This window comes from Engystomops pustulosus, chromosome 1 (assembly GCF_040894005.1).
Source record: "Engystomops pustulosus chromosome 1, aEngPut4.maternal, whole genome shotgun sequence".
Lineage (NCBI taxonomy): Eukaryota > Metazoa > Chordata > Amphibia > Anura > Leptodactylidae > Engystomops > Engystomops pustulosus.
Genome location: NC_092411.1, coordinates 149255199 through 149362236, shown reverse-complemented (window position 1 = coordinate 149362236; position 107038 = coordinate 149255199). Strand labels below are relative to the sequence as shown.

Below are 107038 nucleotides of genomic sequence, written 5' to 3'. Positions count from 1 at the left end.
GGACAGAGGAGCCTCTCATGGTACATCCACACATTGAAGTTAAAACTGCATCGTTATCAGTTTTGAGGTGGTTTTAGGTGCAGTTTTGGTAATTTAATAGGTGAAGGACATGAACTGAACAAGTGAATTTTGAAGGAGAAATCTGTTCAGTTCATGTCTTTCACTTGTCAAAAAAAAAAAAACAAACTCCACCATATCAATGGGATGGGATGTGCAACGGATCTCTATATTAGTAGTAAGTATTGTTGTTAGTTTTTATACCTTTTATTTTATAACCATTTGCATTTTATGTATATTTCTCAGTAACCAATTTTGTACTTTTAGATGACAATTGTATTTTTCATGTCTGCACTGCACATTTGTTGTTTAAAGCTCTAAAACGTAGCAAGTCTCTGCTTGTAGCCTTAAAATTACTTAATGGAAACCGGTCATCAAAAAGAGGCACGATAAACCTTATTCACCCCCCCCCCCCACTCTGTCTTTGGAAAATGATTTTACTGGGGTGCTTGTGCTGCGCTTTTCAACAGACTTTTTCATTTGTGAATGTTGTCTCTGCCTACTGGTATGTGGCTCCACCCAATGATGATTGGTTCTACCCCTCGCAGCGCAAGACAGTGGCTAGATTTGTAGTTTTCCCACACAGAGTTCACCGCTAAATTAACTTTGCAGTGAGAGGGACAGCATTCTGGAAGTGGACAGGGAGATAACTTACTGTCTGCTCAGGCTGAGATGCGAAGAGAAACACTTAACTGGCAGTAAAAAGAAGGAGGTGTGGTTTACTGGCTGCCTGTGACAAAAATTTGATTTGAATCGAATTATAATGAATCACGGCATGTGACGTAACGGTACGTCAGATGCCGGGTGCATGGAGAGGGCTCATGAGCCCTCTTCATAGCCGCCAAGTCTTTGCCACGTATTGCAGCAAAGGCTTACTGGTAACACCCGCACATCCCCGCCGGCAAAGCTTCAAAAATCTGCCATCTTGCCAATGATAGTCGCTCCCTGTGACGTCTTCCGAAGATCCGAGGCGCCTCGGTTTAACCCCTTCAGTACAATGTGCGATCAGCACATTGTAATGAATGAGGAGGGAATCCCTATATACTGCCATACTACAGATAGGATCGATCAGTCAACCTAGGGTTAAAGTACCCTAGGGAGTGTAAAAAATAGTAAAAATAAAACAAAAAAAAATTATAAAATTTAAAAAACCTAAAAATTCAAAACATTGTCTGGCAAACCTTTGTAGGGAATTTATCATTGCAGTTAGGCCAGTTTTTCTGCTGTGTATAGGATGCTGTACTGTTATATTGGTCAATTTGCACAGTTTCTGCAAGTTTTCCTAATCTATCCCACTTTTGAAAACGCCAGATTTTTCTAGCCATTTCAGATGTGCAAGTCAGATTTATGATGTGCACAAAATCACTCCAGTCTTCTCAACTGAAACTGGTTGCCCAAAAATCTGCGACACCATATAGTTGTTGGAATCTGATTAAACTCTGAGTGTAAACGTAATAGAAATTGAGAATAGAATTGAGAAATAAGATTGGGAAAAAGAGAGATGCAAAAACCCATGGAAAGGCATGACACCTTCTGAAATCTATAATTAAAAAGCAAAATACTAAATACTTAGTAAAAAAAAGTCAGCTTATTCACCTGATAGCATAGTAATACAGCCTGTGAGCCACATCCTTAATGGCAATGCACAATACTCATATCATGGTGCTGTTTGTAAAGGTGTTAAATGAAACTCTATTTATTTTATTAGTAACATTTGGTCAGAATTTCTTGTCAATATCACCTTCAGAAATACATTTCCTTTGAAAATTGGTGGCATGTTAATTATTTCACGTGCTGTATGTGATTAAAATTTAAGAGTGAAAGCATACGTTGTTTAGGGGGAAATTGTACCAGTGATAGAAGGCTCTAGTTCCCTGCTGAGTGACCTCTAACCTGAGTGCAAGATGAGATACAGTTCTTATAGTATTCTGCGGCACTGTTGTCAACACATGTTGCTGCTAGAGCTGTAAATGCATAGGTTTCTAAAGTTGACTTCCCACAAAGGCTTAATTGCCGATAAATCTGGTGATCGGGTAGGTCACAGAGGTTTGCCAATCTAGCAGAGGCATGTGGGAAATACCTACTGTGTGAGGGCAAGTCTAATGTGCAAAACTGCAGAATACTAAAGTAGCATTGTAGTGTATAGGATTGATCACAATTCCATATACACACACACAATGCAGATAAAAAGAGATTGATCTACCACACCACCATTTTGGTAAACTGAGAAAAAGCCAGAATATTTATTAAAACACCTAAGTACACAAAAGCAGCTAAATATATATATATAAAACAAGTATATAAACAATATGTATATATGACAATTGAAATGATTGAACTGTGGGGCCCTCGCAATTATAACTACCAGTATGGTCAGCAAATAAAATAATAAGATGGGAAATAAATGGGAAATAAATGAGAATACCCAAATGGATGCAGCATACACTACTTTTTCACACAAACAGACCACAACATTCCAAACAAGTCAATGACTGTACTTGAATGTCAACCAAAACAAAATATACAGATGTACTAAGGTGGAAGTTATTTTAATTAACTACTTTATAATGTGCACTAAAATTCGAACATGCACTACAAATCATTGTGTTTTAGACAGTCACTTCCCCCTCTGCAATCTCCTCTTCTTCATCTAGAAGGCTGTAGGAGGCATGGCTCTGAAAAGGGCGCTGAAGGGGGTGTGCCAGCAGCCTGGCCATACAGTTGTGCAGCTCCAGAGCAGGACCGGTTATTGACACTTCATATTTATAACTTGTGCATTTAGTATCCAAACTGCTAAAAAAGCCAAACACATCCTGTCAAAGAAAAAATGTGCAGATTAGATTTTTAAATTTAAAAGAAGTTATGATTGTGGCAGAAAAGTAGGTACACTTCCCCCCCATGATAAAATATAACAAACGTATAATTCACTTAATTTTGATATCCTGAATAGTGTATGAAGTCAACTATGATATCTAATTAGTTATACTTAGTTTTTTTTTGGTTTTCATAAGCCAACTTTCTCCCTTTTTACCAAAGTAAAACATAAATATATATTAAACAACAGAAAAAATGGAGGAATAAAATGAAAACTAAAATTGGGTTTTGAGAAGGTGAAAATATAGACTTTATTAATTACAATGTGTATTTTTAAAAACATGTATAAATAAAAGGATGGCTACAGGAGAGGCAGAAGTTTACATAGACCAGGACATTTGATATACAGGAGGTAAGTGATAAACAGTACGGGGCATGCTGATAACAAAATCAAAGGTGAATTACAGCATTGTGTGTGCCCAAACGGTTGACAGCAGTACCACTAATACCATGGGCAAGTGACTAGTACAATGCATGGAAGTATGCAATATAGATGGCTGTGAACCGAAAGCCTGTAATCATAGTTACCTGGTCGGCAGAAATTCCTCAACGAACGTTTCAACCCGCCGGTCTTTCTCACCCCTTGAGCCTTAAAGGAAATCTACCATTTCAAAATGGTCATTCTGACCTAAACATACCTTTACACAGGGTTAGGTAAGCGGATGCTGGAGGTGGTCTTGATAACCCACAGAAAACCGCAGTTTCGTAAATAAAAATAAATAAAAACGATTTATACACTACACTCCTGGGCCCCTGATACAGGGTGCTTGGTCACTAGCATAATAATGCACACGCCTTGTGCGCTTGAAGCTTCTGCCCCCACCAGCTGGTGACGTCACCAAGTTCTTGGAAGCACTGGTGCATGCGCATTGTATGTTTATTACGCAATGAAGATACAGTGGTTATGTGGTTAAAGGGGCTCTGTTTGTTCAGACCCAATTATTCTCATAGCGGTAAGAAATGCAAAGGGAAGAAAAGGTACTGCAGAATTTGATCATTTCAAGTTTAAATTCAAGTGGTGCTGAAAACACGATTTGACAGCACACTTGCCACAAGGCAGGACAGCACCTGCAAGGCAGAGGGCAAGCTCTGGCCACACCTCCAATTTTCCAACTTATAGATTGAACGGGGAGGACCCATCATTGAGTACCAGGAAACATGTTGACAGATATTCCACCATGCAGGTCTCAGTCTGGTTCCATTAGTGCCATATCTGATGATATTGTAGGTTGAGGAAAATTGAACATGCCGTTCCACAATTTGGCCATGCTCAATATCCCTCCTGTGGCCTGCTGGTATATCAGTTGCATTGGAGACTTCCTCCTCCTCATGCTGCATCTGAGCACTCAATGTCAGATGGGAACTCCAACAGTAGTGCTTGTAATCCCTCATTTTTGTCTCAAGCTCTACGAATGGTGTTCTGGATGCTACGCTACCCTTCTAACATGGATCCAGAAGGGTGGCCACACAGTAATCGAACTGGTGATTATCCAGGCAACTCAGGTGTCCCTGCATAGGCACTGGCTCATGTTGGCCTAGCTGCCTAGAGGCATGGACAAGCTGGGGGAGGCGGCTCCTATTCCTCTGCATCTCCCCAGCCACAATCCATTCATGCCTGTGAGCTGCTCTGTGTGTCACCCAGCTTTGAGAAAAACTCCTCCTCCCCCTCTTCCAAAGAGTGTACCCTGGCTGGACAGTGCAGAACCTGACCACTGGTCAAGCAACCCTCTCTGAAAACCATGTGCAGACTGGCAGGACACCTGTTCCTCATCTTCTTCCTCCTTTGCCACCCATACATCCTCAGTCATGGCCAGAAGAGCTTTTTGAAGCAGGTGAATGATGGTGATGCAGCACTGACCATATTGGTGGCATAATGGATGCAGTGCAGCACTGAACAACTGCCTTCTGCTGCTGACATACCCTTACCAGCATGTGTAAAGTAGAATGCCACCTAGTTGGTATATCACCCGCTTCGGTGGGTGAGCAGGTCAAAGTTCCTCTGCAGTGCAAATAGGTGAGCAGCAGTGAACACACAGCACAAACTCCGAGCAGGAGCTCTGTGCATTTGTCTAGGAACCACCAGCTTCAGCACATACACAAAGTAAAGGTCAGACATCAACCTGGCTCGGTCCAAAGCTTCTACAAGGTTCCGGCCTTTGACGCACACCACCTTGCCGGGTTTGAGATTCAGAAGCCACAACCACTCGTCTGTCTGCTCCTGGATCCTAGTCCCAGGTGGTGTGTGGTCTTTTGCCCAAAGGAGTTTCAGCACGGCCTGCTGTTGTTAAATGGTGGTGCAGACGCTGCACTGACTGAATGAAGCATGAGAGGTGGAAGCGGAGTAAGAGGAGGCAGCAACTGGAGGCAAGGTGTGATGTTGGCAATCGTAGGTTGGGGCAGAATGTAGCCAAACTGCTTGGTGCCACGCTACCAGCCACAACTACATTAACCCAGTGGGCAGTTAAGGAGATGTAGCGCCCCTGCCTATGCTTACTCTTCTATGTGTCAGTTGTGAAGTGCACCTAGGGTCTAATGGCATTGTGCAGTGCACATCTGATATTGTCCAAACTTTGGTGCAAGGAGGGCATGGCCTGCCAGGAAAAGTAGTGGTGGCAGGGATTTTCATACTGTGGGACAGCCACCTTCAGATCTTTAAGGGAAATTTACCATGAAGCATGATAAACCAGGTACACTTACTCCTGGAACTATGACCATCTTCTTTTATTTGTTATCCATGGACACTTTCCTTCTAAAATGAATTTTTAAGAATATGATAATGAGCCTCAAGGGTTCTAGTGGGCATTACCAGAGCCCCTAAGTGTTGCAGCTTCACAGGCTGTTACAATGAGCAGAGTAGTCTCCCTTCCATCTGCACTTCCTGCTGCTGCTAGATTACACAAGCAAAGAGAGAGAAAGGGAGGGGGTTGGGCAAGACATGTTTTGCTCATTGTTACAGCCTGTAAATCTACAACATGTATCATTAGCATAATTTTAACAGTTGATTTTAGAAGGAAGGAGGCAAAGGATAGCAAATATAAGAAGTTTACCACAGTCACAGTGCCTAGATCTATAAGTAAGTGTCTCTGGTTCCCTGATTATTGTTATTATTTATCATGCTTAAATTTGATAGTTTTTCTTTAAAGCTGTCCATCTCCACCAGCCTTAATGAAAGCATTTCCAAACCCTGCGATTTGGAAATGCTCTTATTCTTGCGCATTACACTTCTCTCCATTTTTTTTAGGAAAAGAAAGCTGAATTGATGGTGTGGACAGGCTTGGTGATGGTGGTGCTGCTAGTAGCACCACATCCTCCCTTTAAGGGGAGACAGGTGGCCTTGTGACTTGGCAGGCGGTGGTACAAACTGGGCCAACTGAAGCGGCAGAGGGTGCCTTAGGTGTTTGCAGCTCACGTTTACTTTACAGATGCCTGGTCATACATAAGGTGTTCAGACTGTTATGGCTTTGTCGTACTTCATGGACTGGTGGCATGGCGCATGCAAATGACACGAGTTCTATCTTCTGCAGTCTCACACAAAATGATATGACGCAGACAACCTGTAGGGTGGCCTTTGTTTGCTGGGTTCCTGGGTGGAGGCAACAACAAGGCTTCCCATGTTGCAGTTATGAACCACACACATACCTTCCAGCTCACATCTTCCTCTTCAGATCCATTATGGATATAAACCACATCAAAGAAAAAGTAAGGACACTGCAGCATTTTCTGTAGAAAAACAAGAATCAAGGCTGTGATGTATTGCACAAGCACTAAATATTTGGAAAGTTTTGGAACGTTGCATAGGTATTTACCTTCATGGTTTCTGTCAGAGTAAGTGAAGGCTGAGAAGCTGGCCGACTGTAGATCAAGATTATCCTCACAACGTAAGGAGGAGGAATAGTCTGTACATTATCTGTGACTGGGAATTCTGTTCTCTGTTGACTGCAATATAAAAACAGACTCATTCATCAACATACAGAATGTAATGGAGGCCTTCAACCTACAAGCAATACATACACATTAGACATGTAATGGCCAAACTAACAAATTTCAGTTTCTACCAGCCAATCATATTTCAACAGAAAATGTTGCTGGAAATATGTATTGGTTGGAAGATCATCTTTTTTGTCTGTGGTAGACAAGCTGCTGCCCTCTTCCATTCAATAGAAATAGACTGTTTTGCCCAGCCAAGTGTGTATGTATATACACAAGTGGACAAAATTGTTGGTACCCCTCGTTTAAAGGAGTAGACAGACCTCAAAAATAATCTGTGGCCAGGATGCTGCTGCAGGGTGCCCCACAGCGCCGCTACTTCTGTCCGTGCTCACCAGCATGATACAGCGGTGAGATATGGGGACGGGTGGGGGTGGCCGGCCACCTTGGATGGCAGCCGAACTCAGCAAAGCAGTAAACAAACAGGGACATGGCCAGGAGAGATGGCACGTGGGACACAGAAAGAGACTGCGGCGGTGAGTAAATGTTTATTTTTTTTTAAGCAGTCCAATATAGGCCACATATAATTTTTTGCAGGTCTTGGACAACACCCTTTAATAAAAGAAAAACCCACAACGGTCACAGAAATAACTTGAATCTGAGAGGAAGACATTGCTTTTCAACCAAAAAAAAACAAAAACAACACTATTGAAAAAGGCCTGAAGAGAAATGATGGTTCCCTTAAAGTGAACCTGTCTCCAGGGACCTCATTTTCACTAAAGACAGGTTGTAGGAGCCCATCACACCTGCAGTGCAAATATGCATTTCTGCCTTCTCTAAGCATTTGCATTAGAATATAATTGTGTGTTATAACTTACCTTGCACCCTGACAGAATCCTCTGTGTAGTCCTACGGGTTGGGCTTTGGCTGCATTTCAAAAAACAACATGTGACTTGTCTGTGCTGCAGCCTGCTCAGCTCTTGGCCCCCATCTTTGTGCTCCTGTACAGCTTCTCCCACCACCACTGATGTCAGCTCACCAACCTGTGAACTCTGTGAAAGAGCAGGAGGGAAGAGCTCTACAGGAGCACAAAGGTGGGGGCCAAGAGCTGAGGAGTGAGTAACACAGACAAGTTACATGCTGTGTTTTGAAATGCATCCAAACCAGAGCGAGCCCTGGTGACTTAACAGAGGAGTTTGTTAGGGTCCAATATTAGTTATAACACATAATTATATTGTAATGTAAATGCTTAGAAAGGCAGAAAGGCATATTTGCACTGCTGGTGTGATGGTGTTCTTTAACTTGCCTTTACTGAAAATGAGGTCCCTGGTGACAGGTTCCCTTTAACTTAAAGGAAACCTACCACTTCTGACGGTAGGTATGAGATACAAACACCGGGCACCAGCTCAGGGTGAGCTGGTGCCGGTGCTTAGTCTCGTTAGTGTTAAAACCGCGGTATCGCGGTTTTAACACTTTTGAAACTTTCTAGCAGAAACTGCTTCGGCGCTTCGTGCACACGATCGTGCGCGCGCCTACATTGGAAACGCCGCAGGCGTTGCGCGCGCACGATCGCGCGCAGCGCCGAAGCAGTTTCTGCTAGAAAGTTTCAAAAGTGTTAAAACCGCGATACCGCGGTTTTAACACTAACGAGACTAAGCACCGGCACCAGCTCACCCTGAGCTGGTGCCCGGTGTTTGTATCTCATACCTACCGTCAGAAGTGGTAGGTTTCCTTTAATATTTTGAGGCAATCACTGCAATCAAACGGTTTCTCTAACTGTCAATGAGACTTCTGCACCGCTAAAAACAGGTATTTTGGCCCACTCCTCCAGATGGCAAGTTTCAGCTACTTCCAAAGAAGCTCAATAAAATTTAGGTCAGGGCCCCTATAAGGTCAATTCATAATAGTTCAATGTTTTCCTCTTAGGAATTCTTGGGTGTTTTTAACAGTACAAGAACCCAAAGTAGCCATTACAATCACATTGCACCCACAGTAGCCAGTATATAAATGGCACCACCATTTCAGCTTATATAGTAAAGGTGCACCTGAAGCAGTCAATACAGACGCAGTACACTCAAACAGCAGCCAGGAGCAACAGTGCACTAACAATACCCAAGAGTAACAGTGCCCCCACACAGTACCCAATAAGCACAGTGCCTACCCTTCAGTTACGACTATTTTGTATGTAAACAATGGAGAATAAGTGGTCTTTGCTCCTCATTGTAAGTGCTTCAGTGTTAAAGAGAACCTGTCACCCATAAAAAAGCACCAGGAGCCAGTGGCTCATTGTAATGAATACTGTGTAAAAATGCCATGTAGTGCAATACAGTAGTTTTGCAGAGTATGGTAGGAATGATTAGACCATCTAGGGTTAAAGTACCTCCTTTTCCTTAGAACTGATATATACATAATAAACAGTAAAAAGCATACACATGTTAGGTAACATAACATTTTTTTAATAGAAAGTGATCAAACGGCTGCACAGTCCTCAAAATGGTGGCAATGAAAACGTCACCTACTTTCGCAAAAAACAACTCAAACAGCTTCGTACACCAAAGTATGAAAAAGTTATTACCGTCAGAAGATGGCAAAACAAGTTTTTTTTTCGTACAAATTCGTTTCATTTTTGAAAATTTAAAACCCCATAAAACTTAAATAAATTTGGTATCACTGTGATCGTAGCCAACCAAAGAATAAAGCAGAGGTGTGGGGGCGCAAAGTGAAAGTCATAAAAACTGAGCCCACAAGAAAATGACGCACATGCAATTTTTTTGCACATTTTCACCACATTTAGCTTTTTTTCCAGCCAATGTTTACAGATGCCATCATTGATTTACAAATACTATCTAGTCCAGGAAAAACTAAGCCTATGTTTCTGCGATCCCAATGTAATAATTTACTAACCAATGAACTATGGACATTACTTCTGGTCCTGCCCCACTGAAAGTTCCTGTATAATCCTTTGTGACGCAAATAAAGCATCTCACATCTGCCTAGCCTTGCATGGCATTAGTTCTCCACAGAGATTGAGATATTATACCATACTTCTGTCTTGATGTGATATCTTTAACCCCTTACCGACATGTGGCGTAATAGTACGTCACATGTCCAGTCCCGGTGCATGGATAGGGTTCGCGGGCCGAGCCCTCTCCATAGCCGGTAAGTCTTTGCTGCATATTGCAGCAAAGTCTTACCGGTAACACCCGCGATCGGTGCCGGCACCGCTCGCGGGTGTTTTCCTGCAGATCGCTGCCGGCAAAGGTGCAGGCACGCCCCCCGTGACGTCATTGGGGAGCGGCGATCCGTCGCCATGGTAGCTTCGGGTCTCACGAAGACCCAAAGCTACTTCGGATTAACCCATTCATTACAATGTGCTATCAGCACATGAGTAGTAAAATACACATATACTGTAGTATGGCAGTATATGATAGGATCGTACAGACACCCTAGGGTTAAAGTACCCTAGGCCTAGGGAGTCCGAAAAATAGTAAAAATTAAAAAAAAAATTATAATAAAAAAACCTAAAAATTCAAATCACCCCCCTTTCCCTAGAACTGATATAAATAAACAGTAAAAATCATAAACACATTAGGTATTGACGCGTCCGAAAATGCCCGATCTATCAAAATATGATAACGGTTTTTCACTGCGTTTATAAAAAGTGATCAAAAGGTCGTACAGTCCTAAAAGAATGAATTAGTTACTCACCGGTAATTCCATTTCCATTAGTCCACCATGACGGCCCACCTGGATGCCCCTTGACCTCTGTAGGGACAGGAAGAAGAGAGGTTAAATTCCCCTCCCCGCATCCTCCCGCCAGTGACTTCAAAATAACCACACTGAGGAAGATGCAACAATGATTTATTTATATGTTTTCATCACATACAGTTTCATCATTGTGAATACCACATAACCTATAACAAGCAAGGGAGGGAAACTATAGGCCGTCATGGTGGACTAATGGAAATGGAATTACCGGTGAGTAACTAATTCATTCTTTCCACTTCGTCCCCCATGACGGCCCACCTGGAGACTTACAATATGAGTAGTCTTTTAGGGAGGGATCACTGCTTGAAGCACTTTTCTCCCGAAGGACAGATCCTTCGAGGAGGGCAAGTCAAGTCTATAGTGTTTAGAGAAGGTAGAAGAGGAAGTCCAAGTTGCTGCTTTGCAGATCTGTTCTAAGGAGGCCCCTCTTTTCTCTGCCCAGGAGGTGGATACGGCTCTTGTGGAATGTGCCCTTATTCCTGATGGTACTGGAATCTCTTGGATGTCGTAACAAGAAGATATCGCCATCCTTAGCCATCTAGCGATGGTTGCCTTGGACGCCTTCCTCCCCTTATTTTTCCCCTGGAATTGGAGAAATAGGTTAGAATCAACTCGCCAGGATTCAGTTATTTCCAAGTATCTAACGACAGAACGCCTTACATCTAGAGTGTGCCATTCGTGTTCTCTTTCTGAGGACGGATTCTTGCAGAAGGAAGGTAATATGATCTCTTGACCTCTATGGAACTCCGAGACCACCTTTGGGATGAAATTTGGGTCCAGTGTGAGAATAATTCTATCATCAAGAACCCTCATATAGGGTTCCTTGATAGAAATTGCCTGGAGTTCACCTAATCTCCGTGCTGAGGTGATTGCTACCAGGAAAACTGTTTTTAGTGTCAGGTTTTTTACACTAGCAGAAGAAATTGGTTCAAAAGGCTCCTTAATTAAAGCATTTAAGACCAGAGAAAGATCCCATGAAGAAGTCCTTTTAAGGACCTGGGGTTTTAATCTAGAGGCTGCTAGAATGAATCTTTTCACCCACCTGTGCTCGATGAGGGGTTGATCGAAGAACGCACTTAGGGCTGATACCTGGACCTTTAGAGTACTTGTGGAAAGTCCCAACTCCAAACCCTTTTGAAGGAAGTTAAGAACCTGCAAAATATTGGGGTTAGATTGACATGGTGGATTATCTGCACAGAAAGAACAAAACTTTTTCCAAATCTTGTGATAAATGGCAAAAGTTACAGGTTTTCTACTTGCCTTCAGGGTGTTTATAACAGCAGAGGATAGTCCTTGGGACTTCATATAGTCCGATTCAGGATCCATGCTGATAACTGGAGTCTTCCTGGATCTGGATGGGATATTGGACCCTGTACCAGGAGATCTTCTGACACTGGTAGCATGACTGGGTCCTGAGTGGACATCCGCTTCAGAATCGGGTACCAGCTCTTTTTGGGCCAATTTGGGCACACAAATATGGTCTGTGTCTTCTCTAGATAAATTTTCTCCAATACTCTGGCGATCAGGGGAATAGGGGGGAAGGCGTAGGCGAGAGTGGTGTTCCAAGGGTGGGAGAATGCATCCAGACGATCTCTTGTCTCCCCTTTTTCTAAGGAAAAAAAGTGTCGACACTTGGAGTTTCTTTTTGTCGCAAACAAGTCTATTTGAGGTTCTCCCCAAAGAGAGGATAGGTACTGGAATATCTCCTCTTTTATGCACCACTCGTTGGGAAGTATTTTCCTTCGGCTGAGGAAATCCGCCCTGGTGTTCTCTGTTCCCTTTAGATGGGTAGCCGAGATTGATAGGACATGGTCCTCTGCCCACAAAAATATTTGCCTTGTTAAGAACATCAGTAATGGGGATCTGGTTCCCCCTTGCCTCTTCAGGTATGATACTGTCGTGGTGTTGTCGGACAGTATCAACACATGATGTCCTGCCAATTGGGCAGTGTTTGAGCTGAGCACTTCCCATACTGCCCTTAGTTCTCGATAGTTGGACGACCTTCTGGAGATCTCCTCTGTCCAGGAGCCCTGCGATAACTTTTGAGGAAGCACTGCTCCCCAACCGCTCTTGCTGGCGTCTGTCTGTATGGTGATATACGGACTGTTCCTCCAGAAGATTCCCCTGTCTAGATTTGTGTCCATCAGCCACCACTTGAGATCTTCCTTGACTGATGCGGGGATTGATACCTTTTTGTCCAGTCCCTTCGAACTCCTGTTCCAGGATCTTAGAACCCATTTCTGGAGAGCTCGAGTATGGGCTTGGCACCAGGCCACTGAGGGGATGCATGCTGTTAATAGTCCTAGGACCTTCATAGCGCCCCTGATGGAGATAAGAGACCTTCTCCGGAACCTTCTTAACTCCTCCTTGATATGAGCCCCCTTTTCCTGTGGAAGGAATGACATTTGTAAGCATGAGTTTAAATTTACTCCCAGGAATTTCTTTACTGTGGCTGGTGATAAATCTGATTTTGGGTAATTTATGATCCAGCCTAGTTTTTCTAAAGTTCCTATTGTGATGTTTCTGGAAGAAATCAGGTTCTGTTTGTTTTGTCCAATAACCAGCAGGTCGTCTAGATATGGAACAATCAGTATGTCCTGCTGTCTTAGGAACGCCACCACCTCTATCATCACCTTGGTGAAGGTTCTGGGGCTGAAGATATGCCAAAGGGGAGTGCACGAAATTGAAAATGTAACGTGGAACCCCCTGGAGAAAGGACAGAGAACCTTAGGAACTTTTGTGAAGACGGGTGAATGGGGACGTGATAATATGCGTCCTTTAGGTCTATAGTGCACATTACAGCATTTTTGTGGATAATGTGAGTGGCAGACCTTACCGACTCCATCCTGAACTTGTTGTAGACGATGAAGTCGTTGAGTCGTTTCAGGTTGATTATCAGCCTGTTCGATCCGTTCGGCTTCTTTACAAGAAAAAGAGAAGAATAAAATCCTTGCTTTTCTTGTTCCTGAGGAACCTGGGTAATAACTCCAGAAGACAGTAAAGATGATATTTCTTGCCAGATTAGATAGTGGGACATTTCTGATGTATGGGGAGGGGGTGGTAGGTAACTGGTAGGAGGAAGCTTCTTGAAGTCTATCTTGTATCCTTGAGAAAGGATGTCTAGAACCCAAGGATTTGAGGTGATTTTTAACCATTCCTCTCTGAACTTCAATAATCTTCCTCCTACTATGGCGTCACTGTTTCTTGTTTCTGTTGGGATCGGATGATGTTGAAAAGAGAAACCCTTTACCTTTCCCTCCTTTCGGGTAGCTCCAGCGACCCCTTTTCCCTTTATCTTTGTATTCTTCTCTTTGGCTCTTAAAGTCCCGAAAGGGCTGCTTCCTGGGTATTGGCTTATTCTCCGGGAAACCCTTTCTCTTATCTGATGCCCTTTCCAAGATGGTGTCAAGTTCAGGGCCAAAGACGAATTCACCTGAAAAGGGAAGACCACATAGCTTTGTTTTTGAGCGGATATCCCCACTCCACTGCTTCAGCCACAGCGCCCTTCTTGAAGCATTTGTCAGGGCTCCTTCTTTTGAAGAGAACCGTACACCTTCGGCTGCCGCGTCTGCTAAGAAGGACGTTGCTGATTTTAATAGAGGGAAATTTTCCAAAATTGTAGTTCTGGGAGTTCCTTCTTTAATATGAGATTCGAGCTCATTTAGCCAATACAGGAGATTTCTCGCGACTGAGGTGGCCGTTAAATTTGATTTCAGACCCCACATGTATGTTTCCCAAGCTTTTTTCAGCAGAGAGTCAGATTTCCTGTCCATGGGGTCTCTAAGCTGCGCTGCGTCTTCAAACGGCAGGTCTGTCTTCCTTACTATTTTAGTAACCTGCACATCCACTTTGGGACAGGAATCCCATAGCTTAGAGTCTTCAGGCTCAAAGACCAATCTCTTCCTAAAGTTTTTTGATATAAGGATCCTCTTCTCTGGTTCCTTCCATTCCTCATACACTAACTCTTTGAGGGTGTCATTTAAGGGAAACACCCTCTGGCGCTTTGCTTTTAACCCACCAAATAGCTCATCTTCTTTAGATTGGGGTACGACCACATCCTCAATTTCTAATGTCTGTCTGATGGCCTTCAATAATTCATCCAATTCATCTATTGGGAAAAAGATGTCTGGATTCAGTAGATTTTACAAACTCTTGGGGATTTAAGGAGTCTTCCGTTTCTATTACAGAACAAGAAGGAGTCTCTGAATCACTTCCTGCTCCGGATGGTGACGACCCCAGTTCCAATCTGGGCTTTTTACACGGGGGAGCCCTAGATGTAGCAGCGGCAATAGATGAGACCACCTTCTCCTCTATGAACCCTTTGAGCTCGTCTAGGAAGGATGATTTCTCCTCTCGCATGAAGTTATCAATACATACTTTACAGATTGGTTTCTTATATGAATCTGGCATAGAATGGTTACACATGTTACATTTTCTGGTCCTGGTTTTATCCGATTTCTCGGGTCTTTCAGGCCTGCTAGCCTTATCCCCCTTCTCCTCCTTGCCTTTCCCCTTAGACCCCAGGTCTTTTTCCTAAAAGGCAAATATGGGAGACTAATAACCCACAACATTGCATACATAGTGGCAATATCCCCTGCGATTAGCCCACTTACGGATACTGGAGGGTGCAGGAAGATTGGGTTAACTTCGTCAGTCATAGTAGACAGCGGAAGATTTAGATGCAGATACTGGAGCCGTAGTCACTTGAACAACTAGACCTCAGATCATAGTGATCTACCTGCTTTAAATACCTTAATGGGGAGCCCATCCCCCTTTGAAGCGGCTGCCGGTCCGCGTCCCACGGCTCCCAGTAATGCTGCGCGGTTTCCCCGATCACTTCCGGTCGCGGCCGGAAGTCGTCATCAGACTACGGGCTGCTGGGAAGTGTAGTTTTCTTCAGCCGCGCGCGCGTGCAATCGGAATTTGCGGCGCGGCGGCCCTGTCAACGGACCCCCGGACGGCTACAGGGAGGACCAGGATCGACCGAGAGCCGGGGCCGCCGGGATTTCGCCGTGGACGGCATACCCGTGAGTAATTCTTCGTCCCCCCCCCACCTGGAGGAGAGAGGGCACCTCTCTATGACCTGCCTCGGTAGGGACAGGAAGAACACTGGCGGGAGGATGCGGGGAGGGGAATTTAACCTCTCTTCTTCCTGTCCCTACAGAGGTCAAGGGGCATCCAGGTGGGCCGTCATGGGGGACGAAGTGGAAAATGATAACATTGTAAACGTCATCAAAATCCGCAAAAAACGGCACCACCCACAGCTCAGTACACCAAAGTATGAAAAAGTTATTAGAGCCAGAAGATGGCAAAATCCCCCCAAAAAATTTTGTACAGGAGGTTTTAATTTTTTTAAATGTATGAAAACATAAAACCTATACAAATTTGGTATCCCCGTAATCGTACCGACCCAAAGAATAAAGTAGACATGTCATTTGGGGCGCACAGTAAATTCCGTAAAATCCAAGCCCACAAGAATACGGAACAAATGTGTTTTTTTTACCAATTTCACTGCATTTGGAATTTTTTCCCGCTTCCCAGTACACGGCATGGAATATTAAATACCACCATTTTGAAGTGTAATTTGTTACGCAGAAAATAAGCCATCACACAGCTCTGTACATGGAAAAATAAAAAAGTTACAGATTTTTGAATGTGGGGAGTGAAAAATGAAAATGCAAAAATGAAAAAGGGCTGCGGCGGGATTTTATTAACAATTAGAGGGCAATTATTAACAAGGGAAGAACTCAACAGAATAATAAAAAACATCACTTAGAAGTACAATTTGTTATGCACCACATAAGCGCTTGCATAGCTCTGTACACAGAAAAAATGTAAAAGTTATGGATTAAGGTGGAGAGTGAAAAACAAACGAAAAAACCCTGCATCCTTAAGGAACACTCCAGTCTAAGGTATTTAACCTCTTACCAATGCGTGACGTATCTGGACGTCACGTGTCGGCTGTGGGTACTTGGAGAGGGTTCACTGGCTGAGCCTTCTCCATAGCTGCTAAGTGTTTGCTGTATATTGCAAAACACTTACCGGTAACACGGTTGAGTTAACCGGTCAATCGCTGCCGGCGGCATTAAATAGCTGGTGGCCCGTGGGCTCTGGAATCTTGGCTTGGGGAACTTCTGGCCGACACGGCCACTCCAATCGATGACCATATCCCAGCAGCGAGTTGAGAAGACGTTTATTTATTTATTTTTTAAAGCCTGCCCCAGCCGGTCCCTAATTTACTTATTAATCTTGGATAACCCCTTTAATAACATGAACATTATTTATCATTTAACAACATATAAACTCAATATTTATCTGTGAGGCCAACAGCTCATCCGTGCATGTTGGTGAGGGGGACTTCAGTGGAGAATCTCCTCTTTCATATGAATCTAACTTTGTGCCAAAAATCTATCAAATCTAGGTGCCAAGGAACCAAAAATATCAACTAGTAAAGCGCAGTCAGGAGTGATTTAATATATATATATAAATTGCACAAGAAATTCTCACTTTAAAAGAGAACTTGTCACCAAAGAACCACACTACAAACCCCTAACAGTACCTTCTAGATAACTGCAAATGTATTTTAATGGTTTCTTTGTGTATTTTGTACAATGCAGCTATGGCCCAAAAAACACTTTTATTCGACCTGGTTTCTCTCATGGATGTAATCAAGGAAGCGAGAAACCAGTCAAGCTCTCTCCTGTCCCCTCACAACTGACCCTGTTCATGTCAAAGCGCTCGTGCTTGAGGCACAGTGTGCGGCTTGTCCCCAGCTGTTTCCAGAGCTTGCACAGCGCATGCTCCAGTAGTGTGTGTGCTGCTGGGTGTGTGCTAGAGCTAGCTGGCCATGTTCTGATGCGCACATCCGCACCGTTTTCAAACACAAACACTGTGACATGTACAGGGAGCAGCGTCAAAGGACATGTGGAGGGGTGGGTTTACCGGGTACAGTAGGTGTGAGGGGACGGGACAGAACTTGGCTGTTTTCTCACCTCCTTGACTGCAAACCAGGTTGAATAAAAGTGTTTTTTAGGGACGAAGCTGCAACGAACAGAAATCACTAAAGTAACCATGAAACTACAATTACAGTCATCTAGAAGGTACAGTCGGGGGTTTACAGTGTGGTTCTGTGGCGGCAAGTTTCCTTTAAAAGTGAATGTCTCCGGTTCCATGGTATCTAGAAACACAATCTTAAATTCATTGAAAGAGCAGTGAGATTTTAGGTGCCACAGGTCCGAATTTATAGTCCTGAAGACAGGATGCATCTCATACATCCTTGGCTACACAGATGCCACGTTGTCAGGAGATAGGAAATACATCCTTGGCATGGAAAGGGGTTGACAGCTAGTTATTGTTCCCTTTCACTTCTCTGCACAACAGTACAGTTGAAAACAGGAGGAGGAATCTAGATAACGATTCCCCAGCCAGGAGCTCCAAAGATAATCTTACCCTCTCTGTAGCTCTACTCGTTCTGCAGTCCCAGGCAACCCAGGATGTATATATTTAAAATTGCGCTGAGCACATCCTGGGCTGTCTGGACAGCAGAAGGACGCCTTGAGACCTATCTGGCAAACTCTGTTAGGGCATCAAGCTGTGCATTCCCACGTGATGGGAAGTCTGGCTCTTCTTAGTGAGCTGGATCATTAGGCTTGGCTCACTAAATAGAGCCAGCTCTTCTAGCTCCTGAACGGCTCCCTACTAAATCTGTAATAGGGAGCCTCAGTCCAGCCAGTCACACCTCTCCATACCACTTTTAATCTGGTTAAAGGGGGCGTTGTTACCCAATAAGGGACGGGGTTAAGGGATTCATCAGCTCACTGCAGGGAGCCGACTCAAGAACGACACATCACTAGTGCCCACAGGGAAGGCTCTAAATTCCACCTCTGGCACCCGTGCACTAGATCAACACTGTAGGATTAATGGTTTGCATTTTTATTCAACATAATTTATTATGATACTATGAACTTACATCAAGTTGAAAAGGCCTTCAAGGTCTGTACAAAGAAGTTAGAGAAAATTAAGGAAAATGAATTAAAAAGGTACACCATTTGCATGGTGGACACTGGTAAATGCAAACTGCTAGTTTTCCACCCTCAGACAAAGGAAAGTAAGGCCTGCAAAATGGACAACTTCATAAAATAAATAGACAAGTCATAAAATGGCTGAATAAAGTGCTCTTACTCGTATGCACTAACAATGTACTAACAATTTATTCAAAATTTGTTTAAAGATGGTGTATGCTTTTAGCCACAGAAGAACATTAAGCCGCAAATGTAAAAGGATACTGAAGGACTCGCAGACATTGGTCTCCAGATCATACAGGCAACTACATACTTCACGGGGATCTGAAGTAAATCCAGAGAGCTAAAAAATATCAACATTTTAGAAACTTAGTAGCAGAAAATGGTAAATACTATTAGAAATACCAGTTATAAAGTACAAGGAAATGTGTTACCAACCACAAATTTTTAATCCTTTTTTTCTCTATGGGGTTGTGTATAGTTACTACATTACGCAAAAAAAAATTCCCCATCAAAACACCAACACTGGTGTTTTAGTCTGGTTTTGTGCTCTTCTGTATTCCACCAGCAGTTACTGATGTATGGAGGAGAGGTTGTAAAACTAACATTACAAATACAGTTGTATGCAGCTTATGTGGGAACACAAGAGCAGAGTGTAGCCAGGACAGAGCAGACATGATGTATCTGTCATCACTGAGCAGAAATGGAAGAGCAGAGTGCATAGCCCCACCCCCTTTCCTGACCCTAAGACTGCATTCACACATAGCATTTTGTTTGGATTTAACATGTGCATTGTCAAACAGCTGAAGAGGAGATTTGCTAAATTACATAGTTGTTAACATTGCGTTTACAAAATGCAAGCGTTAATGCAATGCCAACATATACATTAACAAAGTGTTAACAAAATGTTAAAGCATGCGTTAACATCACATTAACGCATGTGTTTTGTAAACGCAAAGTTGACAACAACGTGATTAGGCAAATCTCCTCTTCAGCTGAAAACGCATGCGTTAAATGCAGACAAAACGCAACGTGTAAACACAGCCTAAGGATTGTGCAACCAAAATGAAGGGCACAAGGTAAATGCAAGTGTTAACAGCTGTTTAATTAGACAAATTTCTCTCTAGCTGGTGCAATGTGTTTGAAACGCACGCTTTTTAGATGCGACCTGTGACCTGTAAGGGTGGTGAAAACGCATGACTAAGGCTATATTCAGACTGCCGTATGGGGGACATATATACGGCCGATATACGTCCCCCAAAGACGGCAATGGGCGCACGGCACACAACGGGTGCTGCACACGTGCGGCACCGTACCGCTCCATACCCCGTGAAAAAATAGTCCTATCTTTTCACGTCATACGACGCCGTGCACCAGCACAGAGACCCCATAGATCAGCAAGTTAAGCCCTATCCCATAGATAAGGCCCAACTTGTCTTTGTGGGAAAACCCCTTAAATCCTTGCAGATTTTTCAGGAGGAACCTTCCTGGAATAAAAGAAGAATTCTCATGAAAAGGAATGGGTTATCAAAAAATGGAATACTGATGAAATCAAGTCTATATGCTAAATACATTAATTTTTTCCATGCCATTAAATGCTGAAGAAAAAATTTTGGATTTTAAAAAAAGAGAAAAAATTATATTAAGAAAGCATACACTACCACGACCTGTTCCATAGAAATTACTCCTTAGGGTGGCGGCACACATGCCGTTTTGGCTGCGTTTGCAAACACCGGCGGCTCGTTCCCGTTCACAGGCGCTTCCATAGAAACGCTGATGCGATTGAGCCGTGGCCAGCCCCGGTGGGTGCGGCTTGGTCTGCGTTTGCAAACGCAGCCAAAACGGCACGTGTGCCACCACCCTTATCAGTCAGTACAATATCATTACAGCACAGTAAAGAGAATTCAGAAATATAGTTGATAACCCACACCTTTCATATTTAATGATTGTTCATGTTGGATGAAGTGCATGTGACAGAATTTTGACTCAATTTGCAGCAATGAACTGTCCTACAATACCTGCTGGGCACCATATTTATTAATGGGGTTTTCCCACAAACTAAAGTAAGGCCCTATTTAACTTGCTCAGTGCACGGAGCTGACGGAGATCGCTGAGATTTTTTTTTCATACACATTTTTTACATTCTTGAAAATCTATTAAAACACAATTAAACCTATATAAAATTTGGTATCACCGTGACCGTCCCGAGCCCACAAAAAAGTGCTGAAAATGCGGGGTTTTTTTGCCAATTCCACCACATTTGGAATTTTTTTCCAGCTTCCCAGTACATGGGATGGAATAATAAATAATGTCACCGAGAAGTAAAATTTGTTAAGCAACAATATAAGCCTTCATACAGAGCTGTACATGAAAACAAATGAAATGGTATAGCTTATTGAAGGTGGGGAGCAAAAAATGCAAAAAAAAAACCCTCAAGACATGAAGGGGTTAAAAAAAATCTTATTAGAGCACAGTGCTTCGATCACCAATAAATTTGACTTTCCTCCTCCAAAAACTGAACAAGAAAAGACACAAAACAAAAAGAAGGGGAGTGCACATCCCCTATTTATAAACAAACATGCTAATTTTTATTCAAAGATTGCTAATGCTGATATGACAACCAGGTAGACACAAAACACACACTAAGACAAATGCATTAGAAACATGTTAAAATAGCACATCACAGTGACATATGCAGAAGGGACACTAAATATCACAGATGCCCCAAGTACAAATATATAAATAATTAATTAATGGGGGCAATAGGTAGATATACTGCAAATATTAGATACAGACATAGGATAACAGCCTCCTCCCCGCAGCTCAAAGGGGACTGTAGATTCAGAGACACACTGCAGAGGGAGGAGCTACTACAAAATGAAGCTTGAAGTTCAATGTTTTCTTCCTCATGTACACACACTGGATTACTCGGCTATGAAAAATCTGTTGAAAGTTGAAGTACACTTTTATTTTGTCAAATGGTAGTCTTACTTGCTTTCACTTACCCACATCGCTTCATTATTTGCTACCACAAGTGCAAATTCATGTCGCTTGTCAATCTTGTGCTTTGTGCGGACAAACATCTCAATCATTTTTTGTGAAGAATTGAGAGCATTTGTTTTGGCTCTGGGGAAAAAGGAATACAGTACACAAATAAAAAAAAAAAAAAGTCAATCATCCAAAGTAAATTTCTTTTTTTGGATTGTAGTCCATATCCCCTCATAAATTACTTCCCCAAGTTTCATTTACCACATTGAACAACAGGTCAAATGCTCATCCTGCTCCCCTCTGTGCTTCCCATGCCCATAAATGTCATCGTATGTAGATGCGGCGGTATCTCTTCATATGCCATCACCCTTAAAATAACTGCTCAAGATTATTGCAAAGCTATGCTTCAACGCCAGCCTTGTCACAATTCATAGATTCCTTGTCAATAAAACTATGATCCTTAGATACCTTTTGGGTATCAACCGCCAAGGATTTTGGGGTTAGAGAGCCCAAAGAATAGATATTGGGCATGTGGCTAAATACATCATAGTGGTGTTTGGTATGTCTAGGTTTGTAAGTTCATCCTGGGAAATGGGCTGGACATGTCTATTTTCTTAGGAGACCCCTGGAAAAAATCCATCTTTACTGAAAGGCTGCCCGAATCGTCCCAGTCGAATAATTCCAACTATTCCATAGTAAGGTTATTTCATTTTTTTTAAATCCGGTTTTATTTTTAGAACTGTTTGTATATGTCGTATGTATATTGTTTTATATCCTTTTTACCGGACAAGTTTATATTGTATGTACGCACAGTACTTTTTGTATTTTTAATTTTAAAACTTGGTCTTAGAGGGTTTCTGAAAAGATTTACATTACGTTTCTTATCGAATAGCATATTTAGTTATTGCATGTTCTGTGTGATTTACCAGTATGAGTTGTCTGTGCGAATGAGGAGCTCACGGCCTTCTTAGTATAAATAAATTGTGGGTGGTGGCAACTTGTGTGGGAGTTGAGAGCGCTAAGAAATAGATTTAGCGTACATATGCCATCTTGGATAGTTGGGTGGGATTTAAGTTGTAAATTGTGAGTGTACCCTGTGAGTGGGGGTTTCCACACACAAACCCTCATAGAAACAAACTATTATAGGCAACATACCCATTGAATGATTCAAGTTTCTGAGAGGACATTTCTTCAGACAAATCCAAGCAGATGATCTAATGTAATTTCAAGAAAGACAAACAGTATTAGCTTGGAAGCACTGAAAAAATATGCACATCTCATCAGGTGCTTTTGGAAGATGACAAAAATGCTGAAACACAGTGAAAAACAAAAATCCCCAAAACACCACTTTTACATATATATTTTGGTGGTATGATGATCTGTCCGAAAATCTAAAAAGTACAAGTGCTGAACACACGGAGCTTGTCTCTAACTGTGATTTGTGTGCATAGATTCATGAAATGTGTCACATGGTCTTCAAAAAAAGTTGGTGCATTCTGTCGAAGCAGTACAGGGGGTGCCCTGTACTGCTTCGACAGAATGCACCAACTTTTTTTTGGAGCACCTTTAAGATGGGGTGTAACACACATTTCTATCTGACACCGCCTGATAATTGTCTCGCAAACTCCAACCGTGCACTGGTACTGCCCTTTATGTGGAGAATTTTATGTGGCGTCAGGCATAGTGCAGCCGTGATACAAATGTGTCACATACTCTTCTTAAATAAATGTGCAAGCAGTTTGCACATTCTTTTCAGTTCAAGTCAGACAAAAAACTGTTGAAAAGGCTTTAAAAGATCTGGGCCATAGTAGAGTAACTACAAGTAAAAATGGTGGCGTTTTTGTCTAGGTGTGTGAGTGATGAACGTTATTGAACCATAAAAAATATACAGGCGGTCCCCTACTTAAGAACACCTGACTTACATACGACCCCTAGTTACAAACGGACCTCTGGATTTTGGTAATTTGCTGTACTTTAGTCCTAGGCTACAATTAACAGTTATAACAGTTATCAAAGGTGTCTGCAATAAAGATTTATTGTTTATTCTGATTCTTTTGACAACCAGACATTTTTAAAATCCAATTGTCACAGAGTCCCAAAAAAGTTTGACTGGGGTTACAATAATAAAGTATACAGATCCGACTTACATACAAACTCAACTTAAGAACAAACCTACAGACCCTATCTTGTACGTAACCTGGGGACTGCCTGTAATTGATCCCATTATGACTTACTTGTACATCATAATGCCCTAAAGCAATGGTGGCGAACCCATGGCACTGGTGCCATTTCTGTGGGCACTTAGACCAACACCCCAGGACAGAGTTCACCAAATAGGACCAAAACCCAACTTAAGAGATGCTGCTCTCAGCGCCATTTTAAAGCAACACTTCATTGGCTGTTAGGAACTGCGGGAAAAGTGAGAAGGTGTTGACAGAACTGCAATGTCTTTGGAGGTCATCCTGCTGGACCAACCATTCTCCCTCTACAGAGAGACCCTGGAGGGAAGCTACAATGAGAGTCTGAATTTGCCTTCCTTCTTTCAATCGTATTTGTTGCCTCAGGGGGCGATACAATTGAAAGATGTGGAAGAACAGGTGTCAAAAAGTTACTGTTTAAAATGCCATGTTGGCACTTCACGGGAAAATAAGTGGATTTTGGTTGTAGTTTGGGCACTCTGTCTTCAAAAGGTTCGCCATCACTGCCCTAAAGGATGTATGAAAAGGGCACACGGGCCTCTCCATGCAAGGTGGGTATTTGCTGCATTATGCCAGCGCTGACATCCAAGATTGGTGCTCACACAGAGCACCGGTGTTAACCATTTAAATGCCTTTGGCAAAACTGTTAGCAGCATTTCAAACCTTAGACGCCACCATCCAGGGTGGCAATGAGCTGTCACCATGATAGCCAGGAGTCTCTTTAAAACTCCAGGGCCAGCCATTCAGACAGATCTGTAAAGGCTTTGTCTGTGAAAGACCATTACCGATAACCAGCATATCTGCCAAATACTGCAATATATTAATTATGGTGGGAGTGATTAGGGTTTAAAAATAAACAAAGAAGCATAGAAGCTAGTCAGAAATTATTGATAATAAGCAGAATAGGGCAAAATGAAGTGAATTATTTTTGTTTGATTTAAAAAAAATTTTTTTTTTTTAAGTTTTATAATGTTTATAAAACATTATAAAACTTTTATAAATGCGCTCTCCCAGTGATTGTGCTGACCCAAAAGTACATGTGTACACAAGAAAATGGGGCACATAGTTTTTTTCCCACTACAATTTCCCTGCCTTTTGGAATTTTTTTTCCAGCTTCCCAGAACTTGGAATATGAAATACCATCACTAAGAAGGTCAATTTGTTCCACAAAATACGAGCCGTATATTAAAAAACAAAAAAAAACAGACATGTCCTGGTTCTCAATGAGTTAATTTAATATATATAGTTGCCATTATACCCACCACTTTTTCTGGGCAATTCACCCTTGGAGTTTTGACTTGAAATTCCACAGGTGGAGGAAGGACACAACTTGGGGGAGCCATGACTGCTTGGGGAGGTTCTTCCACTTGTGCTGCTTCGCCCTCTCCCTCACTTCGGCTTCCTACTATAGGCTGTGGGGGGGCTCCCCTATCTTCAGCACCTTCTGGGTTAGATCGTGTACGAGGTCTCTGTTCCAGCGTTCTTTCGCCGTCTTCTGTTGGCTCTGAGGTATCCATGTTGCATGTTTCTTCTGTAGGGCTATCCAGCTTTGTAATGTATTCAGCCAAAAACCGAGATCAAGCTAATGGGATATTAATGCTAAAATGCAAGAGAAGTGCATTATCTACAACATATACTGACACTTTGATGCATATATTGAATAACATTATGACAGAATAATTTTGTATAGCTATGCATCCTACCATTATTGTAATATACATACTAAAGATCAAAATTAGAAAAGAATATATGCACGCTTGATTTTTTTATTAGAAATAAATGTAAATAATGTTTTCAGAAATCTCCATTAATCAAAAGTTGAAGAATTTTTTTGTAAAATATGTGATGATCATAGTTAGAGAACAACAAAGACTGTAGCACAGAGAAACAATTTAACTACCGCATTTAGTTGAGTATAAGCAGACCCGGGTAGAAGCCGAGACCCCTAATTTTACCAACCAAAACTGGGAAAACCTATTGACTCGAGTATAAGCCGAGGGTGGGAAATGCATTGGTCACCGTCTCCCAGTATACAGCCAGCCAGCCCCTGTAGTAGTATGCAGCCAGCCTGCCCGCCCCCAGTAGTATACAGCCAGTGTAGTTGACGGGCACTATCTTCGCTGTGTCGGATCAGGCTTCAACCACACACTTGGATTACATGCTGGGACTAATGAGACCAAATAGGACCTCCTGGTGGTGCTCGTTTAATCATGAGTACAGTAAACTAGGAAGAAGGTGGTAACGGCACTCACTAGTTCCAAGAATGGGAAAGTCGTCCTTTATTAACAAGCATACAGGGAGGTTTTCAAGCAAGCCTCGGCAACGGGGCTGTTTCCCGCGCTGCGGCGCTTTCTCAAGCTGATGTAGTTTACAGCCAGCCCACACAGCACATAAAAAAACCCCAAACTTACATACTCACCCATCGGCACCCCGATCCTCGTCGCGGCTCCTCGTCATAGTGTTGCGCTAGCCTGCAGATCACAAGAAAGTGTCTCTGCCAACTAATGGAGCAGAAAGAAGACCGCAGAGGAGCCGCAACAAGCATCAGGGTGCTGGAGGGCGAGTATGTGAGTTTATTTTTTTCATTGATTTGTCTATAAGCCAAGGTGAGGTTTTTCAGCACATTTTTTGTGCTGAAAAACTTGGCTTATACACGAGTATATACGGTATATGTTCAGAAGGTTACAACAGTCAACAGTAGGTAGGAAGCGCACAGGCCTTTTCCTTCAGCACATATGTGGCCACAGAACAATACTTGTCTCTCACACTGCTCTGGTGTGATTTTCTTCCAGTGTCTACCAGAGTTTTGTGGCTGTTTCTTGGCCATAACTTCGTCACTAAGGATGTTCCATAGGTTTTCTACTGGGTTTAGATCAGGAGTCTGGGTTGGCCATTTATTTGTTTCAATGTTTTATTTTTCAAGGAACTGCTTTACCCATTTTGCTGTGTGACGGGTACATTGTCCTGCATGAAAATTGCTGGCTGTTTGATTGAAGAACACAAGGAAAAAAACACAAGTTGTTGAAGAAGGTTCCAATAAGACACTTTCATTCGCTCTGCCATGTAATTGTACGAGAGATCTAACTACTGCTGCAGAAAATAATTCCCAAAGCAGGACACTTCCTCCATTATCTTTCACAGACTTCTTTACATACTTTAGGTTTAGTCTTTTCCCATCTTGTAAGAATAGAACTTTGTAATAATATGTAAAAGAACCTGCGGCGCTCAGGCTTACGTCACCTGAGCTAAACCTAAACCAATTATGCAGGCCCCCTGCCCCATCCACTCTTCACAGACAGCCAGCAGTCTGAAGTTCTTGGTAATCGCGAGAATTGCCGACAGCTGGCTGTCTGTGAAGAGTGGTTGGGCATGCATAATTAGTTGTAGGCGCTCAGTTGACATAGGCGTCTCAGGTTCATTTACACATTCTTACAAAAGTTCTTTTCTCTGCAATCCAGAAGCCTTATAACTTACAGATAACACTGCCTGCATCCCCTACAGGTAATGAGCAAGCTAATTGGGACAGTCTACCACCAGTAATCTGGTGGTAGATGTCCTTTAATTCACTAAAATGAACTGTGGTCCATTTCTCCTATGTCTGGATGAGTTTGTGATGTTGTTAAGATGCAATATTCTAGAAATCACAGACTTGGAATGATCAACTTATCGTGCTATTGCTGACAGTGTCACCCCATTGGTCTTCATCTGGACACCTGTCGTTGGAGGGTTTTAGTCACTCTGGAACATCACACCATTTTTGAAAAGTGAGTGGAAACTGAAAAGTGAGGCGGCCATTTAAATAAGGTTTGTTAGATGATTAAGGAAATTAGCACCAGGAGCCAGATTATCTCCAATAACCAGCAGATGTTCTCTAATTTTGATCAGGTGTTCTTTTACAATTATCTCATTTACATATTTATTTTGTTCTTTAAAGCTTTATTCACGGCACAAAGAGAGCAGCTAGTTAATGGCTGCCATGTGTATTAGGCACGGACACCGTGTGGTGAGAACACTGTTTCACCGCACTGTGTCTAAGCCATGCGGCCACTCCACATGGAAAATAGCAGGTCCTATACCTGCCTTGATTTGCATTCACTTAGCTCGCTATGAAGAGGGGAGGGTGAGCAGCGCTCCTCCTGCCTTGTGGCTGTTCAGTTTTTCAGATGCAGTTTTTGAAGCCAAAAGCAGATGTGGATCATAATGGGCAAGAACATATAATTGAGAGAAGAAGTGTGGACGAAACGTTGTTAGGGTGTCCAATAGCCACACCGTTCAACTACCATGGGTAAGACACTGCTCTATTTATGCATATCCAGGCCATTGGGCTTGTCTGACATTAGCTTAGTATAGAGATGTTTCATTGAAGATATATTATCCTAATGACTACAGCAGTATCCAGGTGGTGATATAGAACCTGCTGTGATTACTTACACTTATGTGATTTTTTATGTGATTTTGACCTTTTCACCTTTCCGACACGGCCCATTTTGTCAAATCTGCCCTGTGTCACTATAAGTGGTTATAACTTTGGAACGCTTTAACATATAAGTGATTTTGAAGGTTTTTTTTTCTCATGACGCTTTGTACTTCATGTTAGTTGAAAATTTTGAAAAATTGAAAACTAACATTTACCGAATGTCTGCTTTATGTGGACATAGTTTTTTATGCATCCTCATTTTTGTAGGATGTTACTTTGAACTTTAGGTGCGATTTTTCACATTTTCATAAAAAACACAAAATCATGCTATTAAGGAACCTCTTTCAAGGCACTTTTAAGAGGCCTGAATAAAAGTAAAACCCCATAAATTGCTCCATTATAAAAACTACACCCCTCAACTTTAGTTTGTTAACCCTTTAATTGTTTTACAGGGGTTAAAACTAAATCAGGTGCAATTTTAAAATTGTCATTTTTTTTGGCTAAATATGTACACATTAATCAATCAAAGTTTGATACCCAATCTCTCCCGAGTATAACCATATGTGGTGGTAACCAGTTATATGGGCATACAGCAAGGCATCCAAGGGAAGCAGCGCTATTCAGAGCAGAAATTGCATTGGAACTTTTTAATGGATAAACAATCTTTATTTTTTGGCAATTTGGACATATAAGTAGGGTTGCACGATGTCTCAGTACTTGTGCAATACTTTCAAAGCCATAACGGTTCAATACCCGGTTTCTGTTATTTGCGGTACTGAATGACTTCCACAGATTCCTTGTATCGGTCTGCAGAGAAGACATCAGACAGGGAATCCTTTTCAAAGATGTGTAGGGTTAGTGGCAGAGCAGGAATCATGTCATCAGGGTAATATCACCATCTGTCCATATATGGAGTCTCTATATCAGCTGTGTATGACCCCAATTTGTAGCAGTATGTTGAGTATGTTGTATCTAATTGAGAGATGCTGCTCCTCTTCTTTTTTTCACTCCACTCCTGGTTTGGAAATCAAAAACCGCATCTGAAAAACTGAAAGTGTGGACGCACCCTCATGGCACATGTACGCCTTAGAATATATATAATTTATTAAATAAGCATACAATACTACGATACTACTATTTTACTCATGTTAAGATCTAGTCACATAGGACTACACGGAGAACTAGACATTGAGGAAATGTTTGCTAATTTTGATCAACCAGTGTAAGTGTAAATATCATAGCCTGAAAAACTGAGGCAACCCTATAAAAAACGTATCACTATATATTTAGGCAACACTAAGCACTCCCTATACCAGCGGAAGATCTAAAAAGCCGATGGCTTCATGATTCCTGTGACTTGTAGTTCCACATCAGTTTAAACCTGCCCGGCTCCGTATACACTAAGCTAAAGCTGCTGCTATTATTAGTAGTGTAGTGCTCATAGACAAAACTCTCCCGATCTCCCGCTGCCATTTCTTTCCGCCGAGCTCACCTCTAGGCAGCCGCTACAGTCCCGATCTTCTCACTTATTTCAATACTTGACACAAGATGCAGACATGTTTGACCAGGAAGTAACTGAAAGGGATGTGGAATTGTGGGTAGTGTAGTTCAGCGTGCGCTGGGATATGAGGTAAAGGGGCGTGTATGGGTGATGCGAGAAAAGGCGGGCAACATTTACATGGACACGCAGGTGTCCAGATGCATAACTGCTGTAAAAACTATTCCATCTGCTAAACAAAAGCCTCAAATGTAAATGAAGTCACTCATTTGTGGATTTAGGCTGGACGTATTACCAGGTCAAGTTAGAAGAAAATAGAAGCTAGGGATTTGCTTTCTTCCTAAAAGGACCACATTTCAGTATCTATTTTCATAGCTACTGCATGTGACCCACTAACTATCACACCCAGAGGTGGATAAAGACTCCATATGAGGTAGTCATGCGTCGTATGTGAACAACAGGAGTCGCTTCCATCAGTGAGCTGACCACACCCCCTTTAATCGGGTTAAGGCTATATTCACATGCTAAGGCTACTTTCACACGGACATATGGGGGACGTATATACGTGTGGCACTGTACCGCTCCGTAGCCCGTAGAAAGATAGGACATGTCCTATCTTTCTACGCGATATGGCGCTGTGCGCTGTGTATTCCTATGGAGAGGGGCGGGGGTGAGCTGCACTCATCTCCTGCTCCTTTCCGCAGCGCTGATGTATGCCCGCCTTACTACAGTACGATGGGCATACATCGTGTGTATGTAGCGTAAAGGTGGTGTGGGATGACTGGCTGGACTGCGGCTCCTGCCAGAAGAGCCGTCTCTTTTTAGTGTGACCCAGCTCTCTAAGGAGAGCCGGAATTCCCATCACTAATATGAGGTGGAGGAGAGGGGGTTGGGCAGGTAAGAGTACAGAACTGCTCACCAGCTTAGTGCTGAATAGTGTAAGGATCTGTCTTTTTATACAGCATTACAATGTGCATTTGGACTGAAGCCTATCCTGCAGTGACCAAACCTCTCATTAGTGTATGAACACTGATACAGCTCCTACACTAGACCACCTAAACTAATACAGACTCCATCCCAGACCTCCTAAATAGACCTCCATCACAGTTATCCCTTCTCTCATAGTGTGGCCCCCTGTCCCCTCTTATATTATGGCCCCCTCCTCTAATATTGTGGCCTTTCCCTTTATAATTCATCATTTCCCCACAGTCCTGCTTCCTAGATAGTCAGATAGTCATAGCACCCAAGTAACTTTATAACTGACATTTCTGGAATGTCTGCTTTATATCGGCATAGGGTTTTATGCATCCTCTCTCTTTTCTAGGTTGTTGAAGAGAAGAAGGGGGGGGGGGGGGGAGAAGAGAGCCGGGGGCGCTTGATGTGTAGAAATCCTCAGTAAGATAGATTTGGTGTATGTGCCAAGTGTGCACTCACCTTTTTGTGTTGTGCTGATGGCACAAAGCATATGATCGCATGTGGAATGGAACGGTTTGGTGCCTTCAGGGCGTAGTTTCGGTTGTAGTACCGATGAAGACAAATGCAGTGGATGGTCTCTGTTCCTAGAGACCCGATGAACTGCCCCTTGGATCTTTAGAAAAAACCCGGCGCACTGTGTTCCAAAAATAGGTTTATTGTTCCAATAAAACCATAAAGTATCAGTAAAATTAATAAAATCAAGACGCGTTTCGGATCCGGAACGGATCCTTCCTCAGTTGTGTTACATAGTCTGTTTACGGGTGACCATTATATAAATATTTTTTGGCGCGTTTTTGGTAAATGAATGTGTGACTGATGTCATTGATTTTGACAGTTCGAGAATATGCATCAGAAATGCATCTGATGCATATTCTCGAACTGTCAAAATCAATGACAGTTACACTTTTTTTTTACTTTTTTTTTTTTAACTGTTTTATTTTGCCCCAGGGTGGGACATGAACAAGTGATCATTTGATCACTTGTTCATTGTAATATACTGCAATACTAATCTATTGCAGCATATTACATAGTCAGACTATGCATTCTGCATAGGCTGACAGCTGCACTGTTAGATCATGCACAGTGCACGATCCTAGTAGGCTGCTACTGTAAGCAGCCCTGGGGTCTGTATCGGAACTCAGGATTGCTATCACAATGATCGGCACGCTGATGCGCCATAGACGATGATCGTCGCGCCGATGACAGTGGCGTCTATAGGGTTAAACAGTCGGGATCGCAATAGTCGCAGCGATCGCCTGGGCGATCGTCATGACGTGATTCTACGTCACGGTGCAGGAATGACCCACATCCTATGACGTAGAATCACGTCAAGGTAAGCGAAGGGGTTAAAGCAGAGTGAGCTGTGTAGAGGCAGCAGGAGCTGATCCGGGACATTTCAGAACAACACGTGACATTCTCTCGACCGCCTGGGACGGCGGGACAGTGCCTAAAAACCAGGACTGTCCCATGAAATCCGAGATGGTTGGGAGCCATGCATACCAGACCTCCTAACTAATACAGACCCCATATCAGACAATTTTTTACTTCCCTTCTTTAAAAATCCATAACTTTTTTTATTTTTCCGTGTACTAAGCTGTAGATGGCTTGTTTTCTGTGCAACAAATTATACTTCCTTTTGGTGGTATTTATTTTCCATGAAGTGTACTGGAAAGCGGGAAAAAAATTCCAAATCCAGTGAACTTGAACTTGTGATGATATTGATACTTGTGGGTTTATATTGATACAATTTGTGGAACTGTCTGAACTTTTGTTCACTTTTCATTTCAATTTTTATAAATTGCAAAATAACAAAAAGAAGTGGCGTTTCAGACAAATGGGTGCTGTTTTCCATTATGGGGTTCACCGCCGGAAGTACCATTTTAAATATTGATGGATTGGGACTTCTGGGACTGGGTGATAAATTACATGTTTATGATTTTTATTGTTTATTTTTATATCAGTTCTAGGGAAAGGGGGTGATTTGAACGTTTTTTTTTCATATTTTTTCATATTTTGTGTTAACATTTTTTTTTCTAGACTCCTGAGAATACTTTAAAGCTAGGTTGTCTGATCAGTCCTACCATATTCTGCCATACTACAGTATAGCAGTATTTGATCTTGTACCTAATCTGTTTCAATGTGCCATCGGGTCTTATAAAAACCTGAGGCTGTCATGGCGATGAATTGTAGCTCCAAATGACATCACAGGGAGCGACGATTATAACCAACATGGCGATGCCCATGCGCCGGTGGCAGGTAAAGGGTAAACACCCAAGAACAGTGTCAGCACCGATCATGGGTGTTTGCTGCAATAGGTAGCAAATACCTGCGCTATTTGAGGATAGGCTCAGCCGTGGAGAGGGCTCTATAAACCCCTTTGCTGATGTGTGCTGATGTACTATTACATTGGTTTGCGCCAAGGGGTTAACCCATTCCTGCCAATGCCCTTCAATTTGACGTTTCCATTTTTTGCTCCCCTTCTTTAAATATCCAATGACATTTTTATTGCTACCTTTTTAGGGACTGTTAGAAATTTTGATCACTTTTTATTACATTTTTTATGTGTTGCAAAATGACAAAAAAAAGGTATTTCAGACATTTGGGCACTATTTGCTTTTACGGGGTTCATAGTTTCATAGTTTCATAGTTTATACGGTTGAAAAAAGACACTTGTCCATCAAGTTCAACCAAGGAAGGGTAGGGATTGGATGAGGAAGGGATTTAGGGGAAACAATCCTATATAGCATAACAATCAATGTTATTTAGGTGTAAAAAGGCATCTAGACCCTTCTTAAAGCTCTCCGCTGTCCCTGCTGTGACCAGCACCTGAGGCAAGCTATTCCACAGATTGACAGTTCTCATAGTAAAAAAGCCCTGTCGCCTCCGGAATAACTGTCAGGAATAACCATTTTTGCGGCCAGATCACGGTCACAATTCTTTGTTTCATTGCAGCCAATTGGTAAGATCAAATGTACATTCTGCACCCCATGTTGACAGAAAAAAATGAAATGTAGATATTTTTGCAAATTTATTAAACAAGTAAAACTGAAATATCACTTGGTCATAAGTATTCAGACCCTTTGCTGTGACACTCATTTAACTCACATGCTGTCCATTTCCTTCTGATCCTCCTTGAGGTGGTTCTACTCATTCATTGGAGTCCAGTGTTTAATTAAACTGATTGGAAAGGCACACACCTGTCTTAATAAGACCTCACATTTTACAGTGCATGTTAGAGCATGTTAGAATCATGAGGTCTAAGGAACTGCCCAAGGAGCTCAGAGACAGAATTGTGGCAGGCACAGTGCCCTCAATAATCCTTAAACAGCAAAAGTTTTGGAAGAAGTCCAGCCAAACTAAGCAATTGTGGGAAAAGAGGTGAGATTGTTGGTGAGAACCCCCAAATCACTGTGACTCAGGTCAAGGAATGCATTAGGGAGATGGGAGAAAGTTTCACATAGTCAACTATCATTGATGACCTCCACCAGTCGGGGTTTTATGGCAGAATGTGACTATAGAAACCTTTCCTCAGTGCAAGAAAAAATGGAAGCCTGCATATAATTTGCAAAACAACACATGAAGGACTCACGGTTTATGAGAAATAAGATTTCCTGACAAAATGAAAATGTAACTTTTTGGTGTTAATTCTAATTGTATTTCAGGAGAAAACTAGGCACTGCTCATCACCTGCCCAATACAATTTTCCTGGAGAAACATGGTAGTGGGAGTGTTTTTCAGCTGCAGGGAGAGGACGGCTGCTTGCAATGTAAGAAAAGATGAAGGCGGCCAATACAGAGACATCCTGGATGAAAAGCTCTTCCAGAGTGCTCAGGTAAACCACCTCTATATTGACATTTATATTGTAAAATCTACTCATAAAAATGAACCCATACATAAAAATTCTATCATGTGCAGACAATGGGGCACATTTAGTTACCCGGTCTCCGGAGTTCACATAAAGTGCATTGTTAGATGATAATGCACTCTGCCGTGATTCACTAAGATCGTGCGGCTGATATCATAAATGTGTCGCTCCCCCGCTCAGGTCCGACAGAGTGCACCATATTCTTCATGGTGCATGTAAGTGCTTAGCCGTGCGACACAATTTGAAAGTTAGATCCTGCGCTCAGGCCGAATCACCCCCCTAATTGGTATCGCATGAAAGCCAGCACAGCTGCGCCAAAAAAGGATTGCGTGTGCCACAATCCCAGCGCAGACACTTCTTAAATACCTGTGCAAGCCGTTTTAACCCCGAAAAAGGTGAAGGCCACTTAAGGCAGCCCTGCAGGTGTGTGGAGTCTTATAGCCATTGACACTCCACTAGGGGGATTCTGGAAAATATGCAAAGTTTTCCAAATGAGATAAGGGAAACCATGCCTATTTTAGCTATCTTGTAAGGCGTAAGCATGACCTTCAGGAAGTCTTGTGACATGATTCAGGATTAAAACCAAATCCGTATATTCCCTGCGCTGTACTGAAGAGACCCGGCAGGCATACATCGCCCTGGCCCCTCTCCATAGAAAATAGTAGCTGCACGGCCATTGATATGGCCAAAGATAGAGCAGGCTCTTGGGCACTTCATGTCATGTAACCAGGTTGATGTCATCTAAGGTCCTATCACATTTGCAATGTCTACCCCATGTATGTCCCATTAAATCACAGCATGCCTCCATAGACGATATGGAGAAGTAAATGGAGAATGAGGAGGTGTAGAAGTCCTTGGAGGCATGCTGTGATGTTATGTGATCACATACATACATGGGGTAGACATTGCAAAAGTAACAAGACCTTGGATGACATTGCCCTGGTCAAATAACATGCTGAGAAGAGGCACGCCTTCTCCAAAGCTAGGTAATATAACATTAAGTTGATTTATGGGGATGTGAGGGAAACAATTTTTAGCTTTTTAGCTATTTAATAGTACCCTATGGGTCACTAGCTGCATTGGTGGTGATAGGTTCCCTTTAAGCAGATTTACATTCAATTTGTAAAATGATATCCATGTTTATAATATGTTTGTGAGAATCCTGCAAATGAAACATTCTAAGCTCTCTGTCACAGTTTACCCTGTTAAGTCCCTCAGGAAGCCCCTTTCTATGAAATGAATGTCCTTGTCGTCAGATCACGTCCTGTTTCCTCTTCTTGCTTCCAGTGTGTTACATGCTCCTGACTGGATCGGACAATCTGGGTAATAGTGGTGAGTGACTCTGCATAATTGCCTTTGCAATGGAAATACTAATATTGCTCCAAGCATTGTCCTTATTTTTTCTTAATTTTTCTTGATTACTCTATACCCATAACCTATTTTAATTTAATTTGCCGCAAAACAGCATGCCCATTGTTTGCTCTCGTTAGCTTTCACTTGTTTCTAATAGAGGGATAAGGCAATTCTAATCTTTAATAAAGTTTCTGATTGGTAGATACATAATAACAATAAATCCCTGCACGTTTCAGATTATATACCTTGATTATGTCTTTTATAAAACTTACATAGTTATACGCAGTTCTTTGTCAGACTTGCAGTGCAGTTTATTATAACATCATGCTTTTCATGATTCTTGTATTATTCAACCCCTCCCTAAAATCCTCTATAAAAGTCTATAAATAGGTGTGCACAATGCTAAGGTGATATTTTTGCAGAATACAGGTACATTTAGGTAGAGAAGTAATTCATGTCAGTCATTTATATGTTTAGAAGTTGTAAAGGGGTTATCTAGAAGATATCTTTTTATAGTGCTGTTTTGGTACAGAAGTTATGTAATATGTTCACTGGCAGCTGCACTCAGCAGAGGACAGACTTTTATTTTGTTGTAATGCTAAATATATACAGGCGGTCCCCTACTTAAGAACACCCGACTAACAGACGACCCCTAGTTACAAACAGATCTCTGGATTTTTGTAATTTACTGTACTTTATCCATAGGCTACAAATAACAGCTATAACAGTCATCACAGATGTCTGCAGTGAAGACCCAAAAAATTTTGCCTGGAGCTACAAATTATAAAATAAACAGTTCTGACTTACATACAAATTCAACTTAAGAACTGCCTGTATATGTATATATATATACAGGCAGTCCCCGGGTTACATACAAGATAGGGTCTGGAGGTTTGTTCTTAAGTTGAATTTGTATGTAAGTCGGAACTGTATATTTTATCATTGAAATCCCAGCCAGAATTTTTTTGGTCTCTGTGACAACTGGATTTTAAAAATGTTGGGTTGTCATAAGAATCAATATTAACAATAAAGCTTAATTACAGACACCTGTGATAACTGTTACAGCTGTTTATTGTAGTCTTGGACTAAAGTACAGTAAATTACCAACATTCAATGGGCCGTTTGTAACTAGGGGTCGTATGTAAGTCGAGTGTTCTTAAGTAGGGGACTGCCTGTATATATATATATATATATATATATATATATATATATATATATATATATATTAGTTTTTTTTATTTTTATCTAAAAGGGGGTTCCCTGCTAACAAGTTAAGGCAAATCCACACATAAACATAAAAGAAGAATTAGGGGCACACCATTTAGTGAAAAAAGTTGATTGGGCTTTATTCCCATGCCACTACACTACTTCTAACTGAAGCCCTACATATAGGGCCGCTGCTAGGTATTTTGGGACCCCCTACTGACAAGTTTTGTGGGACCCCCCCATGCACATTAGTTTCCCATTTTATTCTACTATATAGAAATTCATATGTTTACGACCTATGCTTTAACCCTTCCCGCCAATACCCTTTTTTGTTTTTGCGTTTCCATTTTTTGCTCCCCTCCTTTTTATACATTTTTTGTTTTTCCTTGTATAGAGCTGTATGTGTACTTCCTAGTGACAGTATTTTATATTCCATGCCGTGCAGCTCCTCGAAGCTCCCCTTTATTCTTTGGGTCGGTACAATCACGGGTATAATTTGTATAGGTTTTATATATGTTTTAATAGATTTTTAAAAAAATGTAAGCCTTTTCTACAGTTTTTTTTTTGCCATCTTCTGATGCTAATAATAAGGTGTATTTTTTGTAGGATGAGCTGATGCTTTTATTGCTACTATTTTGGGGATTGTTTGACCTAATGATCACTCTTATAAAAAAAAATTATGAATTGCAAACTGGCAAAATTTAGATTTTTAGGCACTATTTTCCAATACAGGTTTAACCGCCGTGAATAACAATTTTTATATTTTAATATATCTGGACCTATGGTATATCTAACATGTATATTTTATTTGTTTATTAATTTTATGACAATTCTAGGGAAAAAGGGGTGATTTAAATTTTTTTTAAAATTTTTATTCACTATTTTTAGGCCCCTTATGTTACTTTAACCTTATGAGGTCTGATCACTCCTGCCACATATGCAAATACCATGCGGCAAGAGGTTAAATAGATTGTGGCCTCCCCAACCTTGTAGAGTTTTTAATGATGTGATGTTTAGTTCATAAAAACTAAAATATAATAAGACTTGTTATACAGAAACTACAACATAACTAAACGTATAAGATAGGGACTGTACAGTAGAGTCTTCTCTATGGTTTCACCGATACCAGAATTTGGAATTTGATACTTATACTAAGGGGGGAATACCCATGGCTGTGTGGTCGCCTGGCAGCAAAGGGGTGGGTAGGAGAAGAGGTGAGTGCAGAAGAGCGACTGTACCGCATATCTGGCAAAGTATATATAGTATATAGTGCAGCAAATCCGCTCATATTACACAACATGCGCAGATTCCCTTTGCATGTTTTATGAGGCAAACTTTTAACAGTATAGCCTTTCATTGTAAAGGATTGTAAACCAAGCACACTAACATGCTGGTTTGTGCCCCCTCAGGAAGGATCTTTCTTTTAGTTTATTTCCTGTTTTTTATTTTACAAAAATAAGGCTCTTAAAATGATGCAGATGACCCTGAGGCTCCTCAGGCTCCTTTGCGTAATTTTCAAAGCCCTTTTTTCTTAAAAACTAGGGCATAAGAAGTTTAAAGAAGAGCAGATCCTGCCAGAGGTAGCACACACCAGTATGCCAGTGTGTTTGGTTTACAATCCTTGATCCTGGGATAATGTAGTGATATATAGAGAGATCTCTTAAACATATATACTCGAGTATAAGCCTAGTTTTTCAGTACAAAATTTGTGCTCAAAAACCCTAACTCGGCTTATACTCGAGTCAACTAAAAAAATAAAGTCAAAACTCACCTTTCTGATGTCACCCAGGCTGTATACTACAGGGCCTGGGCAGGAAATACACACATAGTACTTGACATTGCCTTGAAAAAGCCAATTTCTAGCTGCCCTTTACCGTTATTTTAACTGTTTTCTCTCCCATGAACAATGTTAGTCAGGTCCATTCAGCACTATCCTTACTATCTTATAGAGCTGTGACATTAGCAGCATTTTTTCTTTTTTTACTATGATGATTTATTATTTTATTATATTTTTTATTCTTTTTACATATTTTTTTCAATGTTATGTTATTATTTATTTTATAAATATTTTCCCTAGCCCTACCAACTACCCTGTTATTCCCTCTAGCCCTTACTAGCCTCCTTTTACAGCCATTTTAAGGTGTTAAAATCCAGGTCCCCAATGGCTTCAATGGGGTTCAAATTTTGTCACGAAAATCAGACAAAACCATCAATCTTGAATTTCGAGCAACCCGCTCATCTCTAGTCTTCACCAGTCATTAAAATATGATTCAGTATATATGGACTGTGTTCCCCTAAGGTGCCCCTATAGTAGAAACATTTCCTGTCTCTACGCGAACATACTTGCACACTATAAATAGCATTACTAAATAATGAATATAACGTGTTGTTGGTTCTCTATCTGACCATATGCATGAGATTAATTGGCTAAAAGTCGATCCTTCCATAAACTAGCATTTTTAGCTATTTTAATAATGTTTATAATAAAATTGGGTGTGGGCTTCGTCTTCTGCAAAAGACCACCATACACATTAGATAACTTCATTCTATCTGGTGAACATATCATGCTAGAAGAAAGGGCTGTCAGGATGAGGTGTGACTATCAACTGTTTCTATAAAGTGCTATTTATACATTGTTTCAGATTCAAACATCATATGAGAATTTGTATTACAGTGTGCTCATTTAAAGGCATTATATTTAATATAGTTCATATTACAGTACATACTTACTCACATTGCCACTTCAGTAAAGAGACTAACATATCAATGTGTACTGTGCAATCCATGAACAAATAGTGAAGTGCCATGGAAATGGAGCTCACCACAGTGGAAGATGTTGTTTCACTAGAGTACTTTTTGTAAAATCACATCAATAGGGTTACATGCACACAAATTTGGACCATTCTTGTCTGTCTTAAGAATCAGCCCATTTGCTCCATTTTGTTCAGAGACCCATTCAGTTTTATTGGGTGAATTAATTCTTAATAATAGTCTGCATAAAATAGTACAGGCAGTATTTTTTGTGGAGTACGGACAGCACACTACCCATAACTAATATGGTAATGTGCATGGGGCCTAAGGTTAAAGTATACATAGAGATGTATTATTTTTACTGTTACATGTAATGTCTGTGTCTAATTGTTTTTGGCCCACCATCATCAACATAAAACTATCATCATAACTCTTGAAAAATAAGTAGTAACAATGAACTGCAACAATTGTCATAAGAAAATCAAACAACTAACTGCTTTTCTTTTGCCAGGTAGTGGAAGATGATGGAATAAAGAGAAATCATTAGAGTAAAAAGATATGGAAGAATCTTCAAATTCAGAAAATGAAAGGCATCCTGATAATAATGGTACCACAAAGTTACTCAGTAATCATTCTGCCTTGGCATCCCGCAATCACTGCTGCCGGGTAGCTATGGGTGCAGCTCACTCCCTATGCACCTGCTTCCACAGGATAGGGCCTAACTTACAGATCAGTGAGGGTCTGCATGATCGTTCTGCTCCATTAATCTCTACGGAGCCAACAGAGATCGGTGAGCGCGGCGCTCGCCAATTTCCGTCAGCTCCATAGAGATTAATGGAGCAGAATGGTCCTGCAGACCCCCACTAATCTGCAAGTTAATCCCTATCCCGTGGATATGGCCTAACTTTAGTTTGTGGGAAAACCCTTTTAAGTATGCAGGTTTTTTTTGCTCATTTCACGCTCTTCACCTTCAAAAATCCATACATTTTCAGTGTACAGAGCTATATGAGGGCTTATTTTGTGCGTAACAAATTTTACTTCTCCGTGGTGTTATTTATTATTTCATGCCGTGTATTGGGAAGCTGGAAAAAAATTCCAAATGTGGAAAAAAACTAATTTGTGTCACATTCTTGTGGGCTCAGTTTTTACGACTTTCATTGTGCGCTCCAAATAACACTTTTGCTTTATTCTTTGGATTGATACGATCACGGTGATACCAAAGTTATATAGGTTTTACTGCATTTCAAAATTTAAACAAATATGTACGAAAAAAAAAATATTTAGCCATCTTCTGACGCTAATAACTTTTTCATACTTTGGTGTACGGAGCTGTGGGATGTGTCATTTTTTCCGAAATGAGCCGTCGTTTTCATTTCATTTTGAGGACTGTGCGACATTTTGATCACTTTTTATTCCAACCGTTGTTGTATTTTGATAGATCGGGCATTTTGAGACACGGTGATACCTATTGGAGGGGATTTATCAAAAGTGTCTCAGAGCAGAACACAGCTTTCATTTTCCCACAACAGTTTCTAAAATAAAAGTTGAGCTCTGATTGGTTTCAATAGGCAACTAGAACAGTTTTATCTCAGAGACCTCTGATAAATTTCCCCCATTGTGTCTATGATTTTTACTGTTTACTACGTTTTATATGAGTTTTAGGGAAAGGGGGATGATTTGAACTTTTAGTTTTTTTTACTTTTTTTAATTATTTTTGAAACTTTTTTAAACAGTTTTTAGACCCTCTAGGGTACATTATCGCTAGATGTTCTGATCTTTCCTACCATATACTGCAATACTACAGTATTGCAGTATATGGCATTTTTGCACAGCATGACGATCAGAACCAAGATTGCAGCGGCCATGTGCCGCCATCTTTTATCACATACTCCACTGACAGCTAATAGATAAAGGAGTCTGATAAGGTGTCTAATGACTTAAAGGCATATCCACTGTCAGCAAATAATTGATAATGGGGCTCATTTACTTACCCGGTCCAGTTGCAATCCAGCATCGCGTTCTCTGACGAAGATTGGGGTTCTGCCGGGATTCACTAAGGTCTGCCGAGGTCCACCGGAGTTCACCTTCTTCCCCTCGGTGCATGTAAGTGCTGATCTTGCGACACAATTATTATTTAAATTTTGCGTTTTTTCCAAATCCGTCACCCCCGATTTCTGTTGCGTGAAAGCCGGCGCCGATGCGCCAAAATCTGATCGCATGCGGCAAAATCCTGGGGCAATTCAGCGCAAATCGGAAATCTTCGGGAAACCCGACAAAAGTGCGCGATTCAGACCCTTAGTAAATGAGCCCCATTGTTTGTGTAAGGAAAAGTTAGACAATTTTCCAAAATACTTTCTGTATCAGTTCCTCGCAATTTTCTAGATCTCTGCTTGCTGTCCTGCTATACAAAGCTTCTATGTTTACCTCCATGTCTTGTGATGGACATGCAGGTGCACGAGCCGTTATTATCACACGGCTCTAACTATTCTCTGTGATAATAACGGCTCTTGCATGTCCATCACATGACCATGGACAGATTTCTATCCACTGGAAGTAAACATAGAAGCTTTATATAGAAGGGCAGCAAGTAGAGATCTAGAAAACCCTGAGGAATTGATACAGAAAGTATATTAAAAAACTGTATAACTTTTTATTACACAAACAATATCAATTATTTGCTGAAAGTGAACAACCCATTTAACTCTTTACAGACAGTCCCTGAATATTCTTATTCCAGGAATCATCAAGGATAATATGATCTAGGTTTAGAAGGAGTAATCATTAGCCTCCTTTTCTGTCTGAAGTGGAGACACCTCAGAAGGCTTTCAGATACACTCACCACAGGAGAAAGAGCAGAAAAAGGCACAGAGAAGGTGTTTCCTTTTTGAAGTAAATTGCAAAGTTTACTATTATAAGCTATCACTATTCATTTCTGAAATAAAAACAAATAGTTTCAAAGTTTATTTACTCTTTACATTTTTTTATTTTTTCAGCATATCAGAATGACCTGTTTTTACAGCTGCAGGAAGTAATCTCTTCCCTGGAAACATGTGTCATCTCCTGGAGAAATCCTTCTGGAAAACAGTCTAGAGAAGAAAGTGTGACATCTCCACTTGATTTGAGTGGTGATGAAAAACCTGAAATAATGCATGAATTTAACCAGGTAGTAATATTGTTGCATATCTTACATGAATTAGATTTATTTTTTATCAAAAACCCAGATAGTCACGGAAAGAAAAATGTGGCACTCTGTTATATTACAGGAATCTACCATTAAAGTCAAACATGATAAACCAGGGGTACTTACGCATAGTGACTTTGGTAACCTTTTTTACACAGTGGGTGCGGAAAGTATTCAGACTCCTTTATATGTTTCACTCTTTTTCATTACAACCAATTGATAAGATCAAAAAGGTAACGGCTCTGACTGGGCCAGTCAAGAATGGTCCCAGAGTTGTTCTGAAGCCACTACTTTGTTACTTTAGCTGTCCACAATTCTCTTCTTGATATTTTGAAAGCCTTAACAATTTATCTCTTTAATTATTTTGGCATTTGGTAAATATAAATAATTTTGGTAATCCTAATTGACCTAAACGGAAAGATTTATGCTGATTTCATGTCACACTGTGACATATGCATATGTGTCTTTTAAAACAGACTATGTAAACCGCTGGTTTAAATTGTATCCTTCTCTTAGAAAAAGGTAATATAATTCATTATAGACACCCCAAAATTTTAAAAAATTGCCACATCCTTTAAACATCCTGTAGGGCAGGTGAGCACAACTTTATCTGATCTGAGGGTCGCATTGTCATTCTATATAACTGCAAGGGGCCAGACTTGTAACCACCAGCAGCAGAGCATTAAATAGCACAATAAAGCACAAATTAATTAAGGGCATGTTCATAAAACATGCATATACAGTATAACAATGCATATACAGTATAAACTGTATGTAGGCCAGCACTTGAACCCCCTGTAGATATGAAGTCACCTTACATGCCCCCATAGTAGATAGGTGGTCCCCAAACATGTCCCCCAATATATATGCAGCACAGCAAAAAAGATTAATACGCACCTATCCGCGTTCCATGCAGCCAGCCTCTCCTCACTCTTGTGCTCTCCGGCTCCAGGGTGCCGGAATCTACGACCTATGACCCAGTTGCAACCACCTCATTGGGGCCTGGGTAGCACAAAGGTCACAGGCAGCGGTAACATTGCTGCCTACGCCCAGTGATCAGCGATCATAGATCAGCCAGGACATTGACTCTAGGATGGGAGGTGAGGGTGGTGCCTTAGGCAATCGCCTACCCAGCCCTGCAGGTTGGGCCCCATCTAGTGAAAAGGTCCTGGACTGCAGTCTGACAATTCACCCTCTGATGGCGGCCCTGTCTATCCCTTTCGAAATAGATATATTGGTTTGGCTATTTTAATAATGAAAAAGTCATGCTTGATGTTAAAGGGGTTCTCAAGTGGAGCATCAATGGCTGTATACTCCACACATCTTCAGAGGTAGCCTCAAAGAGTAGCCGTCATTTAAAAAAACTTTTTATATGTTGTAGGGCATGCAGTTTTAAGCAATTGGATTAGTTACCTGAATCTTGCTCCTTTCACTGCTATTCAGCAGACATCCCCCTGATATCAGCCTTTGGCAGTAACTCCTCAGATGGCCATTGCTAGGCACTACCCGTCTACACTGGTTTAAATACAAGTAACAATGTACATGTGAGACACCCCCCCCCTCTTAGGGCTCTCAGCTATTTAACTCATGGCTGCTTCCAGCAGTCATGTGCTGCCAGGAGCCCTAGCTAATGTAATAACCAAACAACTCAGCTTTCCCTACATTTGTATATAAACAACACAGACAGAAGCTGCAGCTCTCAATCACAATCTCTTCTCTGCAGCATGAAATGGCAGGCAGGAGGGGAGAGAGAGCAGTACTATGTGCACTCTCCAAGTCTTCAATCTTTCCCATGGGCTTTGCTGAAGTTTTAGATAGATAGGTACATACCATATATACTCGTGTATAAGCCGAGTTTTTCAGCACAAAAAATGTGCTGAAAAACGTCCCCTCGGCTTATACACGAGTCTATTACACAAAAAAAATTACCCACTTAAAAAAATAAACTTAAATACTCACCCTCCGATGTCAGCGCGGCTCCCCGATGTCGGCACGGCTTACCGATGTCCCCGATGTCAGCGCGTCCTGTCTTCTTTCTTCTCCGCGGCTCCTCTTCTCTCTTCTTTCTTCTATCATCGACGCGGGCATGTTTTCTTCATGGCCGCACATACTATGACGTCAGCAGCGGCGGCGTCATAGTATGCGCCTGCTAGAAGAAAAGTGGAAGAGTGAAGAGGAGCCGCGGAGAAGAAAGAAGACGGGACGCGCTGACATCGGGGACATCGGTAAGTCGCGCCGACATCGGGAACCCGCGCTGACATCGGAGGGTGAGTATTTAAGTTTATTTTTTTAAAGGCCGTGGGGGCAGGCTGTATACTACTAGGGGCAGGCTGTATACTACTAGGGGCAGGCTGTATACTACTAGGGGCAGGCTGTATACTACTAGGGGCAGGCTGTATACTACTAGGGGCAGGCTGTATACTACTAGGGGCTTGCTGTATACAACAGGGGGGCTGCTGTATACTACAGGGGGGCTGCTGTATACTACAGGGGGGCTGCTGTATACTACTGGGGGCTGCTGTATACTACAGGGGGGCTGCTGTATACTACAGGGGGGCTGCTGTATACTACAGGGGGCTGCTGTATACTACTAGGGGCTTGCTGTATACTACATTTAGTATATTAACATCAATATTGTCTTTAAATATTTATTTATTTTTTAAATTATAATTTCATTTACGTACCACCTTTTTCAATTTAGATTTCACGTGGTGATGCTCAAGTTTTACAGTCTGAAATTGCACATTTCCAGGAGAATAATGCGGCATTGAGGGTCAAACTTAGATTAACTGACAAGGAACTTGATAGGTCAAGAGCCACTCTCCGTATTTTCAAGGAAGAAAAGGAAAAACTTCAAACAAAGGTGCTTATATAACTTTGAGTATATTGTGTATAAAGAACTAACAATGGGCTACATATTTTACATGTTATACCTAGATATACACAAGCAATACATGTAGCACTTATATACACACACACACATTACATTTTACCCTTACAGTATAAACACACATTTAATGTTATGCCTATATATACACCCCCAATACATCTTACACTTATATATACACCTGCATTATATGTAACACATTTACAAACACACATTTCATGTTAGACCTATATGTAAACCTGTATTATATGTTTAACACATAAATATAAATGTTATACACCTATGTAAACAGGGTATATGTATATACACCGGAGATCAAAATTACAGAAGAACACACATTTTCATAAATGTCAAGATCATTGTGTATTCCTATGTGAATATGTCCTAATATGAGTATAGTATATTGAGATTTTAAGATTATAGTATATTATAAGATTATTTATAGGTAGTATTTTAAGATTATTTCATAAATTGTATATACTCGAGTATAAGCCGACCCAAGTTTAAGCCAAGGCCCATAATTTAACCACAAAACCTGGGGAAACTTATTGACTGAAGTATAAGCAGAGGGTGGGAAATGCATTGGTCACAGCCTCCCCAGTATATAGCCTGCCGGTCCCTGCCCCATAGTATATAGCCAGCACCTGCCCCCCAGTATATAGCCTGCCAGCCCATATCCCCCAGTATATAGCCAGCCCTGTGCCCCAGTATATAGCCAGCCCCTTGTCCCACAATTGCTCGCCAGTTCAGCACTGAACATGGTTAGGATCTGTCTCATTATATAGTGTCAATCTGCAATGACCAAACATTTCATTAGTAGAAAGAATCGAAAGGCTAGAGTCACCTTTGCTCAGGAGCATGTTTTGTGGACAGAAGAGAAGTGGTCCACAATTCATTTTAGTGATAAAAGCAAGTTCCATTTATCAGGGTGCGACCGGAAACAATGGGGCTCATTTACTAAGGGTCCGAATCGCGTTTTTCCGCCGGGTTTTGCAAATTTTACCCTTTTGTGCCAAATTGCCCCGGGTTTTTGGCGCACGCGTTTGGATTGTGTCGCATCTGCACCGACTTGCATGCGACGAAAAACGGAGGCGTCGCCATCGGAAAACCCGATGGATTCGGAAAAATCGCACTATACACACTTACATGCACCAGGAATAGGATGGTGAACTCCGGCGGACCTCGGCGCAGCAGCGACACCTCGTGGACATCAGGCGCACGACCTTAGTGAATCGCCGCAAGAACCGAATCCTCGTCGGAGAACGTGCTGCTGGATCGCAACAGGACCAGTTAAGTAAATGTGCCCCAATATGTTCGACAAACTGGGGAAAAACTGAACCCAAAGTGTAAAGAAGTCAGTGAAAGGTGCTGGAGGAAGAGTCATGGTTTGGGGAATGTTTTATGTAGCAGGAGTTGGTCCTTTCATACAGCTACATGGAATAGTGAATGCAAGTGTGTATCAGAACCTTTTTTAACAACACGTGGTTCTTTCCTTGCGTTCATCACTTAATCAGCCAGCCATTTTCATGCAGGACAATGCCCCCTGTCACACAGCAAAACGGGTAAAGCAGTTCCTTACAACAGAAAACATTGAAACAATGAAATGGCCAGCCTAGAGACTAGTAATGTTCTGTGTTTGCAGATGTGCTGAAGTCATTAAAAGCAAAGGCCTGTACACTTCCTGCTGATTGGTGACTATTGTAACCTTCAGAAAATGTACTTATAATCTTTCTCTGTGCTACAATCATTGCTGTTCTGTAATTATGATCATCATGTTTCTTTGCAAAACAAAGGTTTTATGTTTATATACATTGGTTATTTTGTAAAACAACGTTCTTGTGGTATGGTGTACCCCTTACAAAAATGGCTTGATATGAGGCACAGCGCCTAGGATTGTGCAGGAAAACGCCAAGACAGCAGCCTCTGCAGTTTTCATCAGTTTGCAACCCATCCCCTGCCACACTGCTGACTGTTGAGCAGCTGTCTGAGCTGGGAGGGCAGCATGGGCTGGGGGAGGGGAGGGGGGGTTACCGGGACCAATCATGGTTACAGGGGCCAGGGATGGGTTACAGGGACCAGGCCTAAGAGAAGCACTGGGGCCCCTATAAGAGGGAATCAAGAAGAGGTTAACTTCTCTGCATGAGGCCCTGGGCTGATGGGAAGACCTTCATTCTCTGCATCTCCAAGTCAACTCTACAAGAAGAGACTCCTGTTCACCTGAATAGATGAGAAAGATTCAGGATAATGCCGTTGGCAGATCTGTGCTGCAGAACCAGAGATTTGGGACATTAAACTACAAATAGTAGTAAGAAAACCCTTACTGTGTTAGCTCGCCCTGGAATGCAAGGGTGGGAGCTTGAGGCAGAAAATAGCTCAGTGCAACATCAGACAGGAAAGCAATATGTCTGCCGATCCTAAATTCAGGAGATCCAAGGTCGGGTCCAGGGGCAACCAAAATTGTGTACACCGGGACTGACAGAGACAGGTTGGAATTATATCTGTGAAATGCTGTATTTTTTTGTTAATAACAAAAAAGAGAATGTGTTATTTTGTTATCCTGAGTATATTTAAGAATCTTGTCTTTGTGGGAATACCCCTTTAACAATGAAAAGTTAAGATATGTTAGCCTGTTAGAACAAAACATCAGCCCATCTATGTGTATTTTCTAGGTAAAGAATTTGCAAGACATCCTGCAAGATAAAGGTATTTCTCCCACTACAGTATCTCCTCCTGGAAGCCCTGTATTGGAAGAACTTAGCAGTTTTACATCCGAACATATTCATATACTAAGTGAGCTAAAGCCTCACCAGGTAAGAGAAATGTAACCAGAAGACCAACATATAAAAAAATAAAATAAATAAATAAATAAGAAATTCAGAAATTATATAAATTATGATTAAGCATGTTTGCTTGCATCAGTTTTATGTGTGAACATATGAAACTAGATAGTGAGATAGAGAGATAGGTAGACATAATGGGGCTTATTTACGGTCCGGTTTTCAAGCGACAGAAATGGGGGGGCGGGCCGTCGGAAGATTCGACGGATTCGGACAAACCGCGGGATTTAACTTTGAATTTGTGTCGCAAGATCAAGCATTTACATGCACCGGGAAGAAGGAGGTGAACTCCGGCCGATACCATTGAGTGGCACCCGTCACATAGAGGTCCTTGTTTAAGAAAAATATATTCCACAGAGTACAGTTTTTCTTTTAGCTGGAAGGCTCTGGTAATACGCCATACACCAAAGAAATGAAAACAATCTTGCCATGTATAGGTCAAAGGCGCTTTTCTAGATGCATACAGGAAACATACTTCCAACACATTGGGCACCTTTACTTAAAGTTGGAAACTGCACTAAAAGTGCTATTTCCGTGTATAATCCTGGGTGCGGCGATTCACTAAGATTGTACACCGGAGATCATGAATCTGTCACTTCCCCGCACTGGCCCGACAGTTCACCATATTTTTTGTAGTGCATCTTTAACATATGTCCTGTGATCCAATTTGCAAATACGGGGCTCGGTTGGAATCAGTCGTCCCAACCAACGGCAGGCCCCCTAATTTGTGTCGCATGGAGGCTAGCGCAGCCGCTCCAAAAAAGCATTGCATGCGACAAAATAGTGTCACACTTCTTAAATACCTGTGCAAGCCGTTTTAGCCTAGAAGAACATGCACAGTCTGACAAAAGTGCAGCGCAGGGCTCTTAGTAAATGTGCCCCATTGCGATAAGAACCTTAGGTGAAAGGCTCGTTGTGAAAGGCCATGCCTTTTTCCCAATACACCATGTTAAGTCTTCTATTGATGGCCTCCCTGTGTCATTGGGATGTATGTTTTTCCCAAACAGACTTCACTCTCACCAATACAGGTCCTTCAATATCTTCAGAACTTTTCCAGATGTGAGAATCCAGTATCATGTGCTCCAGACATACATCCAAGCAATATGGAGTCTGAGATGAAATGGTTAAGGAGGTAAGTAGAAAAGAAATACATTAGCTATACTTTATATTATAATGCAAGTATGCTGTACATGTACAGGCAGTCCCCTACTTATGGACACCTGATTTACAGACGACCCCTAGTTAAAGACGGACCCCTCTGCCCACTATGACCTCTGGTGAAACTCTATGGATGCTTTACTATAGTCCCAGACTGAAATAATCAGCTGTAAGGTGTCTGTAATGAAGATTTATTGATAATCCTTGGTCAAATTACAGCAAAAAATTTTGAAACTCCGATTGTCCCTAGGGCAAAACATTTTTTTTGTCTGGATCTACAATGATAAAATATACAATTTCGAACTTACATACAAATTTGACTTAAGAACAAACCTATGGAACCTATCTTGTATGTAACCCGGGGACTGCCTGTACTGTGATGCAGCCTTTGACTCAATGCAAATCACCATACATGCATAGCAATTACTTGGTTGAAGCAAACCTTTATAATAAGTTTAAATGCCGTGGTGGTGTCTGTTAACCTAAACAATTATTAGACTCACACTGTAGATGCTGTAAAACATTAATTCCACCAGGAATGTATAAATACCACTCCTCAAAAAATCTTAAACAAAAAAGTGCATATAGCCCAGCAGGGTACCACTAAGAAGTACTGCTTATCTTGCAAAAAAACAAGCCCCTTTCCAGTACTGTGAATGGACAATTAAAAATGTTACTAAATTGACTAAATGTTACTCCTCCAAAAAGCAGCCCTCTGAACCTTTCCATGGGTTCCTCAAACAACTCAACAACCTTCCAAAGATCATGTAACACTTTCTTAAACAGATATGTGCTACATTTCTGTAATACTATTCTTAAAATTACACATATTTTCCTGTGTCCCCCATACTGCTTATTACCGTAGGTGGCATGACAGACTTGAAAAATAGTGCTAGAACAAAACCTAAAAAACGTAATACTTCTTTGTAGTGTCATATGTGGCACAAAAGGAAATTTTAGCTGGTGACAGGTTCCAATAGCTCATGCTATGCCTTTGTCAGCATTCTGAATTATTTCAGTAGTTTATATCAGTTTAGTTTACAATACCTGTGGTGAGCCCTCAGGGGGCAGCTGCAGCCTGTGTGTCCATGTGTCAGTCTTCTCTCCTCCAAACTCATGCAGCTCCCTCCCCACTTCCCGTCATGTGCATTGAGCCAGCAAAGGAGGGAGGGGGATGGTGTGGATACAGTCATACACAGGCTGAAGCTGCCTCCTCTTCCCTGGGAACTCACCACATGCTGCTGGCAGGGAGCCAGGTAATGTATATCAAACTATCATAAATTGCTGAAATGATTCAGAATGCTGACAAAGGCATTTTCAAAATCAGCAAATCAAAGGCTATTGGAATCTGTCAACAGCTGAAAATTACATTCCTGGTGCCAGGTTTGCTATAAGTTCACACATAAAATAACAAAAGGGAATATTTACTTACCTGTCAGAGTCGCGATCCCCGTGGTGCGTTCCCCGACGATCCTGCACTGTGCTGCGATCCACGAAGATCGTGCGCCTGATATCCTGCATGTGCCTCTCCTCGCTCAGGTCCGCCAGAGTTCACCTTCTTCTTCCCGGTGCATGTAGGTGCTTGGCTTGTGACACAAATTTGAATGTTAAATCCCGCGTCCGACGGCCCGCTCCCCGATTTTTGTTGCATGAAAGCCGGCACCGAAAATCCGATCACGTGCGCCACAAAACCCTTCGGACCCTTAGTAAATGAGCCCCATAATGTTGCATTTTTTAGATCACAATTCACAGAATACCAATGTTTAATATTGGCAACATTTGTATTCTAGGCATCTTGACCGTGTTAAACAGCTGAATGAACAGCTCAGTATGACTCTGCAGGAGTGTAAGACGGATTCTGAAAAACTCAGCATGCACCTTGGAAAAGTAGAATCTACCTGCACAGCACTACGACTTGCCCTACAAGCCAGGTGACAGAACTTTAAAAGTTTAAGATAGAAAAGTTTAATACAGTCACATTAATGTATTCTCATGAATTTACTGTACATTTGATCATGAACAAGTGTCACCAAAAAAGGAGGTAAATGTAAACTGTGAAATTACAGAACTGAGCATGAAGAGCTGAAATTTATTGGTCAATGATTAGTCCTATAAGGCTGGGTTCAACCATGTTACTTACAGACACTTATTTAGACAAAGGTGGGCACAGACGATTTCTGCTAACAGGGGTAAGTACATCTATAAATGGACCCTTAAGCTTCCCATCCCACCACCTCCTGTTTCGCCTGCTAAATCGATGTCTTCACAAGCTACAGCATATAGTTATAGTTTCCAGGAGACCAGAGGAGGATAACCAGATTGCATTTCACTAGTAATACACCATTTGGTGAATAGATCTGCAATGGACATATCCGTGAGCCTAACAGGGCAACATGAAGGAAATCTTGCATAAACAGTAGATCCAGGCACTATGACTGTGGTAATCTTCTTATATTCATGGTCTCCGTCCTTCTAAAATCAACTTTTACAATTATGCTAATGAGCCTGTCTGAGCTGCTACCATAGCCCCTCTCTGTTCTGGCTTTTACAGGTTGTTACATTGTCTCACTATCCCCCTGCTTCCTGAGCACTTGTTGCAGTGAGCACATCTTGTTCACTGAAAAAGTGCTGAGGGAGCAGGGGAAGATGAGGTGTAGCAGTCTGTTTAAATACTATGAAGAGGAAAGGAGTGTGCCATAAAAGTCAATAAATACAATAAATCTTTATTTCAACAACTCCATCAAGATACTCTATCAAAGATAATCCATCAAGGACATGAAAGACAAATTAAAAACAATTAAAAGTGCATATAATAATCAAGTATTTGGTTCCACCAGGTCCGGTCTGAAGTACTAAAAGTATATCACTAAGGTAGAAAAAAATGTGTCACACACGGGTGGGGGTGGGAGAGTCTCTTGTCAAATTTGGCTTCTAAAAGGCCAACATCCCTCTTTTTGTTCTCAGCCCTATTGTGTACACATACAGCATTGTATATGCACATGTGGGGAAAGTCTACATTAGGGAGGAATAGTTGTACACATATTGAGGGGTTGTTTCATCTGTTATCCCTTGTGGTTTATAAACATTTGCGGTAACAGCATACATCTATAAGAGACTTGCAAGAGATTAGTGTTAATAGTGTTGGTCAAATTTTTCTTTTTACATAATCTTCACCAGCTTTAATATGGCTATGGTGACCTACTTTGTTGGGATGTTTATATTTGGTAGCTAATGGCAACCATGGATAATGGATAATGGTAATGGATACAGTCCATTATTATATTCCAAGGCTATGGATGGCTTACGTAGTTTAGTGAGAAATAATTTTAGAAGTGTCTTACTCATAGAGGTTCACGCAGTGGCGTAACTAGAGTTATTTGGGCTCCAGGCCAAAATTCCTAACAGGGCTCCCCATCCCCTAAGGATGCCATCACACACACTGCTTTGAATCAATGCGCAAGGCGGCGTGCCATGGCCCGATCGTATATGCATTTCTGTGGAAACGCATATGCAGTCTGGTCAAGGCCTGCTCCTGGACCCTAGCATTGTGTTTGTAAACGCAGCACTGGCGCCCTTAGTAGATACAGGCGGTGGAGTGGGGAATTTTAAAATTGACATTTAAAAGGCTTGTCTTATTAAATTGCCCATTCTGTGTCAAACTACATGTACATAGATGTATATTGGTTTAGATCCTTTAGTGATGAAAAAGTAGCCTACTTTTTTACACATTTACTATGAGTAGTGAAAACTGCGCTAATTGCCGTTTGCCTGTGTAGCGTGAAGTGAGTATAACTCACTAATTGATTGTGAATTTCATATACATAAAACACATAAAAAATTAATTCATATATAATACAATCAATATATGTATCTCCATCCAGTGCCATATGTTCTATTGTGATAGTCATAGATTCCACACTATATTCCACAATCAGTATGGTTAGTTTTTAGTTTCAAGTTCACAGATTAAACCTAAAATGAAATTAGAGGAGGCTTAAAGGGGTTGGCCACTCTTTAACATAAATTGCCTATGTGCATTTACTGCCTTAATAATAATCCCCGAATGCTCACCAATTCATTCATCATCCATGATGCTTCCTACTTGCGGTAGCCAGTTTTTCAGTATAGATCATTTTTACACCATCTTTGTTCTTCTCAGTGGGGTTCATTTACTAAGGGTCCGTCGGATGCATTTTTGTCGGGTTTCCCGATTGCCCCGGGAGTTTTGCGCACGCAATCGGATTTTCGTGCAACACGTGTCTCTGCGGCATTGGTTTGTGACTAAGGCTCATGAGTGTGCTGTCACTTTCCGAAGTAGGTCTTAATTCAGACCATTGCTGAGCTGGGATCCCTGATTTTAAAGTGACTACCAAAGTGTAAACTTTGGTAACGGAATCTTCAGACTTTAATAATGTTGTAGTTCTCGTTCCATGCTTTATTGAGTGGGTCATCAGAAACTCATCCAATATTATCAATTATTATAATGTGGGTTGCTGCAAAATGGCAGATATTTTTCAGAGCTACTGCTCCTTCCTCAGTGGCTATAAAAAAATAAAGGTTACCATTTCATTCCTCCTTATACATTTTTTACAAACGAGAGATAAGGTATGAAGATGAGAAGGATGAGATTCTATTCTGGAATGGATGCTGGACATAATTGTTCAGACATTGGGGCAGATTTATTAATCTGTCTACAACTGAATTCCGTCGTAGTTTGCACTAAAAAACTGTCTGAACCGCACTTATAAAGGATTTTAGACAGTTTTCTGTCCTGCGACTAGCTTAACAACAGCAAAGAGGTCTGTGAAAAGGGGGCGTGGCCTCACAGCAAAAAGGTCCGTGCGCTAAAAATACTCCTGACCCAACAGAATTTTGTATTAACTTTCTGGCGTAAAGTAAGTCAACTAATAGGAGGTATGACTAGACTGTCAGACAGACTCATACTGCAACGGATTTATTATCCAGCACCAGCGTCTTACTGTATTTTTCGGACTATAAGGCGCACAAAAAATCCTGTGATTTTCTCAGAAATCAAAGGTGCACCTTATAGTCCATTGTGCCTTATATATGAACCGTACTTACAGCTGCCTTGAACTGTGCACAGGTCTGCCACCTGCTGGTCATTTATCCTTATAATCAGGTGCGCCTTATTATCTGATGCGCCTTATATATGAACCTAGACGTTTTAGCAGGCATTTATTGATGGTGCGCCTTATAATCCGGTGTGCCTTATAGTCCGAAAAATACGGTTTATGAATCTGGTGCAGGAAAAGATTGTCTAGTCTAACTGTCTAGTCTTACTTAGGGAGTAGGATGAGTCATAATCTTCTGCTGCTTTCCAGTGTAAGATCTTTGTTTACATGTCTGTGCAGAGTGCGCAGAGAGTCTATACACAGCAATACAGGAAGCATCAGGGATGATGAATGAATTGGTGAGCATTCGGGGATTATTATTAAGGCAGTAAAGGCACATAGGCAATTTATGTTAAAGAGTGGCCAACCCCTTTAAGCCTCCTCTAATTTCATTTTAGGTTTAATCTGTGAACTTGAAACTAAAAACTAACAATACTGATTGTAGCCTATACTTTGGAATCTATGAATATAACAATAGATCTATAATATTAGATAGAATATATAGACACATAGAACATATACACACCCCTCGGTCAGACCCCTCGTTCTCAAGATCTGCGGTTGTCTCAGCACTGAGACCCCCACTGATCAGCATGTTAGGTTTTATTCTGTGGATAGGGCCTAACTTGCCTTCATGGGAAAACCCCTTTAATATTTACAAGGCCCCTTGCATATTACGGTATATGAATTCTCACATATTGCTTTATGAATTTTAAACAACTGTGATTGTGTACAAACTCATATGTAGAAGTACGGTGTGCCTCCTTTTGTAAGATTTATATAACATTAATTAATATAAAGTCTACTGTTCATGGTTAAAATTGCAGGAAATAGTACTTTTTTTATTTAATATAGATAGTGACTTAATAGGATAAGAAAAATTAAAAAATATATGTTAAATATAAGTGACATTAAAACTTGGTTTAAAAATAGGTTAGTTTTAGGTGACATGTTCCCTTTAAAGAGGACCTGTCACCAGATTTTGACAACCCTGACTAGCAATGCCTGCTGATAAAGGGTTACAAGTCCTCCCCATGTCACCTAAAACTAGCTGCCAGTAGGCCGCTGTACCTTAATTTCAGATGTTTTTCTAATGCAAATTAGCTTTTCTGACTCATGTCTGGTAACTGTGACTCTTCTCTCTCAGGCTGCCAGTGAACCACACCCCATTATTCTGACTGGTAGCTCTGTGTCTCTTCAAATCAGTGCCGTGCCTCCTTGTACTTAGGGACTGTTTGTCAATATATACAACTACAGAAACTACAGACAAATACATCTCTATGTACATGTGGGAAATATTGTGTCAACTTTTTTACACGGTGCCTTGTGTTACATTCATGACATGTGATCAGTGACATAATCGCAGGTCTTTCAGCCTTCTAACAATGGCAAACTGTACACCATGTATGTGACCACATGAAATGACAGCAGCCTCCATGAAGGATGGAAAGGAGACAAAGTCCATGGAGGCTGCTGAGACTTCATGTGGTCACAAACAGTACAGTATGGATACAGTTTGCTATTGTTAGGAGGCTAAAGTACTTGTGATGATGTCACTTTGGTCACATGGCATGCTGAGAAGAGCCATGGGACATGGAAAGGTGTAGATGGGGAACAAGCCTTCTCTGATACCAGGGAATATAAGATAAAAGGTGATTTATGTTGATGTAAGCAAAACAATTTTTAGGTTAAAGATGGGTGTCAGTAAGTTAATAGGGCTCTATAGAAACCTGTCACTGGGCATATATGTGCAAATGTGGTGACAGGTTTCCTTTACATAAATTGTCCTAATAAAGATCAACAAGACAATATAAAGTACAGGAGCTCTCGAATACTTCTACAACAGTATAGTATATTTGCCAAAGCTATAAACAAGCTTATAAATGTTGACCTACAGTAAAAGTTGTGATTTCACTCCAGATGATATGCAGTAATTCTTGTACTTTGTAATTTCTTAGTGAGAGATGTTTGAAGACGTATAGTGTGTTGCTAGCTCTTGCAGAAGCAAAGCAGGAAATCATTCTTGGTCAGATATCATCAGGGGACGCCTTGAACTCAGGTATTACTTTAATTTTGCAAAAACTCAGATTCTTATTTATCTATATTTACCAGACTGTGACTTTGTCTCGGGGTGTGTTCTAATAAATTCTGTTGCTTTTGATAGGTCAAATAAAGTACCGTATTTTCTGGACTATAACACACGGTTTTTAGCAAGAAAAAATCTTGCTAAAAAGTGCCTGTGTCTTATAGACTGGAGGTCAGGAGTATCCAACACTGCCAGGCCCTCCTGACCTCTGTAAGGGAGATCGGGTGATGCCCTGAGCTGCACCCGATCTCCCAGAGAGGAGCCTCCGTACTGCTCTCTTCCTACAGGTACGGGACCTGCGGTGATGTTAGAATCATGTGACTGATCACATGTTCACATGACTGTGAACAGCCTCAAAATCACCTGGATATGTTAAAGTGTTCCAAGTTTTAAACTCTTATAGGAACACATGTCAGATTCTAAAAATAGAGTCTGGTCATTAAGTGTCGATGACTTCGCAAATGAGTGCGTGTAGCTACAGCAAGACTGCCTGGTAGGAGGGATCAAAAGAGGCTACTAGAGCATGGAGTAGCCGTAGCTCCTGCTCCATGGCGTGGCTACTCCACACCCCAGTAGTCTCCAAAGAAAATTTGCATATACCTTTAAGATAAACTTTTTATATAGTTCCGGGGCACTAAAAGTTGTACTAAAAAAACTATAGGGCTGCCAGTAAATAAAGGAACCAGCCAGGCTAGGGCTGACAGGCTATACACTACAGGGAGCCTGGCAGGCCATATTCTACAGGGGGCTGGCAAGCTATATACTACAGGGGGCTGGCAGGCTATATACTACAGGGGCCAGAAAGCTATATACTGGGGGGGGGGGGCTGAGACCAATGCATTTCCCACCCACGGCTTATACTCGAGTCAATAGGTTTCTCCAGTTTTTTGTGTTAAAACTAGGGGTCTTGGCTTATACCCGTGTTGGCTTATTCACAAGTATATACAGTATATTTTTGGAGTAAAGACTTGACTCGGACCCTTCATATATTTATACAAATGTCTCCCTCTTAGTTGTCTCTATTCAAGACTATATTAAATTCTTGTAATCTTTCCTCATAACTGGAACTCTCCATACCATTGGTGCCCAAAATTGAACAGCATATTCCAGGGGAGGCTGAACCAATGCCTTGTATGGTGGTAATATTACATCCCTATCCCAAGAGTCTATACTAATGTTTATACATGACAAGATCCTACTGGCTTTAGAGGCAGCTGATTTAATTTATGAATCTACTAGTAAACCCAGGTCCTTCTCAACTAGGGACTCCTTTGAGGACATATGTTGTATCTGGATTATTACTCCCCATGTTACATTTATGTACATTGAACCTCATTTGTAACTTATCGTATATACCAACCCGAGTATAAGCCGAGACCTCTAATTTTACCACCAAAAACCGGGAAAACCTATTGACTCGAGTATAAGCCGAGGGTGTAGTATACAGCCCTGTAGTTTAAAGCCAGCCAGCCCCCTGTAGTATACAGCCAGCCCCCTGTAGTATACAGCCAGCCCCATATAGTATGCAGCCAGCCCCAAGTAGTATACAGCCAGCCAGCCCCAAGTAGTGTACAGCCAGCCCCATGTAGTGTACAGCCAGCCCCCTGTAGTATACAGCCAGCCCCCTGTAGTATACAGCCAGCCCCCTGTAGTATACAGCCAGCCCCCTGTAGTATACAGCCAGCCCCATGTAGTGTACAGCCAGCCCCATGTAGTGTACAGCCAGCCCCCATGTAGTATAAAGCCAGCCCCCATACAGTATACAGCCTGCCCCCATGTAGGATACAGCCTGCCCCCATTTAGGATACAGCCTGCCCCCATGTAGTATACAGCCAGCTCCCTGCCAAGCGCATTAAAAAAAAAAACGTAATACTCACCCTCTGGTGTTCGGATCGTTGGCGCGGTCCAGATCTTCGGCGCAAGGCTCCCGATCTTCGAAGCGGTTCCCGATCCCTGGCGGCGGCTCCCAGAGGCTTCTCTCTTCTTTCTTCTCTAGCCGGCAGAGTAGCGTCCATGAGATCTGCCAGCTAGAGAAGCACACTATGATGCGGCGGAGTCGCACATTTTTTGTGCTGAAAAACTCGGCTTATACACGAGTTTACACGGTAGTCTGGCCAAGTCTGCTTGCAGCCTATGAACATCCTCCATAAACTGTATTTTCCTACACAGCAATCACATCATCTAATAAACAAGTTAAATAATAGTGAGCCCAGCACAGAATCTTGGGGTACAGCACTTTTAACTGGTGACCATTCTGAGTAAGGATCGTTGACCACACAACTCTCTAGATTGGATTGTAAACTGGTTGAAGGATCCTAACTATTGGAAATGATTCCTGCCAAACCAATAGACCGTATTTTACCTATCAGGCATCTATGAGTGACAGTGTTGAATGTCTTTGCAATGGGGCTTATTTACTTATTTACTAAGTGACAGAAATTGGGGGGGGGGGCGTCGGACGATCCAACGGATTCGGACTAAGCGTGGGATTTAACATTTAAATTTGTGTCACATCCAATGCACTTACATACACTGGGAAGAAGATGAACTCCGGCGGACCTAATATGGGAAGTGACACAAGCAGGAAATGGGGCGCACAATCTTCTTGAATCGCGGCAGATATGAATTCCGGCGGACATTCCGGATCGGGGTAATGCGCTGGATCCGGTAAGTAAATGTGCCCCAATATTCACAACAGCTATTCTGACAACTAGTCTGACTACAATTACTTCTATCCTTAGTAAACCCATGCTGGCTATTACCTTTTATACTTAATATACTATACACAAACTCCTGTATGTAGTCTTTCAGTATCCCTTCCAATATTCTATACACAATGGAAGTTTACCCCTTCAAAGCCACGTTTTTTGTTTCGTGTTTCTGTTTTTCACTCCTTTCCTTCCACAAGCCGTAACTTTTTCATTTTTTCTTTTACAAAGCTTTATGTTGGTTATTATATGTAATTTTTTATTTTCTAGTGGTGCCATTTAATATTTTTGTACAGGGAAGCTGGAAAAACTTTCCAAATGTGGTTGAATTGGCAAAAAACACAGTTATGCCATATTCTGATGGGCATTATGTGTACGGCTTTCAATGTGAAGTTGAGATGATCCTTCTTTAAATCAGTATGATTGCAGTGATACCAAATTTATATAGTTTAATTATGTTTCAACACCTTAAAAAATTTAAGACCTTATATTAATTTAAAAAATGCTCTGCATTGTCCTTTTCCGACACCCATAGCTTTTTCATACTTTAGAGTACGGAGCTGTGTAAGGTGTCATTGTTTGCAGTTATCATTGATACCATTTTGAAAACTGTGCGACCTTTCAATAACTTTTTATTCAAATTTTTATTAAAGTCAATGCCAAAAAAAGTGTTGATTCGAACATTTAGGTGCTATTTTCAATTACAGGGTTCATTGCCTGGAATAAATGTTTTTATGTTTTAATAGATTGGACATTTTGGGATGTGGCAATACCTAATGGGGCAGATTTACTTACCCGGTCCAATCGCGATCCAGCGGCGCTTTCTGTGTGGAGGAATCGGGTTCTGCCGGGATTCACTGAGTTAGTTCCTCCAACGTCCACCAGGTGTCACTGCTTCGCTGAAGTTTATCGGAATGCACTGAAGTGCACCAAGCCGGGCCGGGTGCAGGTAAGCGCGTGTCCAGCGACACTTTTTTTTTAAAAAATGCGGCGTTTTTTCCCGAATTAGTCGGGATTTCTGGCTCGTGCACGCCGGCGCTGATGCACCACAATCTGATCGCGTGCGCCAAAAACCCAGGGCAATTCAGGAAAAATCAGCGCGAAACGGAAAAATTCGGGTAACCCGCCGTAAAAGCGCGGTTCGGGCCCTTAGTAAATTACCCCCATTATGTTTATGATTTGTTCATTAATTTATATATGTGTAGGGAAAGGTGGTGATATGATTTAACCCCGACGCGCGCCGTATTAGTACGGCGCGCGCCGGGTCCGGGTGCATGGAGAGGGCTCGCGGGCCGAGCCCTCTCCATAGCCGGTAACTCTTTGCTGCATATTGCTAGCACCGATCGCGGGTGCTTTCACTGCGATCGCCACCGGCAATGCTGCCGGAGGCTTCAGAAAGATGACGTCACGGGGAGCGGTGATCCGTTGCCATGACAGCTTCGGGTCTCACGGAGGCCCGAAGATGTCTTGTTTTAACACATTCATTACAATGTGCTATCAGCACATTGTAATGAATGAGGAGTAAAATCCCCATATACTGCCATATTGCAGTATAGCAGTATATGGTAGGATCGTTTAGACAACCTAGGGTTAAAGTACCCTAGGGAGTCTGAAAAATAGTAAAAGTAAAAGTAAAAAAAAGTTAAAAAAAAAAAATTATAATAAAAAAACCTAAAAATTCAAATCACCCCCCTTTCCCTAGAACTGATATTAATATTAATAAACAGTAAAAATCATAAACACAAAAATGTCCGATCTATCAAAATATAATAACGGTTTTTCGCTGTGTTTAACCCTGTAACGGAAAATAGCGTCCAAAGTCAAAAATGAAATTTTTTTGCCATTTTGGAAAATATAAAAAAATTAATAAAAAGTGATCAAAAGGTCGCACAGTCCTAAAAATGATAGCAATGAAAACGCCATCAAAAGTCGCAAAAAATGACACCACCCACAGCTCCGTACACCAAAGTATGAAAAAGTTATTGCCGCCAGAAGATGACAAAAAAAAAAAAAATTTGTACAGGAGGTTTAAATTTTTTTAAATGTATGAAAACATTATAAAACCTATACAAATTTGGTATCCACATAATCGTAGCAACCCAAAGAATAAAATAGACATGTCATTTGGGGCCCACAGTGAAAGCTGTAAAATCCAAGCCCACAAGAAAACGTTGCAAATGTGTTTTTTCACCATTTTCACTGCATTTGGATTTTTTTTCCAGCTTCCCAGTATGCACCATGGAATATTAAATACCATCACTACGAAGTGCAATTTGTTACGCAGAAAATAAGCCATAACAGAGCTCTTTATGTGGAAAAATAAAAAAGTTATAGATTTTTGAAGGTGGGGAGTGAAAAATGGAAGTGAAAAAACTAAAAAAGGCCAAGTCGTTAAGGGGTTAAAGAGCTGTGTATGGGCTTGTTTTCTGCGTAACAAATTGCACTTCGTAGTGACGGTATTTAATATTCTATGCTGTGTATGGAAAGCAGGACAAAAAAAAATTCTCTATGCAGTGAAAGTGATTAAAAAAACGCATTTGCTTCATTTTTTTGTGGGCTTGGATTTTACGGCTTTCACTGAGCGCCCCAAATGACAGATCTACTTTATTCTTTGGGTCAATACGATCACGGAAATAACAAATTTGTATAAGTTTAAGTTTATAATGTTTTCATACATTAACAAAAATTAAAACCTCCTGTACAAAAAATAAATTCTTAATTTTGTTGTCTTCTGGCACTATTAACTTTTGCATACTTTGGTGTACAGAACTGTGGGTGGTGTCATTTATTTCAACTTTTGATGAAATTTTCAATGCTGTTATTTTTTTTTCTTAATAGAATTTTTTATATTTTTCAAAATGGTAAAAAAGTGCCATTTGCAACTTTGGGTGCTATTTTCCGTTACATTTGTAGACCATCTATTACAATGTGCAAATCACACATTGGGGCACATTTACTAAGGGTCTGAATCACGTTTTTCCGCCGGGTTTTCTGAATTTTACCGTTTTGCGCCGAATTGCCCCGGATTTTTGGCGCGCGTGATCGGATTGTGTCGCATCGGTGCCGGCTTGTATGCGACGAAAAACAGGGGGTGTGGCCGTCGGAAAACCCGACGGATTCGGAAAAACTGCGGTATTTAAAAAAAAAAGTGTCGCTTGACACACACTTACATGCACCAGGAATAGGATGGTGAACTCCGGCGGACCTCAGCACAGCAGCGACACCTGGTGGACATCGAGCACACTACATTAGTGAATCGCCGGAAGAGCCAATCCTCGTCAGAAAACGCGCCGCTGGATCGCGACAGGACCAGGTAAGTAAATAAGCCCCATTGTTTTAAAAATAAAAACAAAACATTATAGCCTTGGATCTTTGTGTGACCAGAGACTGTTATGGCAACGGATCGCCGATCCCTGATGACGTCACAGGGAGTGGCGATCCGAGCCACCAATGCCACTGGCAGCCTTGCCAGCGGCGATCAAAGGGTTAACACCCGCGATCGGTGCTAGCAATGGAGCAAACACCTGGTGAGCATGAAGAGGTCTCAGCCCGTGAGCCTGCTTGATACTCCCCCATACGCAACAAGACGTACAGTAACGTCTTTTTGCATTATGGGGTTACACAATATACTGAAATACAACTGCTTCACGACCACCAAACATATATATTTACGATGGGTGGTCATGGAGGGGTTAAGCTTAAAGGTCTATAATTGCCGGAAGACCTAGAGTGCGTTTTGAATATAGCATCACATTTGGTTTGCACCAGTCACTTTGCCTTTACCAGTAATTATGGAATCTGCTAAACAGGGGCATATCAATAATAGAGTTCTTTTAAGATTTCTGGAGTGTAATCCTTATGCTCCCCGTGTGTTTTATACACATTTATTTGATTGAACTTAGATTGTCTACATTCATCCAGTCTAGTATACTAAAGTATGCGTCACCCACACCAGGTGATCTCTCTTCTATTGTATAAACTGAGCTAAGAAAAACCTATAGTGTCTCTAACTTCTCTTGGTTACCAGGTACCCCAATTTTAATATGTAGGTGTTTCACCTGCTCTGATTGATTTTTTTTTTTTCCCCTGCATTTATAAAATTTTGGGTGTGATACATCCCCTCTATATCAATGTGACCTGCCATGTGTTGACTGCCTCCATGTACATCATCATCCAGTGCTCTACATGTAAAAAACATCTCTCTGCTCCAACATACAGTCCTATGTGAAAACATTATTCATTCTGTATGTGTTAAGTATGTCATGTCTGAAATGAAGACAGAAGAGCACAAGTACATAATTTGAAACTGTTTATCTGTAATATATAGTTCTGTATTTCTCACAATAAGGTTGGAAGCTACTGCCAAAAGACTTGGAGATAAAAACCAAACTGTTTTTGATGGAAGTAAAAAAGATATTTCAAAGAGAAGGGAAGATTTCCATTTCAGAAACCAAGAAAATTGGTTGCCAAACATCAAACAGGTAGGAAAATACAGTCTGTTACCTCTTAATTTTCTTGTTGTTTTTATCTTTAGCTATGTCATAGTGGGATGGTTGGTTAAGAGGCGTTTGATTCCCTTATCTATAATCTATAGATGTTTCTATGGAGATCTATTTGTTATCCATCACAGGTATAAAATCTAATATATATATATATATATATATACACACACAAAGCTTGCAGCCGAGCCCCCCTGACCATATACTTACAGTATGGTATCTCCGCTTATTTAGGAGAACGTACATGGAGGTCATAATTATATGGTGTTTGAAAACTTCTGGATTTAAGCAATGCTCTTTCAAACAAATAGGACAATCTCATAATCTGCTTTTGTGTACCATAAGGCCCGTTCCACACTTGCGAGTGTGATGCGATGAACTTGCATCACACTCGCAACGCATGCTGCCGGGAACGCATGGCCCGAACGCTGCACCGCGGTCGTGAACTGACATGCTGAGTTCACTCCCGGTGTGCAGCGTTCGGGCCGTGCGTTCCCGGCAGCATGCGTTGCGAGTGTGATGCGATTTTTCAAAAATGCATGTGTTTTTGGACGCACTGCTTAAAAACGGACCAAAAACGGGTTCAAAGCGCTGTGTGTGGCATCACCCTAAGGGTGTATATTGAGGCCTCCTGTGTTAAGCTTTCTCTATACAGGACTGTTAACCTGTTAACTGCTGTGGTCTGTAGTCAAAACCAATTGCCGTCTCTAATGACAGCTGGAATCTGTCCTTAAAGATTTCCGCTAGAACACACAAAATCATAAACTTGTTAGATATCAACATGTCTAAAAATGGTTGATGTATTAAAATGTAAAAATAATTATCATGTATGGTGAACTTAATTGATGTCTGAATTGCCACTTTTTTAACATTTCGCTATCTATAAAAATTTTCTCTAAACAGACAAATCCCACATAATGTGACGCCTTACATAGCTTTGTACCCTGAATACAAAGTTACTAGTGTTAGAATATGGGGATACAGATTTTTTTTTCCTGAGATTTTAAGTTTTTTTTAAACATAAATAGACAAAAAATAGATAAACTTGGTAAGTTTTTATTTTATTTAACCAAAGAATAAAGTGGATGAGGCACATTTACTAGTGCAGTTGGCCTGTATAGTGTGCAGAGGAGACCAGATTCATGAATCATGCACTACGCCCATTTCAATGACAAAATTTGTGTCGCATGAATAGTGCAACCGTGACACAAAAAGGCCGTGTGCGACACATATGTGGTGCGGGCACTTTTTAAATAAATGTGCAAGCAGAAAACTGGCACAGGCACTTTAGTAGATGTGCCCCGATGTATCATTTGGATTGCAAAGTGTAAGCCATAAAAACAAAGCTGGTAGGAAACAGTATTTATTGATTTGACATTTGGATTTTTTCAAATTTCCAGTACATTGGATGGACACTTTACCTCAGATTTTACCTCAGATATCAAGCTATGAAAACTGAGAAATAAAAAATTTGGCTTTAGAAATTTGGAAATAAAAGACAGAAAAAACAAAAATGTAACATAGTTGTGCCCTTGAATATATAAAGCAGTTGATATAACATTTGAGGATAAGCAAAAAAATAAAAAGATAAGGCAGCACTCCTGGAAAAACTAGGTTTTATTCACCCAATGTGGAAGGTGCAACGTTTCAGCCCCTCAATGGAGCTATTTTCAAGCATGCTTTTAGTGGCTGAAACGTTGCACCTTCCACATTGGGTGAATAAACACCTAGTTTTTTTTCCAGGAGTGCTGCCTCATCTTTTTATTTCTTTGGTTATCGTCTGCTTACCCTGAGTCCGGTCAGCAGAGGCTTGCACCCACTCCAGGACCCTAGTCCCACTTCACAGTGCTGCTCTACCTTCACATTTGAGGATAAGAATACTATATGATTTTGTTTTAACAGCCCATATGCTCCCTGGCTCAATGATGAAGAAGAGAGAATGCTAAAAGATTATATTCAGTCTCTGAAGTGGGACCTGTCTTCCATTACAATGTCAGACCACTTTATTACTGGTACTTTGCATGCAAAGGAAGTAACTCAGTGTGCTGAAATGATAAAAGCCAAAGTGGATGATGCCGTCAGAGATGCAACAGATGCCTTACCTTGTCTCCCGGAGAAACCTGCTCGGGCCCAGATCATGCAAGATCTAATGTATACTAAGGTCAGGCCTAAATGTCTACACTTCCTAGGATAAATGCATGCAGATATGTGTAAAAGTGGTACAAAATTATTTTTTTGATACAGCTCTCTATATATATATTTGACATATTTTGTACTCTCGCTGTCAAAATGAATAGCAAATATACAAAAACACCAATATTGGTGTCATGGTTCCCGTTTTCAGTGCTGGGCTTAGCTAACTTAGCTAACTTTCAAGTAGGGTTGAAAGCTTGAGATGTTTGCCTAGCTGCCTCTCAATCATCTCAAAGCGAGCTTGATGTCCATACAAGTAAAATGTTTTACAGTCCAGCCCAGCCCACTCCAGTTTTTATTCAATCTTTTAAAAATGATTTGCAAGTTCCTTGAAGGGTTGCTCCTATCCAGATAGCTCCTGTACACTCCAGCACAGTAAATAACAAGTTCAACCTGACATTGAATCATCCACTTTCTTCATGTTAATAGCCGTAAACCGTTCTAGAGAAGAAAAAAAATGTTTTTTAATGTATCAGAATACATGAATGCCGGTATGTTACAAAGTTCTAGATCTCTTGGTATCATTTGTTTCTCTCTATAGTATAGAGTATAGTGATCCCACCAAATTTTGCTAGTTTACTTAACTCATTGTAATGCTGGTTCTTGGAATGGACATGTGACACAGGCGATGCTAATCCCGTTTCTAAGCTATCCCTACTTATTATCTTGCCCCCCTAAGTAGGGGGTAGATAACCTGAAGGCATACAACACAAACCCAGAAGGATAGCCAACAAGGCTTGTCACAGCAGAGATAGCAAAAAATAACCAAATCGCTATCAAAAGATAAAATCTAGATCAATATACGAGAATAAAGTAAAACAGTGTCCATCACTGGACTTAAAATGATTAACAGTCATTGGGTTACATATCCTGCCTGGCCTGCTCTTCCTTATGGGAATATGTGTCTAACTCTGTCTCTTCTTACCTGCCATAAAGTGTGCATGTGCTGTATCAATTCTAATTAAAGGCCAATGCACTTTCAGGAATTCTATCCCCAATCATTCTCTGCTGTCCTTGTCTATGAAAGACGATTTTCCCCACAGGAAGCTGCCTGAGCAAAGCTGTTACCAAGCTGAAAGACAGCAAATTATGATTTCTATATATGGCAAAAGTGGCTGGAGTTGTGTCCCTGTATCAGGGTGTTCAGAATATTTATACTATGCAGGATATCATACAGCAAGCTAGACAATACTCAGGAAATCGGTCATTACTTACCGGTAATTGTATTTCCTGGAACCACAACAGCACCATCACCGTAGAGAGGGGACAGGAAACTCTTAAAGCTCCACACCTTCCATCCATACCTCAGTGAATTTCAGAGACTGTACGAGACTTTAAGGTTTCATTAACACACATATACTGCTATTTATACTATACTTCTATTCCGTGAAAAAGAATAAGGTGAGACAAGAGGAAGAAAATCTTACCCATAAGAAGAAGGGAGGGTAATCCTATGATGTTGTCTTGGTTCCAGGAAATACAATTACCGGTAAGTAAATACCAATTTCCCCCTTAACCACGACAGCACCATCATCGGAGAGAGTAACAGAGAATAATTAGGGAGGGATTACTGAAGAAAGCACCCAGCGACCAAAAGTCAACTCATGTGCACCTGCCACATCTAATCTATAGTGTTTGAAAAAGGTGTGCGGTGAAGACCTGGTTGCTGCCTGGCATATCTGACTCACGGACACCTCTCTAAATTCCACCCAAGAGGAGGAGACTGCTCTGGTGGAGTGATCTTTCAAACTTTCTGGTACCGGCAAGCCAGCGGCTATATAGGCTGATGTGATGGCCATATTGATCCACATGATAATAGAAGCTGAAGAGGCCCCTTTACCCCTATTCTTTCCTCCATAGAGTGCAAATAGGTTATCTGACTTCCTCCACTATGCTGTTCTATCCAAGTATGCTATCATAGTTCTTCTAGTTCTATGGGACTCCTTCTCCCTGTCCAAGATGGGATTTGCACAAAAGGAGGGTAATCCTGAGATCTATGGAATTTTTATGCCACTTTTGGAAGAAAAGCAGGGTCAGTAAGTAACACTATCCTATCATCTGAATAGGATCTGAATGTCGGAGGCCTTACATGATTATGCTGATATTTACCCTACTCTTCTAGCCGATGTGATGGCAACTAAAAATATTGCATTGATAGTTAGCCACTAATCTGGACTTTCTTCCAAGGGCTCAAAGGGTTACTTCATTAATGAGTTTAGGACTACAGTAAGGTCCCATGGAGGGATCTTCTAAATGGTGTTAATTGGGAGGCCGTCCTAATAAATATTACTATCCAGGGATGAGAAGCTAATTAATTTATCAAACACGGAACTCAAAGCTGAAACCTGCACTTTAAATGTTGCTGGTTTAAGGCCCTTTTCTAAGCCAGCCTGCACAAAGTCTAGAATCCTAGCTACATTAGGGTGTTCTAGATTTAACTCCTGATCCTGAACTTGAAGAATGCCCTCCAGATTCGGTAATATATACCTGATGTTACTGACTTCCTACTCTTCTGAAGAGTAGATACTACCTTCTCAGAGAGACCCTTTTTAAGTAAGATTAGCCTCTCAAATTCCAGGCAGTTAGATGAAGTTGGTTGATCTCTGGATGAAATATTGGTCTTTGAGATAACAGGTCCAGAATTTCTGGGAGGATCCACGGGACTGAAGTTGATAGCTCTCTTAGTGTCGAAAACCAGGCCCGTCTGAAGCTTTTCTATCTTTTCGTCCGGTAAAAAGTATTTTTGACAGGCAGAGTCTAGTCAGATCCTAGGCAGATAGTCAGGAAGATTTTATACTTTTCCAGTGTCAAGGATGACTTCTGGGTATTTATTAGCTAACCTAGATGTTCCAATGTTTCCTGAACTTGGGTTAACTGTTGCCTTATCGCTTCTTCCGACTTCCCTAGCAGGAAGTCGTTGAGATATGGAACAGGGAGTCCTTGTCCCTTTCTTATATACTGCTGCCCCAAATGGCAAGGCCTGGAACTGGAGATGGACTAGTATTCCTTTCATCCAAACGGCTACCCTCAGATACACTTGAGAATCTTGGTGAATCAGGACGTGGTAATAGACATCCGAGAGATCTATTGATGCCATGTAGCAATCCGGGTAAAGGAGATCTTTAGTGGTCTTGAAGGATTCCAGCTTGAATTTCTCTATCTTGAGAAATTTGTTGCATGGTTTTAAATTTATCATTGTTCTTGTTGTTCTCTATTATTGGAACCATCTGTTTTTTTTTAATATGAAACATGGTTGAGTAAAGCCCCATAACACCTCCCCCCCACCGTGCCTCTGGCGTAATTTCTGTTCTGACCTCTTGTCCAAGCCCGAGGAGCGGCCAAACATAAATCCTCTGGTTCTCTTATTACTTCTCCAATCCCAATCTTTTCCCTGATGCTCTATGAATCGGGTTGAATCTACCTGAGCGATCAAAAAACCTCTCCCAGGACCCAGTACTAGGGAGCGTTTTTTATCATCTGGCGTCTTCCAAGGTGGTCACAAACAAGAATTCACTTTCACAGGGAATGTTACAAAGGTGATTCCTTGAGGCTAAGTTTCCACTCCAACCTTTGAGCCAAAGTGTCCTTCTGGCCCAGTTGGAGAGAGCTGAAGACCTGACCGACAATCTGAGAAAATCCACAGATGTGTCTGAGGCTTTCTGGGCATTAGTGATGTCTACTGGGAGCTGATCTCTTGGAACTCCATCTTTCACCTTATCTTCCAACTATGTTAACCACATTAACATGGACCTAGAAACAAGTAGCCACAATGTTTGCCTTACAAAGGAACCCATCTGCTCCTTTATCTAGATTCCTAAATCTTCTAAAGGGAGTGCTGCTTTCTTTGTTACCTTAGATCAGTGGTTCTCAACCTTTCTAATGCTGTGACCCCGCAATACAGTTCCTCATGCTGTGGTGACCCCAAACCATGCAACTCCAAGTAAAAACACAGTAAAATTGAGGCTCCGATGGCTTTAGGCGACCCCCGGTTTTTGTCGTTCGACCCCCACTGGGGTCCCGACCCACAGGTTGAGAACCACTGCCTTAGATATTGCTATATCCACTTTAGGGACTTTTTCCCAATGTACTACATCTTCATCAGAAAACTAATATTTTCTTTTAACTGCTCTGGTGATAAATACTTTTTTCTCCAGTCTTTACCACTCTGTCTTTATGAGGGACTAGAGATTTTTGTGTACCAGGAACACCTTCCTTCTTTTCTCTCCTAAACCCTGGAAAATGATTTCCTGAATCATGTTTCTTCTATAAATAAGATAGTTAAAAGATACGACACTGGTGATATTTAGAATAAGCTTGTCTTATCACTTACAACAGAACAAGTGAAGGTAACAGTAGATTGTTTTTCTCATTTAGAAGAAATTATCTGAACTGAAAGCCAGCCTGCAGTTACTTCAGACAGAGAAACGTGCTTTGGAATTGCAATGTCTGACTCAAAAAGAGCAAGAGAAAGCCTATATGCTTGTACAAGATAACCTGCAGATGGAACAGAAGGATTTGACAATGAAAGGATCTGAAAAAAGGAACTCGGACAAACCGGTAAAGCATGTCACCCTTCTATAAATGGGGTTCTCTCAAATTTATCTTAACTCATTTTGATGTCTAATATAAAACCACCACAGCAGTGAAACCATGACCATGGTAGGGATCAGTGAGCCATTCCAAGCTTGACACTTATTACGGTACATATTCATAGAATTTGCCTTTCTGTCCCATTGTTAAACATACGTAACTAGCTGTTAGTCCAGTTCACTTCTCAAAATGTTTTGCCATTCAAAGACAGGTCAGGAAGCCCACGTCACTGATTGGGTAGAGATCCAAGTTTGGAGCCCTAGTTCAGATTCCCACCATAAAAGGAAGTACTACAACACAAAATTGTCTGTTATAAATCATATTTATCATGCCCAGCAAAGTAATAAAACAAGCAATAATATCAATATTTTTTATATCAAAATAACACAGTTCTTCATTGTATTTGAGTTTAGCTTACTCACTCCATATATGATGTCTATACTCTCAAATCCTATCCTATATCCTTCAGAAACAATTATATGACTACCTACTGCTCTCTAGTTCATAGAACATCAGCTCTCCTACCCAGCAGGCTCATAGCTCCTAACCGTCCCATATACTGCGGTACAGCCCTGGTTTTTAGCCACTTTCCCTCCGTTCTGGGCGGTTGGGAGAATGTCCTGTACATTATAGCTGCAGAGAAGCTGAAGCATTCGGCCCTTCGGGAGGCTGATGGAGTAGCTCCTCCTCTTGGCTTACCCTGCCCCTCCTCAAAGTCACTTTAGCCCATTAGAAGAAAAAGTCAGACTGCTGCGGGGGAACGAGGGAAGGTAAGTAACAGTTTTTTTGTTTAATACCCAGGAACAGGGGAGAGGGGCCACAGTAAGAGGAGGATGGAGGACAGTGGGACACAGGAAGAGGAGGATAGAGGACAGGCCACTGGAAGAGGAGAATTGAGAACAGGGGGCCACTGGAAGAGGAGGATGGAGGACAGGGGGCCACAGAAAGAGGATGAAGGAGTACAGGATGCCATAGGAAGAGGAGGTTGGAGGACAGGAGGCCACAGGTAGAAGAGGATGGAGGACAGGAGGCTACACTGGAGGACAGGAGGCAACAGGAAGAGGAGGGTGGAGGACAGGGGCCACAGAAAGAGAAGGATGTAGAATAGGGGACTACAGTAAGGAGACGATGGAGGAAAGGGGGCCACAGGAAGAGGAAGATGGAGGACAGGAGGCAACAGGAAGAGGAGGGTGGAGGACAGGGGCCACAGAAAGAGAAGGATGTAGAATAGAGGACTACAGTAAGGAGACGATGGAGGAAAGGGGGCCACAGGAAGAGGAAGATGGAGGACAGGAGGCCAAAGGAAGAGGAGGATGGAGGATAAGGGATCACAGTATGAGGAGGATGGAGGACAGAGACCACAGTATGAGGAGGATGGAGGAGGAGAAGGGCCACAGTATGAAGAGGATGGAGGACAGCAGGCCACACCATGTGAGGAGGGACAGGGGTAGAAGTACAGAAAGCTCGGCCATTATAAGTTTGGGGAGATAAAAAGAAGTGGAGAACCAAATGTAAATGGAGAACAAAATTGAAGAGGGGGCATTAAATGTTGCCGAGTTGCATTAGGGGGTGTTATATGGGTTCATAGGGGGTTCGGCCACAGGAAGACGGCATTATAATATGTGGGGGCCATTAAGGTTGATATTATACTATGCTTTCGGGTGCGGCAATGGGCGTGCTTTAGAAAAAAGGGAGAGGGACTTTTTGTCCCTCTTTCTCTCAACCAAAAGTTGGGAGGTTTGCACTAAGGAGCCCCATAGCAGACACATACATACGGCACAGCAATGTCAGTATCACTCTTCGGTAGCCCATTGGTCCTATGTCCTTTAGACCCTGAGATCACTGTCCACAGTCTGTGGCTCATGAGCCCCAATCATGGCTTAGTAGCCCCCTGCTAATATTATTAATGCCTTGCATAACTTGTCTATGCAGAACTTGTCAGTTTATTAGATTAGACACTCTGCCACAATGGTTATTCCACATAAAAGTTGTCCAGATTCCAAGATATGATAAGCAAGGAACATGCGTCATAAGCTGCATATTATAGCCATATGACCAAGACCCTTTTTTTGCATCAGCTTAGCAAGGAACATCATCATTCTTCTGCATACAACATCTCTTGTCACACCCTCTTTTATCAATATCACCCCTTCTCACATGTAGTCACATTCTCTTATCAGTATCTGCTATTCTTCATGTGACAGCTCTCTACTTTAACACTGATCAATCAAAACTTAATTAAAGCTAGTTAATTTCTAGCAATCCTGTTATATATGGCAATATAAAGGGGTATTCCCATTACACCAACTTAATGTTATTGTTTATGTTATAATCAGTTATGCAATTTTTCCAAAATACTTTCCTTATGAATTCCTTGCGGTTTTCTAGATCTCTGCTTGCTATCCTCCTAAAGAAAGCATCTATGTTTACTTCCAGTGGACAGAAATGGTCACACAGGTGCACTGCTCGTTATATCACACGGCTCTGATTATTCTCTGTGTGATAACGAGCTGCACACCTGTGTGACCATGCTCAGATTTCTGTCCGCTGGAAGTAAACATAGAGGGGCAGATTTACTTACCCGGTTCGTTCGCGATCCAGCGGCGCGTTCTCTGCGGTGGATTCGGGTCCGGCCGGGATTCACTAAGGTAGTTCCTCCGCCGTCCACCAGGTGGCGCTGCTGCGCTGAAGTTCCCCGGAGGCGCGCTGGAATGCCCTGAAATTCACCGGCCTATACCTGGTGAAGGTAAGTGTAATTTTCGCTACACATTTTTTGTCTTAAATGCGGCGGTTTTTCCGAATCTGTCGGGTTTTCGTTCGGCCACGCCCCCCGATTTCCGTCGCGTGCATGTCAGCACCGATGCGCCACAATCCGACCGCGTGCTCCAAAATCCCGGGGCAATTCAGGTACAATCGGCGCAAATCGGAAATATTCGGGTAACACGTTGGGAAACCGCGAATCGGGCCCTTAGTAAATGACCCCCAGAATCTTTTTACAAAGTGAAAGCAAGCAGAGATCAAGAAAACTATGAGGAATTGATAAAGAAAGTATATTGGAAAATTGTATAACTTATTATAATACAATCAATAACATTAATTTGCTGTAATGGGAATACCCCTTTAAATACAAGATGACAACCTAGGTTAAGACTAAAATACTAATAGTTTTACACTTCGCTATATATGACACCAGGCTCTATTATACAATACTGTATATTACAGTAGCTTTTAGTATTTTTGTTAAGCAAAATTAAAATCCATATTATTTTTTTCAGTCTGAAAAGAAAATTCCAGGTCTAGATAAAGAGAGACCTACTTCATCTTCTACCATGCAGCGACTGATAGAGTCCTTAAAAACGTATGTATGCTTAATTGTTCTCTCTGCATAGTTGGTAAGAGCCAGCAGTGTATGCTGAACCTTATCTTTGACATATTTAAGGGGCCATGTGATCACAGCATATCGTACAATAAAGGCATACACTATTCATCAGAACTCTGCTGAGGGCTTTGAGTTGATGTAAGGGTATGTTCACATCTTGGTTTTAATCCTATTTCTAACTTACACATAGGATAAGAGGGATGGAAAATTGTAGCATACTATGATTTTCTGTACAGTTCAACTACGGCTAATTGACAAACTTGTTTTATTGTGTGTTAAAGGAAACCTACCACTGGTAGTGGTAGGTATTAGCTGTAAACACCGGGCACCAGCTCAGGGAGCTTACCTTTGCTAGTGTTTTAAACCGCTATATTGCGGTTTGAACACATTTTGATGAACAGCTACCTTGGGTCTAATTTACTGGCGGGCCTAGGCATTCCAGTCTGTGTCTGGATACAGGTACTACTAGATTAATGCAACGATAAGCAGGAATTGAGGGGTTAAATAAGCTTTTCAATATGCCTTTTCATTTTAGGAGCAGTGAAATGAAAGTAAAAATTGAAGATATCATCTCAGAAGTGGAACAATTGTCCTGTAAGGTCTGTGCTGACAATGCCAAGTCCTCACAGATGATCAAAGATTTCTTCAAAGCTCATAGGTATATAGATAAGGAATGAATATAATTGCTACTGAAATTGATCATTAAAATAGGAGATACCATGTAATTAGTTGTTATTTAAAATTTTGGTCCCCTTAGCAGAAAAATGTTGTGGTCATACACTATAATGAAAAATTGAATTGCTGCTAGCCCTTTAATCATTTTGACTAATGATTTTGTCCCTGTGGATAAGCCACAGGACAGAATATGGCTGCTGGTCACATCACATGTCCTGCACCTGCCTCTGAAGGTCATGTGATAATCACTATGTTTGGCTGTAATTGGTTGCTTGCAGTGCATCCAGTATGGCCAGTGTTGTGGTGAGACGTCATCTCAGTGGGGCAATGTGCAGTGATTATATACATAATTACTATGGTAACAGAGTAGGACAGTCTGTTAGATGATCACTGGGAGCAGAGCATAAGAGGGAGAAGCTGTTACTGAGAACTGAGGGATCATGGGAGTTGTAGTTGTGTCGGAGTTGTAATGGCAGCCATCTTGATGATAGCTCTGCCTTTTTTTTAGAAAACCCATAACATGTTAGGAATCATGAAAGCAAACTTAAGCTGTTTTGTGATGAATGACATTGTTTCATTCATTTACCTTATATACTCGAGTATAAGCCGAGACCCCTAATTTTACCACAAAACCTATAAAACCTATATTTTTTTTACTCGAGTATAAGCCGAGTTTGGGTTTTTAGCACATTTTTTGTGCTGAAAACTAGGCTTATACTTGAGTATATATGGTATTTATAATGTTATGTATTTTTGTATCATATTCCTGGAATACGCCTTTAATTTATTAATTTGAGTATCCTTCTATATTTTTTAGCCTCTATGAAATAAGAATTCTGCCCTCTTGCAGGGATGTTGCAAGAAGTAAAAGGGTACCAATCTCCTTATCAGAAAATAGGACATAATTATGGGTACTTGTGATGTGCATTACCAAGAAGTTTGTTTGTTAACTTTAATTCTGTGGTCACAGCTTCCTAAGTTCTTTTCTCCATTGGAAGGAGGGAGGGCATGGTTAGATGGCATAGAGGCCCCACATCCAGGTGGACTTCCCATCTACAGAGTGTCACAAAAAGGTTGGGACGGTGGAAGACATTTGGAAATGCACATTGGATTGAAAAACTAAAAACATATGTCGTAGTAATATTATTATAATTAATTATTAATATTATTAAGACTTTATTTTCCCAGAAGGGAAATTCAAATGTCTTGATCAGCTCAAACACACAATATAAAAAACATTTACATTAAAATACATCAACACATTAATACAATAACATCCACCCTACGACTGTGACAACTTTTTCTCAAGTCTTTTAGCCGTAGCAAAAGGTTATCTGTCAACATGATGTTCCAGTTACCCAGATCACGACCCACAGAACCTGCATTTCTAATGAATTTATCCAATCTTGTTTTCTCTTGCAGTGTTATGTTTGAACCCCAAGCCGCTGCTGCGAAAAATAAAACACTCTCCACGACACATTTATAAAACCCCCAAAGTGCTCTACTGCAGACATTAAAAGACTTTAATTTCCTTAAAAAATTTAATTTTCTCGCCCCCTTTTTCAACTGCTCGTCTACAGGATAATGCCAATTTAATTTCTTATCCACTTGGATCCCCAAATAGCTGTATTTGGATACCATTCCAATTTCTATGTGTCAAATATTTCTCAAAACCCAATCCAATGATGACGAACTCGGCCTCCTACCCCTGGGGATAACTTTAAAATCTTGAATTCCAATTTTTATTGGGTTTCAGATTTCCCTGGAAAAATTACATTCAATATATGATTCAAGTAATTTTCATTCATTATTAAAATAGGTTAGCACTACAGCCTTGCAGCACTGGGTCCTGGATTCAAGTCCCATCCAGGTGAAAATCTGCAAAGAGTTTGTATGTTCTGTACGTGGTTACGTAGGTGTCCTCCGTTTTCCTCCCACACCCCAAAAAACCTACTGGCAGGTTGAGTAGATTGCGATCCGCATGGGGACAGGGACTGATTTGGCAAGCTCTGTGTAGCTCTGCATAATCTGTGAACCCTATATAAATGAAGAATTGTTAATTACTATCTTCTATTTTTAATGCAGGAATCTTTTTCTGACATACCAGAACGCTTGCAGAAAGTACCAAGAGCAGCAGCACAAACTGGAGTCTCAGGCTGATCACATGTCACAACAACAACAGCAACAGCTACAAAAACTTAGGCAAAACCTGCAAAACCAGCAAAAGAAAAAGCTTCAAAGGGACAAAGGGGAGACATCCCTGTGATTGAGAATATGACATCTATCGCTTTCTGGAATAGGCATTACTGAATAATATAATAATTTACTCAATAGTACAAATAGACACTTTGTAATAAATATAATCAGAGGAATATGATTATTGCTCCACATACATGACACTTTGTACTGAACTAACATTTACCTATAACATCACAGGATCACAAGGGGCCTTTGCCTTTTACTAAAAGTGTATTATACGCCATTGCAAAAGTAAAGCAAGTCATCAAATGATCACATATCAAAGCCGCCTTGTTGGACTAAAACAACACTATAAAAGAATATGTATACATTAAACTACAAAACATCTAATGCATATACATGATCATATTTCCATATGTATGCACATCAGCAATAATGGATTAAATCTTGCTTTTTATTTAACCCAAATGGGATGATTGTATTCTTGGTGCTCTCACAATTAACATATTGGGCATGCATTTAGACTCTGCTTTGAAAACGTCTTTTTTCATTGCTGAAAGTTTATACAGCTGTGAAAATGTTAACAAAGCTGCTTACACTTCCAGCAACAAACAAAAATGTTTTCAAAAGCACCTGTCACGGTTACACCCGCGATCCTCGGTACGGTTTGAGGGTGCACCCGTGCCTGCTGCCACGGTCCCCGCTCCCCCGGCCCTCACTTACCTCTCCTGGCTCCGGCCTGCACTCTGGCTCCCAGCGTATAGGCCACATGCTTCTTCCCTGCAGTCGCGCACTCCCGCCACAAGGGGGTATCCTAGTGGCCTTCCGAGGTCCTGCCAGCCGTCCTTCCGAGGTCCTGCCAGCCGTCCTTCCGAGGTCCTGCCAGCCGTCCTTCCGAGGTCCTGCCAGCCGTCCTTCCGAGGTCCTGCCAGCCGTCCTTCCGAGGTCCTGCCAGCCGTCCTTCCGAGGTCCTGCCAGCCGTCCTCCCGAGGTCCTGCCAGCCGTCCTCCCGAGGTCCTGCCAGCCGTCCTCCCGAGGTCCTGCCAGCCGTCCTTCCGAGGTCCTGCCAGCCGTCCTCCCGAGGTCCTGCCAGCCGTCCTCCCGAGGTCCTGCCAGCCGTCCTCCCGAGGTCCTGCCAGCCGTCCTCCCGAGGTCCTGCCAGCCGTCCACCCGAGGTCCTGCCAGCCGTCCTCCCGAGGTCCTGCCTGCCCTGTGTCCCTACCTTGGCTGCCACCGCGGGCCTAGTCACATCCGTGGAGCGACCTAGTGACTCCCCGCCGCAGCAAGACCATCCCGCTTTGCGGCGGGCTCTGGTGAAGACCAGGAGCTCACTTAGACTCCGCTCCCGGGTTGCTGCTAAGGTTGTTATCCCCCGTGGTGGTCCAGGGAGTCCACAGACTTTAGTCCAAAGGGACTATTCCCCCACAATGTGACAGCGCACAAATGCATTGTAACATGAAAACGGATGCTATCTGACGCATGCATCTAAACGTGTGCCCAAAACGCCACACCTGAATGAACCCTCAGGGTGTGATCACACATGGCATTTGCGATGCTTTTTTACTTTTTACCGTGCGTTTGGCTGGTGTGGCTGCTGAGGCAGCAGAAGGGGAGACAGTCTAACTGTGAAGCTGCAGCATGGAGGGGCTCTTTTACCAACCCCCAAAGCTCTTCTGACCCTTCTTAGCATAATTTTAAAAGTATATTTTCGAAGGAAGGAGGCCATGGATAACAAATTACCACAGTCACTGGGGCTCACTTACTTACCCGGTCCAGTCGTGATCCCACGGCACATTGTCCAACGAGGATTCGGGTCTGCCGGGATTCACTAAGGTCGTGCGCCCGATATCCAGCATGTGTCGCTGCTGCGCCGAGGTCCGCCGGAGTTCACCTGCTTCTTCCTGGTGCATGTGAGTGCTTGATCTTGCGACACAAAACGTTTTTTAAATTCCCTGTTTTTTTCGAATCCGTCGGGTTGTCTGACGACCATGCCCTCAGATTTCTGTCGCGTCAAAATCCGATCGCATTTGCCAAAATCCCGGGGCATTTCGGTGCAAATCGGGAAACCCAACGAAAGTTCACATCACTACGGCAGATTTAGGCTTACTTTCTATGAATTTAAGTGCATCCTCAATATATCACATCTATAGAGTACCCCATTCTTGTTTTATTCTATCTATAGCTTTTTAATTGCCTTTATAGAGTCAGCACTGACTGCTATAGCACAGAGTACAGGGCTAATACACACACAATGAAATGAGTGATGAAATAGAACAGAAAATTGCACACAGTAATTTCACAGTGCTAAGATAATAAGGAGTAATGTCACCATATAGGAATTATTCACAGTGATGTCAAAGTACAGGGATAATAAATACACTGATATCTGAATGCAGGAATAATGTACACGTGATATTTAATAAACAGGGACATCACTAGGGCAAAAGATACAGGGCACGGGCTACAGATCTTTTGGTCTAAGCCCCAGATAGAGATGAGTATTGCAGTACAGCCATCCGCTCTGTGCATCACCACTACAGAGTGCAGCAGACATGTTGATGTCGATACACGGTGCATCTCCTGCATCAAACATTACTTATAAAATGTGGGGTACTACTCAGTCTGCCATTACTAAGTGTGGGCCCTTTACTTATTCAGCCTGGGGGCATAATTTAGTGGGGACATTACATACTGTGGAGTCTTTTATTAGAGTCTTAGGGGTATTATTCAGTATGGGAATTATTTAGTGGGGACATTATTCAGTGGAAGGGGTATTATATATTATTATTATTATTATTAAATGAGTGGTCCACAAAGGGTTTCAGTGCATTGACTGAGACCATACAACTTCAGCATAAAGCGTGGGCGCCACAATGGGCACAATGTGCTGAGTGTAAACAGTAGTGTCTAATGCTGTGTAGGTATTTCTCCTGTTATTTTTATAGTTGTACACGGTAAGTACGCAGCGGTATAAAAAGACTTCAGGGCCCACCAGTGAAATTGATTCTTGGGGCCCAGCTACTGCTACATGGAAATATTTTGTCAGGATCTGAGGTAGTCAATCCTCTGTACCACCATGAGCGATGGTGTAAGCCGACACCTTGGAGCGGAGTCTAAGTGACACTTCGTTTTCACCAGAGCCCCCAGCAAAGCGGGATGGACTTGTTGCAACAGGGTACCACCAGGTCGCTCCACAGGCGCGACTTTGCCCACGGTGGTGGCCAAGGCGTAGTACAAAGTTGTGAGGCAGAATCGTGGTCAGAGACAGGCAGGACGGGATCAACGTCAGGAACAAAGCAGGAGGTCAGGGAAGGCAGCATAGAGACAAAGTCGGGAACAGAACCGGGGTCACAACGGGAAATCAGCAGACAGTCACTAGGCAATGAAGCAAGATTTCTCTGAGGCATGTAGCACAAACATCCAGTGGGAATGCAGGAAGTGGCCTGCTTTTTTAGAAATTTAACAAATCTTAAAATCTATGAGTGCCCTTAAGGCGCGCATACCGAGCTGCTGGATCCAGAGCAGGAGCGTGGAGAGGTGTGTCGTCCCGTCCCCTTAGGCCGAGGCTACTGACAGGGAACCAGGGACCGTCACTAGACTCCTTGAAACTGGGGTAAGGAAAGGACTTGTAGGGAAGCGTTTGTGACGCCAGTTGGGATAATATTCGCTGACTTGGGCCCTGGGATATAGGTGTTGTGGGTCAGGGGATGAATGGAGGAGGAGGTGTGTAACACTTGCCGTGCGATGATGTCGGCGCCAAATAATCACTTGCACAATTTGACTTGAACTTGAACTGTAGAGACACCGGCCACCTTGATGAGTTATCTTCCTCAATATGCTTCTTACTTGTTCCTCAGCCGCACTGCACTCCGCTTATTACATTCATTGCGTTTTGAAAGGTAAAATGCATACCAAATACCAAAACACATCAGTATTAAAGTAAATTATAGTAAAACGTGGATGTAATTTGAGATGCGTTTTTTCCCATTGTGTATGTAATGTGTTTTAAAAGGAAATGCAAACACATAATGCAACACCATTGGGCCAGATGCATGGAGTGGGCAGAGCAAACTGACTACAGGAGGTGGGGTTGCTTGACTGCATTCTATAAAAGATGGTTTTTCATTCGTGCTGCAACGTAAGCTAACATATGCTAACGTATGCTAACACCTCCAGGGAACACATATTACAATAGGAGGTACTGTTTGTAGGTTTGGGGGTTTTATTGTAGTGACAGGTTCGCTTTGAGACCATGTGCACAAAATGCAATTGAATTGTGTATTAAAATGCATCTTAGACCCATCTGCAGAATCTCCTTCCAGAATGCAAATGTGTTTATCCTTAAAGAGGTTTTTTCACTTTGGCAAATTAATGTTATTATTTGTATGATGACAAATTATAACATTTTCCAATATACTTTCTGTATCGATTCCTTATGGTTTTCTGGATCTCTGCTTGGTGTCATTCTATACAAAGCTTCTATGTTTACTTCCGGTGGACAGAAATCCGACCATGGTCACACAGGTGCACTGCTTGTTAGTATCATAGAGAGTAATAGGGAGAGTAAGTAGAGCTATAGGTTATAACGGGACACGCACCTGTGTCAGATTTCTGTCCATCTGGAAATACAATCTTCTGATACACCTGAGCCTTCCTTTTACAACCTACTGGGAAACACTTCTTTTTCTGGGATTACAGATTTTCAAGAACAATTAGCTACTATGGATCTACTAGACCTACAAGCCACTTCTGCTCCAGAGAAAGAAATCAATATGGATTTATCAAATATCATACGAATACCCAACCCTGGGTTTTATCCTATAAATTCGAGAGTACCAATTATGGATAAGTTCCAAATGCTAGTAGAAAGAGACCTAGCAGAATTACAACATAATTCCACACATGAAACCAACAGGAACATTTCGACTGAGGAAACCAAAGCTATTCAAGAATTAAAAAATAATCCAGACATTGCTATAAGACAATCCGATAAAGGAGGCTCCGTTATCATTTTGGATACGGATCTGTACGCCCAAGAATGTAAGCATTTGTTAAATGATGAAACAGTATAGGCCCGTTTGAGATCAGATCCTACATCAGATATTGCAAGAGGGTATCTCTTTGGGCATTCCTAATGAGAGAGTAAAAGAAACATTTATACTGGACTTTCCAAACTATGCCAATTTTTACGCATTGCCAAAATAACATAAAAATGTATTTCCACCTCCTATGCTCCCTATCATCTCGGGCACAGGATCTCTTCTTGTCTGGCTTGATAATATTCTCCAACCTTTTGTCACCAGAACCCCAGCGTTTATAAAAGATTCTTTTAAAGTTTTGAAAATTATGGATTCTTTCGTTTGGGAACAAAATTTCTTTTGGGTTACCTGCGATGTAATCTCACTGTAAACATCAATTCCTCACAATTTGGCCATTCAAGCAGTACAATATCATCTAAACAAGTACAGTGTTTTTTCTAAATCGGATATTGCTTTCATATTGGACATTCTACATTTTTTGCTAACAAATAATTATTTTGTTTTTGATAAAAAATTTTATTTACAGAAACAGGGATGCCCCATGGGCTCAAGATTTTCACCCTCATTAGCGAACTTGTTCATGACTTGGTTTGAAGAAGAGACAGTCTTCTCTACTTTTAATCCTTACCGTCACAACATCAAGTATTATGGACGATTTATAGATGACCGTCTCCTAATATGGACTAGTGGAGAGGCAGACATTGGGGCAGATTTACTTACCTGGTCCATTCGCGATCCAGCGGCGCGTTCTCTGTGCTGGATTCGGGTCAGGCCGGGATTTATTAAGGCAGTTCCTCTGACGTCCACCAGGTGGCGCTGCTGCGCTGAAGTTCCCCGGCATACACTGGAATACACTGAGCCGGGCTGAGTGAAGGTAAGTGCAAGCTCTGCGACACATTTTTTTTTAAAAATGCGGCGTTTTTTCCGAATCCATCGGGTTTACGTTTGGCCATGCCCCCGATTTCCATCGTGTGCATGCCAGCGCCAATGCGCCACAATCAGATCGCTTGCACCAAAATCCTGGGGCCATTCAGGGGAAATCGGCGCAAATCGGAAATATTCGAGTAGCACGTCAGGAAAACGTGAATTGGGCCCTTAGTAAATGACCCCCATTGTTTCATTTATTTCATATCTTAACTGTAGTACTTATAACATACGTTTTACTTATTCCTCTTCAGCCACCTCCATAGCGTTTCTAGACTTATGTTTGACAGGCGTTCCAGAAAATCGTAAAGTAGAATGCAATTTGTACAGAAAGCCAACTGCAAGTAACACTTTGTTACACGCTACAAGTTGTCATCCACCACATGTGTTCAGGAATTTACCTAAGGGTGAATTCATTAGGGCAAAAAGAATTTGCACACAAGAAAAACAATATTTAGAAACCTCTAGTAGTATTACCCAACATTTACATGAAAGAGGATACAATAAAACTCTCATTTCACGAACAAAAGATTTTTTGAGAAATAAATCCAGGTCTCAGTTACTTTATACTGACGGCTCTACTAACATCAAAACACATAAAAAAGACAAAAGCACTGATCAGGTAACTTTTTCCACGGATTATACTTGTCAATATAATCAATTGATACATATAATAAAAAGACATCTCCCTATTCTATTTCAGGATCCTATCTTAAATACAATATTAAAATCAGGATGCCGTTTTTCGGCTAGAAACTCTGCTACCTTTAGGTGACATGCTATCTCCCATTTCTCTCTATTTTTTTCTTCCCATACATGGTTAAACAGTAAAGGTAGTTTTAAATGTGCTCAACCAAGATGTGGCACATGTAAATACATTTCTAAAACTAAATTTGCATTATCTATACAAAACAACACTAATTACAAAATAAACTCGTTTATAAATTGTAATTCTACATATGTAGTATACTCCATTACTTGTAACATGTGTTCGCTACAATATATAGGTAGTACAAAACGGACGTTAAAACAGATAATAGCAGAACACATAACAGGAGCACGTTATGATCCATCCACCATATGTACAGGAAACAGCACACGCAACATCTCAGCAGTTTCCAGACATTGTAGAGACTCACATAACGGAGACACCTCATATCTATCAGTAGTGCCCATAGAACGGGTTAATCGCCCTAAAAGAGGCGGGGACTGGATCAAGGCTCTCCATAACAGGGAAGCCTACTGGATATTAACTATGAAAACCAGAATACCACTAGGCTTAAATTCCAGAAATGATGTAATGTATATTTATTAATTATGTTTTGCTCTGTTCTTCTGTGTCTTTTGTTGCTACACGGCTGCACACAATCTGTGACGTATCTGCCGACTTGCTTGCCCCCCACTTCCATTCCTCTTTCCCATATAATACTGCCTTTTATATACTAAAACACTTCTACAATACCTTCTCCGATAAACAAGAATATAACTACTATAATACTGCTCCCAATGTACAAGAATGTAACTAACATAATACTGCACCCTATGTATAAGAATATAACTACTATAATACTGCCCCCTATGTACAAGAATATAACGACAGGCGGTTCCCTACTTAAGGACACCCGACTTACAGACGAGTGGCTTGTGCTTTTTGTTTTGGACCTTACTATAATGCTGCCCCCGATATACAAGAATATAACTACTACAATACTGCTCCTATGTACCAGATTATAACTACTATTATACTGCCCTTATGTACAAGAATATAACTACTATAATACTGCCCTATGTACAAGACTATAACTACTATAATACTGCTCCTATGTACCAGAATATAACTACTATAATACTGCCCCCTATGTACTGAAATATAACTACTATTACTGCTACTAATATGCCATATAACACCACCAGCCAGTCCCCTGTATATAGCCAGCCAGTCTACCAGTATATAGCCAGTCCCTTGCATATAGCCAATCTGCCTCGGTATATAGGCAGCCCCCAGTATACAGCCTGCCAACCCCCCTGGTATACAGCCTGCAAGACAAACCCCTGATATATAGCCTGTCAGGCAGCCCCCCCCCTTCGTATACAGCCTACCAGCTCGACCCCCCAGTATACAGCCTACCATCCAGAGCCCCAGTATACAGCCTGGCATCCCCCTGCCCAGCAAACGAAAATAATAAACTTTGTACTCAACTTTCCGATGCTCCCCTGCAGCTCGTTTGCCGACGTCATAGTCTGTGCGCCACTAACGCACACAGAACTGACGCTGCTAGCGGTACTGGATTAAGTAGCAGAGCTGCAGGGGAGCGTTGGAAAGGGGAGTGCAAAGTTTATTATTTTTATATACCTGTGTATAAGCTGGCTATACAAAGATGTATACCAGCCCCACGTCCGCCCCTTCCCCAGATGCATAAAACACACTGGGGCTTATTAACTAAGGGTTGCACGCACACTTCCGTCGGACTTTGCATCATTTTCACCTTGGCTTTGACAGATATTTAACAGGTATCTGCTCTGGCATTGTATCGCATGCGATTGGATTTTGAGGCAGCTGCACTGGCTTTCATGAGGACGATCCGACTTTCAATTGACGATCCAACTGATTCAGACTGAGCGAGGGATTTAACTTTCAAATTGTGTTGCAAAGCAATGAACCGGACAATGCACTTTCTGTGAACTCCAAGGAACCGATAAGTAAATGTTCCCTATTATATATACGTTACACATACAAATACACACATACACTCACCGGCCACTTTATTAGGTACACCATGCTAGTAACGGGTTGGACCCCCTTTTGCCTTCAGAACTGCCTCAATTCTTCGTGGCATAGATTCAACAAGGTGCTGGAAGCATTCCTCAGAGATTTTGGTCCATATTGACATGATGGCATCACACAGTTGCTGCAGATTTGTCGGCTGCACATCCATGATGCGAATCTTCCGTTCCACCACATCCCAAAGATGCTCTATTGGATTGAGATCTGGTGACTGTGGAGGCCATTTGAGTACAGTGAACTCATTGTCATGTTCAAGAAACCAGTCTGAGATGATTCAGCTCGAACCAGTCTGCCCATTCTCCTCTGACCTCTGGCATCAACAAGGCATTTCCGCCCACAGAACTGCCGCTCACTGGATGATTTTTCTTTTTCGGACCATTCTCTGTAAACCCTAGAGATGGTTGTGCGTGAAAATCCCAGTAGATCAGCAGTTTCTGAAATACTCAGACCAGCCCTTCTGGCACCAACAACCATGCCACGTTCAAAGGCACTCAAATCACCTTTCTTCCCCATACTGATGCTCGGTTTGAACTGCAGGAGATTGTCTTGACCATGTCTACATGCCTAAATGCACTGAGTTGCCGCCATGTGATTGGCTGATTAGAAATTAAGTGTTAACGAGCAGTTGGACAGGTGTACATAATAAAGTGGCCTTTGAGTGTATACCATGTATAAGAAACACTCAACAAATAAATTTATATAACTACAGACACCATATAACATGCCCACATACCTGTACAATACTAAAATTATCACAGCAATTACTAAATAGGAAATATACTGCACATAACTGCATACCTCCCAACATTTGGGAAAAGGAAAGAGGGACAAAATGGCGGCACGCGTAGCGGCGATCCCCCTAAGCCACACCCCCAATCACTCCCTGGCCACGCCCCAAATTTTAGCCATATTAAAATAATAAAAATCATCATTTAAAAAAAAAAAAAAAATTATCCTCATTGGGATTTGAACCCAGAACCTGCAGTGTCCATGTACAATAATAACACAGCGCCTCAACCCACTGAGCTATAACCTCAGTGATTAACAAGTGGAGAATTTTGGTAACTAAGAACTATATACTGCCTTGGTATATAGGGAGGGATCTTCTCAGATTATTGTAATTATTGAGACTATTATTATTATTATGGAGATTATTATTATTATTATTATTGAGATGATTATTATTATTTTTACCATTATTAATAATCATCTCCATAATAATAAAATTTATAATAATAATAATAGTCTCAATAATTACAATAATAATTTCTGAGAAGATCCCTCTCTATATATCAGGGCATTAGTCTGTGTCACAGTGTAAATGGCAGATAACATGTCTTAGTTACCAGAAATCCTCAGCTCTGTATCACTGGGCTTATAGCTCAGTTAGTTAAGCTCCTGTCTATGATGCAGAGGGTCCCAGGTTCGAATCTCAGCCTGGCCAAAACTTTATGTAATTTAATTATATAAAGAGCTTGTGTCTGGGGAAGACCTGGAGACCATATATGGACAGATAGAGATCTGAGCTGATGACGTGGTCCCTGCTCTCTCCACTAAGCACTTCTCTGAAAAAGATTCCCTGCCCGATGTCTGCTCTGGGGAACCCTAGGAGATGCAGTGACCATATATGGACAGATCTGAAGTTGATGACGTGGTCCCTGCTCTGCACTAAGCCCGACACTTCTCTGAAAAGGATTCCCTCCCGATGTCTGTAGAAGCCATTCTGTACTGTGAGTTCAGACTTTCAAAGTATTTCCTATGGGGACACAGCGCCGGGACCTGGGGGGAGAATCCGTGACAATCTCATAGCTGCCCGTGACGCGGGGCAGAGGTACGAAAAACGGGAAAGTCCCGTCAAAATCGGGACGGTTGGGAGCTATGTAACTGTATCACACCAAAAAATGTAGCGAAATTCAGGGCTTCCAAAGGAAGTTATAGACATCATTTGCTGTATAAATCAGTTGCTGCTGCAGCACTCACTTATAATAGTTATAATAATACTGACCAACCACAGTTCCCCCTAATTATTACACTGAACAGGAACAGCCCCAAGTTATAATAATACTGACTAGCAGCAACCCCCCCTTTATTACTGTACTGGCCAGCAGCAACCCCAAGTTATAATTACACTGACCAGCCAGGGAGAAGAGGGATCTTTGGAGTTCAGGTATTCAATCATATTTTGTGTCTTAAATATGCTGGCCCCCTTCAACTCCGAGCCTGGTCTCACCCCTGTAAGGGATTAGGGGGGTATGTATAGAATTCTCTACACATACATTTGCACAACGTATAGGCAAGGCGGTAGTTGCGAATAGCGCCCTCTCCATGATAGGATCTATGTGGTGAGCCTGCGCAACTCACCCAGAAGATGATGCTAGGAGAATATAACGTAATTGCAGCTGTAGATTCTGCCTGGAAAGTAATTATCCAAATATGTGCCTGTATTGTAAGCTGGGGTATGACCAGGGAGTATAAAACCCCTGTGCAGTGGGAGCACATGGTTAGATTGCAGAGTCAGAGTGAACAGAGAGACCATGTATGCAGTACACCTTCAGTGCCGCCACATATACCAAACCCAGGAGACTCTAACCCAGAGCTGCAGCTTCCACATTTTGGACACAGCTCCACCTCAACTATCCCACCCTTCATATACCATGAGGCTGGTGCACAATTGCCTGCTGTTTAACCCTCCCGACATTTGACGTAATAGTACTGCATCGCGGGAGGTGCGTTCCCGCCAAATGTAGCACTATTATGTCAAACTTCTGGCCCCGGCTCCTGAACGTAGCCGGGGCCAGAAGCTGCGGGTTTCAGCTATATATTATAGCCGACACCTGCCTCTAACACCCGCGATTGGAGATTTCTCCGATTGCGGGTGTTAACCCCTAACACGCCGGGGTCGCGCTGACTGCGGCGTGTTAGGGCCATTTAAAGAGAATAGGACCCCCCCGCTGCGCTTACCTGCCAGTGCCCGGGGCTGTGCGATCCTCCTCCGGTTGCCGGGTCCTGCCTTCTGACAGGACCCGGCTGTAACACACTGAGTATGCGCAGCGTTTTTTTATGAAAATGTGAAAAATTGCACCTAACGTTCAAAGCCCCATAACATCCTACAAAAATAAGAGTATGCATAAAAAAACATGTCCACATAAAGTAGACATTCGGTGAATGTTAGTTATTAAGTATTTTTGCGGTTATGACTATGTATGGAAAAAGTAGAACATTTTGAAGTTCGAAAATCAAGAATTTTACCAAATTTTCACCAAATATCTGATTTTCTCATAAATAAATGCAAAACATACCACCAAAATTTTTCAACTAACATGAAGTACAAAGTGTCATGAGAAAACAATTTTAAAATCACTTGGATATGTTAAAGCGTTCCGAAGAAAAAATGGGGCGTGTCAGTAAGGTGAAAAGTGGCATCGGCGTTAAGGGGTTAAGGTTCAATAAAGAACTGTAAGTTGATTTGCACAAAGTTGCCTCCGTCTGATCCCTGGATACGACTGCTTACCACCTCGGCTCCCCAACCATTACCCAGGGACTCATCCTACAGACACCTCAGGGGTTGCCCCAGGGAGAAACCTCTCACTCCATATTTCGTGCACACACTACCTGCTGGAGACCTGCCAGGCTGTAGGTCAGCCCTCTGGTCCCCATACCAAGAACCGTAACCACAGCATGCCCTAGGCCTCAATCGACAGCCACTCCAGTATTCTGGGCCCCAGCTGCCCCAGGCCCCAAGAAAAAACTAGGCCTTGGATGTTTTAAGACCCTAGCAAAGCCTCTGATCACAAATGATAATCTATCCGGAACCTTACTGTAGTAATAGCTGCACTACAGAAATTATCACACAATATCATATTTTAAGAATAATGCATGCATTTCTATGTCTGCTCAGATATGGGCTCTGTTGGTTAGTGGGCCCATAGTGGTGGGTATGCCTAATATTGTATTAGTTATGTCCATGTATGAGGGTTTTTTTTTACATGTAATAAATACTTTATCCACAAGGGGGAGACCTGTTAATACGTTTGTAAATAAAGCTCTGTCAGATACCATATCTGTTTTAAATAAAGCACATATTTAGTAAACTTAATATTGTGACCAGTGCCAGGTCAATAAAATTATGGGAGTTATCAAGTTAGATATGGATGCTCATTGTTGTACCCTTTTACAAATCATTGGTCAGTCCAAACACATAATATCTTGCATTTAATTTGGGCATTTAGGATTAGTTATTTTAGGAAGAAGAAGATTAAAAGGCTGATCTCATTACAATGTAGAAATATCTGAATGGACACCACATGGATCTTTCCAATGTTCTTTTAGAGAGGGGGGTTCTACTATTGCCATAGACAGGGCCACCATGAGGAGGTGAATAGTGGTAATCCCGGTGATTCCTCTTCTCTCTGAGCCAGTATTCTTCCAGCTCCCTGCTGCTGTCGGTGATATTGTAGATCTGGCGCAAGCAATGTGTAATGATGCGTCCACCTGCGCCAGTTCAAAGACTATTATTGCCATGGTTGACGCGTCATTACATGTGCTGCATCGCTACTGCAGAAGAAGTAGCTTAGAGAAAGGGGAGGAAGGGGAGTATTTATTTTTTATCTTTTTTAAACTATGGTGGCACTAGATCAGAGGAGGGGGTGGATAATAAACAATGGTAGTACCATTTTAAATTGGTTCCTCTGGGGGGGCACATACCTGGCTACTGTCACGGGCGCTCCTGCACCCCCACCCGTGCCCCTCTCTAATTTAAAATTTAATAACCAGCCTCTCCCCACATTCCCCATCGGATCTTTGTGATCTCATGCCATGGAGAAAGCTATGTTCCATACCTTGTGCGTTTAGACTGATTTCCCATTGTGACCCCGATTCTGTTCATGACTTTGCACCTCTGCTGCCAGCCCTGACCTTGTGCTTTGCTCTTGACTCCAATTCCGTGCTGCCTGACCTCCAGCCTGTCCATGACTCCGTCTCTGCCTCATGACTCTGTACCTCGACTTGGTCACCAGCGCCGGCAAAGTTGTGCCTTGTCCAACCTGCGCCTTGTGGCGGACTCTGGTGAAAAACGGGTGCTACTTAGACTCCGTTCCAAGGTATCGGCTTACATTATCGCCTACAGTGGCACAGTTGGCCTACTACGCCTGACAACTACCATGTGGGGAAAGCTGACTATTGACTACTGTGCTCCTCTGCTATGGAGTTCTTCCCGCTTTACAGTGCCCTCCTTATTAATTTATATACAGTCCCTGTAATACACAAACTTAACAGCTATGCCCTGCATAGATAATAGTTTTAAATTTGGGAAAACTTTTTTAAAGTTTGTGTAAATATGGCCATGTAAGTTTACTTGCTGCGAAACATGTACAAAAATAAATCAATGTACTGTACATAAACAAGTACGTACATCCACAAGTTTTGGAAGGAACTTACCAAGATCTCTACAGCACTCCCTTAACAATTTGTTCTTTTGGTATCTGATTATGGTGGTTAATCCTTATTCAAAAGGATTCCAATTTTAAGTCCAAAACACATTGGGGCAGATTTACTTACCCGGGCCATTCGCGACCCAGCGGCGCGTTCTCTGCGGTGGATTCGGGTCTTCCGGCGATGCACTAAGGCAGTTCCTCCTACGTCCACCAGGTGTTGCTGCTGCGCTGAAGTCCGCCGAGGTCCGCAATCTTATTCCTGGTGAAGGTAAGCGCGTGTCCAGTGACACTTTTTTTTTTAATGCGGTGTTTTCTCCGAATCCGTTGGGTTTTCGGTCGCCTTGCCCCGGATTTCCGTCGCGTGCACGCCAGCGCCGGTGCGCCACAATCCGATCGCGGGCGCCAAAAAGCCCGGGGCAATTCAGGAAAAGTCAGCGCAAATCGAAAATATTCGGGTAACACGTCGTTACACGTTTGTCCTAGTGATCACTATGTTTTTAACATGGTGTATTTTTTAACTTTCCCCTTTTTTTGCAGATTTTTTTATTTTGATGATAATTAATTGCAGGAACTCCTTTTCTCATTTCTTTTTTTGTGTCATCCATGCTCTGCCATGAGCTTATTTTAAATATTAGTGCTTGACGGGAGAGGGAATTGAAAAAAGAACTGCCTGAGAGAGGCTAATAGCATTCTGCTTTTATAAAATCTAAAATTCGCCTGAAACCTGTGCAGTGGTGTGTTGTAAAATAAAAGTACTGAAGAACTGAACCCTACCCAACTAGATCCTATGTATATTGCTCTCCAGTTAAGCAAAGCCATCCCATGTTATGTCTTGTTCCGTTAATTTTTTCTAGGTAAGAAGTGTACCAGATTACACTGTGCAGGAGCACCCCCCCCCCCCCCCCCACACACACACACTTTTTGAGATTACAGCAGGCAGAGGGGGGAAATGCATAAGACAGCGTAACAACCTGTGAAGCTACAGCACAGGGGGCTATGGTAACCCCACACACCAGAGCTTTTCTGGCTCATTAGTTGATTTTAGAAGGAAGAGGGCCATGGATAAAAAATATAAGAAAAGGACCATAGTCACAGTGCTTGGATCTATGATTAAGTGCTCCAGGTTTATCATGCTTTATTCTGATGATAGATTTCCTTAAAGGGGTATTCCAGGAATCAGCATAATTCATATACAAGTGGGCGGGCACTCAAAATATAAGCTCATGTGTAATTAGTTGTTATTTAAAATTTTGCTCCCCTTAGCAGAAAAATGCTGATGACATAGACTGTAATGAAGAATTAAAATGCTACTGGCCCTTTAATCAGTCCGTTAATTTCCTCCGCGCGGTCCGTTGCAGGACAGAAGATGGCTGCTGGTCACATGTCCACATCACATGTCCTACGCTTGGCTGTAGTCGGTTGGTTGCAGTGCATTCAGTATGGCCAGTGTTGTGGTGATGGCAGTTACACATAATTACTATGGTAACAGAGCAAGAAAGTCTGTTATATCATCACTGGGAGCAGAGCATAAGAGAGAGGAGGAGTTACTGAGAACTAAAGGATCATGGAACTTGTAGTTTCCAGTGGCGGCCATCTTAGAGATAACTCCACCTACTTTAGAGAGGCCATAAATTTTGTAAATCATAAAATCATATTATTTAAGCTCCGTTTTGTTACTAATGACATTGAGTATTGTTGTATTTATTTATTTATTTATATCATCATGGGTTTTTGTGTCAGACGTTCATATTCCCGGAATACCCCTTTAACATGGTAAATGACAATCTCCTGAGACATATGACTACCTGTTGCCCATTGGGAACATATCTTATTTTTCGGACTATTAGGCGCCCCAGATTATAAGGCGCACCATCAATAATGCCTGCTTAAATTTCTAGGTTCATGTATAAGGTGCACCTGATTATAAGGCGCACCTGATTATAAGGATGAATGAGCAGCAGGTGGCAGACATGTGCACAGTTCAAGGCAGCTGTTGTCTGTAAGTACGGTTCATATAAGGCGCAATGGACTATAAGGCGCACCTAATTATGGATGAATGACCAGCAGGTGGCAGACCTGTGCACAGTTCAAGGCAGCTGTTGTCTGTAAGCACGGTTCATATATAAGGTGCACCTGATTAAAAGGCGCACCTGATTATAAGGATGAATGACCAGCAGTTGGCAGACCTGTGCACAGTTCAAGGCAGCTGTTGTCTGTAAGCATGGTTCATATATAAGGCGCACCTTTGATATCTGAGAAAACCAAAAGATTTTTTGTGCGCCTTATAGTCCAGAATATACGGTACATATATATGCAAACCGCTTCTGCTTCTTATTTAAAGTACATACCAAAGCAAGCAAAGGGGAGGGTGGTTTAGGCTGCTGGTTGTATCTTACTTCATAAAAGATGTGATTCTGACCCAAGTGGCCTACCATAATTTCTCCCAGTTTGACAAATGGCGAATCTGTCCTTGTTATAGTGTATGTTTTCTTAGATGTGCAACATCCCCCAAGGGCCTAGCCTTTTCTTGGTGGCCCGGAGGCAGCCAGGATGTCAATGTCATCTGGTGCAGCTATGGCTGTAGCAGGACTGCAGGTTGAGGGAACATGTGCTATAGCAGGAACAGATGATGCTGGAACACATTCCGATGCAGCTGGAGGATTAACAGAAGCTCTCACCAACTGGAGATTGTCCGCTGGCAGAATCGACTCTGGAACTGCTGACATGGGACACCCAGAAGCTGGAAAAGCAAGAAGGTCACCTGCGGCAGTAGGCATCTCTGCAAAGAAAGAAGGCAGATTCTTCTCTGACCAGTAGCTGGGGGCGCTGTAAAGCGCATGATGACTGCAGGAGCTTTAGATTTTTCTACATTGCTGATAGTTGGAGGAGTGTTATTCCCGGACTGACCTGCAGCTGTTGGAGTCGCTGTATAGCTCATGGTGGCAATCTCTGTAGCTGGCAGGGCGCTCTCACCGGACAGCATGGACCTCTCAGCAGGTGGTCCTGGGTACTCAGCAGGCTGGTCAGAATCTTTAAAACATGGGTCATGCCCCTTTAAGACAGTCCCTGTTGTAGTCGGCCCTCCTAAGGGGAGATATTGGCTCTCTGCGGGAAGGCTGGACTGTACCCCAGCCGGGGCTAACAGAGAAATTGTAACAGTCACTGTGATATAGGCCCTGGGGGCCATGGTACTCACATCAGAGGTGGTCCTCTGGAGGTCCAGAATCAGAGGAAGCAGCCGCTGTGGAGAATTGGCCATTGTAGATTGGGTGCGGAAGACAGCAGCAAGCGGTGGAGCAGATGAAAGTGCTCGAGGCTCTTGGGTAGACTTTGTGACACTTGGTTCCACATTTCAGCAGCTGCACAGCATGTCAGCAGGACAGGAGACAGCTCGTGGAGAAATCTAAGATGGCCCATCTTCCTTGCTGGATGGCTGCAGCGCTGGTCTTCTCCTGGAAGGTACCTTGCACCAGGTTGGTGGAGCTTATGTCCTTCCCGCCAGGAGCTGTGGTGGGTTGAATTTCCTCCTGCACCACAGAGCTGTGGGGCAGGATTCCCGCCACTCATGCAGTGAGTTTTGGCGGGCTGAATTTACATGCTGCATAGCACAGAGTTTGCAGAGGTTAACGCTTTCAGTGCTGCAGCAACAGATGTAGCAGTTCTTTGCAGGTATTAACCTTGTGGGTGCTGGAGCAGCGCTCTACAGCACATGGCAATAAAATAACACAGTCTTTCTTGCAGATCACAATTACTTGGGCATAAACCCGGATGGTAGCAGGATAAGGCAGCACAGTATTTTAAAATGACAGTTCAAAGTGCCAGTATAAGGCACACAAGTAAATATCCTGTTTGGGATGCCACTTGCAACATCCTCTACCGGGGCCTAGCCTTTTCTTGGTGGCCTGGAGGCAGCCGGGGCCAAAGTAGTGGGCTAGTGCGGCCTTGGGCACGCTGTGGTCACAGTGCTTGGTATAGGGGCCGGAGGGCTGTCCTACAGCTTGGCAGGTCTTTAGCAGGTGTTGTGTGCAAGAAATATGGAGGGAGAGGCTGATGCAGTGGTTTCTCCCTGAGGCAACCCCTGAGGTGTCTGTAGGATAAGACCCTGGGTGATGGATGGGGAGCCCGCGGTGGTAAACAGCCATATCCAGAGATCAGATGGAGGCAACATCATGCAAATCAACTTACAGTTCTTTATTGAACAGCAGGCAACGGCCAAAATGGGTAACAGCAGATTCTTTAAGCTAGAAAGGTCATGGAGAGCCGGTCCATAGGAAAGGTAAATGCAGCCTGATAGTAGATGCAGGCTGGGCTGGTTCAGATGGAACTGAGTCCAAGTGGTGTAAGCTGCAATTCTGGGCTTAAAGGGGTATTCCCACGAAGACAAGTTTCTTATAGATACTCAGGATAACAAAATAACACATTCTCCAATTGACTGTTATTAACAAAAATGCAGCATTTCACAGATATAAGTCCAACTTGTCTCTATCATTCCTGCCGTACACAATTTCAGTTGCCCCTATACATGACCCAGTAGGCTCTGTCTTAGGGTCAGGGACGCCATCTTGGATGAGATCGTAGCGCTGAGTTTTTGTCTGTCTTTGCTGTGTGGCTGTAGCCACGCCCCCTGCACAGAGTTCAGAGACACTCACTGATCACATCCTGTCAGCACATGGTGAGCCAAGAGAGAGGCAGCAAACTACAAGCTACAAGGAGATAAGTAATAAGGGGGAAGGGGGAGCCAGGCACATATCTGTGAGATGTAGCAGAGCTCACAGTGTAACCGTGTAATGTTCTATAAGCCTCTGTGTAATCATCTCATGCATCTCTCATTTGTCACATCTCTTTCTATGTGTCAGTGTATTAGTACAATGTCAGAAGACAGCTGAAAGTGTACGTTTATACACCTGTACCCTGATAATGTAACCACATTGTCACCCCATAAATCTAGATGGATCATAACGTGTCTTCTTAGAGAGGCCCTGCCCACACCCTGGGATTTTGCATTGAGCAGCCGAGGAAGAGACAGCAGCTAAAACAGCAATAAAAAACGGGTTCAAAACGCCACATGTGCCGCCAGCCTGTCTGCGGACTTGCCCTGTGTGCTAGGCAGTAGGCCTGAGAAGTTCCAGGGATTAAAGGCTGTGGCAGCACTTAAGGTGTGCTACTCTGGCTTCTGACTGACACCATATGAGCTCACCCAGCAGGGGTTTATATACTCCCCTAGTCAGGTGGTAGCACCTCTCCAATCACCTTCCAGCTTGCATAATAGACACATTATTGGATAATTACACACACCAGTTAACTGTTGCCTTTTCAGGCAGCATCTACAGGTGCAATTACACTAAGTTCTCCTAGCATTATCTTCTGGATGAATTGGGCAGGGCAGGATAGATCCTGGCATGGAGAGGGCGCTTTTCCCAACTTCCATCTTTTCTATGCGTTGACAGGGGTGTTGCAGATGTGAGTGCAACTATCATCAATACCTCCATATATAATCTTTGTCATATTCCATGTGTACTGTAACATTGCTACTATGTTAGACTGTAGCCATCCTAAGTATATCAAAATCCTATTACTGTTCTATACAAAAACTGCAGTGAAGCAGCCATGACATTAGTCCTTTAACCACCCTAGAAAACTGCAAATGGCAATAATAATTTATCCTATCATGAACTTTGGCATTAACCTCTCCATTAACCTTATGGACCAAAGTTATTACCATTAACCCTTTTATCCATAAAGCCAACAAATCAGATGGATTAAGGCAGATATCTGGATAGATTTACCTTTTCCATTGATTTCCATTGTTCATAAAAAAAACTCTCATAAATTGTGTAAAGTTGTGGCTGTAGATGTAAGTAAATGTGGTTTACACATTCTTTGTATTGAGGTACATAACACTGAAAGGCTGGATCAGCACCCAAAAATATTCTGCATTATGTGTTAATGTGAAAATATATGTGAAAAATTTGTGAAAATAGAAGACAATGTCAAAAAATAATAACAGTAGATACCATGACTTCCATGAAACGGAACACTGTAAGGTCCATGATTCACTGACCGAACAGAGCAGTGTGCCCTTAATACTGAAAGTCATGTTTAACAGGTGCAGAGAGTTTATGACGAATCATGTGAAGTAAGGATAGGTAAGCAAATGTGTGAGAAAGCTGAAGGTTGAATTGTGGGTAAATTAATCTAATCTGTGGTCACAAGGGAGCATTGATTTTAAGAGAAGTCATTTGAATTTTAGAAAAGCAGATGACACTGTCCGGGACATGAAAACTGGTTACGGTAATAATGAATGTATTAAAAAGGGGAAAAAAATTCTCCACGTGAAATCATAATACCGATCCCGCAAATGTTTATAAGGTATATCACTACTATATCTAGTAGACTATATCTGCTATTTCATTTAGCAGAGTATGTCTACTTTGCAGGTATATACTTGTAAGGCTTAGCAGTAGCAGTGTAAATGAGATATCAATAGGTTTGTAAGCAATGCAGGGGTTTACAAAGCGCTCTAAAAAATAATTGGTAATGCTGAATGACTAGAACACAAAACATATAGACATTTTCTCCACATGTATGTAATTAGAGGTATACTTTTAGATACACATCGTTTAATTTCTCTATTCACAAAGAATATCTGTAAGGTGGCACCACTGAGGTCAAGTGTTAAAACTCTTGGGTCAATGAGCAGCTGACCAAGGTCATAGACCTATCACCGGGGCAATGTGAGTCTCAGCTGTTTAGATGGGTTGATGCTTGACAGCTCGCTTGGACCCTTTGTGCTGTCTATTGAACAATACAGATTTATCTGAAGGGGGCTGCACTAGATATTTTGAGTCCAGAACAGCTGGGATTCGTCTGCGTAAAGGTTGTGCTGCCAAGTACATTGCCAGTGGGGGTGCTATAGCTAAATGCAGGAAAGATGTAATGCTCATTGGGCACTGGGAGTCTGTTAATCAGAGCAATAGATTGATACTACTATACATATGGATTTAACTTTTCTACCTTCTGTGTACACATGACACAAACTAGTGCAATTCACTACTCCAATACTCTCTTAGCAACTCACATATCAAACATATGAAACACTGATGTCCATACTAAAGGTAAAAAATCTCAGGTCTTTTAAAGCGAACCTGTCACCAGGAGACCCATTTTTAGCACTCCCCAGTACCCACAGAGCATAGTACATACACTGCCAAAGTGTATTTGTATAAAAAATAGGTTTTACAGAAAAAACATACGTCATATAGTACTTTTCATTACCATATGCTGTGTGACAAGGCACTAGTCACCTGGGAGTGGCTAAAGAGGAGCACCCCCCCCCACCCTTGGGAAAATGCTCCTCCATGTGTTCTTTTCAAATAAATGAAGAACTCCCCTCACTCAGGTTTGGCTATAGAGGAGCAGGGGGCGTCGCTAAGCCAAGTAATGGGTGTTTTCATATATTTACCATAGTATGGAAGTATATGGAGACCGCAACGTGGAGCGTCGATCTTCACCAAGATGGCGGCGCGCATTGAAGCCGCCAACAGTTTTTCTTAAAGGGGTTAAATTTGGTATCACTTTGATTGCAGCGACCCAACGAATAACCGTGAGGTGTTATTTGGACGGCAGAGGAAAAAATATAAACAAAAAGCCCATAAGAATGTGATGCACCTGTGTTTCTTGGCAATTCTACCATATTTGGAATTTTTTTCCAGCTTCACTGTACAATGAACAAAGTAAAAAATGATGCCACTAGAAAATATTATTTCTCCTGTAGATTACAAGTCCTCCTATGTCACTGTAAATGGAAAAAGAAATGGCTTGGTAATGGTAATGAAATGGTTAATAAATGTACAGCCCCCAATAATTAATAAATGTACAGTCCACCATAATATGTTGCCCCCAGTAATTAAAGGACATCTACCAGCAGAGTCAAGGATTTTCGACCAAGCCCACTAACATACTGGTGCGTGCCCCCTCTGGCAGGATCTGCTCTTTTTCAACTCCTTACCTGCGCGCACCGTAATAGTAAGGCATGCACGGGCTGAGCCATCTCCATAGCCGGTAAGTCTTTGCTGCATATTGCAGCAAAGACTTACCAGTAACACCCACGATCAGTGCTAGCAAAGCTGCCGGCGGCTTCAAAAAGAAGGATCCCCCATCGCTCCCCGTTACATTCTCAGGGACCGGCGATCCGTCGCCATGACTTTCTAAGGTCTTCCGAAGACCCGAGCCTGTCTAGTTTTAACCCTTTCATTACAAAGTGCAATCAGCACATTATAATGAATGAGGAGAAAAATCCCCATATACTGCCATACTATATTATGGTAGTATATGGTAGGATCGATCAGACAACCTAGGGATAAAGTACTCTAGGAAGTCTGAAAAATAAAAATAGTTAAAAAAAAATTATAATAAAAAAAACCTAAAAATCCAAATCACCCACCTTCCCCTAGAACTGATATAAATATAAATAAACATTAAAAATCATAAACACATTAGGTATTGGCGCATCCTAAAATGCCTGATCTATCAAAATATAATAAGGTCTTTACTGTGTTTAACCCAGTAACGGAAAATAGCACCCAAAGTCAAAAATGAAACTTTTTTGCCATTTTGAAAAATATAAAAAATTCAATAAGAAGTGATCAAAAGGTCGTACAGTCCTAAAAATAGTAGCAGTGAAAACATCATCAAAAATCACACAAAATGACACCACCCACAGCTCCGTACACCAAAGTATGGAAAACTTATTAGCGCCAGAAGATGGCACAATCAAAACATTTTATGTGTACAGGAGGTTTAAATTTTTGTAAATGTATGAAAACATTATAAAACCTATACAAATTTGTTATCCCCCTGATCGCAACGACCCAAAGAATAAAGTAGACATGTCATTTGGAACGCACAGTGAAAGCCGTAAAATCCAACCCTACAAGAAAATGACTCAAATGTATTTTTTTCACCATTTTCACTGCATTTGGAATTTTTTTCCCTCTTCCCAGTACATGTCATAGAATATTCAATACCATGACTATGAAGTGCAATTTGTTATGTAGAAAACAAGCTGTCACAGAGCTCTTTACGTGTAAAAATACAAAAGTTACTGAAAAATGGAAATGAAAAATCAAAAAAGGGCCAGGTCATTAAGGGGTTAAAGGGCACCTGTCATCAGGTCTGTGTCACTAGTCCTGTCACCTCTACCTGTTGGAGCAGCTCACAAGGATCCCATCCCAGCCTTTATCTAGTTATTTCATACATTATTCATTGTAAAATCATCTATTTTTTATCATGTAAATGAGGCTGGTCACATGGTCAGAGGCAGTGATGTCACCCCTGTTACCCCTCCCCTCTCCTCCCCCTGCTCATGTCTGTGTGTAATGTATAGTAATGTATAGTTAGTGTGTGTGCTGCATCTGCTGACATGCTCTGCCTCCTAATACACATGTGAGAGACACAGACATCGGCTACACATGAATCTGACATGTTCTGCTCTAACATGGCTGCATGGAGCTGCTGTATCTCTCCTAAACACACACACATGCACACACAGGCTGCAGGGGGCGTGGCCACCAGCACCAGGAAGCACATCATTATACAGGCTCACATCATTATACAGGCTGTCAGTCATGCACTGGGGGGTGTGGCTGTGCCTCCCACTTATGAATAGAGTGGACAGCTTGAATATGCTAATGCTTCATTGGACATTTCACAGGTCATTTGCATACAGCTTTAGGACCTCATTGCTTAGGTTTACAGGCATGTAGAGGGATAATGAAGGGATAGAGGCAATGCTCTCTAATGGCAGTTTATGAAAATATATTTAGTTTAGGGGGGTAATTTTGCATGACAGGTTCTCTTTAAGCTTCTTATGCCCTGTTTTTTTTTAATTATGCAAATGAGTCTGGGGGCCCCTCAGACTCCTTTGCATAATATAATCCTTCATCCTAATGGTAGATTTCCTTTAGTAATATATACAGCCCCCCCCCAGTAATATATACAACCACTTAGTAATATATACAGCTCCCAGTCATATATACATCTCCCCAGTCATGTATACAGCCCCCCGTAATGATTAAATTAGCAATAATGCATAACTAGCCCCCATTAAAATAATAAATCCGTACTTACCTTCTCCGGTTCCCACAATGCCAGATGTCCTTTTCCTCTTCTTTTGGGACACAGCCTGTGTGCTACGAGCTGCCTTAGACATGAGCTGTTTTTCGCGTTTTCCCGACGTGTTACCCGAATATTTCTGATTTGCGCCGATTTTCCCTGTATTGCCCTGGGATTTTGGCGCACGCGATCGGATTGTGGCGCATCGGCACCGGCATGCACGCGACGGAAATCGGGGGCGTGGCCAAACAAAGACCCGGCGGATTCGGTAAAACCGCCGCATTTAAAAAAAGAAATGTGTTGCTTGGGACGCGCTTACCTTCACTTGGTCCGGCCCGGTGAACTCCAGCGCGTTCAGATGCGTTTCAGCCCAGCAGCGCCATCTGGTGGACGGCGGAGGAACTACCTTGATGAATCCGGACCCAAATCCACCGCAGAGAATGCGCTGCTGGATCGCGAACGGACCGGGTAAGTAAATCTGCCTCATAGTGGGTGGGGCCCATTTAAGGGCAAAGTAAAGGGGGCTACAGGGCACGCGCCCACCCTATAATCTGGCCCTAATTACATTCACTACTGAAAATAGATAATATCACAACATATTTACTACACCTTCCACTAAATGCTGTGAAAGAAGAAAGGACAAGATGGCAGTTATCTTAACCCCTTCCTTCCCGGACGCGGAAAGAAGAAGCAAGACACGGGACCTGAGGTGAGTAAAATGTTTTTTTTTTTTTATCAAACAGTATTAAAAGATGGTGGGGGCAGAAATATCTAAAATAATTAATTTGTCGTGGGCAGCACAATAAATAGTTAATTGTGTGTGTGGGGGCAGCAGTATATTAAATAGTTTATTATGGGGGGGCAGCATATTAAATAGTTTATGGTGGCGGGGCAGCATATTAAATAGTTAATGGTGGGGGGGCAGCATATTAAATAATTAATGGTGGGGGGCAGCATATAAAATAGTTAATTGTGGGGGGGGGCAGCATATAAAATAGTTAATTGTGGGGGGGCAGCATATAAAATAGTTAATTGTGGGGGGGGCAGCATATAAAATAGTTAATTGTGGGGGGGCAGCATATAAAATATTTTATTATGGGGGGCAGCATATTAAATAGTTTATTATGGGGGCATTAAGTAGTTAATTCTGGGAGGGGCAGCATATTAAATAGTTAATTGTGTGTGTGTGTGTGTGTGTGTGTGGGGTAGAATATTAACTCCCTCACGCTCTGAGGTTTACATGTATGGCACAGAGGTGCGGCGCCACCATCTTTATTCCTATCATCGGTTGCCATAATAGCCTTGGGTCTTCATCAGACCCAAGACTGCATGGCATCTGCAGTTTCGTTACAATGTACCAGTGGCTCATTGTAATGAATACTTTATAAAAATGCCATAAACTGCAATACATATACAGTAGTATTGTAGTATATGGTAGGAATGATAACACCATCTAGGGTTAAAGTACTCTAAAAAGTAGTAAAAAAAAAGTATAAAAAATAAATCCCCCCCTTCCCTAGAACTGATATTAAATTTAATAAACAGTAAAAATCACAAACACATTAGGGATTGCGCATCTCAAAATATCTATCTATATATCTATCAAAATATAAAAACGGTTATTGCTGGTGTTGAACCACATTACTGAAAATAGCGCCCAAATATCCGAAACGCAACTTTTACACAATTTTACATCACATAAAAAATGTAATAAAAACTGATCAAAATGTCGCACAGCCCTCAAAATGGTAGCAATGAAAACGTCAGCTCATGACTCCTCACACATCTCAGTACCTTATACACTCAAGTATAAGCCAACCCTTATATAGCCAGTAACTGAACCTGATATAGTCTTCCTCCTGCCCCGTATACAGCCAGCCAGCCCCCATATATACCCAGCACCTGCCCCCGATATAGCCTGCCCCTGCCTCCGTATATAGCCAGCTCCTGCCACTGTATAGCCTTCTTCCTGCCCCGTATATATAACCAGATCCTGCCCTTGTATAGCATTCCTCCTGCCCATACATATAACCAGATCCTTCCCCCGTTTAGCCTTCCTCCTGCCCTTATATAGCCAGCTCCTGCCCCTATAAAGCCTTCCTCCTGCACCAGTATATAGCCAGCTCCTGCCCCTATATAGCCTTCCTCCTGCCCCCGTATATAGCCAACTCCTGCCCCCGTATATAGCCTTCCTCCTGCCCCCGTATATAGCCTTCCTCCTGCCCCTGTATATAGCCAGCTCCTGCCCCCGAATATAGCCAGCTCCTGCCCCTGAATATAGCCAGCTCCTGCCCCCGTATATATAGCCAGCTCCTGCCCCCGAATATAGCCAGCTCCTGCCCCTTGTAGCACTCAAAAAAAGAAAGTCAAAACGCACCTTTCCTGTGCTTCTCTTGTTCCGTCAGCAGCGTCTACGGACCTGCCGCAGGAAAGGTGGGTTTTGACTTTCTTTTTTTTTATTGACTCGAGTATAAGCTGAGTTTGAGGTTTTAGCACATTTTTTGTGCTGAAAAACTTGGCTTATACTCGTGATGAGGTTTTAATTTTTTAAGATGTATTAAAACTCAATAAAACCTGTATAAATGTAGTTTCCCTGTGATATTACTGAACCAAAGAGTAAAGTGTACAAAATTCATTTGGGGGCCCAGTATACTGCATAATTAATGGAGGGGGCAGAATATAAAATAGTTTAGAGGAAGCCAGTGTATGAAATTTATTGGGGGTGAGGCCCAGTATGTAAAATAGTTCACAGGGTGGGGTGAGGGGGCAGTATATTAAATAACTAAATAGGGGGGCAGTATATTAAATAATTAAATTAGAGGGTCCAATCTCTAAAATTCATGTGACGCCCCAGTATATTAGAAAGGGCCATAAATCGGTAAATTAATTCATTAAAGGGGGCAATATATAAATGAAGTCATGGGGAACCATATATTGTGTAATTGGGGGGTGACATATAATTAGGGGTACAGTATTACTCAGGGTCTGTAGTATAGTAATATATGCAGGGAACACAGAGGTTTTATTGTGGGGTATATTTGGGGGGGGGGGGCATATTTCTGTTATCCAGGTGACATTATACTGTGAGTAACTGTGGTATTTTTAGGTGAACAGTGTGGGGTATGCGCTGCCAGGAGCAAAAGACATCTGGTGGAAGATTCTTCAGCCATAGGTTACGTCGATTCTGGCCCTGAAGTATAAGAAGTAGAAGAAGTAGAAGTCACCTGTGAGGTACTAGACGCCACTTCTGCAGTACCGGTAATGTATTAACTGACTAACCTTCTAGTGTGAGACATCTCTGAGCTTGTACTGTACATGTCCTGTTATATTCCTAGTGTCTATAGTGAGCCAGCATTGTGGTGTGGGGTTATTGTCATCAGTTATTGTTATGGTTTTCAGCGTTTTCTTATTTATCAAGCTTGATAAAGGCTCCCTGTGAGCCAAAACATCGCTCTACTTTATTGTACTCTTGCTTAAACATGGAATAAAGAAGACTACTTGTTTCACCTTACATTGGATATTTTGGAGTGGGTGTGAGGGGTATATATGATATATGTGGGGGCACAGTGTGGGCAGTTGTGGTGTGAGCGGTATATATGATATGTGGGGGTACAGTGTGGTCAGTTGTGGTGTGAGCGGTATATATGATATATGTGGGAGCACAGTGTGGTCAGTTGTGGTGTGAGGGGTATATATGATATATGTGGGGGCACAGTGTGGTCAGTTGTGGTGTGAGGGGTATATATGATATATGTGGGGGCACAGTGTGATCAGTTATGGTGTGAGGGGTATATATGATATATGTGGGGGCACAGTGTGATCAGTTGTGGTGTGAGTGGTATATATGATATATGTGGGGGCACAGTGTGGTCAGATGTGGTGTGAGGGGTATATATTATATATGTGGGGGCACAGTGTGGTCAGTTGTGGTGTGAGGGGTATATATGATATATGTGGGGGCACAGTGTGGTCAGTTATGGTGTGAGGGGTATATATGATATATGTGGGGGCACAGTGTGATCAGTTGTGGTGTGAGTGGTATATATGATATATGTGGGGGCACAGTGTGGTCAGATGTGGTGTGAGGGGTATATATTATATATAGAATAGAATAGAATAGAATAGAATGCTTTATTGTCCCCATAGGGGAAATTGACTTTGTCACAACGACAACAACAACACCTCCATTCATGATCACAGTTATACATATACAAACAAATAAAATACAACATACATATACAAGTAGATAATAAAAAGTTAAAAAAAAAAAAAAACATAACTGATTTAATGAGCCATTCGCAGTTTCACCGTAAAGAATAGTCAGTACTTAGACATGCATGGCTTAATCTTTAAAACAAGCATATACTGCTGGCAGGATCAACCAGGTAGCACAGTGGGGGGCACAGTGTGGTCAGTTGTGGTGTGAGGGATACTACTACTATATGGTTACTATATGCTGGTAGATACTGGTCTGCGTGTGTAGGTTATTATGTAGTATTGCAGTATTATCCAGTCATTATGTAGTGGTGATAATCAGGATGTAATGGTATTATTTGGGCTTGTATAGAGGTGTCACTAGTGATATTGTCCTGTGCTGGTTGGTGTTTGTATAATAACAATATGGCTGTAAAGATCAACAGTAAATGGAGTTTATAGTTGGTAAATTATTGGTAATACTGGTCATGTTGTGGTAATCCTGTGGGTCAGTTTTCGAGGTATCCTTTGCAAATAGTAGCGCTATTGTTTGGAATTTTGGTCTCATGGTACTTTTATTTGGTAACAGTATTGTGGTATCATTATTCGGTAATAATATGGCGGGCGTATTATTTAGTTTGTCATGGACCAAAATTGGAAATGGTTTAGTAAAGGTAGGAATTTATCTAAAACTAAAGATACCATTGTTTCTAATATCTTTAGAGCTTTGAAACTGTAACTATGTGATATCTTTTTACTTATATTGTTGTGGGAGGGGGCCCCGCATTGGCTAACGAGCTGGGGGGCCCCATCCTAAATGAGGTGCTCCATAGCACTGGGACCCTTAATCTGGCCCTGCTTGTATGATCTGTGCTGCTTGAAGTAACAAAAAAGAAACATTTTTTATCAGCCAATCACTCTCTTGTGAGAGAGCCCTCATTCCTATTGTATTGCTGTGGATTATATTATTTTGTAAAGCAATGTAGAATATTTTAGTGCTATATAAAGATTTATTTAGAGGGTCATTAAGTAAAAATAACTAAACTAAATAACCAAAATACAAAAAAACTACATTACTTTTTTGTATTTTCTATGCATATATTCTATGGCTTGGCATATGGAAATACTC

At 41.8% G+C, this 107038-nt stretch overlaps 2 protein-coding genes across 9 annotated transcripts; one reads left to right on the top strand and one right to left on the bottom strand.

Moving 5' to 3' along the window:
- Positions 1-2590: 2590 nt before the first annotated feature.
- Positions 2591-29900, bottom strand: BABAM1 (BRISC and BRCA1 A complex member 1). Of its 2 annotated transcripts, XM_072110376.1 has the most exons (9): positions 29743-29900; positions 25096-25432; positions 22791-22849; positions 21653-21773; positions 18912-18990; positions 18596-18620; positions 6738-6867; positions 6571-6651; positions 2591-2870 (listed from the first exon to the last, which is right to left on the bottom strand). In XM_072110376.1, the coding sequence occupies exons 2-9, from the start codon at positions 25348-25350 to the stop codon at positions 2667-2669; spliced, it is 954 nt and encodes a 317-aa protein (XP_071966477.1). In that variant the 5' UTR covers positions 25351-25432; positions 29743-29900; the 3' UTR covers positions 2591-2666. The 2 variants fall into 2 exon arrangements, with proteins under 2 accessions (XP_071966477.1, XP_071966486.1); XM_072110385.1 differs by lacking the exons at positions 21653-21773; positions 22791-22849.
- On the top strand, positions 28102-77876 carry USHBP1 (USH1 protein network component harmonin binding protein 1). Of its 7 annotated transcripts, none has more exons than XM_072110324.1 (16): positions 28102-28118; positions 34386-34555; positions 35876-35920; positions 40410-40505; positions 42892-43061; positions 45781-45942; positions 48636-48776; positions 49811-49935; positions 51752-51892; positions 57052-57152; positions 64236-64368; positions 66289-66547; positions 70954-71136; positions 74445-74527; positions 75084-75206; positions 77309-77875. In XM_072110324.1, the coding sequence occupies exons 4-16, from the start codon at positions 40457-40459 to the stop codon at positions 77487-77489; spliced, it is 1851 nt and encodes a 616-aa protein (XP_071966425.1). In that variant the 5' UTR covers positions 28102-28118; positions 34386-34555; positions 35876-35920; positions 40410-40456; the 3' UTR covers positions 77490-77875. The 7 variants fall into 7 exon arrangements, with proteins under 7 accessions (XP_071966425.1, XP_071966455.1, XP_071966446.1 ...); XM_072110354.1 differs by lacking the exon at positions 28102-28118 and adding an exon at positions 29936-30046 and having other exon boundaries at positions 49850-49935; positions 77309-77876; XM_072110345.1 differs by lacking the exon at positions 28102-28118 and adding an exon at positions 29937-30046 and having other exon boundaries at positions 49832-49935; positions 77309-77876.
- The last annotated feature ends 29162 nt before the right edge of the window (positions 77877-107038 follow it).

Excerpts from the sequence above, each read along its gene's own strand:
- BABAM1 (XM_072110376.1), bottom strand. The coding sequence starts at position 25,350 with ATGGATACCTCAGAGCCAACAGAAGACGGCGAAAGAACGCTGGAACAG. Across the intron at positions 21,774-22,790 it reads AAACTTGAATCATTCAATGG|AGCCAAAACAAATGCTCTCA; the intron begins GTATGTTGCCTA and ends CTTTTTCCCCAG. Across the intron at positions 18,991-21,652 it reads CAAATAATGAAGCGATGTGG|CTCTCTGGATTTACTTCAGA; the intron begins GTAAGTGAAAGC and ends GATATTTTTTAG.
- USHBP1 (XM_072110324.1), top strand. The coding sequence starts at position 40,457 with ATGGAAGAATCTTCAAATTCAGAAAATGAAAGGCATCCTGATAATAAT. Across the intron at positions 40,506-42,891 it reads AAGGCATCCTGATAATAATG|CATATCAGAATGACCTGTTT; the intron begins GTACCACAAAGT and ends TTATTTTTTCAG. Across the intron at positions 49,936-51,751 it reads GAGATGAAATGGTTAAGGAG|GCATCTTGACCGTGTTAAAC; the intron begins GTAAGTAGAAAA and ends TTTGTATTCTAG.